Source organism: Schistocerca serialis, chromosome 1 (genome assembly GCF_023864345.2).
Source record: "Schistocerca serialis cubense isolate TAMUIC-IGC-003099 chromosome 1, iqSchSeri2.2, whole genome shotgun sequence".
Taxonomy (NCBI): Eukaryota; Metazoa; Arthropoda; class Insecta; order Orthoptera; family Acrididae; genus Schistocerca; species Schistocerca serialis.
The window spans coordinates 873,940,168-874,084,346 of record NC_064638.1 but is presented as its reverse complement, the minus strand read 5'-3'; the positions used below and the strand labels follow the sequence as shown (position 1 = coordinate 874,084,346).

The following is a 144,179-nucleotide window of genomic DNA, read 5'->3' as shown; positions in this document are numbered from 1 at the left end:
CATGGCAAGCCGTTCCACAGGACTACATCCAGCATCTCTACGATCGTCTCCATGGGAGAATAGCAGCCTGCATTGCTGCGAAAGGTGGATATACACTGTACTAGTGCCGACATTGTGCATGCTCTGTTGCCTGTGTCTATGTGCCTGTGTTTCTGTCAGTGTGATCATGTGATGTATCTGACCCCAGGAATGTGTCAATAAAGTTTCCCCTTCCTGGGACAATGAATTCACGGTGTTCTTATTTCAATTTCCAGGAGTGTATGTAGATTACATGTCATGGCTGATGAAGCAGCATGCTTTAAAGGACGAACCAAACACTGGGAATACGTTAAAAATCTCTTTCCTATTTATTACCGATGAGTCCACAACACACTATTACTGGTCGGTCCTCATTTAAACTAAGCGCCGACTCTATAACAGCATTGAGCTGAAATACGTTTTACTGAACGTGGAAATTGGCATTCACCATGCGAGTTGAGTACTCACAGTAGTAGTAAGTTGTGCCCCGCCAAGAGATGCGTCTTAGTTAGACTTCTCGTTACTGGAGAGAGATATTGTGTGGCCTTCTTGTAAAACTAGCAGAACGAGTCAAGGGTCCGATCTGTGAAGGTCAGTGTTACATCTTAGAGATTCCATGTGAGCATCCATGGTGCCGTGAAATAGAAGCGTCAATATGGCACTAAACCCACTAATCACTGTTGTGCGTCTAATAATTAAATACTGGCGAACTCTATGCTTCCCGCAAAAGGTGACAGTCACTGCTGTTTACCACTTAAATTATCTCATCATCAGTGATAAATTAGAACATCACCCAACTAGTGTGAAGTTCATCACCCAACTCGTGATGAACTTCACAAGATCCTGCTGTGAAATTTAGCAGTTACCGTATTGAAGTTTCAATAAAATATCGATAAATGAATTTCATTATAATGGTTCGCTGGTACATTGGACGCCGGAAAGCAAGGGAAACTATGATTGTTACACTTCTCGAGCACATTCAGCTCTACTCTTTGGTTTAATAATGATGATATCTTCTAGAGCAGAATATTCCAGGAGTAAAACAGTGTTTCTTTCGGTTTTCCTAGCGAGGATACTCAGGAGGATATCGTTATCGCAAGAAAATCCTGCGTTCTATGGGTCTGAATTTGGAATGTTAGCTCCATTACTAGGGTAACGAGGTTACAGAGCTTGAAACAAATAGGATGGGTTTAGATATAGTGAGAACTAGTGAAATGCATGGCAAAAGAAATAGATTTCTGTTCGGGTAAGTGCAGGTTTACTAAGACAAAATTGAACAGAGGTAGGTCTAACAATGAACACGAAAATATGAATGTAGGCTAGCTACTACGAACATCACAGTGAAAGCATTACCATACCCAGGGACACCACTGCAGTACATGAATAAATGCCTACCTACTTTGCAGATGATCAAGAGGAAAAGATGAAAAAATAATAATACTTCGAAGAAGACAATAATTTAAGTTTATTGTCGGTTTGAGATTCTGTAGTAAGAAAAGAAAGAGGGGGAAATAGCAGGAGAACATGTAGTAGGAAAAAGGGATGGAAGTGGTAGCCGAGTGTTAGAATTTTTCAAAGAGCAGAATTCAATAATTTGCAAAGACTTGCTTTAAGAATCATGAAAGAAGATTGTATTAATAAAACTGTTGCGTCAATATCCCCAGAGGACACTAAAATTTCGTCTCGATTCTACCTTGGCAACTCCCAGAAGCCGAACTGCCTGTGTCAATGACCAGTAGACTGCCAGCTTGGGGGAAATGCTGAGAGAGTTGCGGCAAACACGAAAGTTATTGCATCACCAGGGAACGACCGAGTGCACAAGTTTGCGAGTGAAGTACAATATCATAGAGGTAGCCAAGAGATACTGTCATACTAGTGGCAAAGAAGAATGTGACAGCGAAGGTCATTGTACAATAATAAGTATTCAGTTGCCAAATCTGCAGGAAAGAGCCTTTGAAAGATGAAACCGCGAGAGTCTGAAGCCGCTAGGAGAGATGACAAGAGGGAAAACCAGGACAAATGAGATCATTGGCATCGCCACCACTACAGTGAATGGAAATCGCCACTCTTCTTAACAAATATTTTAGTGCATATCTCAGTTACAGCAATCCAGTGAGGGAGAAGACTATGGAAGTCGAGCCTCAGCACGCCTAGCCATCCTCGGCCGTCTATGAAGCCACAAATCTGCTGGATGGACTCTGCCGCTGCCAGCTGCAGTGTCAAAGTAACGCTGATGAAGTACGGAGACTGCAATCACCCTGCAGGCTTGCAGCAGGCTTGACCTGCGTGACCAGGACGCTGTTGGTTATCCACCTTCGAGAGGGACGCCCACTGTTATTGCTCATCCTGTTCCTGTGGCAGGCATCAATGCTGCCGGAGCCTGTCCCGTAAAAGGAGCCTGAGGGCTGACCCCTGTACGAAAGCAGTACTCCAGGTGGACCTAAGGGCTTGTCTCCCGAATGAAACCGTTGACCGTCGATAACAGCATTCTGAAGATCGGTATGTAGAGCTGGAGCCCACCAGCATCCGCGGGTCGATGGCCGCCCAGTGACTTAACCTCCGACACCTTTACGCTACGTTGCGCCAGAGAAACTGCAAGTCGAGTGCATCCAGCCTCCCCCTGTTGATGAGGTCACTGCTCTGCTGGTGTTAACTGTGGCGCAGCACACTTGCAGACAATCCTGTATCATCGCTTAATAAATTAGCTGTAGCCAATAATGTTTTCTCGACGCTCTCAGCCCGCATCTCGTGGTCGTGCGGTAGCGTTCTCGCTTCCCACGCCCGGGTTCCCGGGTTCGATTCCCGGCGGGGTCAGGGATTTTCTCTGCCTCGTGATGGCTGGGTGTTGTGTGCCGTCCTTAGGTTAGTTAGGTTTAAGTAGTTCTAAGTTCTAGGGGACTGATGACCATAGATGTTAAGTCCCATAGTGCTCAGAGCCATTTGAACCATTATTTCGACGCTCTCGAGCGTAGTTGGGTAATCACCACAGGCTATCTTGAGACGACTCTATGGGTCTGTGACAGGACCCCTATACCTAGTGTCAGCAAGTGGTTGCCAGTAGCGGAGACATCTATGCCTGGCGGCACACCAGTATGTCTAGGAAAACAGACGACCACCTACACAGTTCCGAATTGAGATCAACAGCTACAAATTGCAGTTCTTAAAAATGCAGTGTTGTGAATGACTGATATTTGTTTGCTTTCTTGTTTTGTATTTTTGTGTGGCCATGTTGAGCTGTACGGACATTCACAGTACGTTAAAAGCATCGTTTGTTAAACCACAAGAACCTGCAGACTTGTCTCAGTTCAGTGCAAACACTAGAGAAGTTCACTTGGAGCCAGTGAGGTGTCCGTATTGCAACTTATTGGGGCGCGTCTTGCTATGTGTTCACGCTGTCACTTACCTGTAGTATGTGCGGAAGGGTTGCTCACATGGTACACCAGTGCACAGAATCACGCTGAGCTACGATAGGGCGTAAAGATTAAGTATAGTTTAGTTCTTTTTCGCCTATTGTGTGTGCGGTTTCCTCCTTTTCTGGTGTAATGGCAAATGGAGATAATGCAGATGCCAGATACATAAGCAGCAAATGTGAATGAGACGGTGAAGCTTTGAAGGGACAGATAGCCGCGTTGTTAGAAACTACTGTGTAACAGGGACAAGACAATGAAGCATTGCGTACGAGAATAGGACAATGAGAAGCCGTAGGGAAGCAAGGGCTCCTTGATTCAAGTGAAAATAACCAAGTTGACTGTACCAACTCATTCCAGCGTTCCCGCAGCAGCTAACCTCATAGCGCCATTTTCGGGGAAAGTAACAGAGGATGCATCTATTTTTTAGTGACGTAAAGGCTACCACCAAATTGGGAAAATCGTCGGAAGAAACGTCTAGACTAAGACGGCTAAGGTTAATGAGGGACACGAAAGTGTATGTTATGCACCACGAGACCCTCAGTAAGGCCCAGAAATGTGATGAATTGGCTAACGCTCCAGTACAGTGCTGTCGGAAGTGTAACAGCGTGAGGCTCAATGGATTAGCACAGAAGCACTGCGAATCAGTGGAGTCCTTCTCTGACAGGATAAGGAAACCGAACCCGCAAATGTATGAACCAACGCAGAATGCAAGGCGAATACAGTGATTCTGAGAGAGGCAGAGAGGTATTTCTACTAATATTTCAGGGATGGTCAGAATGGAGAATGCAGGTGACTTAGCTGTTGCCATTAGGGTAGCTACGCAGTTGGAGGAGATCGACGTTGCTACAGGAAACCAGGGTGATTGTGGTGTTTTTTCTTCTGCAGTAAAATGTTTTAGATGTGGGCGCACAGGCCACATCAGTAAACAATGTCGACAGTCTGAATGTTATGAACGTGGGGAGGTGGGCCATAAAGCGTGTGATCGTCGGAAGAAAACGTAGGACAAGCAACATCCTAATAATCGGGTGTTGATCGGAAATGGGAGTGTGTCATCCATCTGACGGCATTCCCAGTAGATAGAAGATACCTGTGCAGGGACGGAATGGTGCTTGCTGGGCAATGTAAACGGTAAGGAACATAAATTTCTGGTGGACACAGGAGCTCACATGTCAGTAGTCACTGTGGGTGACTACTGACTGGTGTCACCGTGGTATAGGTTACACAGACGAGTTGACAATGACGTGATGTCATTAGGGACAACACTGCTCAGTTTTATGTGGGAAATAAATTTTTCCACAGCGCTTAGGAGTATTGCCACGTTTTGGTGAGGGATACTGTAGAGACTCTGGAAACTAATCGAGAACTGGATAAGTCACACTGTTTTGTATGCAGAAGTACGAGTACAGCACATGTCAATAATGAATGGAGATATTATGGTTCCATTCAGTTGGATAATTTTGGCAGGGATGGAGTGACTCCACCAGAGGGTTTATGCATTGCTAATCTGGGTGTTTTAGAGGAAGATGCCAGCAGACCGCTAGTGCATCTGCATTACATGAGAAAGTAAAACGTTTACAGGGAAATTATAGAAAAGCAATAGAAGCTTTGTTACTGCAGTTCATGGATTTGTTTAACATGAGAGGTCCAATTCCAGCAATGCCAGTCACGTAACACATAATACCAACTGAGAATAACGCTCCAGTGTACAAGAATCCATATCGAGTTCCAAAGTGGATGCAGCCGATAATGGAGGAATTTATCGATCAGCTGCTAACTGGTGGTATTATTGAATACAGTAATAATCCTTGGGGAGCACGCGTAATTTTAGTCCTGAAAAAGTCACCAGATGGCACTAATAATATAGACTTTTAACTCAAACTTCTATCACTGGTGCATATCTGATATGGGTCAGTGTACCTATTTCCTCAAAACGGATTTAAAGAATGGATATCAACAACTGGAAGTAGCGCCAAAGACAGCTTGTTTCGTTCTAATGGGCCAGACTCAAGAATGCACCCAAGCATATCTACCAGAGCACCATCTGTGTCTACCCGTTAATAAGGAATGTTGTGTAATTGAAGAATGATGACGATTAGTCATGTGTAGGGACTGTGGTTGTTGTGAGCGGACGCAAGGAGAATTGGCCACTCTTCGGGGGCAGGTGGAGGCTTTGTCTGTTAGGCTCATCGAGCTCGAGGCGCAGGCGTCGGCTCGTAGTGGCGTTGGGGCAACTGTGGTGAGACCTATGCCTACTTCGGTGGCCTTGGAATCACATGGAACCCCTGATGTCGCTGCGTCTTCCGGCAGTGAGCATCTTACCGGTCAGCCATCACTCCAGGGTGAATGGCGGACAGTGGTGGGCTCGCGCGTGCCTGGCCGAAAGGCGAATGTGGGATCTGGCCGCGTGGCAGCTGCCTTACCCCTTTCCAACAGGTACGGGGTGCTTCCTAGTGGTGATGACATCGTTTCCGAGCCACCACAGGATGCCTCGCCTGTTGGGCCAGCGGCCGATTCTCCGGCAAGGTCCCGACAGTCACAGAGGGCGGGCCTATTAGTTATAGGGAGCTCCAACGTTAGGCGGGTTATGGAGCCCCTCAGGAAAATAGCGGGTAGGTCGGGGAAGAATGCCAGTGTGCACTCGGTGTGCTTGCCGGGGGGTCTCGTCCGTAATGTGGAGGAGGCCCTTCCGGCAGCTATTGAACGCACTGGGTGTGACCGGCTGCAGATAGTAGCACATGTCGGAACGAATGACGCCTGCCGCTTGGGTTCTGAGGCCATCCTTGGTTCCTTCCGGCGGCTGGCTGATTTGGTGAAGACAACCAGCATCGCACGCGGAGTGCAAGCTGAGCTTAATATCTGCAGCATAGTGCCCAGAGTCGATCGCGGTCCTCTGGTTTGGAGCCGTGTGGAGGGTCTAAACCAGAGGCTCAGACGACTCTGCGACTATAATGGTTGCAAATTCATCGACCTCCGTTATTGGGTGGAGAACTGTAGGGCCCCCTTAGACAGGTCAGGCGTGCACTACACACCGGAAGCAGCTACTAGGGTAGCAGAGTACGTGTGGCGTGCACACGGGGGTTTTTTAGGTTAGAGGGACCCCCCCTTGGGCGAAACGATAAAATACCTGACGGCTTACCAGAGAGGACATTATCATCGTTGATAAAGAACGTCCGTCCTCAGAGACCAAAAACAGGAAAAGTTAACGTAATATTGGTAAACTGCAGGAGTATCCAGGGCAAGGTTCCTGAATTAGTATCTCTTATTGAAGGAAATAGTGTGCATATAGTATTAGGAACGGAAAGTTGGTTAAAACCGGAAGTGAACAGTAACGAAATCCTAGACACAGAATGGAATATATACCGCAAGGATAGGATAAACGCCAATGGTGGAGGAGTATTTATAGCAGTAAAGAATTCAATAATATCCAGTGAAGTTATTAGCGAATGCGAATGTGAAATAATCTGGGTTAAGTTAAGTATCAAAGGTGGGTCAGATATGATAGTCGGATGCTTCTATAGACCACCTGCATCAGCAACCGTAGTAGTTGAGCGCCTCAGAGAGAACCTGCAGAACGTCGTGAAGAAGTTTCGTGATCATACTATTGTAATAGGGGGAGACTTCAATCTACCAGGTATAGAATGGGATAGTCACACAATCAGAACTGGAGCCAGGGACAGAGACTCTTGTGACATTATCCTGACTGCCTTGTCCGAGAATTACTTCGAGCAGATAGTTAGAGAACCAACTCGTGAAGCTAACGTTTTAGACCTCATAGCAACAAATAGACCGGAACTTTTCGACTCCGTGAATGTAGAAGAGGGTATCAGTGATCATAAGTCAGTGGTTGCATCAATGACTACAAGTATAATAAGAAATGCCAAGAAAGGAAGGAAAATATATTTGCTTAACAAGAGTGATAGGGCACAAATCGCAGAATATCTGAGTGACCACCATCAAACGTTCATTTCTGAGGAAGAGGATGTGGAACAAAAACGGAAAAAATTCAGAAACATCGTCCAGTACGCCTTAGATAAGTTCGTACCGACTAAGGTCCAAAGCGAGGGGAAAGATCCACCGTGGTATAACAATCATGTACGAAAGGTACTACGGAAACAAAGAAAGCTTCATCATAGGTTTAAGAGTAGTCGAATCATAGCTGATAAGGAAAAGCTGAACGAAGCGAAAAAGAGCGTAAAGAGAGCAATGAGAGAAGCATTCAACGAATTCGAACATAAAACATTGGCAAACAATCTAAACAAGAACCCTAAAAAGTTTTGGTCATATGTAAAATCGGTAAGCGGATCTAAATCCCCTATTCAGTCACTCGTTGACCACGATGGCACCGAAACAGAGGACGACCGAAGAAAGGCAGAAATACTGAATTCAGTGTTCCGAAACTGTTTCACTGCGGAAAATCGTAACACGGTCCCTGACTTCAGCCGTCGCACGGACGCCAAAATGGAAAATATTGAAATAAACGATATCGGAATTGAAAAAGAACTGCTATCACTTAGTAGCGGAAAAGCATCCGGACCAGACGAGATACCCTTAAGATTCTACAGCGATTATGCTAAAGAACTTGCCCCCTTTCTATCAGCAATTTATCGTAGATCGCTGGAAGAACGTAAAGTACCTAGCGACTGGAAGAAAGCGCAGGTCGTTCCCATTTTCAAGAAGGGTCATAAATCAGATGCGAATAATTATAGGCCTATTTCGCTTACGTCAATCTGTTGTAGAATAATGGAACATGTTTTGTGTTCTCGTATTATGACGTTCTTAGATAATACAAATCTCCATCATAACCAACATGGATTCCGCAAACAGAGATCATGTGAAACTCAGCTCGCCCTATTTGCCCAAGAAATTCACAGTGCCGTAGACACTGGCGAGCAGATTGATGCCGTATTCCTGGACTTCAGGAAGGCATTTGATACGGTTCCGCACTTACGTTTAGTGAAAAAAATACGAGCTTACGGAATATCGGACCAGGTTTGTGATTGGATTCAGGATTTCCTAGAAGAAAGAACACAACATGTCATTCTTAACGGTTCAAAATCTGCAGATGTAGAGGTAATTTCGGGAGTACCGCAGGGAAGCGTGATAGGACCTTTATTGTTTACAATATACATAAATGACTTAGTTGACAACATCGGTAGCTCCGTGAGGCTATTTGCAGATGACACGGTTGTCTACAAGAAAGTAGCAACATCAGAAGACTCGTACGTACTCCAGGAGGACCTGCAGAGGATTAATGCATGGTGCGACAGCTGGCAGCTTTCCCTAAACGTAGATAAATGTAATATAATGCGCATACATAGGGGCAGAAATCCATTCCAGTACGATTATGCCATAGGTGGTAAATCATTGGAAGCGGTAACGACCGTAAAATACTTAGGAGTTACTACCCGGAGCGATCTGAAGTGGAATGATCACATAAAACAAATAGTGGGAAAAGCAGGCGCCAGGTTGAGATTCATAGGAAGAATTCTAAGAAAATGTGACTCATCGACGAAAGAAGTAGCTTACAAAACGCTTGTTCGTCCGATTCTTGAGTATTGCTCATCAGTATGGGACCCTTACCAGGTTGGATTAATAGAAGAGATAGACATGATCCAGCGAAAAGCAGCGCGATTCGTCATGGGGACATTTAGTCAGCGCGAGAGCGTTACGGAGATGCTGAACAAGCTCCAGTGGCGGACACTTCAAGAAAGGCGTTACGCAATACGGAGAGGTTTATTATCGAAATTACGAGAGAGCACATTCCGGGAAGAGATGGGCAACATATTACTACCGCCCACATATATCTCGCGTAATGATCACAACGAAAAGATCCGAGAAATTAGAGCAAATACGGAGACTTACAAGCAATCGTTCTTCCCACGCACAATTCGTGAATGGAACAGGGAAGGGGGGATCAGATAGTGGTACAATAAGTACCCTCCGCCACACACCGTAAGGTGGCTCGCGGAGTATAGATGTAGATGTAGATGTAGATTAGATAGGTATATCAAGCAATTACTGAAGAGGTTACAAATCGAATTGTGGAGAACAGACCCCTATGGAACAACACGACTGAAAGTGGGAATCAGTAACAAGAACATCTCCTGAGGGTAGAAGAAGACATTTTCTGGATGGAGGTAGCAGTTTCAAGTGGATGTAGTTTGCAAGAATCATGCAGAGATGAAGAGATATGCACAAGGTAAACTAGTGTGCCGAACTGCATCACACCGTCTTCGCACTGAACATCACAACACGACAGCATTATGAAATGAGCTAAGAACTCTTATTAGACTAGATATAAAGGTCCTTTTGACTTTACTCTAACTTTCCCAAAATTATGAAAAACCAGATCTATTTAAGGTGCAGGCTGAAGGTCGTAACGTATGTTGTCAGAACGCAATTCGACGTTTCCACTACACGACAATTATGTCTTGTGGTGATATTTTTAGACGTGATTTCGAAAAGGCAGGAAACGGTAAAAGGATTAAATACTTAATGACAGGACGTACTCCATCACGTGCAAACTTATCTCGAAGATAGGCGCTATCAGGTATCACTATCGTCTCAACATCCGGTTATCTTTAAGTTTAAAGCACAGCTACGGCGGAAGACTTGCAGGGACGGCCAGCTAGAACACAGGTGAGGTGTTCTGCGACATGCCTCTTGTGGGGCGGCGAATAATTTGTAAAAATTAATTTGCTGTAACAAATGCTTGCATGTTGAATCAGTTTCAGGCTTATAGAATGTTGCTAATGCTGTCTTTTACCGTTCTCAACACTGGCTCTCTATTTACTTTTTTAGCACCCAGGAAGTGATTTAATAAAACGTGAAGCCTGTAATTAGAGTTCCTAGTGCCCACTTCATCTCAGAATACCATTATAGCTGCAGCTTATAGCTCTGAGGAATTAGGAGATTGTCCGGGATTTCTAATCAAAAACGATTTTCCAAAATAGTTGAGTATATTCTGAAATTCACTGATAAAAAACACAAGAATCCCTACAACCTAACTAACAGAGCAGTTCAGAGTCTAATGCGCTGATGCAACTATAAATGTCCGAATTAAATGTTAAAAAGAATGCTCGCCATAATTTGATGAAAATATTTCATCAAACGCCACGCTAAATATTTGGTAGAATGTCTGTCCCGCGACGGCACGTGAAAATACGACAATACGCAAACTGAAGCTAGTTAATGAAAATCATCCCAGAATTAACACTTCACTTGAAATGATTTCATGGTTCCGCGTATCTCTAGTAACTTAATACGGCACCCGAGGCTGTTTGTAGCAGTGATACCGATGCGACGCGACTCCCGACACAGATGGCGTGTCATTCAGCGTCTGGAGAGAACTGGGGCCTTCCTTCCTCGCGCAGCGTTCTTATATATAAAGCCGCGGTGCGGAGGGCTAAGGGAACGCCTGATCAAATCGGCTCTCCCGACTAGCCGCTGGGCTAGTAACGCACCACTTCAAGTTACATAATAAATTATAGCTTCTTTTGCTGATGGCCGATGAAGCTCTTAATTTAAATGTGCATTCAGCACGCAGGTAAGTATTGATAATAAATTTTTGACGTGGCTAAGTTAAATATTTTGGGCGCGAGAATTAATTTAATTACACTGCACGCAGTAGATGAGCTCTGAACTGGCCCTTTTGAGATCCGCTATCGCTATAATTTTATAGGTATTCAAAAGAAATTTTTCACATCTTCATAGTCATAGCGGACCTCCAACCTATTTAAATCTAAACATCCTAGCCTTATTTATTAGCCTACTTAATCTATCTTGCTTCCTTCAGTTTTGAGACGAAAACCAGAAAATCATGAATTTCCACTAAAATCTCAATTTGTGAAATCCAAAGTACTGTTTTTATTAAATCATTCTAAAAGATGAATCTAAATATAAATTTTGAAGTCTCTAGCTCTTTTCTGTTGCGCCAATGATTTTTTCAGAAAAACGTCCAAATTTCGAAAATGGCTGAAGTTATCGAACTGATATTTAACACACATTAATTTAGTATTACTTGTGACATGCCAGAAAAGTTTTAGGTCATTTGCTTGATTTTTAAGGTATTGCGCAACATTTATGACGTCAGAGCTAGTTACAGCAGACTGGCTGGCACACAATGGAAAACTGATGTGAATTTACTACAGTGTGAGTAGGCTGCTTCCCTACATCACCCTCTACTTAAATTTTTTTTGTTTATGAATGTTAATGAATGAAAAAAAAATTTAATTACAAAAAGGGAAGCAAGAGTACAGTTTAACTCCCTATGAAAAATCAAAATTGAAATATAAACCTGTAGAAACATTAAAGAAAACTGATTACCTACATTAATTATTTAAATTGTAGGCATGTTCACTGCCTTTTAAACAATGTCATTACTCAAAATTTTAAGCAAAGTCAATGAAATATTTTGGCATACATATTGCCTTAGACAAACAAACACATACAAATTGAAAAATTATGAAAATCTTAGATCCATTAAATACATTTTTACATACACAAATTCAAAGAAAATAACATGATACATAAACAGATGATTATCTCTTAGCAGTCTTTTCTAAACCTGAAAGAAAATTTCACAAATAATTTTTACACACGTGGTTGTAGCCGCTTTGGCTGGTGTCCTACACTTCCATTCACAAGGGTAGAGGAGGGGAAGTTGCTATGGTGTGCGTCCTTCACGTTCTCTCTAAATTACAAGGGGGAAAGGGGAGGGGTCACTGTGAGTTGTGTCCAAGTCACTCCACGCTTTCATGCAGCTACCAGGCTGCCATTATCTGGTTTGTCCTGTAGAACAAACAAAAAGAGTGCCTCAGACTCTGTTCACTTAATATCTATGGGTGGGTCACACTGAAATGGGGATATATACATTTTATCCTTTAATATGTTGCTGGAACAAAGTTAACAGGACTTTTTCAATATTACTCTCGCGGTTACTTAATTGTCATAAAATCGTTAAACAAATGGCTCAAAACGCCTTTAGTCATGTACTAGAGAAAATTTATGCTCCTAAGGCATACAATCATAAATCATATTTAATCTGAATTTATTATTTCTGGGCCGGAACACTGAACCAATGCTCGGTACATTCCTGATACATTTGTATTTTAAGCACTTAACTGACTCATCTTTGATTACCTTATTCTTAGAGATAGTATGAGTATGATTAGTGGTTGTTTTCTCAGCTTCCTTGTACATGTGAGTAACTTTTGGTAATAGTACAGTTGTGAGTGTTCAAAACACACTACGTTTAGTTGACTACTAAATCCACTTATTGGTCCTCTGCTGTTGTCAGTTCCACATCTGCAATTAGGTACTTACTTACTTTGAAGTGTATTTATGCTGAGCTAAAATAATGTTTCACGTCTGTCAGTATGTTATTTATTTATTTTGCTAGTGTATGTACTTATTTAACACTCACTCTATTAATATTTAAAGCATAGGATAGCACATTTATTTCGTATTCATAGTGTATTGCAGCTGATTAGTTTGCTCACATGGCAATCCATTTCCACTCGATCGGACGCTGAAACCTCAGGTAGTCTCTCTCAGACCTACCACTAAAGTGCATCAAGTAATTATGGACGAGCGTAATGCTAAATTCCTTAAACCTATAGGACACCATGAGCTGCTCTGTCTCATCTAACATAAGGGTACCTATGGTCGCATTCACGCCTCCAACTCATAACCTCAATACGTGTAGGTGTATCCTGTCACACACTACACCAAAATAATGGCCAGCTCCAACCCTATAAATACTTCAGGGACGTGTCCTTCACGTCTTAACCACAAACACTGCTCAATTCTATTACACTGCCTTTCCTTGCTACACCAGGTGAGTTTAATCTTACAACTTATCTGCATATTTTTCATAACACTAAGCACTCTCTCTTACTATTTCTTAGTTAGCTCTAATGCATACACTAGGTTTCACTACCACTTCAGACCCTGCTTGTAAACGAACTTTTATATCTTTTTAAATTACTGTTGGTGGACCATTTCCAATAAAACAACACTTTTTAGTTACTATATTACCTGGGTTCTATACATACTTGTTACTCAAATACATTTTATATCTTAATTACATCATACTTCTCTATTGTTTACGTCACTGTTAGGTTTGTCACATTAGGTATTTTTTCTTCACTAATCGGTGGATAGAATGGTTCCAGAACTCATGGCTTGATAGCTATGACGGAAAATTTTAGTATTTGGAAAGAAAAGGTCGAAATTTTTGAGGACAGGAAAGAGGAAGAATGAGTGAGATCTGAAACGGGAAAGAAGATCTCACACAGCTGGGACTGCACAGCTGCCACACTGTGTAGAGGTTACAGAACAATCTCCTCCCTACAGCATTCATTGGTTTAATGCTGTATTGATAACCATACCGGAAAATTTAATGTATGAAAGAAGAGGTCGAAATTTTTGAGGACAGGAAAGAGGTAGAATGAGTGAGACCCGAAAGGGAAAGAAGATCTCACACAGCTGGGACTGCACAGCTGCCACACTGTGTAGAGGTTACAGAACAACCTCCTCCCTACAGCATTCATTCATAACCTTTGACCACGCCACGTCGATCTGAAAATACTTTATGATGCCTTTTTAGAACCTGTCTCAGTTCTTCCTCTTGATTGTCTGAAATCTTATAGATTTCCTGCAATTTAGCTTTTATTTTGTCTAAAATAATTGCTTCTTCTTCTTCTTCTGTGTTCAGCTTACTGTTACTAAGATTAACACCTTCGTCCCAATACCTCCTATTTTTCAGAACTCGTATATGCAGCTCCCAAGTTCCATCATCAGTTACTACATGTTTATCACTAAAAGGGACTGTAATTACTCCGGTTATTGGCAAGACCATTTTTAACTGGCTTCTTTCAAAGTCAACAACACTCTGATATTTTGACAAGAAATATATGCCAATTAAAACCTCAATACTGAGATTGTTTACAATTAAACATGGATGATCAATTAAATTACCATTAATGTTAAAGGGCAGCAAAGCTTCTTGCTTTATCGTTTTTGACACCTTGCCCGTAGCACCAATTATTCTTAGTCCTGATACCCTCATTACTGTAAGCTTGTCTTTACCAGGTAATGCATCAAAGAAGGACTGAGATATTGCACTCACCTCACTTCCACTGTCTAAGAGACAACGTACATTGATACCCAACATATTCACTATTATTATATGGTGGCTTATTCTAGGTTGTACAGGTGGTTCCTCAAACTCGTACAATAGTTCCTTTTGGATTTGTCTCCAACTAAAGTGATCGACATCTGTCTTCATTACATTTAGGTCACAGTGTGTAGGGGTTTCCTGAATTACATTTTCAGCTGCCTTTTCCAGTCGGTCTATTAATTTCAAATCGAAACACCGCACGACTTCATTACATTTAGTTTGCTGAACATAACCCAAATTACTGTAGTCTGAGCGATTCTACGTCTCCAGACCGGGCATAACACTAGTTACAGCTAAACCACTTTTACTATTTTCGTCGGGTTCCTTCTCAAGTGACAACTGGTCACAGCTACTGGGTTCATAGACCCTCAACAGCCTACCCTCTACATTCTCACTTATCTCCTGTCCTAAATCTATTAGTACATTATCAACATCCTGCACAGGCACTTTAGATAAGAGCACATCATCCTCATCGTAAATATAAGCATGAATTTCTTCTGCTTCTTCACCTGACAATTCAATATTTTGTAGCTCTTCCCTATCATTACACTGCTGCGCTTTCACATTCTCTTCCCACTTAGAAAGCGTCTCTAACACGGTATCTATCAAATACTGTGAGTGATCTAATATTTCTGTTGTATCCTTAGATGCTACCGACACTTCATCCACCTGTTCAGTTTGAGTATTCTGATTTGTCTTACCAATTCCCGTAACTACTAGCTTAGGAAAAGTAACCGCCTGGTGAGCGCCAGTGTCCTCATAGACGGGAACTAGTTTTCCTGCCTCGGCCTACTACTGTTTCCTTTAGTTTCATTATAGTTAGCTGGCATAGCATTGCTTTCCGCGCTGTTGTTTACCTGCATAATTCTGTTTGGAACAACATTACTGTCATTTGGATGCCATTGTTGGTTCTGATAATTATTTCCCCAATTCCTACCTCTCTTAGGATGGCGAACACCTACTGTTCTGATGTTTACATTGCCATTTTGCTCGTTCCTAAAACTACTACTATTATTATTAGAATTTCTGTTATTACGTGATTGCTCCTCATTGGCCGCAACACGTTCTACACGTTCCAGATACTCAATGAAACGATCGAGATTGTCTCTAGGGGCAGATATAATTCTAGTTTGCCAATACCATGGCAGTTTGGCTTCAAGACCTAGTATAATCATTTCTGGTTTTAGCTTTTCCACCAAATGTGACAAACGTGAAATCCATGACCTAGCAAACTCTTCAATTGATTCGTTGCCTGCATTGAAGCGTTTTCCACTCCAAAATTCTCTCAACACTTCATTTTGCTTATTGCTAGACCAATACTCATTAATAAAAGCTGTTTTAAATTCCGCTAATGTTTTACACTTTAACATAACATCAGCTGACCAACGCATGGCGTCACCTGCTAAATGGCTTTTAATAAATGAGATTTTCTCTCGTTCAGACCAAGTTGGGGGAATCACATCTTCAAAATCGCTCCAGAAATCTAGCGGGTGGATATTTTTATTTGGATCAAACCGCAAGAACTGCCGACACCCGATAAAAGCGGCGTTTGCAGCTACAACTTGTTGTATACTACCATTACCAGAAGTTACTGAAGCTACTTTACTCTCAATGTTAGCAATGTTAGTACTGATATTTTCTACTTTCATTTCAACATTATCTACTCTTTGTACAATATGAGTAGTGTCAGTTTTGATTGCTTCTACTTCTGCTTGACATATGTTTACTTTTATATTAACATCTTTAAATCTATCTGAGCACAGTTCAGATTCCACCTCGATCTTTTCTGTTAACTTGTGCTCCAGCTTCGCATCTTCCATTTGGAAGTCCTCGCGAACCTCAGCGACTTCGGATTTTATTGTCTTATACATTTCAGAAAATTGTTGAGCAACCTTTTTCTTAATATCCTCATGATTGTAATCAATTTTACAATTCAAACTGTCTAGATCCTCTTTCAACTTATTGCAACCAGCCTTGAAGGTATCGTCCATTACCTCCAATCGTTTATTAAAATTAGTTTGACTGGCCACAATCCTGTTATTTACCTCAATTATATGAGATTTTAATTCAGCATTACTGCTTTTGACCTGTTCACTTATTTCAGACTTTAATTCAGCTGTCATTCTAGCATTACTGGCAGCTATTGCTTGTAACATAACATTTAAATCAACAGCCCCAAGCATCTTTGGGTTGCTCACTAGCTGGCTTTTTATCACACTCAGGTGACGAAAAACTAGCTCCAATACCAGAATCATCAAAACTAAATGAAACTTCCGATTGATCAGTTATATCTAACTTCTCCTTCTTAAACTCTACCACCTCCGTTGACTGATTCATTTTTAACTCATCAGATAAACTATCATCCAATAAATTAACAATTTCTGCTTTCTGCTTTACTACAGGGGTCTCTATTATTGAATCATTGTCCCTTCCCACACTACTGTCAGGATACAATACTTCATATTTCACTTTAACATTACTACTTTCATGCATATTTACACTTGAACCGTTGTCTGGATTTACAGTTCCCTCAACAGACATAGGTTCTGATATAAGTTTCACCTCAGTTTCTTTTGGCGGTTCCATCGCCGACAGTCTTTTAGTGCAGGTTAGTAAAAATTTTAACAGCTTTTCACTTAACTTAGTTCCTTCTGCACGACGTATGGTGTTGCCGGCGCGGCGTACCATGATTCCTGATGCGACGTGGCACGTTGAACTGCAGACGGCTGTTGTGTGTTTGCGTGGCCCGCAATTGCAGGCGCTGCGCCGGCTGCTCCAGCGGACGACTGCGGTGCGGCGAGACTGGCTTCTCGCGATGCCGGCAGCACCGCTAGACTCAGTGTCAGCTCCATCAATCCAGAGGCGTTGTTAATCCAATTGCGTCGTCCACATACACACGTAACACATTCACTGTTCTATTCTCAGTTGCGTGTCGCATTTCACTCGCGAATCCGAATAGTTAAAAATCACTTTCACTTAGTTGATTTCCCGGCCGATGCACCATATGTGGGGCGGCGAATAATTTGTAAAAATTAATTTGCTGTAACAAATGCTTGCATGTTGAATCAGTTTCAGGCTTATAGAATGTTGCTAATGCTGTCTTTCGCCGTTCTCAACACTGGCTCTCTATTTACTTTTTTAGCACCCAGGAAGTGATTTAATAAAACGTGAAGCCTGTAATTAGAGTTCCTAGTGCCCACTTCATCTCAGAATACCATTATAGCTGCAGCTTATAGCTCTGAGGAATTAGGAGATTGTCCGGGATTTCTAATCAAAAACGATTTTCCAAAATAGTTGAGTATATTCTGAAATTCACTGATAAAAAACACAAGAATCCCTACAACCTAACTAACAGAGCAGTTCAGAGTCTAATGCGCTGATGCAACTATAAATGTCCGAATTAAATGTTAAAAAGAATGCTCGCCATAATTTGATGAAAATATTTCATCAAACGCCACGCTAAATATTTGGTAGAATGTCTGTCCCGCGACGGCACGTGAAAATACGACAATACGCAAACTGAAGCTAGTTAATGAAAATCATCCCAGAATTAACACTTCACTTGAAATGATTTCATGGTTCCGCGTATCTCTAGTAACTTAATACGGCACCCGAGGCTGTTTGTAGCAGTGATACCGATGCGACGCGACTCCCGACACAGATGGCGTGTCATTCAGCGTCTGGAGAGAACTGGGGCCTTCCTTCCTCGCGCAGCGTTCTTATATATAAAGCCGCGGTGCGGAGGGCTAAGGGAACGCCTGATCAAATCGGCTCTCCCGACTAGCCGCTGGGCTAGTAACGCACCACTTCAAGTTACATAATAAATTATAGCTTCTTTTGCTGATGGCCGATGAAGCTCTTAATTTAAATGTGCATTCAGCACGCAGGTAAGTATTGATAATAAATTTTTGACGTGGCTAAGTTAAATATTTTGGGCGCGAGAATTAATTTAATTACACTGCACGCAGTAGATGAGCTCTGAACTGGCCCTTTTGAGATCCGCTATCGCTATAATTTTATAGGTATTCAAAAGAAATTTTTCACATCTTCATAGTCATAGCGGACCTCCAACCTATTTAAATCTAAACATCCTAGCCTTATTTATTAGCCTACTTAATCTATCTTGCTTCCTTCAGTTTTGAGACGAAAACCAGAAAATCATGAATTTCCACTAAAATCTCAATTTGTGAAATCCAAAGTACTGTTTTTATTAAATCATTCTAAAAGATGAATCTAAATATAAATTTTGAAGTCTCTAGCTCTTTTCTGTTGCGCCAATGATTTTTTCAGAAAAACGTCCAAATTTCGAAAATGGCTGAAGTTATCGAACTGATATTTAACACACATTAATTTAGTATTACTTGTGACATGCCAGAAAAGTTTTAGGTCATTTGCTTGATTTTTAAGGTATTGCGCAACATTTATGACGTCAGAGCTAGTTACAGCAGACTGGCTGGCACACAATGGAAAACTGATGTGAATTTACTACAGCGTGAGTAGGCTGCTTCCCTACACTCTGTGTATTTGATGGGCGGCACACTGTTCTCTGCGTGGAGTAATTTACGCGTTGCAATTAGTGTGTCATAAACATAAAATCGTGCATGTGTCTTACGGATGTACGTCCTACGCGTTGTCTGGCACATTTTTCACTTTACTTCAGTCCTATTGTAATATGGAGGGGGAGTCAACCTAAAAGCAGACGGTTCATGGAATGTGTCCCACAAAACCCAGTACCTCACAGAAATATACCGATTTGTACTCATTATACAAACAATTTTGATCAACGTATCATTTTGTCTGCAATTAGTGTGTCATAAACGTAAAATCGTGCATGTGTCTTATGGATGTACGTCCTACGCGTTGTCTGGCACATTTTTCACTTTACTTCAGTCCTATTGTAATATGGAGGGGGAGTCAACCTAAAAGCAGACGGTTCATGGAATGTGTCCCACAAAACCCAGTACCTCACAGAAATATACCGATTTGTACTCATTATACAAACAATTTTGATCAACGTATCATTTTGTCTGTCTAGTCGACAGAGCATTGGCAGACCAGTTCGTTGACAGAAACAGCAAATTGCTAAGAACGTTGCGTATTACCGACAACTCGGTAAGACGGCTGAGTTCTGCATACACTCCAGTCACACAGTAGCCTTTCTCAGTCGCTCTTCAGAGTAGTTTATTGTAATAATTATTCTACGTATCATTCTTTCTGTCGAAAAATATCCTTCTCATATAGTTTTTGAACGTTTAATATGATTAAAAGACTGGGAAATAATCGTATAAATTTCGAAAGAGGCTGTTTTTTGGAATTAGAACAGTAGAGTTCTGTCGGTTGTATTTCATTTTGTTTCCTTACTGTCATTTACAATATTTCGTATCAGCAACGTTCCCTCGGAATTAAACAGAATTATGGAAGTCTACTCAACTCTTTTCTCATGAGTCTGTAACTTCTATTCCACAATGCCTCATAGATATCTCCCTCGTACTCGCAACATCTCTGATTTCATTACATAAGAATTTTGTAAGCAATATGTTTCGTAAATGAGATTCAGATTACCAATATTATTTCTACGAATGAAAAGCTCGTCACTTATTTTAACCACAAATTATTCGGCGTAATCGTTCAATTGACGTTTGTGCACACTGTCATTCCTGTGCATGTGGACGATGATACACGTCATGACTTGATATTTACGTAGCGTAGGAATTCTATGTTTCAGTGTACACTTTGCATATTTCTTAAACTAAGATCAACTCTCAGATTATGAAAACGACATTCTGCCTCGGAAAAACAGCGATCATTCATTATTTTAACAGCGTAGTCATTCTCCTTCTCAAATGCAATAGAAATTGTTCCGGAACACATAACTTGACTGGTGAACAGATATACGATATTAATATGAAGAAATCGTCGCACGTTCAAAGCTTATGTCTTCGGGTCTGTTTCTTTTTCAAGGGAAATTATCCTCCCTTCGGAGGAGGGACCTCCACTAACACGTTCGTTTGGTGTATACTAAAGCAAGATCTTTGGAATTCTATTTTTGTCCTTTCCCTCAAATATTCTTTCCCCTTTAGTTTATCGATCTCTGTCCTATCCTTTATACTGAAAAAGTTCCTTCCTTGCATCATCGTTTTTGTAGGGTGTCACATATCTTAAAAATCCCTTCTTCACAGCTTCTAATTTCCCATATCTACAAGAAATACAACACGTAATCCGGCTGAAAATTGTTCAACAACATATTCAATCTCTTGTTGGCAAGATAAAGTGTATAGGCACTTGTGACGCTAAAACGTAAAAGAAATACTACGGATATTCAGTCATATTTATGCGTTACTAATTAACAACACATAATTCTAGAGTAAAACTTCAAAAAAGTTTAGACTTTATACTACGTAGTATTGCAATATGATAAACCGAAGTTATGCACAGTGCGATCGGGAAGTCGCTGTACTATGGACTATGGATGCAAATTACGTTGGAAGTTCGAATGTGAAAGTTGGAAGAACACAAACTGGTAAACCATTTTTTCATAGGTACGCGACTATTTTTTATTCAGTTTACTGATGCGTAATACTTAACTGTTTGGTTCAGGTGATGAAAGCCGTTGAATGAGATGCTTAGAGTGGATGCTCATTTTGTTTATAAATTATGGTTCTTTCAACAAAGGAACATATTTTTCTTGCTTCGACAAGATGATAAATACACAGATTTAGTGCGGTCCGTTGACTTCTGTAGATATTTCTAGAGATAGTCAGTACAGGAAGACCATGTTAACTAAACGAACAGACATTGTTGAATATTTCTGACTCTATGGAGCAGAGCCTAGCAGGGTCAGTGCGCGAGTTGGCACAAGCAAAAGATATCGGGCAAGCAACCGTGCATAAAGCGGTAAGACAAACGTTGAAATTGTTCTCGTATAAAGTGGCAGCAGATCGCGAACTGAAAGATGCGGATCATGATAAACGAATCAGTAACGGAAAGTAGTTTGACAGGAATACGGTGGTATTCACGATGTCACCTTATACATATGACGTCTAGTCATGTTAACACACAAAATACATGAATACGGCCAACAGAATCCTCGTGATGCGCTTGAAACGTCATTGCATTATCAGAGAACTGGAGTGTGGGTGGCAATATCCAGATGGCTCTTAATTAGATCTTTATTTTCTGAAGAAACCGTGAACAGTGAATGTCATTATTTAATGATGCGCCATCATTGTTCAGCTTAGGGAAGTAGGTAAGACAACTTAAATAAATACGCTAAGATTCCATGTGTAGAGATAAGTACTTTAATGATCGTCTCGATATCGCTATACATAACCATACAGTCACTCCAGTTCAAACTTCACAACGAACTGAGGGTCCGTGCGCTATCGGCCGCAAACTTCAAAGAAGCCAGTCCCAAGACAGGCCACTCGATCGATTCCATGCCGCCACAGAGAGCGCCCTCCCCCCCCCCCCCCCCCCCCCTTCCAGCAGTGCGGAGCACTTGTGGCATTATGCCGGGAGGGAAGGCATCAGGGACACTGCACACAGACGAAGATCCAAGAGCATTGGGTACATCTGGGTCTGCAGGCAGAGCCCATGCAAGTCATTGCTGATGGGCGAGGAAGGGGGGGGGGGGCGGGGAAGGAATCACGTATCCTTATACCACATGGGTGGACATAATAAGTGGCTCACTCGTGACAGGGGTGGAACATCAGAATTGGGGTGGGGGGAAGGAGTGAGTGGAACGGTTACAGTTAGGAGGCCTGTAGTATCAATGAAAGGAGAGATCGCATTGATCGCCACATCTGGGGGTAATTGGAGGTGTTTGATGACAGAAATGGAGGATGTCGAAGGGTCGTCAGCTGAGCGGAGAGGAGTGTGAAGGATGAAAAAGAAATTGCCACATACCTGTAGAGAGATGTCATCTGCGGCGAAATGGGACACATCTGTTTGGAGGGATAAAAAAGCTAGGAGGGAAAGGGGAAAAGTGGGTGAGTGGTGAGGAAGGGGAACCCTTGCCACCAGAGGTTGGACTCGGGCAGGCTGGAGATGGAGCCAGTGCCAAGCAGCCATCTGGTGGTGAGACATCGGTGTCAGCGGAGGCCTAGTGCAGTGCTGTAGGTGGCTCGAAAGGAGCAGGCTCATCCACAATGGTCCACGCTGGCTTCAGTCTGTGAATTGAAGCAGTGAGAGGTCGATCGTGTAGGAGGATGTCAAATGTGTTCATTGCATGCGCTAACACTTTATAAGGGCAGGAGTATGGACATTGTAAGGATGTACGCACTGAGTCATTGCGTAACATCATGTAATCACACTTGTTTAGCTCCTTGTGGATAAACATGGTTGGATTGTAGTGAGAACTGTAAGGCGGCACACGCTGTCAAGAAATTTGGGAGCGCACCTGTTCTACTAGGGGAGGGAGTTCAATGTCTGCAAGCGGAGGCGAGTCCTCAATGAAATGGACTGGAAGGACCAATGGTTCACCATACAATATTTCGGCCAGGGAGGCCTTGAGGTCCTACTTGAAGGATGCGTGGATACCCAGTAGAACCCACAGTAAAGCGTCAGACCATGATGAGTTGTGGCACATAAGAGCTGCTTTTAAGGTCCGATGCCACTGCTCCATCAGGCTGTTACTTAGGGGGTGGTAGGCAGTAGTCCATAATTGCGCCACCCCGCAGAGTTCGCATAATTTGGAAAAAAGTATAGATTTGAACTGCCAGCCTTGATCTGTTGTAATATGGGATGGACAGCTGAAGCGAGAAATCCGTGTAGCTACGAAAGTGCGAGCAACAAAGTCCGCAGAAATGTTCACTGTAGGGGTAGCCTCCCCCCAATGGGTCGCCCTATCGATAATGGACAGGGTATATCTATAGTTTTGTGACGGGGGCAGCGGGCCAACAAAACCGAGGTTTACATGTCTAAAGGGACCTGGGGGTACATCAAACCTCCCAGTCTGGGAGTGTGTGTGCCTACCGACTTTGGAGCATAGGCATGCAACACATGCTCTTGTCCAGTCGCAGCACTGAGCAATTCCAGGCCACACGAAGCATTTGGTGCCCAAGATGCTTCGGTGGGCAAGGTTATATACGTCATCAAAGATCTGTCATCTCACGGATGATTAGACGAGTGGGTGGGATGAACCAATTCAGATGTCGCACTGGAGCGGGCACTTGACCCGTGGAGCATGCGAGGCTCGATCTTAAGAGGTGTGGATTTGTCTGTGAGTAATTTCACGATTTCTGCATCATGATGCTGTGCTCAGGCATCAAAGTCAGTGACACCATCTACGGCAGAGCGGCAGGAGAGATAATCGGCCACGACATTGCCTGTATGTATGTAGCGAAAGTCGTTTGTGTAATGGGCAATAAAGTCCAAGTGGCGAGACTGGCAGGGAGGGAGGTCCACAGGTGGGTTGTGTAAAGAGTCTGTGAGGGGGCGGTGTTCAGTGAAGACTGTAACGTCTCAGCCCTCAATATCTTCACGAAAATAACATATAGCCTGCCTCGTATACAGCAAGTAGCTCCTGGTCGAATGCCGACCATTTCTTCTGGGAGGGCGATTACTTTTCCGAGTAGAAACATAGGGGCTGTACTTCGTCCCCAATGTGCTGTTGCGGGATGTCCCCGATGGAAGAATTGCTGGCATCCACTGTGACGGAGATTTTGGCGTCCACGACTGGATGAGCTAAGATGACATCTTGTGCCAGGGCCTATTTCAAATCCGCAAATGCGTGCTCAATTTCCTCAGTCAATGGTACTTTGTGTATGCCTGTTGTAGAGCATCTGTCAATATAGTGTTTATAGTGACACAGCATTAGGCATGTGCCATTGGAAAAAGTTAATCATCCCCAAAGAACGACGCAAGTCATGGTACGTTTCAGGTGGGGGTAGCGCAATTCTGTCTGAGGTGAGTCTAATACCTGCATCCGACACTTCGTTGCCAACAAACGTGACTGAAGTGCATCAGAGATGCATTTTGTCCTCCTTGATTACCACACCGTGATCGGATAGGGTACAAAACACTGCTTTGAGATGATGTTCGTATTCTTCTGCTGATGATGAAAAAATTAGAATATCATTGAGATATGCATAGCAAAAAGGGTCGCAAGAAGGAGGGAGTCCAAGAAGCGTTCCTATGCCTGTGCTGCATTCTTTAAGCCGTGTGGCATGAAGCAATACTCGAAAAGGATAAAGGGTGTGATGATAGCAGTTTTATGTATACCATCAAGGTGCATCAGGATTTGATGATATGCTTTCTTGCAATCTACCACGCTGAACATCTTAGAACCACTCAGTTGTTGGGCAAAGTCCTGTGTATGGGGAACTGGATAATTGTCCAAAATAGTTCTATCGTTCAGTCTATGGTTATCCCCACAGAGCCTAAATGAGATGTCTTACTTTGGAGCAAGTCGAATTGGTGATGACCATTCGCTGTATGAAGGACGAAAAATCCCTGCAGTTAAAAGTTTCTGGATAATGAACTTAGCGATATTGAGTTTATGAGGGTTCAGTCTCCGAGCTTTTCATCTAACAGGAGGGCCTTCAGTAGTGTTCAGTTTATGACAGCCCCACTGATGACAGCCAAACACTTCGCAGCTGGCGGTGGAGATCACACTGTTCACTAGGTGAGGCAGGATCACTGACCTTAATAGCATCCGCCACACGGTGGTCGATGACGGCGGCAGATGGCGAGCCTGAACAGCTGATGCTGCGCAGGCTGGAGATCTCACATTTGGTGAGGTCGAGGGCATGAGTAGTATCCTCGATGAGTCATCGTAACCTGGCTTGACTAGTTTGGAGGTCGTTAATCAGTTGGCGTTGACCTACAATGTCACAAGGTGCACTGGCGTGTTTAGCTGTAAGCAGAACACACTCGACTGTCAAAGAGCTAAGAGAACTGTCACGAGGGGGCGGGGGTTGTTCTTGAGAGGCAGATGTGAGAGGAATAAACGTACCAGTATGTAGATGATGCAGATTATTATCTGATGTATTGATAGAAAATGAGTGGTGGCGTAGGAAATCAATGCCTAGCACTTGGTAACTGACTTCTGCTACGTGGAATGTCTATGGAAACTGCAGAGATGTGGATAATTTCAACGTGAGTGGCGCTGTACCAAGCACGTTGATGTTTGATTCGTCTGCGGCTGGTTGCAATGTAGGCAAGGGTCGCAGATTTGGAGGTGCAAGTGATGGGAGAATGACGCTTGTGTGAGCCCCACTGTCAATCAAAAACTTTTCGTTGGTGATAGCATCACCGACAGGTGAGGCGATATGTGCTGATTGCTCATGACTGTGGCGCCATGTATTTTCTGCACGAAACAAGGCGCCCAATGCATCTTGTATTGCGTGTTTTCCCCTGCACGTGATGAGCGACAGTTGCAAGCGGCGTCGACGAATGTGGCGTAAAACCAGCATAAGGGATAATGTGGGTGTGGTTGAGTGGCCGTAGTAGTACCGGAGGCTGCTGCTATGCTACACTGACAAGGGAACCTCCGCATCGCACCCCCCTCAGATTTAGTTGTAAGTTGGCACAGTGGATAGGCCTTGAAAAACTGAACACACATCAATCGAGAAAACAGGAAGAAGTTGTGTGGAACTATGAAAAAAAATAAACAAAATATACAAACTGAGTAGTTCATGTGGAAGATAGGCAACATCAAGGCCAATACGCGCTCAGGAGTGCCATGGTCCCGTGGTTAGCGTGAGCCGCTGCTTCCCTCGAGTGTGAATTTTACTTTCTTTATTTTCGCAAAGTTATGATATTTAGTTCGTTCATTGACGTCTCTGTTCACTGTAATAAGTTTTGTGTCTGTGTTTTGCGACCGCACCGCAAAACCGTGCGATTAGTAGACGAAAGGAAGTGCCTCTCCAATGGGAACCGAAAACATTTGATCGAAAGGTCATACGTCAACCGATTCCTCCACAGGATATATTCTATACGACACTGGTGACGGCATGTGCGTCACTTGACAGGACTATGTTGTCGACCCACCTAACTTCTACACTTGGCGAATGGGTAAAGATTCTTCTACCTTGCCCGATTTAGGTTTTCTCGTGGATGTGATAACCACTCCCAAAAAACTGATGAAAACATAAGAGTTTGTCACATAAACTGCAACAGATGAATGCAACAGATTCACAGTCGCACAGTTTTCTCTGTGCTCTGTCAAAACATGTTTTTAACGTTTTCAAATGTTTCCGTGTGTAGACCGCCAAATCCTGCATATGTCCAAGCAATCTGAACATGTCCTGGAATTTTGGAGATCGAAGTTGATTATGTGTGAGTGCTTGAACTTTGATAATTGTCTGAAAATAAAAAAATAAACTTTTCACTCGAGGGAAGACTTAAACCAAGGACCTCTCATTCTGCAGTTGCTCACGCTAACCACGGGACCACGGCGCTCCTCAGCTCATATTATCCTTGATGTTGCCTATCTTGCGCATGGACTACTCAGTTAGTATATTTTGCTTATTTTTTTCATAGTTCCACACAACTTCTTCCTGTTTTCTCGATTGATGTGTGTTCAGTTTTTCAAGGGTTATCCACTGTGCCAACTTATAACTAAATCCGACGGGGGTGCGATGGGGAGGTTCCCCTGTGAGTGTCCCTCGAGGCTGGCGGAGGGGAGGCAGGCCGCCGGAAGCTGGAATCTGAAATGAAATTACACGCTGGCGAATTATCTTGAAAGTGCGGTACACCATTAACAGTTCCTTGTGGAGCGAGCTTGATGTGAGGGATAGGAGTTGCAGTTGTAATTTTTCCAGGAGTTTCCCTAACCAGATCGACCACAGTGCTGTGCCTGGCAGAAAGTCGCGTGTTGCAAGGGCATGTAGACGACGCCACAGTGCAGAGGGAGTGAGGTCGTCTAAATGTTCCTTGTGAATAATGTGGTGATCTCGTCAGCCGGTCGGAGTGGCAGAGCGGTTCTAGGCGCTACAGTCAGGAACCGCGCGACCGCTACGGTTGCAGGTTCGAATTCTACCTCGGGCATGGACGTGTGTCATGTCCTTATGTTGGTTAGGTATAAGCAGTTCTAAATTCTAGGGGACTGATGACCTCAGAAGTTAAGTCCAGTAGTGCTCAGAGGCATTTGAATTTGATCTCGTCAGAATATACTGACAAACGTCTACAGATAATTCGTTTAGCACTTGTGCATTGGACACCAGTAGCACCAAAAAGAGAGTCCACGAGTGCAAGCCAGGTGTGTGGCTGGTCCTTTACAAGTATAGGCAATTTCGGAAATTTGGCGTGCGGGCGTCCGATAACACAGCGTTACTTGGCGGTTGATTACACGTAACTGTTTGTTTGGTAGCGGTAACACTGGGGATATGAGGATGTGGGGTCCCAGAAACTTGTCAGGCAGGTGAGGTTCCTGTTGCAGCCAGGGCGTCGGGAAATGTTGTGGCGAGGTAGTAGCATCTTCCATATCAATAATGCACTGCTCGGAATTCGCGGTAGGCGCGGGAGAGAGTTGTAATTCGGTCGGAATCGCGGCTAGCGCGCGCCTCGTGGCAGACACGACCTTCGTCTAGGCAAGATGGCATGGGTCGGCGACTCCATGTTGTGTGAAATCGGATGCAGTACATATCAGAGCACGAGGCACAGTTCGTGATACATCACTCTCTTGTTCGAAATGTCTGTACATGTACGAAGGCACAGTCAGAGGCAATACAGCGGCGGCCGTGTGGGCACTATTAATGTGGCACTTACAGGCACAGTAGAAAAGTGATGAAAGTTTGTGTTTGGAAGTTCTGATTGCGTAGGTGGGAGCTGCGATGGAATATGGTTCACTGATAAGTTAGGTGCTTGAATCACGGCAGGCGAATGTAGCTGCTGATGGCTTTTGAAAGACCACATGGCGTAGCAACAAAAAATGACACGAAAAAAATGAAAACAGTTTGGAGCACCTGGTACAACGGCTTGAGTAAATACACTAAGATTCCACGTGTAGAGATAAGTGCTTTAACAATCATCTCGATATCCAATTCAAAGCTTCGCAACAAACTGAAGGTTTACCGTGCTATCGGCCGCAAACCCCAAAGAAGCCAGTCCAAAGATAGGTCAGTCGACCGATTCCATGCCACCACGAGCTAAAGGGGGACGAAATCAACTGCTCATACTTCAACAAGACGGCGCTACTGAGGACACAGCTGACAACATTAAGCATCTTCAGGAAGAGTTTTTTGGGGAGCATATCATATCAAAAAACTTATGATCCCCTAACTTGTTGGATCTTACTCCACCAGACTTTTTCTGTGGGCAGCAGCAAAATCTGAAGTGTACCACAGTCGCCCATGCACGATTTGTGACTTAAAAACTGAAATACCAGCATACATGAGAATCATATCACAATCAGATCTCCAGAAAGTGTTTTCCAATAAAACTAAATGTATTCAGACTTGTATCGCCACCCGTGAACATTTCCAACGTAAGTCGCAGCTGCACAGCAATAAACTTTATAACATAGCTCGTTGAAACTAACTTGCAATTGTGGTCTAAATGTCGGCTTATTATGTTATAATACAATGCAATCTAAAACACAGAAAAATATTGTTGAAACTGTCACGATGCCTATAAATACATAAAAAGGAGATTTAGCTCTTTACTGACAAACTTAAAATCCTCCTTTAAGCCATTACATTCACGCAACGAAATTGTACCTCATTTTTGAGGATATTTTTCTAGTTTTACAATAATAATATTAGCTTAATAATAACAATAATCACCACCAATACAACAGTAACATAGTATCAGCGTCACAGATACTTACTAAGACTGAAACTGCCTGGCACATTAAAACTGTGTGCAGGACCGATACTTGAACGCGGGACCTTGGCCTTTCACGAGCATATGCTCTACTGACTGAGCTACCCAAGCATGACCGGTCCTTACAGCTTCCTCTTCCACCTCCCCCCCCCCCCCCCCCACCCTTTCCTTAACTGGTGAGAAGGGGTGAAGGCAGGAGCATATGTGTGGGAATTGGTCAAACAGCGAAGTCATTGGTCCTATCGGATTAGGGAAGGATGGAGAAGGAAGCTGGTCGCCACCTTTCAAAAGAACTATGCCGGAATTTACATGAAGCGATTTATAGAAATCACAGGAAACCTAAACTAGGGTGGCCGGAGGCGGGTATGAACTGTCGTCCTCCCGAATATGAGTCCAGTGTGCTAACCACTGAGCATCCTCGCTCACTGCTCATGAAGGAGTTGAGGTCTGAAGATCCAAAGGAATTTAGGAACTTTGTCAGAATGGCTGTGTTTTGTTTTGACAAACTGTTTCGGCTTATATGACTGATTCGCTAAAATGACACACTTATGGGGGAACCACAACACACTTGGTTTATGCACTGTTATCATGCATGTGCCGATCCCTCAGTGTCTCTTTTTCAGCCTGTCACAATAGTGTGACCAGAAAGATGCAAAACGGCTTTTACAGTCCTCACTAGTCATGGCTGTCACAACTGTCTTAACTCTTGTGGCTATTCAGACAGCACTATCCTTCCTGGCATGCTGGAACAGAATAAAAGATGCAGTCAAATCAAACAGGTGTGGTGCCTTCACCAGTTAAGGTGATAGGTAGACAAATTGAAAGCAAAATTATAAGCACGTTTATGTAAAACGTATACACTCCCTCAGAATTAAACCTTTGTAGGCGTACCATATTATGCTACAGCATATCTAGTGGGTCATATAGACACCATTCCTTGCTGTATGCCTCAATAAGAAAGCTTATACTTTCCTTGGTCCTTTCCTTTTCTATAATAAGAAATTATCAGTAGATATACAGCTTTTCTAGACGGAAGTACCAAAAAAATAACTTTAACTTGTTTTATTAGTGTCTTTATAAAAAATTGCTCACTGAAAAATGTGTATAATACCTCATGCAATAGCCAAACGAATCCTCAAGATCTCACGTGTATCCTGTCCGCTGAAAACAGGTGAAAACAATGAGCAGAAAGCTCGAACGAAATGCTGCATTCTGCACATGCTCTTATACAGGGTGTATACGCGGACAAGAAAAAATAAATCCCGGATTTCCCAGTTAAAAACAAACTTTCTCCTAGGTGAAAATACACCTTTTCCTTGTTAAGTGTCATTATATTTTTCCTTGGAACAGTAAAACTTATCAATCCTTTGAATGGTTATGGTTTTATACACCGGCATAGAATTTCTCAGCCCTTTAGAAAACTAAACTCAGAAAAAAAAGATAATGTACGCTGCTTATTTTCGTATTACGAAAGTATAACTCGAATTCCACCAAACACCGCATGTTACTTTTCGAAGGACTGAAAACGAGATTGCAATGTGCTTTTGTAAGCCAGTCATACCTCATGTCACGTGATCTCGCTAGCCAATACAGCGGATATTCAGAGCTTAGGACACGCGATGTAGTCAGCCAGTAGCATTATCACTGTTAAATAGTGCGTACACACAAATAGGAAAAGTTAATGGTGTAAATTAATATACATAGTGTTGCTACAAGAAAAGCAGAGCTTTCGCACATAATGTTGGCCTCGGCGACTATAAGCTGCAAGAGAAGCTAAACTTTCACGTATAATGTTGATCTTCTTTGCGAGTGTTACACTTTAAGATACATCACATAAATGTGCCAGTAAAATTTTTAATACCGACATAAATATCTGATCTGGGCTCGAAATTTTTTCTAAATGGTCGTCTTCAAATAGTTGATTTTTAAATGAGAATCAAATGCTCTGTTATTTAAGAAATTCATCGCACATTCTCGCACTTAGTTCATCTTGCTTAGAAGGAAATTTACTTTGAAAGTAACGCTTTTCAATCAATCATTCGCAATATTTTCCCGCAACCTGTTGGAAGGAGGTTCGTTTCAATAGTTGCCAGAGAGCGCCAGATAACAGGCGTCACCGCGCTTCTGCAGCTACGATGACACCGGAAGCCCGTATGTTTGTAAGTGTAAAACATTAAAAGATCTTACTTTATGTCATAAAAGAAACAAGACATCAGAGGAATTTTGTGAACCATACCAAAATGCATAATGGTTCAAATGGCTCTAAGCACTATGGGACTTAACACTGATGGCTGGCTGGGTGTTGTGTGCTGTCCTTAGGTTAGTTAGGTTTAAGTAGTTCTAAGTTCTAGGGGGCTTATGACCACAGCAGTTGAGTCCCATAGTGCTCAGAGCCATTTGAACCATTTTGAACTTAACACTGAGGTCATCAGTTCCCTAGACTTAGAATTACCTAAATCTGACTAACCTCAGGACATCACACACATCCATGCCCGAGGCAGGATTCGAACTTGCGACCGGACTGAAGCGCCTAGAACCGCTCGGTCACAGAGCCGGGAAATTGCATAATTCGGCTTAAAGTGCAAATTCGTATGTCCAGATTCGGTTGTAAATTTTCTTCGAGTACCAGTACTGTATTATCTCATTTTTGGTTTTTCATTATGGCATATGCCATACGTGCTAGAAGATGAAAACATGCTCTTTTGAAATGCAGCGAATAGTTGAAACTAGCCAATAGTGTGGAATTAAGTACTTCATTTCAAATAAATTGACTGCCTCAGCCGAAAAGATTAATAAAGCCATATTTCTTTAGCAAACCGACAAAAATAACTTCATTGTTCTGCAAGGCGATTAATGTCTGACTGAAATTGCCGCCAGGTGCAGATACCCCAGTTTGCTCCTAGTGAATATGGCAGCTTGCGCCGCAAGTAAAATTTTTCTGGGTAACATTTTGCTTCTTGCTTATACAGCTAACACACACATTTTTGTAGCCAGCAGCGGAAGGAACATGCGCGACTCAACTGTGGATGCGCATGGGCCCGCTCGCAACTGATCACACGAATCTAATGTAAACAGTAATGACGTCATGCTCGTCGGAGGCAGTTTGTTGTTATGAAGCATTGTGTAGTCTTCCTAAAGCCTTTGACGCATTTTGTTACTGGCCGACGCTTCTATGAGTTCTGTGTTTTGTTGTGTACATGGCGCTCTTCCTTTGCAACTTAAGTTTCATTTTAGTTTTTTTCTTTAGTTGATGTTTTATTGCTGCAGTATTATTCTGTTGTAGCGGGATGCAGTAGTATCCTTTGTTAGAGTATTATTTCTTAACAGTCCAAATTACAAAAAAGAGTATACAGGAATATCTAAAGTCAGCCGAGGATGAAAAAGCAGAAATTTGCAGGATACCATTTAGTCGTGAAGACACGCACGTGGATACTACAAAGTGAACAGTCGAAAAATGGCTAGAAGACGTTATTACAGTAACCGAGACGTAATTGAGATATTTATTGGCGTTTAATTCTTCTAAGTATGGTAACTTACAATGTTTTTCTGTGTGTGCTTGCGGCAGCTGGTACCGCGTGCGTATCTTTTTTGTTCACGTAACGCGCTCCAGTAACCATGTGGACTCCAAAGCAGATGTTCTTTCTCTCGTGGAGCTAAAGTCTATTAGATTGGTACAGCGTCGTTTTAGGCGTCAGTAAGGACTGCTACCAACTGACGATGTTCCCCTTTACGTAAAAATCAAGGAATGGGACAAACAGCTTCGGAAAACAGAGTTTGATTTCGATGTCAGGCTACCACGCCGTGACTGCAGTTCCAGAGGCTACTTTTCAAGTAATCCGTACGTCTTTCCAGTGGAGTTCTCGCAAGTCAATCCGACAAGCAACTAAGCTGTTCAGTAACCTCGTTAGACAGTACACAATGTCGTCCATAAGAGGTTGCGCCAACTGGCATAAAAATTGCAACTTCGTCACAAAATCGTGCCGAAGGACAAGCCGCGACGGAAGGCGTTGGCGGAGACAATTCTGGTAAAAGTGTACGAAAACGAGGCATTTCTCGATATCGTCTGTTTGTCGGACGAGGCTACATTGCACACTCCCGGTACGGTAAACAAGCTCAACTGCCCCATATGGGAACCAACACTCTCCCCACGTAGTGATACCCGAGATCACGTGTGATCTGTGGTGATACAATGCGAACATGACTCTCTGAATGTGGGTGCGTGATTTGGATTGTTGAAAGACATACAGGCCCATTCTTCTTCGTGGAGCCCACAGTTAATGCAACAACATCCGTAAACATGCTGGAACCGTATACTGTGCCACGCTCTGCTCGTGGCATGATCTTCCAACAGGATGATGAACCATTCCATTTTGCGAACACTGTGAGGGATTTCTTGGATCATGAAATCCCATATTACGGACTGTTTGACCCCTAGAAGAGCAAACACTGCAGCTCTTGTTTTTTTCTTGTTTTCTGTGGCGGTTTATCAAGAATGAAGTGTATGGGGTTACCATACTTGTAGAAACAGACCGTCGATAAATATCTCAAATACTTCTCAAGTTATTATATATTTAACCCAGACACACTGTATATTGCATCCTTCTTGTATGAACTTATTTTCATTTGATGTAATGTGAGAAAACTGATGAGACTTCTCAAATGTTTATTTTTGTGTTGCTGCTGGATTGGTGGGAAGAAGAGCAGGTTGACACTATGTGCCCCACAGTGTTGGCATTGAGGTTCTTATTTCGGACAATGGAAACATATGTTTGGAGACGTGTTTTGCAGAAGTGATGCCACTCTATGAGTAACTTAGTAACAGCACAACGTCGCATTTTGGACAGAGACTGTTTCACACGAATCTACTTCTCAGTGTTGCCACTTCCTCACTTTCTGTAAATCGCACTGCTTAAAGACAAACACGTTTGATCTCCCTCTGTCTCAATATTACTTTCAAGACAGTCGGACATTAGTAAACAGAATGTTAAGGAATTGTCGTTAAGTTAGTTCAGTGATAAAACTGTATTTTAGGAATTATGACTTGATTTGTTGTACTGGGCAAAACAGGTTGACACATACACCAGCTCGATAGAAACACAATATTTGCTCGTTCTGTTCTCCGAACCACGGGGGTATAATAATGGGAAATGATGCTGCTGAATGTCTCTTTGAAACCGGCGCTGCCACGTTAGATGTTAGATGTCCCAAAACGTGAGCAACCTATTGTTTACGACTGTTTCTTGTTCTTAATTTCTGTCGTGTGCACACAACACTTGTTTTAAATATAAAATTTTACAGCGCTTTCGTGAATAACACAGCTCCAGCAAGGCATTTTCAGGCGTTTTTCTCGTCTTAGATACGTATTTGATCAAGTAATACTACGCATATCGCCTCTTCAGTGTAAATGTTTTTGTTATACGTTTCGAACAACAAAGAAGAGAACCATGTGAGATGAAAAGGCAGCATTCGTAATGCAACTTGTTCCTTAATACAGATTGACGAAACTGATGCTGGTCTACATCTTCTTGTCGAAAATGATGATTAATTTAGTTAAATTAGTTACACGTTCCGTATATCATTTGGACGATTATTTTATCTTAATGATGTGGACTGAGTCAGTTTACAGGATATGTATGCACGATTAGTGTTAACATTAATGAACATGTTTCGCGCTACTCATGCAAGTATACTTCAAAAGCAAAGTTTTATTTTATTTTTTGTTTCTATTTATTTTTTACTGACTACAAGTTTCTACATAGAAATTCGTCAATGCAAAAGGAGGAGTTGTCCAGGAGAAATGTTTTTAAGTTAGACCTAAAACTTGCTGTGTTATCTGTCAGACATTTTATGGTTTTGGGTAAATGATCAAAAGAATTTGTTGTTGCATATTTTACTCTTTGGGAGCCACTGACAGCTTCAATAATTGGTAATAACGCCCATTTTTCCCTCTAGCGTTGTAGACATGAACATCACTGTTCTTCTCAAATTGTGATGGATTATTTATGACGAATTTCACAAGCGAAAATATGTCTCGCTCCTTGAAGAGGTACTCACATGACGTCCGTGGGTGAAAACCACATATTATTCTTACTGCTCGCTTTTGTACAATCAGTACTTTCTTTCTAAGTGACGAGTTACCACAGAAAATTCTGTAAGACGTTATTGAGTGGGAATGGTTCAAATGGTTCAAATGGCTCTGAGCACTATGCGAAGTAACTTCTGAGGTCTTCAGTCCCCTAGAACTTAGAACTACTTAAACCTAACTAACCTAAGGACATCACACACATCCATGCCCGAGGCAGGATTCGAACCTGCGACGGTAGCGGTCTCGCGGTTCCAGACTGTAGCGCCTAGAACCGCACGGCCACCCCTGCCGGCTTGAGTGGGAATATGCGAAATATGTCGCAATGTTGGTACGTTTGTATCCAAGATTAGCGTCGGCCGCTGTGACCGAGCGCGGTTCTAAGCGCTTCAGTCCGGAACCGCGCTGGTGTTACGGTCGCAGGTTCGAGTCCTGCCTGGTGCATGAATGTGTGAGATGCCCTTAGGTTAGTTAGGTTTAAGTAGTTCTAAGTCTAGGGGACTGATGACCTCAGATGTTAAGTCCCATAGTGCTTAGAGCCATTTCAAGATTAGCGGTTACACGAAAAGCGAAAGTAGCTGAACTTAATAGTTTGAGTGGCTCAGTAACATACTTCTTCCAGTTCAAGTTTTCATCAATTACTCCACACATAAACTTGTAGCATTCTACCCTATTTTCTGACTGCTTTTTTTTTTAATTTAGAGCAAGTCCGTTTACAGAATGGTGCTGAGCACTATGGTTCTTAACTTCTGAGGCCATTAGTCCCCTAGAACTTAGAACTACTTAAACCTAACTAACCTGAGGACATCACACACATCCATGCCCGAGGCAGGATTCGAACCTGCGACCGCAGCGGTAGCGCGGCTACAGACTGTAGCGCCTAGAACAGCTCGGTCACCTCAGCTGGCCCGTTTTCAGAGAATCACTCGATAATTCTTTGGAGAACCTCATTTACCATCTCTTCTGTTGCTTTCTCATTAATGGGATTTATTATAACAATAGTATCGTTTGCAAAAAGTATCAATTGCGCTTGTTGAATGTTAAGTGGAAGGTCATTCACATATGTAAGGAATAGAAATGGATTCGAAATTGAACGTTGTGGGATTCCCTTTGTGATTTCTGTGCAGTCACTTAAATTTTCTATCGTTGTAAAATTGTTTACATTAACCAGCAAAACTTCTTGTATTCTGTTTGTAAAGTATGATTCAAAGCAGCTGTATGTAAAACCATCAATTCCATAAAACTTGAGTTGGAAAGATCACAAAAATATGAACTGGCAATATATTATTTGAGACATGTACTATTTTGTGACTGAGTGTATCAATAGCATTCCAAATTTCAGGCTTTACTTCCCTTCGCGGTCGAGAGCAGCAATTTCTGCGTAGAGTTGTCACTGAGACAAGCAACACTGCGTGAAATAACAGCAAAAATCAATGCGGGACGTACGACTAACGTATCCGTTAGGATGGTGCGTTAGTGGGCTATGGCAGAGGACGATCGATGCTAGTAGTTTTGCTAACAGGACGACATCACCTGCAGCGCCTCACCTGGGCTCGTGGCCGTATTGATTGGGCCCTAGATGACTGCAAAATCGTCACCTGGTCCGATGAGTCCAGATTTCATACGTAAGACTTGATGGTAGGCTTCGAGTGTGGCGCCGACCCCACGAAGCCATGGACCGAGGTTGTCAACAAAGCACTGTGCAAGCTGGTGGTGGCTCCGTAATGGTGTAGGCTGTGTTTACATGGAATGGACTGTGTCCGCTGGTTCACCTGAACCGATCATTGACTGGAAATGGTTATGTCCGCTAGTTGAAGACCATTTTCACCCATTCAACTTAATTTTTATGGGTGACAATGTGCCAGAATCGCTCGCGACTGGTTTGAAGAACATTGCATAATTCGAGCGTACGATTTGGCCAGCCAGATCTACTGACATTAATCCCATCGAATATCTACTGATCATAACATAGAGGTCAGTTCGTCCTCAAGATCCTGCACCGGTAACACTTTCGCAATTATGGATGGCTGTAGAGGCAACATGAGTCAGTATTTCTGCGGGGGCTTTCAAAGACTTGTTGATTGCATGCTACGTCGAGTTGCTGCTGGGGATAAGAAGATCCGACACGATATTAGGAGGTATCCTATGATTTGTCACATCAGTGTATAATCATAATGATAAGTACACTCGTAAATAATGCAAGCTGTTTTTTTTTATTTGTCAAACACTTAAATCAGACGCTAATGTTTTGACCAAATAACACGACGGACGACAGCTTCGAATTTGTGACGGTGTCCGCCGTGTTGCTTACGCAGCAGCCTCGGTAGACGGAAAGTGTAGACCGTCTCGTAGCAGAACGCCGACAGCAGCGCACCAACACGCGTGCTGCCAGCGACATTAGTTACAGCTATGTAGGCAGCTTCCCCCTATGAACCATGGACCTTGCCGTTGGTGGGGAGGCTTGCGTGCCTCAGCGATACAGATAGCCATACCGTAGGAGCAACCACAACGGAGAGGTACCTGTTGAGAGACCAGACAAACGTGTGGTTCCTGAAGAGGGGCAGCAGCCTTTTCAGTAGTTGCAGGGGCAACAGTCTGGATGATTGACTGATCTGGCCTTGTAACACTAACCAAAACGGCCTTGCTGTGCTGGTACTGCGAACGGCTGAAAGCAAGGGGAAAACACGGCCGTAATTTTTCCCGAGGCCATGCAGCTTTACTGTATGGTTAAATGATGATGACGTCCTTTTGGGTAAAATATTCCGGAGGTAAAATAGTTATCCATTCGGATCTCTGGGCGGGGACTACACAAGAGGACATCGTTATCAGGAGAAAGAAAACTGGCGTTCTATGGATCGGAGCGTGGAATGTCAGATCCCTTAATCAGGCAGGTAGGTTAGAAAATTTAAAAAGGGAAATGGATAGGTTATAGTTAGATATAGTGGGAATTAGTGAAGTTCGGTGGCAGGAGGAACAAGAATTCTGGTCAGGTGAATATAGGGTTATAACTACAAAATCAAATAGGGGTATTGCAGGAGTAGGTATAATAATGAATAAAAAAATTGGAATGCGGGTAAGCTACTACAAACAGCATAGTGAACGCATTATTGTGGCTAAGATAGACACGAAGTCCACGCCAACCACAGTAGTGCAAGTTTATATTTCAACTAGCTCTGCAGATGACGAAGAGATTGATGAAGTGTATGATGAGATAAAAGAAATTATCCAGGTAGTGAAGGGAGACGAAAATTTAATAGTCGTGGGTGACTGGAATTCGAGAGTAGGAAAAGGGAGAGAAGGGAACATAGTAGTTGAATATGGATTGGGGTTAAGAAATGAAAGAGGAAGCTGTCTGGCAGAATTTTGCACAGAGAATAACTTAATCATAGCTAACACTTGGTGCAAGATTCATAAAAGAAGGTTGTATACATAGAAGAGGCTTGAAGATACTCGAAGGTTTCAGATAGATTATATAATGGTAAGACAGAGATTTAGGAACCAGGTTTTAAATTGTAAGACATTTCCAGGGGCAGATGTGAACTATGACCACAATCTATTGGTTATGAACTGTAGATTAAAACTGAAGAAACTGAAAAAGGTGGGAATTTAAGGAGATGGGATCTGGATAAACCGACAGAACCAGAGAATGTAGAGAGTTTCAGGGAGAGCATTAGGGAACGATTGAGAGGAATGGGGGAAAGAAATACGGTAGACGCAGAATGGGTAACTTTGAGGGGTGAAATAGTGAAGGCAGCAGAGGATCAAGTAGGTAAAAAGTCGAGGGCTAGTAGAAATCCTTGGGTAACAGAAGATATATTGAATTTAATTGATGAAGGAGAGAAAATATAAAAATGCAGTAAATGAAGCAGGCAAAAAGGAATACAAACGTCTCACAAATGAGATCGACAGGAAGTGCTAAATGGCTAAGCAGGGATGGCTAGAGGACAAATGTAAGGATGTAGAGGCATATCTCACTAGAGGTAAAATAGATATTGCCTGCAGGAAAATTAAAGAGACTTTTGGAGAAAAGAGAACCACTTGCATGAATATCAAGAGCTCAGATGGAAACCCAGTGCTAAGCAAAGAAGAGAAAGCAGAAAGGGGTAAGGAGTATATAGAGGGTCTGTACAAGGGTGATGTACTTGAGGACAATATTATGGAAATGGAAGAGGTCGTACATGAAGATGGAATGGGAGATATGATACTGCGTGAAGAGTTTGACAGAGCACTGAAAGACCTAAGCCGAAACAAGGCTCCGGGAGTAGACAACATTCCATTAGAACTACTGATAGTCTTGGGAGTGCCAGCCCTGACAAAACTCTACCACCTGGTGAGCAAGATGTATGAGACAGGCGAAATTCCCTCAGACTTCGAGAAGAAAGCAGGTGTTGACAAATGTAAAAATTATCCAACTATCAGTTTAATAAGCCTCGGCTGCAAAATACTAATACGAATTCTTTACAGACGAATGGAAAAACTGGTAGAAGCCGACCTCTGGGAAGATCAGTTTGGTTTCCGTAGAAATAGTGGAACACGTGAGGCAATACTGACCCTACGACATATCTTAGAAAATAGATTAAGGGAAGGCAAACCTAGGTTTCTAGCATTTGTAGACTTAGAGAAAGCTTTTGACAATGTTGATTGGAATACTCTCTTTCAAATTCTGAAAGTGGCAGGGGTAAAATACAGGGAGCGAAAGGCTATTTACAATTTGTACAGAAACCAGATGGCAGATATAAAAGTCGAGGGACACGAAAGGGAAGCAGTGGTTGGGAAGGGAGTGAGACAGGGTTGTAGCCTCTCCCCGATGTTATTCAATCTGTATATTGAGCAAGCAGTGAAGAAAACAAAAGAAAAACTCGGAGTAGGAATTAAAATCCATGGAGAAAAAATAAAAACTTTGAGGTTCGCCGATGACATTGTAATTCTGTCAGAGACAGCAAAGGACCTGGAGGAGCATTTGACCGGAATGGACATTGTGTTGAAAGGAGGATATAAGATGAACATCAACAAAAGCAAAACGAGGATAATGGAATGTAGTCGAATCAAATCGGGTGATGCTGAGGGTATTACATTAGGAAATGAGACACTTAAATTAGTAAATTAGTTTTGCTATTTGGGGAGCAAAATAACTGATGATGGTTGAAGTAGAGAGGATATAAAATGTGGACTGGCAATGGCAAGGAAAGCGCTTCTGAAGAAGAGAAATTTGTTAACACCGAGTATAGATTTAAGTATCAGAAAGCCGTTTCTGAAAGTATTTGTATGGAGTGTGGCCATTACGGAAGTGAAACATGGACGATAAATAGTTTGGACAAGAAGAGAATAGAAGCTTTCGTAATGTGGTGTTACAGAAGAATGCTGAAGATTAGATGGGTAGATCACATAACTAATGAGGAGGTATTGAATAGAACTGGTGAGAAGAGGAGTTTGTGGCACAACTTGACTGGAAGGAGGGATCGGTTGGTAGGACATGTTCTGAGGCATCAAGGGATCACCAATTTAGTATTGGAGTGCAGTGTGGAGGGTAAAAATCGTAGAGGGAGACCAAGAGATGAATACACTGGTTCAGAAGGATGTAGGTTGCAGTAGGCACTGGGAGATGAAGAAGCTTGCACAGGATAGAGTAGAATGGAGAGCTGCATCAAACCAGTCTCAGGACTGAAGACTACAACAACAACAACATGTAGGCAGAGAGCACTCTGCACTATGGCTTTTTACATCCAAGCAGAATACGCACCTAACTGTTACAGTGACAGTCTGCACACTTCATGAACTGATGAGCATTCACCGCCAAGCATACAAGATTTTCTAAAAGTAATCTGCAAGTGACTCGTCATAACTTTTTGGGTATGCTCCCGTCCACCTCACCCCTCTCACTGTTCTACGCAACAAGGAACGAAGTTGTACTAGCGAGGAGTACTTCCTGTACAGAAAAGTGAACAACCGTGCACTCAAGACATCCCTTCCTTATTGCATTTCTGACCTTAATTACGGCAGCAGATCGTCTTCCACTGTTTAAACACCATTCTCTTCGTGGGCGAAGCTGGCTCCACAACTGTCACGTCTGGATGGAAATTAATTCTCAAGCAGATACTGCGTCACATCAGCAGCATTCGCCAGGAGTAATCAGATGGTGTGACTGGACCTTCTCGAGAGCCATTGCTGATACCCTTGAACACGTGGGTTATGTATGATGGTGCTTCAGTCACTTCTCATTACGGTATGGTTCACCACATACAGGGACAACAGGGCGTACTGTGGACAGGTAAAAGTGGTTATCATGGATGTTTGTACGACTTCATCTAAAATATCTTATATACGTGATCGACACTGTAACCCTGGCAAATAGCGATGATGCGCCGAAAAAGCCTTCGTGAAACTGAAGGATGACGCAGAGATTACAAGAGAAGATTCGTAGTTAACTCCGTAGTGGGGTCTAATGTTACATTCCGTGACAATGATAATCTATCTGTTGCTTTCTGTAATTTTACGTCTGATAGTATGATTAAACATTTCTAGAGATTCTAAAATATAGATGATACTTTAAAAATAGTTAACTTACAGACGACTGTTCAGAGGTGCTGTAACTATTTTGCTTGTTCGTACCTTACTTTTTCGTTTGTGTGTAATCGCCCAGAACCTTTGAAACGTCAGTTAAATTTGTTAACAAGCAGAGTACTTTGATATAGTATTTGCTTCCTCTCCATCCTCTCATAGGGTCTGCGGCGGAGCTTACATCGTTCATCTATTTACTTTGTCAGTGCATCATCCGTTTTCTTTTTGTTTGTTGCCCTCCACGATTAGTCCTGCGTCTGTTACTGTCGAGGGCACTCACAGTCCATGACGTCGCGGTTCCATGACATTGCATGAGAGCCCTTCTCCGTGCCAGAGCCGGGGTGTCACTGGAATTTCTCACGTAATGCCTTCTTTGTGTTATAAACTCCTATGTCCGCATTAGTGCCAAACAAATTAATCGACCCTCCCGCTCGTGTTGATGCGGGTCGCTTTGGCGCCATCTTCCATGAGGATTTTTACTTCGTACACAGGCCACGACAAATTGTAACACAAACCAGCAACTCTATTAACCTCCAATTCGAAAATGTTTGTTGGGCCCATGTCAAGTCTTCTCTACTATTCTAAGATTGAAGATCAAAGCTGGAGTGAGTGAGTGACTAATCAATGTACACTTGTTTAAATAAAGTGAATCTTTACGTGTAACTAATTAATACTAGTATGTAAGCACGTCTTCTAATGCTGAATATAGAAGCAAATTTGACTGATGCTGACTACGCAGGACGTTCGAAAATAAGTTTCATTATCGTTTTTCAAAGAGAAGGTGGTACACCAGATGACAAACAAGCTCCATGTGATTCCGGTCGCGTTGCTGGGTCAACGACGGAAGGGGCGTCAGGGGAGGTGGAATGACGCATGCGCAGATCGCCCCAGAGGAGCAGCAGCACACTGACGTGCCCGAAGTTATTCGAGCACACAGCACGACGATGGACGTGTATTGACAACGTGGTCGACGACTGCAATGCGTGCTATTATCCGGTATGAATGTGCACCTGAGACTGGTGTGACCGTCATCCATGAACGCCTACAGACCGCGTATGGTGAAGAGGTCATGTATCTTCAAATAGTTGGTCACTAGTGTTGCTCGCTTAGAAAAGCACTTTCACGTGGCCCCTGCATTGAAAGCCGCACTCTTGGGACGTCACTTACAAACCAATGCCGAGGTGGAGCAGGCTTTGCGACAGTTCCTTGCATCAAAAGGCACCGAGTTTTACCAGAGTGGTTTCTTCAAACTAACTGCACGCTACGACAAATGTTTCAGTGTCAGTGGCATCTATATCGAAAAATACTGCAAGTTGTGTAGTCCATGATCCAGTGATGTATTTGCTTTGCTGATTCGAGGCATGCTGCTTCGGGACGGCACGTCCATAAATGTATAGTAGTGAAGAAATTTTTAATATTTTAATTTTGTCCTTCTCAGTTGAATGAATATTAAATTTTTGCTGCAGTGGTTACCTGACACACTCATTCTCAATCCACACACCTAAGAATTACAAAGTACGCGTCATACAACAATTTGTTCTTGGCAATATAGTTTCCATGCGAAAAACAATGACAAAACTTACTATCGGAATGTCCCTCGCTGCAAAAGCACATCTGACTAAGGTTAATAATTTAGGAACATGTGAGTAATGTTGAATTTACAAACACAACGTACTGCTAATGAATGTACAAGCACGAAAGACTGCTAATGAACACACATTTATCTTGTATATGTAAGGCGGCCGCTGTGACCGACCGGTTCTGGGCGCTTGAAACTGCGCGACCGCTACGGAAGCAGGTTCGAATCCTGCCTCGGGCATGGATGTGCGTGATGTCCTTAGGTTAGTTAGGTTTAAGTAGTTCTAAGTTCTAGGGGACTGATGACCTCGGATGTTTTTAAGTCCCATAGTGCTCAGAGCCATTTGAACCCATATGTTAACATGATGGAATTAATGTACTGTTATTTAGTTGGTTGGTTGGTTGGTCGGGGGAAGAGACAAAACAGCGAGGTCATCGGTCTCGGGAAGGACGGGAAAGGAAGTCGGCAGTGCCCTTTCAGAGGAACCATCCCGGCATTTGCCTCGAGCGATTTAGGGAAACCACGGAAAACCTAAATCAGGATGGCCGGACGTGGGATTGAACCGTCGTTCTCCCGAATGCGAGTCCAGTGTGCTAACCACTGCGCCACCTCGCTCGGTACTGTTATTTAAACGAAAATGGAACACGGATAACGTTTCTGGCTGAATTGAAGACTACACTATCATCTTCTCTATTGTTCAGTATTCAAGCAGATTTTAGAGATTCTAGTAGCCCTGTGAAGTTAACGAACAAATTTTCACTTAAGTGTGATGAGAACGATGCTGTGCTACGCCTTGTAACCAATAATCATGCAATGGACTATTTTAGTTCTTGTCCTACTCAGTTGAATGAATATTAAATTTTTGCTGCAGTGGTTACCTGACACACTCATTCTCAATCCACACACCTAAGAATTACAAAAATACGTGGCGCAGAAGCGACTACACAGAAGCGTGAGAACTCTCACAAAGGAAAATCGTACGAAACTGCAACCAACGTTTTGACACACTAATTTGTCTCATTTGGTCTAAGTATTTTCTCAGTAATTTTCCGGCTGAAATTAGAGATTAATCTGTAGACAGGGATTCCATATTAACCAAAAAGAAATCGAAACTGTGAACTTAGGCGGCATATAATGAACAAGTATGAAACAAATCTTCAATACAGGTTAACAAAACACAAGCACATCTGACTAAGATTAATAATTTAAGAACATGTGAGTAATGTTGAATATACAAACGCAACAAACTGCCAATGAATGTACAAGCACGACGGACTGATAATGAATACACATTTATTTTGTATATTTAAACACGATGAAATTAATGTACCTTATTCGCACGCACCAAAATTTATACTTGAATTATTTTAAGCTAAAGACGCCGGTGTTCATCACATATCAGACACTGTTCTGCCGAAGACTATACATTTAGGAACAAGTGAAATCTCTAACCAAAACTCACGACTTCTGTTTTTCATTTAGATGTTGTATTAAAAAAATCAGATTAATAACAGAAATTACAAACTACATAATGTACAGGGTGGCGCAGATGGATCGGGTGGTTTTGAAGTGGACTGTAAGTCTGGAGGGGGGGAGCCAGGTGTTCGGCGACTTCGTCCTGTGATGGGGGGGGACGGGAAGTTTCAGTTGCAGGCTGGCAGTCAGTCGCGATGGCTACGTGGTCCGTTGAGCATCGTGTTTTCGCAGTGGAAGAGTTCATACGCAATAACGAGTCAATTGTTGGTGTGACGCGTGCCTTTCGCCGGCGTTTCAACATCCCACCTCGCGGTAGTGTTCCTAAGCGAGATACGATATTGAGTTGGGTGCATAATTTCCGCACTACTGGTTCATGTGCTCCAAAATGGACGCCTAGACCGCCAACAATAACAACACCTGAGAACGTGGAGCGTGTGAGACGCGATGTCACTGCGAGCCCACGTCGATCAACGAGACGTCGTGCTCAAGCTCTTGGAATGTCACGTCGGAGCCTTCAAAGGATTCTTAACGAAGAACTGAAATTCCACCCCTATAAAATCCTGTTGGTACAGAAGATTCTCCCAACAGACCATCTTCAAAGGCTTCAGTTTAGCCAACAGATGTTGGAGTTATTGGAAGATGTAAACCTGATTATCATGATGTCTGACGAGGCTCACTTTCACATTAACGGATACGTAAACAAGCAAAATTGCCGTTACTGGGCCGACACTAACCCAAGAGATCTACACCAACGGCCTCTCCATAGTGACAAAGTGACGGTTTGGTGTGGGGTTTCTAAGGTAGGGATAATTGGTCCTTACTTTTTTGAAAATGAAAGGGAGCAGGCGGTTACTGTTAATTCGCAGCGTTATGTGAACATGATTGAAGATTTTCTTCTCCCACAACTTGAAGAGAACAATTACGACATGGGCAATATGTGGTTCCAACAAGACGGGGCAACTGCACATACCGCTAGGATATCAATGCAAGCTGTACGCGCTCTGTTCCCTGGCCGTTTGATTTCCCGTAATGGAGATGTCCATTGGCCCCCTCGCTCGCCGGACCTCACGGTATGTGACTTTTTCTTATGGGGCTATTTAAAAGCAAGGGTCTACATGAACAAACCCCGGACCATTCAGGAGTTGAAGGCAGCAATTCACACCGAAATCACATCAATTCCTGGTGATGTGCTTGAGCGGGCAATGCGGAACGTTAAGGACCGACTCCAAGAATGCGTCGCTCGAGAAGGAGGGCATTTGATGGATGTAATTTTTAAAAACTAACATTACTATTTTTTTGTTAATAAACTTCCATTGTAACTACACGTTTTGCACTTTATTTCAATCCAATACCTTTACAATTGACAGTTTGACAAGTATTTTAAAACCACCCGATCCATCTGCGCCACCCTGTACAAACAATACTGTGAGGCAACCTTCAGACTCTGTCGCCTTCTACTCATATTCGCCACGAAGGCCCCTGTTTCTCACATAAAGTCCGACATAATATGAGAGAGCATCCTTAGTTATTAAAAGCCGCACGGATCTTGGCATCATTAATCATGCCTGCTATCTTGGGGCTCTCTATCTACGTGGTACTCAAGATTCCGAATTTACCAAGAATTACCTCTCCAGGAAGATACGAGCACACCACACATTTCAACGTAACGAATTCCCAAACAGTTGCGAAATACGTGGCGCAGAAGCGACTACACAGAAGCGTGAGAACTCTCACAAAGGAAAATCGTACGAAACTGCAACCAACGTTTTGACACACTAATTTGCGAAACTTTATATGTACGGAAATTCATCATAGTACAACATTGGAAGGTAAGGAAATCATGTAATAAATGAGCAAGGTAATATTAAAACTGACTAATTTCCTGAGGACCATGTGGGTTTTGAAGAAGCTTCATTCAAGAAAAAATTTTAATTACCGATTTCGTTAATGAATTTGCAGAACTGATTCTAGTACTCAAAATGAGAGGAGATATGTAATGAAAAAAGTAAAGTGTCGCTCTCTCACCCAAGCAACGTATCACCCAGGTACCCCAGCAGCAGCGACGAGCTCTGTCACAGATAGCGTCTCCAATCCCAGTGTCTTCATGAGAATCTCTCATATGTACGATACCGCAGTGCCTTTGTTGTTCCGAATTGCAACGCAAAGTTCCTTCGAACATGCTTGCATGACCGAAGGAACAGCCGCTATGAAATACATTACATGTATTCGCAGTTGCGAATGTGGACTACCTTCAGCTGTATAATGGAATGACGACAATGAAAATTTGTGCGGGACCAGGACTCGAACCCGGATTTCCAGCTTACCGCGAGCGTTCGCCTTATCATTAGACTATCCCAGCACGACTCACAGACAGACCCAAACCATGTGTCTACAACCTGCGCTGATACATCCATTATAACATCCATTATATATAATAGATATACGAGTGCAGGTTGTGGACACATTGTTGATGATATATGTAAGTTTGAGTCTTGCTCCAAGTCGTACAGCGATAGCTATATGGTAAGGCTTCTGCTCGCCATAAGTGGGCAATTCCGGTTCAAATCCCACCCAGTAAAATTTTTTTACTGTCGTCATTCCTTTGTACAGCTGATGGTAGTCCATATTCGGAACTGCGAATACGTTTAATGTATTTCACAATGGCTGTAGTCGCCGCTGCGCCTGTTAGTTCGGAAATGCATGCATGTCCAAAGGAACTCTGCATCGCAATTCGGAATAACATAGGCATTGTAATATCGTATTTATCAGCTGACGCCGGGCAAGCGACTTTCAAGTAAAATGTCTCCCGTGTATGGGAATAGATATAATTCATGTACCAATATAAGCTGTAGACACATGGTTGAGATTCTGTTCGTATGTAAAGTAGAACAATGGCAAAAAACAGTCAATACCGTCACTGCGCAATAGCGATGGAAATGTTACCGATTTTGGTGCCACTAAAGCGGAGTTACAAAATAGAGTTTTCCGTAATTCCTTCACGAAAGAAGACGAAGTAAATATTCCAGAATTCGAAACCAGAACAGCTGTTAGCATGAGTGACATAAAAGTAGATATCTTAGGTGTTGCACAACAACTCAAATCACTTAAGAAAGGCAAGTCTTCCGGTCCAGATGGTATACCACTCAGGTTCCTCTCAGAGTGCAGACACAACAGCGCCTTTCTTAGCAATCATATACAACCGCTCACTTGACGAAAGGTCTGTTCCTAAAGACTGGAAAGTAGCACAGTTCACACCAATATTCAAGAAGGGAAATAGGAGAACCCATTGAATTACAGACCCATATCACTGACCTCAATTTGCAGTAGGATTTTGGAGCATATACTGTACTGGAACATTATGAATCACCTTGAGGAAAATGACTTATTGATACATAACCAACATGGATTCAGAAAATATCGCTCTTGTGCAACACAGCTAGCTCTTTATTCCCATGAAGTAATGAGTGCTGTCGACAAGGGATCTCAGATCGATTCCATATTCCTAGATTTCCAGAAGGCTTTTGATACCGTTCCTCACAAGAGACTATTAATCAAATTGCGTGCATATAGAGTATCGTCTCACTTGTGTGACTGGATTAGTGATTTCCTCTCAGAGAGGTCACAGTTCACAGTGATAGACGGTAAATCATCGAGCAGAACAGAAGTGATATCTGGCGTTCCGCAAGGTAGTGCCATAGGCCCTCTGCTGTTCCTGGTTTATATAAATGATCTTGGTGATAATCTGAGCAGCCCCCTTATATTGTTTGCAGATCACGCTGTAATTTATCGTCTAGTAAAATCATCAGACGATCAATTTCAGCTACAAAATGATCTAGAGAGAATATCTGTATGGTGCGAAAAGTGGCAATTAGCACTAAACAAAGAAAAGTGCGAGGTCATCCACATGGGTACTAGAAGAAATCCGATAAATTTTGGGTATACGATAAATCGCACAAATCTAAGGGCTGTCAATTCGACCAAATACCAAGGAATTACAATTACGAGCAACTTAAATTGGAAAGACCACATAGATAATATTGTGGGGTAGGCGAAGTAAAGACTGTGCTTTGTTGGCAGGACACTTAGAAGATGCGACAAACCCACTGAAGAGACAGCCTACATTACACTTGTCCGTCCTCTGCTGGAATATGGCTGCGCGGTGTGGGATCCTTACCAGGTAGGATTGACGGAGGACATCGAAAAAGTTCAAAGAGGGGCAGCTCGTTTCGTGTTATCGTGCAATAGGGGTGAGAGTGTCACTGATATGATATGCGAGATGGGGTGGCAGTCACTGTGGCGATATCTATTTACGAAATTTCAATCACTAACTTTCTCTTCCGAATGCGTAAATATTTTGTTGACACCCACTTACGTAGGGAGAAATGATCATCATAATAAAATATGAGAAATCAGAGCTCGAACGGAAAGATTTAGGTGTTCCTTTTTCCCACGCGCCATTAGAGAGTGGAATGGTAGAGTAGTAGTATGAAAATGGTTCGATGAACCCTCTGCCTGGAACTTAAGTGTGAATTGCAGAGTAACTATGTAGTTGTAGATGTAGACGACATGGGGAGTTTAGATCTCACCCTGAGTCGTGCACGCAGAGCCAGCTGGTAGGAGATTGCTCGTGATAAGCGGTAAATCCAGGTAGGAGTCCCACTGCAGCTCACATTTTCACTGTCGTCATTCCACTATACAGCTGTAATCCACATTCGCAACTGCGAATGAATTTAATGTGTCTCTAACATTTCGTTATGGGCAGAGTTGTATCAGCCGAAAGAGCTTGTAATTTGTTGTAACATGTGATTTATCTGTCTCTTCTTGAGCTTTGCATATGCTAAGCATAGACAATGACGTGACATGAAAGGATTTTATTGCTGCTCGTTTCACTCGCTGTGTTTTAAGCTGTCCTTTTACGTTCCTGCCTAACCACACGCTCAGAAATCGCCACATATTCGCAAATAAAAAAAAATTGTGACAAGGAAGAATATGGATTTTATTGCTGCTCGGTTCACTCGCAGCAATTCAATCTGTCCTCTTAGGCCCCTGCCTAACCACACACTTGATATTCGGAAACAGACAGCGGAATATTTATTTCAGCCTTCGTTTTCTAACCAGACGAAAGTTACAAAACCGGACAAATTCATTTCTCAGGGATCACGTATATATTTAAACAACGTCGAATATTGCATAATTATATTATATGGAAGTTCCACAATGTGTTAAAAACGCTAATAGGTAAAGGAAAAAAATAGCATACAGCAGGACAACAATCTCCTGCCTTCTACTCTGAAATCCACGTCGTTATTCACTACACGACGATTATCACATTAACCCAGGGAAGCTTATAATGTTGATGCGTCATTAGCCGACATTTAATTATAAGCATGACGTGTTTATTATAAGTCTTTAACGTGCCGTTGCCTTGGAACAGCATACTGCAAGTTATAATACAAAACAGGTAACGTCAAAATCAATATGGAGTGTACTGCCTCGAATGAGACGAGATTTTGACATCACTTCCGAGTGATTCCGAGTGAGCGTTACAAAGGTAGTACGAATACAGTGTAACAGTCTTTGGCCGTAAATGGAAGTGGTTTAATACTGCCGTTAACGTATAACGACTCTGACCACCAGTCTGTGCCAACGGCCCTTTGTTCTCCGGTGGTCACAGACTGTGCTGCGCTCGACAGTCATTTGCCTTACTGTACAACAGATAATGTGACATATGACATATTCAACAACATGAAAACCATAGAAATGAAAAACTCTTTACGATTCATGGAACGCTCTCTCTCTCTGCTCACACATGCCAAATATACATGCCGCTTGCATTAAAATAGCTGTTAGTACTAGAATATCACACAAAAATATAGTTCTACACTATTACTGAGTCATTGTCGCACAGCAGGAATCCAACAGCGTTTGCGTATGTGTATTTGTGTGCTGACTATCTTGGATATATCGTCAAGAGGTTTACAATACAATTGCATATATAGCTACTCGTCGCTCAGAAACGTGTTTTGTTTAGAACACTGGTGCGGTACTGAACAGAAATCCTAGAAATACCGAATCCAACCTCATTGCATATACAGATATTTCTCCGAATATCAAGTGCAAGTAGTGCAAGTTAAGTTTCACATGAAAGATATTTTCAAAGGCATGCTAGTTGCAAAATCAGTTTAATCTGGGTGGGTTATCATACCTGAACTCAAAGTACGCTCAACATTTGTGCTAAAACCAGAGATGAGCAATATAGTGAGTCAGTTCTGTAAAACATCTCCACTGCCTCTTTTGGGGTTCTTTTTTGAGAGCCATTTCTACGTAACCGGTAATTTTTTGCAGTCACTGAGAGCAATTTTCTGTTCAAAGTATCCGCGGTAAATTGAAGATAGGAGCCAATTCTGTATAGAATTTGAACAAGCCCAAGATTTTCGGATTTCAGCTGGCTTACAACAGCTCTAGGAAAGACTACTGCCTCACTCATATTTGCTGTGAATTGGACGGCGACGATGTTTTCCTTTGCGATGTAACGTGTTCAACATTTGGCATTCATCGTTACATTCTGTTTTGGACTACCAAGTGTCAAAAGCTCTCTGAACACAGATTTTTCTGCCAGAGTCTGTGCCATTATGTTTGCCCTTCCGAGAGCCACATGGCTTTCGCTTAAAATCTGCCTAAATGTCGACGTTATCGAGACATTACATTGTAATCATCTTTCCTTTTCCAAAATATGTGTCCTGTACAGTGTCTCTGCGTGTCATTATAGTAATAAACATGCTGCGAGGATTCAGTTCTCAGTTATTTGGAACACACTCAGAAATGCCAGTATGCTTTCCCTGAAATGATTCAATCGGTGAAAGAAATAGCCGCGCGGCAGAGTAGCAGCATACATTTATATTTTACTGATTCCCGGTGTCTGATTGCTACGTGACCTAACATGTAGACTTGAGAAGGAAGCAGTTACAAATTACTGTTGTCACAGTCACCTTGACTTTTACTTTCATCAGATGGAATCCTGCTACTGGTGACCCATGGTAGCCGACGACTCTTTCTTTAGCCTTATTCTTAGTGTTTCCCGGCCTTTCCTAACATACCTTTCTCCGCTGTATAACATACCACCTCTCTACGTGCAAGCGAACAAACGGCTATCGTTGAGCCTACACAGTATCAAAACAAAGGCTCTAATCGAACATAGCCACCTGCCGACTGTATGGGTGGAATTATTAATTTCCTCTGTTCAGAGTATTTACTAGATGACAGTATGCAATAAGTTAAAACTGTGTCCGCCTGGTTTCACCAGCGGAATTTTACAAGCCGTGCGCTACCATTTATGGTATGTGACCTCGCCTCCCGAACTGACTCAGAGTTTGAACGTGTCTCAAAATAAGCCGTCCTTTGCCCTCTCGTCAAGATTGTGTTTTGAGGCCGACTACGTAAAAGATTTCGTGTGAATCATATTCCCTCTGTTTGCTAGCCTACATGTTTTGGATCTACCAGACCGCATATACAGAGAATGTGCACGAATTCAAGGCACAATCCGTCTGACTCATGGGAGAGGAAGACAATAGCGACTGAGAGCTCCGACAATAGGCTTGGTGAATAGAAGACTCGACAGCCATCTTTGTGGGCATAAGAGGAGTGGTGTGGCTGAAACTGGTGCACTAGCCAGCAAAACGCAGGGTAGCAGGGCTTCTTCGTTATAACTCATAACACATCAATTGCGTGTGTTCTGTTAACTTTTACTCATCGTCTGCTTATTCAGTCATTGGTATAATTAATTCACAAGCCACCAGAGTTCGACCTCTCTGTTACGAGAGTTTTTGCTCGTTATAAGTTATTGGAATGCTTACTACGTCTAGAGTTAACCACATTTCACTATATAGGCATAAGGTATATTATAAGCAATTGTTTCTACGAAAAATACCATAAGAACAGATTTTGAACGAATTTTTTTCATTATTATTATTATTTTTTGCAGGATCCGTAGGATGATACTAGGCAAAGTTACTTAAGAAGGGGAGGCCACGACGTTGGGGGTCTCAGATTTTTTTGGAATTGCCAGAGTAGTGCACATTACTACTTGCACATTTATGTTGTAACAAAGGCCTACTAATGGTGTACAAAGTTTGAAGTAAATCCGTGATCCTAGGGCCATGGCCTCCCCTTGTTATTTATGGAACGAATCAGTACAGTTTACAATATGCTGGTTAGGAAATTTAGAAACAGAGGAATTAAGGAAATTAACGGAAAACGAAAAAAAGTCAGACAGTTCATCGATCTAGAGAAAAGTTCTCATCTACTGCGAGGTTCTCCTGTACGGACACTGAAACCTTTCAGCTTAGGTTTGAAGAACTGGGGTTTCTATCTTTTCTTTCGGTTCTGCTGGAAGCCTACTGAAAATTAAACCTGTTGAATAACGCACACATTTCTGTACAATACTTAAGACAGCTTTCTCACAATGGACTCGCATTCGGAAGGACGACGGTTCAATGCCGCGTCCGGCCATCTTGATTTAGGTTTTCCGTGATTTCCCTAAATCGCTTCAGGCAAATGCCCAAATGGTTCCTTTGAACGGTCACGGCCGACTACCTTTCTCATCCTTCCCTAATTCGATGAGACCGATGACCTCGCAGTTTGATCTCCTTTCCCAAGTCAACCCAACCCTCCTGTCACCGAACTTTACGAACAGCATTATCTGCGTGTAAATCAGATTTCTATCTAGTGCTCACTAAATGTATGTCACAGTTTCTCTGAATGATTGAATATTGTCAGCACCAAATACCAAGATGGTGTAGGTGTATGAGGAGGAAAGGGTTAGACTTTGGACACACCTGAACAACGGTCTACATGAAGTTCGTGGAATGACCCGATCACGCTTTTATGGGCCAATAGTGTTCTCCGTGAGAGCCAAGGGTTGTCCCAAAATATGACACCATAGGAGATAGTAAAGTTAAAGGAAGCAAAGTAAATCGGTCATCGCGTTTCAGTGTCAGAAGAGTGGGGATTACTCTAATAGTGAAAATAGCAGCGATCAGTTTCTACGCAACATCTCGAACGAGAGTCGTAAGAATTTGAAATGGGCGACCTCGGTGACGGTTAGACCTAAGAGCAATAAAATTTCTCTTTTACATACCTTAAAGTTTCAGAAGATGTATGGGTTGTTTGTTGTAGTTAGACGTTAATCCCTTCTCTGAAAACTATGTGCTGATATTACCGACTACCCTACTAGCTATATCATTTACATTACATTCCACCTCTTTCACGATAACACTTGTGTCATCATTGATACATATGAGCAGAAGCAACGGACCCAGAACAGAGCAGTGCCCCCCCCCTGCCCCCTCTTCCCTGGCCACTCCTTCAGCTCCAGTCCGATTCGAATCTCTTCCCTGTTGACACTGGACCTACTTTCAACATATGAAGTGAACAGTTGTTGAGGCTATTCCTTAATTCCAAGATTTCCTAAGCAGTTGTGTTTTTAAAATCTGCCTTCTGTAAAACAATAAATTTCTATTTAGTATTTACCTAGACATGCTTCGATACTCTCCTGTCATCTTCTGTGGGTCTATTTATTTCTATAAAAATACTGCACAAAGTCTACGTTTTTTTCTATATTTAGGCCTAAAAACTATAACAGTGCGTCCTAATTGCTCACATGAAATTAAGTTGATTGTGAAAGTAGATTTGTATAGGTCCGCTTATATTTACACCTTCTTTATGGTTTTACCGCATGTCATCTGCAAAGTAGGTGGAATAAGCTGCTTGGAGAGACATTAATTTTGAAAACACGTTTCTGAGAGTAGTCGTGGTGTACGATCTTCACTTAAAGCTTTTCATCCTGTGTTGTAACAGTGGCGTGTTTCACTGCTCGGCTGTAATTACATATGCTTATTTTTCACACCTTTTACTCTTTACCCTCACCTTATATTACACGTTTTCACACACAGAACGAGATTTGATAGTAAGCTTATGTTGCCATACTATATATATAATGCGTGTGTGTGTGTGTGTGTGTGTGTGTGTGTGTGTGAGAGAGAGAGAGAGAGAGAGAGAGAGAGAGAGAGAGAGAGTGAGAGTGAGTGGGTGAGAGAGAGAGAGAGAGAGAAGTGGGGGCAAGAGGGAGGTTGAGAAACAGGTGTTATTGGATAAACGAAGATGCTTGATATACTTTCTTTGAGAAAGTGTCTTTGGAAAGATAGAGTTTAAAAATTCAATTTAATTCCCAAGCACGGAAAAAACGTCAACAGGAGCTTCCAACCCCCAAAAAGATGGTTATCACAAGGTTATGCTAAGCAGGATCCAAACTTCTTTCTACCGGAAAATCAACTGATCCCCTCAATATGATAGAAGGCAAAAATGTTGATTTATGATTCATAGCCGCGGTGTTCTCGCGGTTCTAGGCGCGCAGTCCGGAACCGTGTGACTGCTACGGTCGCAGGTTCGAATCCTGCCTCGGGCATGGATGTGTGTGATGTCCTTAGGTTAGTTAGGTTTAAGTAGTTCTAAGTTCTAGGGGACTAATGACCACAGCAGTTGAGTCCCATAGTGCTCAGAGCCATTTGAACCATTTATGATTCATACTGACAAGGGGACGGCGCCTAATGGTCATTGCCGATTTCGTCCAAATTTATGATATATGTATATCTTGGCCAGAAATGAAAGTGACAGGAGTGTGAGCTACAGATGGCATAGTATTTAGAAAAAATAAAATTTTTAGCGTGGGTCGGATGAGGCACGAGCCATTTGTGTTAGCGTCGATTCCAGAAAGTGGTCGGTGCAGCGGAAGAAGTAGGTAGTAGTAATCAGAGGGTCGTGGGGTCGAGTCCCTGTGCTGAACATTATTTTTCCTTTTTTTTAATTTTCGCTTTTTGCGGGACTTGTATTGCAAATGAAGAGAAATATTGCTTAACCTATTGTATTTATTATATTTTTGTAAAAGGCGTGGAAGGTAAACGCAAAGGAAAATATGGGGCTATAAGTAAGTTTCCATAAAGGGACTGTAAGGCGTACACGAGAAATTGATATATAAATTGAGATACTTTTATTTTACAGTTGATGATGTACACGTGCTGGGGTGATATTCATTGGAAAAAGAGGGGCAGCAGTAGTTAATTTTCTCGGCATCTTGCACCCGCTGTAAATGCAGGATTTTTACAGTTACAGGGTTCATTTAAAGTTTCTATAGAAAAAAATTCTCACTGTGTTCTCATAGTTTTCTCTAAAAATTCACGTTACTCGGTCGAGAGTTAGCAACCGAATGACCGCCGCAGCCGTAGTTAGCGCTGCTCCCAAAGGCCGATGGGCCGGTTTTACCTGCACCACGAACTCAACTGTTCGCGTGAAGCTGCTGAGGGCTGCTCGAAGGTCAAAATGAAACTAAAGGAATTGCAATTCCTTCTTGGACGCTGTAAATACAATGCTTTCTTGTAAATTTTCCTTTGCATTATCTTTTCATACCTTTTATGAAAATATTAAAACTGCAGTACAGTGAGCATTATTTTGGTTTATGTGCAGTGTAACGTAAAAATGTAAAACAAAAAACCTCCGCATTGGGACTCAACCAAACGACGGTCGGATTACCGTTCTGTACTGTTTCCGCTGTACCAACGGCTGCCTGGAAGCTACAGGAACGCTAACACAAATGGGTCTTGATTCCTCCGATTCGCGCCAAAAATGCTGCCCCTTTCAAGAGGCTCTGCCGTCTGGAGCTCACACTTCTGTCACTTTCATTTCTCGACGAGTCCTGCATGCTCCATAAAGTTGGACGAAATCGGTGATGAGAAGTAAGCGCGGTCCCCTTGTAACGAAGGGAACGACGGAATCGAAGTTTATAGATTCGAACACGGCAGATAATTGTTACCGTATATATTATGCCGTTGATATTTGAGTTGGTCTCACTTGATGATTCGAAACGATGCCATAAACTTACTAAGAGGTGATATCCCATTTCATTAATTTACCCACAGAGGGATAGCTTCGGTAGGCGTAAGTGAAGGTTCAATCACGCAATTTCAGAATACAACCTTCATTACCAATAAGTTTGCACAGAGCGAGTTCTACATCAAATGGTGAAACATAAAATGATTCAAAGATTGGCTACATTTCGGAGGCATCTTTACAAAGTAATATGCATTTCCTAAAGACGAGTTTCGTAGGATGTGAAACGCGCTTCAGCTACTTTCAGCTACAGAACAAACTACAGAATCAGTAATATGAACGCGAAAGAAAATGAAAAGAGCGTGCAAGGCTACCGCAGTTTATACTCACATAAAAAAAGTTTTGCATCACCGCGGTTCCCAGAACTCCTGAAGAAAAGCGTTGACTGTGGACATTGTATCACAGACACAGTCTTTTTGACTGTTCAGAGATGTCACTAAACCCGCCCAAAGATGAAAACAACCATGCATAAGCAGCGCCTATTAGACTGAGGGGGTCCGACAGACGATCCAGTCATTACACCAGGAAGGAGGTACAAGGCTCGTGTTGTCTGTAGTTAAACCATGCCTAGATGGTCAATACCGAGTTTCGATCGTGTCCGCATTGTTACTTCGTGCCAGGAGGGGCTCTCAACAAGGGAAATGTCCAGGCGTCTCGGAGTGAATCAAAGCGATGTTGTTCGGACATGGAGGAGATACAGAGAGACAGCAACTGTCGATGACATGCCTCGCTCTGGCCTCCCAAGTGCTATTACTGATGTGTATGACTGCTAGCTACGGATTATGGTTCGGAGGAACTCTGACAGCAACGCCACCATGTTGAATAATGCTTTTCGTGCAGCAACAGGACGTCGTTTTACGACTCAAACTGTGCGCAGTAGGCTGCATTATGTGCAACTTCACTCCCGACGTCCATGGCGAGGTCCATCTTCGTAACCGCGACACCATGCAGCGCTGTACAGACGGGCCCAACAACATGCCGAATGGACCGCTCAGGATTGGCTCTGAGCACTATGGTTCAAATGGCTCTGAGCACTATGGGACTTAACATCTGAGGTCATCGGTCCCCTAAAACTTTGAACTACTTAAACCTAACTAACCTAAAGACATCACACACATCCATGCTCGAGGCAGGATTCGAACCTGCGAACGTAGCAGTGGCGCGGTCCCGGACTGAAGCGCCAAGAACCGCTCAGCCACCGTAGCCAGCTGAGGATTGGCATCACATTCTCTTCACTGATGTGTGTCGCGTATGCCTTCAGCCAGACAATCGTCGGAGACGTGTTTGGAGGTAACCTGGTCAGGCTGAACGCCTTAGACACAATGTCCAGCGAGAACAGGAAGGTGGAGGTTCCCTGCTGTTTTGGAGTGGCATTATATAGGGCCGACGTACGCCGCTGGTGGTCTTGGAAGGCGCCGTAAAGGCTGTACGATAAGTGAATGCCATCCTCCGACCGATAGCACAACAATATCGGTAGCATATTGGCGAGGCATTCGTCTTGATGGACGACAATTCGTGCCCCCATCGTGCACAACTTGTGAATGACTTCCTTCAGGATAACGACATCGCAGTGACCAGCATTTTCTCCAGACATGAGCCCTTATCGTACACGCCTGGGATAGATTAACGTGGGCTGTTTATGGACGACGTGACCCACCAACGACTCTGGGGGATCTACGCCGAATCACCGTTGAGGAGTGGGACAATCTGGACCAAAAGTGCCTTGATGAAGTTGTGGATAGTACGCCACCACGAATACAGGCATGCATCAATGCAAGAGGACGTGCTACTACGTATTAGAAGTTCCGTTGTGTACAGGAATCTGGACCAACACCTCTGAAGGTTTCGCTGTGTTGTGGTACATCATGCAATGTGTGGTTTTCATGAGCAATGAAAAGGGCGGAAATTATGTTTACGTTGATCTCTAATCCAACTTTCTGTACACGTTCCGGTACTCTCGGAACCGAGGTGATGAAAAATATTTTTTGATGTTTGTATATACATACTAGCTGACAAACCCGACACTGTCGTGTATTACCACTTTTCTATTGGAAACGAAAATAAAAAAAAATGAACTGTATTTGTAGTGTAATATCCCGGACACTTTCCGCATGCTTCGCGTGTCTATAACGCCATTTTGTAAACGTATCTATGGCAACGCTTCTTCGTAGCTCTATAGATGGTTATGGTTTTTGCCTACAGCCGTTTGCGCTTCTCAGTTGAAAGCTGACAAAAGCGGTACCAGGTAACAGGGATTTCCTTAAGCTGACTAGACTGAAGGAATGTCTTAGTAGTAGAGAATACATGTATTGAAACTACTTCATTTATGAAGAAGTAGTTTTTCGCTTATCTCAGTTTTTGTGGCGTCTTACCTTCTGAACTAAGTGTGGTAGTATGATATAATTTTGTAGGTGCGTTTGGCGTCATATGTGGATACTTCCTACGAAATTTATTGCGAAAAGATTTAGCAAGAAATTGAGATGATCGTATGGCACTGTTGGCGGGGAGGCCCCGTACGGGAAGTTCGGCCGCCAGGTGCAAGTCTTATTGCGGGCAAAATCTCCAACCCGGCCGGGAATCGAACCTGGGCCCGCTGCATGGGAGGCAAGCACATTACCACTATTTTTTTAATTTGTAATCTCATTTTGTTCGTTATTGGTCGTTGTATTTGTTCGGGCCGGACGTCCCATGACGCTTGTTTAAGTTCATTGTTTATCCATTCACTCAGTTTATTCATACAGGGGACAGCTATCCCTCTGACTGAACACGGTGAGCTACCGTGCCGGCTCTCAGCTAAGCAGGCGGACATAGGGTTAGCAGTACAGAAGTAATAAATTCAAACGTCATGCATGATGCGGCTGTTTCTTACGCTCTCATTGTTTATGACATCATATCTCCAGAAGTGTGATAGGTGGTTCTTACCCCGACAGCGATTGTTGGCTGACAGTTAGGGATATCTGTACCAAGTTTGGTTGAAATTGGTCCAGTGGTTTAGGAGATGTGCTACACACACACGGGCACGCACATACACACACACACACACACACACACACACACACACACACACACACACACACACGCACACACATTTTTATAATGTGTATGAAAGTATTTATACGATCACAAGGTGTCAATGAATCTCTGGCCCATGGCGGCACATTTAATTAAATGAAGCATTTGATAAACCGTCAGCGTCCTGGAATATCACCGAATGATGTTATTCTTCTCAGAGTTAGTTACAGTTTCCTCACTTTGAAATAGTTGCGAAACACATGCATATCTGCACAACAGCCAAAAATATTTCGAGGGTAATTGGTACATTTTTAGAGACTTGAAGAAAGACATTTTCACGCCTTGTTGTGCAAAGAACGAGGAGCTGTGTTACTGTAATTCCCGCCAGCAATGGTTAGTTGGTCAGTTGATATGGGGAAGTGGACCAAACGGCGAGGTCATCGGTCCCATCGGATTAGGGAATGGTGGGGAAAAAAGTCGGCTGCGGCGTTTCGAAGGAACCATCCCAGCATTTGCCTCAAACGATTTAGGGAAATCACGGAGAATCTAAATCAGAACGACCAGACACGGGGTTTGAACCGTCGTCCTCCAGAATGCGAGTCCAGTGTGCTAACCACTGCGCTACCTCGCTCAGTTCAAATTGTTTCTCAGAGGAATAAGTACATAACAATTATCGAGATAATTTTACAGGTAATGTGGTTATCGTACCGTTTTACGATGAGCGGTTTCGTTTTATGAGATAACAGTGCCATATTTCATGCGCACCGGTTACCCATTAAACTAGAATCTTTCATGTAATACCAAATGAAAGAGTAACGTGTGTAGGGAGATGCATGGTCTTGTTGCCAAATGAAACGGGAAAGTAAGGGCATAACGATTCCATCAAGAAAGCTCCATCGTTGATAAAACAGAAGGAGATGCGGCTGAAATGTAAGAAAGAAACGCTACGCTATCCCATTTGTACTAGTAAGTCTATCACTGTCTGACAAGAAAATACTATAGTCTCGAAATAATTTTCGTCCTGCTTTATCTCAAAGACTTTTTCAAAGTTAATTTCAAGTGAACAATATTCCTGAGCTGAATCACAACCAACCACTTGCACTTGGCTAATTCTAATGTCATGTTAATCGGGGTATACACTGATTTCGCTTGGAAGACTGACAGAAATTTTTATTTACTTTCTCCAAAATTCCAGTTCGGAGCTATTTCTCATTCAACCCAGACAAAACAAAATGGTTCAAATGGCTCTGAGCAGTATGGGACTTAACTTCTGAGGTCATCAGTCCACTAGAACTTAGAACTACTTAAACCTAACTAACTAAGGACATCACACCCATCCATGCCCGAGGCAGGATTCGAACCTGCGACCATAGCGGTCGCGCGGTTCCAGACTGTAGCGCCTAGAACCGATTGGCCACCCCGGCCGGCTCCAGACAAAACAACTGATGATGTTAAATCAGAGGAACTTGTATGAGCCTTCTGTTTCAGAGGAGGGAAGTAATCGATAGAAAAGAAAGAGACTGCAAAACTAACAAGCCTGGACTGAAGAGAATGGGTTGATCACTTACTTATATAACATGCGATTCATGCTCTTACATTATTCAGCTGTCCCCTCCCTTCATATCTTGTACCAATCTTCCTTCCGTTTATACTAGCCACGTTCTTTAGGAGAATACGACAGTTAATTAAAGACATTTAGAAATACGCTTTATGCTACTGATATTGGGGATGGACTGACTGCATTTTGCTTGTACAGTAACACATTCTATGCTCTGAATAAATCAACTCCAGCGAGAGAGTAAGGTATGCAACGGGTTTATGTTTCTGGTACGTCGAAATAAAGGAAATACTCAAAGATTTAAATTTTATAAAATCGAAGACGAGAATAAGAAGGGTATAAATCAAGTTTTTTTAGTATGGAGATTTGACAAATTCTGCATCTCCAAAATGTTAGTGTGAAAGAGAAGAAGTTGCAAATGTTAAAGTTCATTGGTTAGATTTCATCATATCTATAGAACTTGTTCTTGGCAGATATTTCGAATGCTATGTTCTCCTCGTCTGGGAGTTGTTACGATCTCTCTACAATCCAAGAAAATAAAATTAAAACAGGAGTAAGTAAACATTCGGGTGGGGTTCAATGAAGACCAAAAATATTTAAATGCTTTCTCAGCTCCTGTAAAGCAGTTGATGCGGTAGGTGAATACTCACCCATAAAAACACTCAACAGCTCAAATGCATTTCATCTGATGGGAGACAGTGTACTCTGCCACTTTTAGACAAGCAAATAAATAACCGTGTAAGCAATACTGCTCTCGGACGTCTGGTAAAGAAGCCTAAAATTCATTGTACATCTGTCAACCACTGGCTTTGTTAAAGAGTCACTCTGAATACCTGCTGTTGTTTGTATTTGCTGTTATAGTATCATGTACTTCAATTCGCAAACATGAACACTATATTCTAGCATGCTACTTGTATCGTATTACTGTGGCAAACAACACTTGTATCAAAGAGTAGTACAGAACAGTGTTCACCGATTGGATCACAAACATTACTTTATGAAAGGACTTCCACCTTAATAGTGTGTAATCCAATGAACAAATTGTCTACGCCGGATGTAACAGTTGGGCACACACTCCTAATTGGTAGCTCGTACGTGTTTTGGATTATCAAGTGCCAACTCCAAATGAAGCGTGCGCTCGTACTACAGGTATTACTGTACCTCGACGTTATTGCCCTTGGCCGTTGTCGGAAACTCGCGGTGACAATACAGTAAATAACTGTTGTGGTCGCTAAGGAAAACGGATCGCACTGTTAATGCTTTCAGGTCTACTGCATATACCGGGTGATCAAAAGTCAGCATAAATTTTAAAACTGAATAAGTCACGGAATAATGTAGATAGAGAGGTACGAATTGACACACTTGCTTGGAATGACATGGGGTTTTATTAGAACCAAAAAATACAAAAGTTCAAAAAATGTCCGACAGATGGCGCTTCATCTGATAAGAATAGCAATAATCAGCATAACAAAGTAACACAAAGCAAAGACGATGTTCTTTACAGGAAATTCTCAATATGTCCACCATCATTCCTCAACAATAGCTGTAGTCGAGGAATAATGTTGTGAATAGCACTGTAAAGCATGTCCGGAGTTAATGGTGAGGCATTGGCGTCGGATGTTGCCTTTCAGCATCCCTAGAGATGTCGGTCGATCGCGATACACTTGCGACTTCAGGTAACCCCAAAGCCAATAATCGCACGGACTGAGGTCTGGGGACCTGGAAGGCCAAGCATGACGAAAGTGGTGGGTGAGCACACGATCATCACCAAACGACGCGCGCAAGAGATCTTTCACGCGTCTAGCAATATGGCGTGGTTCTAATAAAACCCCATGTCATTCCAAGCATGTGTGTCAATTTTTACCTCTCTATCTACATTATTGCGTGGTTTATTAAGTTTTCAAATTTATACTGACTTTTTGATCACTCGGTACAATCAATCCCGATTACACGCTTACCCGCGATTGCCCGACCGAAGCGGCCTCACTTCTGGGTGCAATAATATTGTGATCGACTTATATTTCCGGAAGAGCGAACCACTGACCCTGCCCCAACTACTTTTCTATTAGAAGATCGTTGGACCTTGCGATCGCTCCTACATTCCAACTATTTCAGTGACCTGATTACTCTGACTTTTACCTTTTCTATGCTTAACTTCCAAGATTAATTACGTGTTTATTGCCCATGGTTCGTCTAATAACTTCTTCAAAGTATTCAAGGGTATTAGCACACGATCGAAAAATTAATCTGATCATCACTTGTTTTGTTACTTATTACCAAACTGTTGTGCGGCATGCCTATCGTTTAACTATATCTTCCAAACAAATAAAATAACCACTTGACGACAACGTAATTTGTTAATACAACTTGTCGTAATCAGTATGATAATACTCAATCGTCTAAATAATGGGTCTAATAGTTTTCTATACAGAGCCCGTCTTGGGACCAGAAAGATGAATAATCAATAATTCTTGCCTTTCGTAATTTCAGTGCAAGTCAAACCTAAATGGCACTCAGCAGCGTAATTTTAAACCACGGAACATTATATCGCTGCCGATTCACTTCACATAATACCAACCCCTCGATTAAATACTCACAAAATCCTGTACCATCAAAGTAATGTGCTTCAGAAAGGTAAGACCGACACTTTTATTCAAATGTTCACACAGCAGATCAAGGTTAAATATTCTCTGAAATCAACGATGAATGTAACTACACTCCAGCGATATAACACTCACCAGACTGGTTACTGATAAGCTCTTTCTTTGTTACCATTACAAAATGTTTCGTAATATTAATTGTTCAAAATCGGAATTTCTTTTCATAAAACGAAAATTATTCCTGATCTTTCCTTCAGGATTAGTTTAGACTATTTTTAGACTCTAATTTGCAGCATTATTTGTTTCGTTATTAAAAACTACATTTAGTATTTTTGATTTTTTGACAATCTTCCAGTTGTTTCGGTAAACCTCTCTGATTTCGTAATTATTCTTTCTTAAATTTATTATTCTCTTTAAGCACTTACTTCCCTTTCTTCGCATCAATGGACAGTAGGTACGTTTCAGCAGTTTATTAAGTCGTGATGTACCTTTTTTTCTTTAAACAAAGAATGTCTTATTTCTCCTTCACAAGGTTGTCCTACTTAGATACGTTACGTGGGCTGGCGACAAGCGGAGTAAATAGGAATAAAATAAACAAAATAATAAACCACTACATGCTACCGCCACTTAGACTCTGAGATTTAGCAGGTAATGCAACAGAGTTACTTCAAGAGTTGGACTCATATATATCGCGCAAACTAAAGACGCTAATTTATGTCACAAGTAGTAACTTTCTATCCAAAGTGGGTGAGCCAGCTGTATTTGCTAAGTCAAACGATCCGTGGTTGCTTGCGCAGTTCCAGGAGAGGTCGAAATTAAACCTTGAAATCTGAGTCGCAAAATTCGCTTCATCACCAACTGCTGTTACCGTCTAACTTTCCACATACATTGCCCCATAAGTACACAACAATACCACAATAATTTTAAAAGCTTCGACTCAACTAACTTTGAGTGAGCTAGACAAACGCACTACTTTATTACTTCGGAAGAGTCGGTCCTTCGATCCCAACCAAACATCACCAAATAAATCAATTTAACCTTTTCCCACACTCAAAAAACCAACAGCAGTTGCAATACATCCAGTATTACTGAATTAATCACATTTAATTATCCCGAAATTAATCTTTGATAGACTCAGCCCTCGTGTGTGACTTCCGATACACCTTCATGTAAATAAACTCTCACACGGAAAACCCTCAATATCGTCCTACACTAGTAGGCTCTTTACTAGTCAGTAAGTCATACATCTGACTTGACTTAACCGGATGAGCATTGCTGGCTTCAATAGATCGTTGGCATGCCACCACAGTTCCTGAGGCCAGCTTCCGACTGCCGATTACTTCTTCCGAACGATTGACTCTCAAGCCAAAACTGAATTATGTCTCAAGCTAAGACCGTACTGACCGTAAGCCCTATGTCAGTTTCATTCGGAACCTTTTTCCAAGCAGCGTTTCCCTACACATTTAAAAATCAAGTGATTGTATTATTATTATCTGCAGCCGCCTCTGTTGCTGGTGTGAATAACTGCGCTGTTGTTTGTTCTGTGCTGCCCTGGATTCTGCTTTACCGCAAACCATCTTCTCGCCACTGTACGACTGCATTAGACTGCATCCACTACTACAGCAATATAACACAAACACTTATAAGAAACGCACAATACACGCATCTACGTGTAACGCACTTGTTAGGCTCTAATTCACCTACAGTTGGCCATCTATGCGGTTGAGGCGACCAGTTCGATTGTAAAAAAAGCTGCTCTTGAAAATTTTGGTTCCTTACAACAGGCAAAAAAATTTTGCGTGATGCACAGAATTGAAGATGTTTCACAAAGTTATTGGTGGGATTTTGCATATCGTAGAGCACAGCCTGAAGCTTGAAAACTGAGAGCTAAAGGTCATATTCAATTTCAAAGACATATAGGTGGATTTCTATAGCCTGATTAAAAAACCAGTCAAAGAAGGTGGACGTATAGAAAATAGCATAAGAAACCCTCGTAAACTTACTTATTTTTAAGATTACCGGTTTTATCTGTGGCAGATGCATGTATGTGTATGCGCGCTCGCGAGAGCGCCCGCGGACCTGTGTGTGTGTGTGTGTGTGTGTGTGTGTGTGTGTGTGTGTGCGTGTGCGTGTATTCTCATGAGCGCAAGGACTCAGCTGTGTGCAGATTGCGTTAGATCCCCTGGGTATCTTATCTCTTTCCGTATTATCGAATTCGTATGTACACACTTCTGGATCCGATAATTAGGGGCTGTCATTGACAGACTCCACACTGTTTGCAGCATTTTTTACATGTGAATTTAACTCTTAAAAATACGATCTGCTTATTTTACATCTGTAAACAGAGTAGAATGTCCACCTCCGTTGGTGAGTGGTCAGCGTAGATGGCTGCCATGCGTAGGAAGCTGGGTACTACCAAGGATTTTTCCTTGGTGGATGGACTGGTGAGAGGTGCACTCATCCTCGCGATGTCAATTGAGGGGCTACTTGACTGAGGAGTAGCGGCTCCGCGGTCTGGAAAGTTGGTAAAACGGCCGAGAGAGCGGTGTGCTGACTTCGTGGCATGGCGAGGAGCTAGTTAAACAGAGCAGCATGCGCCACAAACACATACAAACGTGAATTGTTGCCTGTTGCAAGTCACACACCAAACAATTCCTGGGAAGTGATCAATTCATCATGTACACATGAAGATAATCAGAATGTCTAGAAACATCATTCAGCGGCAGACGGACATAACACTGTGAAATGGCTGATGGTCCCCTTCTTGTAATTGACATTCTACATCTACATCTACATCTGTACTCCGCGAGCCACCTTACGGTGTGTGGCGGAGGGTACTTATTGTACCACTATCTGATCCCCCCTTCCCTGTTCCATTCACGAATTGTGCGTGGGAAGAACGACTGCTTGTAAGTCTCCGTATTTGCTCTAATTTCTCGGATCTTTTCGTTGTGATCATTACGCGAGATATATGTGGGCGGTAGTAATATGTTGCCCATCTCTTCCCGGAATGTGCTCTCTCGTAATTTCGATAATAAACCTCTCCGTATTGCGTAACGCCTTTCTTGAAGTGTCCGCCACTGGAGCTTGTTCAGCATCTCCGTAACGCTCTCGCGCTGACTAAATGTCCCCATGACGAATCGCGCTGCTTTTCGCTGGATCATGTCTATCTCTTCTATTAATCCAACCTGGTAAGGGTCCCATACTGATGAGCAATACTCAAGAATCGGACGAACAAGCGTTTTGTAAGCTACTTCTTTCGTCGATGAGTCACATTTTCTTAGAATTCTTCCTATGAATCTCAACCTGGCGCCTGCTTTTCCCACTATTTGTTTTATGTGATCATTCCACTTCAGATCGCTCCGGATAGTAACTCCTAAGTATTTTACGGTCGTTACCGCTTCCAATGATTTACCGCCTATGGCATAATCGTACTGGAATGGATTTCTGCCCCTATGTATGCGCATTATATTACATTTATCTACGTTTAGGGAAAGCTGCCAGCTGTCGCACCATGCATTAATCCTCTGCAGGTCCTCCTGGAGTACGTACGAGTCTTCTGATGTTGCTACTTTCTTGTAGACAACCGTGTCATCTGCAAATAGCCTCACGGAGCTACCGATGTTGTCAACTAAGTCATTTATGTATATTGTAAACAATAAAGGTCCTATCACGCTTCCCTGCGGTACTCCCGAAATTACCTCTACATCTGCAGATTTTGAACCGTTAAGAATGACATGTTGTGTTCTTTCTTCTAGGAAATCCTGAATCCAATCACAAACCTGGTCCGATATTCCGTAAGCTCGTATTTTTTTCACTAAACGTAAGTGCGGAACCGTATCAAATGCCTTTCTGAAGTCCAGGAATACGGCATCAATCTGCTCGCCAGTGTCTACGGCACTGTGAATTTCTTGGGCAAATAGGGCGAGCTGAGTTTCACATGATCTCTGTTTGCGGAATCCATGTTGGTTATGATGAAGGAGATTTGTATTATCTAAGAACGTCATAATACGAGAACACAAAACATGTTCCATTATTCTACAACAGATTGACGTAAGCGAAATAGGCCTATAATTATTCGCATCTGATTTATGACCCTTCTTGAAAATGGGAACGACCTGCGCTTTCTTCCAGTCGCTAGGTACTTTACGTTCTTCCAGCGATCTACGATAAATTGCTGATAGAAAGGGGGCAAGTTCTTTAGCATAATCACTGTAGAATCTTAAGGGTATCTCGTCTGGTCCGGATGCTTTTCCGCTACTAAGTGATAGCAGTTGTTTTTCAATTCCGATATCGTTTATTTCAATATTTTCCATTTTGGCGTCCGTGCGACGGCTGAAGTCAGGGACCGTGTTACGATTTTCCGCAGTGAAACAGTTTCGGAACACTGAATTCAGTATTTCTGCCTTTCTTCGGTCGTCCTCTGTTTCGGTGCCATCGTGGTCAACGAGTGACTGAATAGGGGATTTAGATCCGCTTACCGATTTTACATATGACCAAAACTTTTTAGGGTTCTTGTTTAGATTGTTTGCCAATGTTTTATGTTCGAATTCGTTGAATGCTTCTCTCATTGCTCTCTTTACGCTCTTTTTCGCTTCGTTCAGCTTTTCCTTATCAGCTATGATTCGACTACTCTTAAACCTATGATGAAGCTTTCTTTGTTTCCGTAGTACCTTTCGTACATGATTGTTATACCACGGTGGATCTTTCCCCTCGCTTTGGACCTTAGTCGGTACGAACTTATCTAAGGCGTACTGGACGATGTTTCTGAATTTTTTCCATTTTTGTTCCACATCCTCTTCCTCAGAAATGAACGTTTGATGGTGGTCACTCAGATATTCTGCGATTTGTGCCCTATCACTCTTGTTAAGCAAATATATTTTCCTTCCTTTCTTGGCATTTCTTATTACACTTGTAGTCATTGATGCAACCACTGACTTATGATCACTGATACCCTCTTCTACATTCACGGAGTCGAAAAGTTCCGGTCTATTTGTTGCTATGAGGTCTAAAACGTTAGCTTCAAGAGTTGGTTCTCTAACTATCTGCTCGAAGTAATTCTCGGACAAGGCAGTCAGGATAATGTCACAAGAGTCTCTGTCCCTGGCTCCAGTTCTGATTGTGTGACTATCCCATTCTATACCTGGTAGATTGAAGTCTCCCCCTATTACAATAGTATGATCACGAAACTTCTTCACGACGTTCTGCAGGTTCTCTCTGAGACGCTCAACTACTACGGTTGCTGATGCAGGTGGTCTATAGAAGCATCCGACTATCATATCTGACCCACCTTTGATACTTAACTTAACCCAGATTATTTCACATTCGCATTCGCTAATAACTTCACTGGATATTATTGAATTCTTTACTGCTATAAATACTCCTCCACCATTGGCGTTTATCCTATCCTTGCGGTATATATTCCATTCTGTGTCTAGGATTTCGTTACTGTTCACTTCCGGTGTTAACCAACTTTCCGTTCCTAATACTATATGCGCACTATTTCCTTCAATAAGAGATACTAATTCAGGAACCTTGCCCTGGATACTCCTGCAGTTTACCAATATTACGTTAACTTTTCCTGTTTTTGGTCTCTGAGGACGGACGTTCTTTATCAACGATGATAATGTCCTCTCTGGTAAGCCGTCAGGTATTTTATCGTTTCGCCCAAGGGGGGGTCCCTCTAACCTAAAAAACCCCCGTGTGCACGCCACACGTACTCTGCTACCCTAGTAGCTGCTTCCGGTGTGTAGTGCACGCCTGACCTGTCTAGGGGGCCCTACAGTTCTCCACCCAATAACGGAGGTCGATGAATTTGCAACCATTATAGTCGCAGAGTCGTCTGAGCCTCTGGTTTAGACCCTCCACACGGCTCCAAACCAGAGGACCGCGATCGACTCTGGGCACTATGCTGCAGATATTAAGCTCAGCTTGCACTCCGCGTGCGATGCTGGTTGTCTTCACATTCCTAACCATTTTACACGATTATTTCTTATCACAATCACTTTACTTAGTTGACTGTGTTGTATTATTAAAGTAAAGTATTAGTTCTATCGATTAGAGGTGATAACTTCAATCAATCAATTGATGTTCCTGAAGCTGCTCCCACATGGGTCTTGAAGCAAAAACTTCGAGGTCCAAAGGACCTGTTGCTCTCCTAATGATTGCCACTGCCAAAATAGTTTTGGATTCTTGTAAGGGGTTCATCTCCCTTTAAAGTAATTTTTGGCAAATCGTAAGTTTCGTTAATTTCGAGAAAATTCACTTTCTTTGAAGGTGTAAGAATGATATATTTCAATCTGTCTACCGAAATTTCCAATGTTACAGATTCATTAAATACATCCCCAACTATAAGACGTATTAAGTTATTACCTTTTCAAGATTCTGTTCAAAATTCTGTTAATTTGATGCATATTTATTTTTGAGGATTTGTTTGATTCTAATAACTTAAGTAAACCACGCCTAAAATTTTTGTGGAGCGACATTTGTACAAAGGGCGTTCAAAAAGTTTTGGACAGTCATCTCTAATTATTTTATTTTTTCCAGGAAGAGAATGAAATTTTTTGTGAACGTGCTTGGAACATTAAACTATAAGTTGCTGTATAAAAGTATTTTCTTTTATTTACAGGTGAGCCATAATGGACCGTGAGGTAGATGTCAGGTTGCGACAACGGTTGGTGATGGTTCCTCTTCAAGACTGGCGATGACTCTGCCACATCGATTCACAGGAAGTTGCTCCCTGTTTATGGGGAGGACACAGTGGATCGCACCTCTATCCAGCGGTGGTTGCAGAGGTTTAAAGAAGGTGATTCCTCTCTACTGGACAATCCACGATGCGGTAGACCATCGATGGCAGCGACTGGTGTGAATAAGGAGACCATTGATCAAAACATCCAAAATGACAGATGTGTGACGACACGACAGCTTGCTGAAATGACTCGTTTGTCACTGGGTAGTGTGGTATCACTGGTACAGTCTCTAGGGTACAGAAAAATCTGTGCACGTTGGGTGCCTAGATTATTGACAAGAGAAATGAAAACGATGAGGAAGAACGAGGGTCTCATGAAGACCTTTACTGAAGAGTGGAAATAGTGTTCTGACGGCGTCATTACCCGGGATGAAACATGGCTATTTTTGTCCGAATCTGAGAGCGAAACCCAATCCACGGAGTGGCGTCATCCGGTTTCCCCTCGGAAGAAGAAATCAAGACTTTCATGAACAGCAGGCCGAAAGGTGATGGTCTCCTTCTTCTGGGATCAGCAAGGTGTCATTTTCATTGACTTTTTGAAGCCTGACTCCATAATTAACAGGGACCGTTACTGTTTGTCATTGGACAAGCTGCGACGTGCCATGAAGACCTGCAGATCACAGCTTCAGGGTCAGCTCATCAGACTTCAGCATGACAATGCCAAGCCCCATAAATCCCTTATGGCGCAGGAGAAAATCAGGAAAATGGGTTAGAAGATTGTTCCTCATCCTCCCTACAGTCCGGACTTGGCTCCGTCTAATTTTTACCTCTTTGGTCGTCTGAAGGCCTACCTGCGCGGTAAAACATTTGATAGTGAGAAAGACCTTATTTCCTGTGTTAATCGATGGTGTAAAAGGCAATCCCCAGAATTTTACCAAAGTGCATTTACATCACGGAAAGAACGTTGGACCAGCTGATGGAGTCTACATTGAGTAGGCTCAATGTATAGCTAAACGTTCCAAGTATGTTCACAAAAAATTTCATTCTCCTCCCGCAAAAAATAAAGAAATTAGAGATGACTGTGCAAAACTTTCTGAACGCCCTTTGTAATACATCCTATTGGTTCTTCAATTTAACTACTTGACCTCATATTTGCTTCTGCATTTAGAAAATATCACTAAAATTGTGTGAAAATTGTCAATTATTAGCCAATGTATTGTCATTTAGTTTAATTGTAGGACTATGTTTTGAATTGGTTGGTTGACATGACGATATCTCTAAAATATTCCGTATAGCTTTAATTTTACTGTCAGCGCTAATTAATCTCAGTCATGATGGACATATTTCTGGCCATTTGGCAAATTTATTAATATATTGTGGTATTGTAGAATGTAAGTACTATGGGATCTTAATACATTCTAAGACGAAAAAGAAAAGAAAGAACGCTCTACGAACGAATTGTCCGAATGGGACCTAAATCGGTAGATGTGATGTACATCAAATACACACAATTATTACAATTTCAAAAAAATGGCTGATTTATTGAAAAGGAAGACTGTCGCCCGCCATACGGCCCGACAACCAGGAGGGATGGTCTGGGGCGCCATTTCATTTGATAGCAGGACCCCTTTGCTTGTCATCCGAATCACTTTTACAGTACAGCGGTATCTCGACGACATTCTACGCCACGTTTTGTTGCCTTTCATGGCAAGCCGTCCTTGGCCTACATTCCAGCAAGATAATGCACAATGCCCACCTGCATACGGCGAGAATTTCTTCTGCTTGTCTTCATGCTTGCCAGTCTCTACCAGTAAAGTCGCCGGATCTCGGCCCAATTGAAAACAGTTGGAGCATTACGGGCAGGACCCTCTAAGTCGCTACTAATTTTGACGATCTAAATTGTGAGTTGGACAAAATTTGACATGATATCTCTCAGGAGTACATCCGAAAACTCGATGAATCAATGCCAAGTCGAATAACTGCTTGCATAAGGACCGGACGTGGACCAAAGCGTAATTGACTTCTGCAATTTGTGAAGCTATTTCTCTTGAATCAATCATTTAGTTTTCTGACACTGGAATCATTTGTTTGTATGTACATACTCGCTACTTCTATCGATTTCCACGCCATTCGGATAATTCCTTCGTGGTGCGTCTATTTTTTTATTACAATGTATATTCTGGCAGTTTCCCTGCTACGTGGTATTGTAACCCCTTAGAGAGCATACATTTTTAGGCATATTGTTGTTGTTTTTGTTGCGGTGGTGACGATGGTCTTCAGTCCAAAGACTGGTTTGGTCCAACTCTATTCACTAGCTTGTCCTGTGCAATCCTGCATCCTACATCCATTTTAATCTGCTTACTGCGCTCAAGCCCTCCAAACTTACTTCCACTACCAAACTAGCTATTCCTTGATTTCTCAAGACGTGTCTTATCAACAGATTCCTCCTTTTAGTCAAGTTGAGCCATTAATTTGTTTATTATCCTATTCGGTTCAGCATCTCCTGATGAGCTATTTGATCTACCCATTAAATCTTCAGCAATCTTCTATTACACCACACCGCAAAAGTTCAAAATATCAAAACAGAAATCATTCACTAAAAATGGATCCCGCTTAGTTATAACACATAGGCCTAAATCAGGAGCAGCCAAGAACTTGGCTCTTGTCGTGCACTGGCACCAGAGCCAATGCTCAACGGCGCTACATATTTCCTTCCACTGCCACGGCACGCTTTCTGAACGCCTGGAGGGGGAAACTGCGAACGCACTGCATTTAAATGGCAATGCAGTCGCAATACATACGACTTGATTTTATATTTCAAATTTTTCGACAGCATAATTCACATACAAAACAGATTTACAGTACTGTTTAGTTATATATTGAAGATGTCACATAATTTTTATCTGGTACAGACTGTTGGCATGTGGATAGAAAGACTGTTTCACAGATTTTAATTCTCAGGTTATCACGTAATCGTGACTTATGTGATTTCATAATCGAAGAAAGTTCTCTCACATATATATGTTAATTGAAATATTGCAGCCCCTTTGCAACCTCATTATAGATACTTGAAAACTCTATCGAAGGAAAGGAATGTAGGCGTCCTGGACAGTTTTAACATAAAAGGATTAAAATGGGAATTACTGCAGATCAATTTGCTACATCTTCACTTGCGCAGGGGCGTTCTCAACTGAAATGGCAAACACTCTCGAAAACAACTCGAAAACGGATGTAAAAATTGGCACTGTCCTCTAAACGTTTAGGAAACTACCTTTGTCATTCTTTCAAGACCACAATGCATTCTTTAAGCCTCGTGTTTTCGTTACCGCCAATGAGCGTAGGTAACTGGATTGTGTTTGTCAGAATGTGTCCCGTGAACAACGCGACTTTCTTTTTAAATACAGCCGCATCAAATCAGAAACAAGTTAATTCTCTCATTGAAAAATCTTACTATGGAAAGTGTGCAGTCAAGTCCAGTTAAATGTGAGGTCTACAATCCATTCCCGATGTCTCATTTTCGTTTCTGCACTCCATCCTTCTTGAAGAATTCAGCAATAGCGGCGTTCTAGGTATGCCCCTTGTCTTAAACAACGAACTTTGCAGTAGTATGTAAAGTTCATGTACTTTTCTATCGAAAACTATTGCAACTGAGATTTAAATAATGTGTGCGACTTCATAAATTTTGCTGTTCGTACCATCAGTTTCTTCATGTGCTGCATGCCTGCAAATTTAGTGCAAAGTGCTTCTTGATGTACAGAACAATGAATCATATCATTCGATCGTTGTAATTATGTACTGTTTCGTTCTCAATTAAATCTTCAAATTGTTTCTGCATGGTTTTGTGTAGCTGTAGTCGTTTCATAGCGAGTAAGCAGCACCTGCCACTTATGTGAACTGACAATTCTCATTCCTCACGTCTGTTATTCCCATTCAATTTCAAAGGCTTGTAACAATAGATCACTAGACCACCTTTTTTCCCAACAGCCGCTGGACCTATGAATGTTCTTCGTACCACGAACAAAATAATGGCGAATGGTAAACAGCGCCGACACCACAATTTTGACGAACTGAAGAGAGTTGTGTCGGCCGAAAAATGTGACATTGCAATACTAAATGATAATATCTCACCGTACCGGGTACTTCCGAGAAGGATTGAGCAAAGCCGAGTCCGGCTGAGCCTCGACCTGTACGTGGTCCACACATCAAGCCCGCGTGAATTTTTACACCCTGTGGCTGGCCCTGGCCTGAACAATAAACTGTAACTGACTCCAGAGTATGTTTATTCTGACAGAGAATGTATTTCAGTCTAATGTGCTACCTATTCTGTTACAAAAGCAATCTCGAAGTTTCCAGAGAAATATGTTGTCACTGTGGTTATTCTAATTACGATGCACTCGGTCACTTACTGATCTCTGGTAAGCCGTAGGCATACGGTAGTCTGGCGTAGTGTCAATGAATAGCTGGAAGAACAGCTGTACTGCATGTCGACACTGCTCTCAACTGACCTAGCGTTGGTCATGTCTGCTGCTGCTTAGAGCTAGCCAAAGGGAGTAGTTCAAAGAGGGGTTAAATATTGTAGTTCATACACTATGTGAATTTTCGTTTCTTTGATAGACCTACGTATATCACCTGCCTCCGTAGCAGTGACCGCTAACGCACGCCTGTGCAGAGGTGCTCGACTCTGAGTAAGCCAATTCCAATCCTGGAGGTGGATGAAATTTTCACTGTCAGTTTCTAACCGGCAAGGAAAGGAGAGGCGATGGTGTAAAATTTTTGATTACCAGTCTCTGCGCCAGAGTCCCGGATTACATTCCAAACCTCTCTGCAGTATCTCGTGAAGTGAAGAAATATGACACGTTGATGGTGACCCATCTGTCGGATGGGTACGTTACGCTCGGAGGTCCCCTTGGTGCTCTTCGAGAGGAACAGGCTATGTGCCGACACCGTGTTTCACTCTCTCCCTTCTCTTATCATTATCATACAACACAAACGTAGCACTGCACGATACACGCATCCATTACATTTACCTCCACTTCACAGATACACACACGACATAACTCTCCCATATCCGCTACTGAACTAACTGCGTGGGATTTCCCGGTCACAATACTGTACGACATTTTTTTGCTATATATGCCTTTCCTAGAAGTAAAGTTACGCTGCCCTAGGCACCTTTAAGTATAATACCCTGGCGTCCGATCTCAGTGAGTTGCAGTCTGCCAAGTATTCGTAAAAAACTTAGCAAGACGAGAGCTCAATCCATCGTCTTAGAAAACAGGGACCTCCTCTGTCTTCGTCAGAATAGTGTTTCGTTGAGACACATGCTACCGTCACGTGGGTTTGTCCGAAAATTTCACGAGTAAAAAGAAGAAATAAAAAAGTGTGAAATGTCAGCCCCGGCTAGAGTGCGCTCACTTACACTCACTGTTCCTGGCCCTTGGTTGTAGCCAGTCGACTATCGAGTAGTTACGAAAAAGGAGGGCAAAAGCTGTTTCTCAAAGGCTCCTGCTGTTCGCTGGACCCGCCTCATTTGTAGACTGAAGGCCGGAGTAGGCGATTAGCGCTAACGTGGCATTGACCACTCCTTTCACCGGTTCTTATTTCGTTCTGTGGGTTGTATACCTTGACATATAATGTAGTTAATCGATTATCAAAGTAAAATCGATCGCCACACCGTGCAACAGACTTTCTGAACCTAACCTAGCTTGACAATATGTACATTTTATTTTTTATTATACACAAGTTTTTAACAACACAACATTGCTTACTGGTTCCGTAGATACCAAACAAGCGTTCTGAGATTGTATTTTCATATGCCTATTCTTTTGTCGATATGTGATGCAATTTTGTAATTAGTCAAAACAGAGGGTCCCCCCTGAAACCTATTATTCTGTCGTGATCTTTAGCCGCTAGATGTCCTCAGTTTATGGTAGCAAAATTGGGAGTGATGGATTTAACTGGTTCCAGCATTCGAATTACTGATTTCTCACAACTCCAGCAGCATCCACAACCAGCATTAACCGTCCCTGTGTTGACTGACCAAATGCAAAAGGCATGGACCCCACCCCACAAACTGATAACCGCCACCTGTACAACACAATGCGTGCACGTCTGCACGCTTGCATTCAACATTTTGGCTGTTATACTGGTTATTAAGGTACCAGCATTTCACGTCTGCAATGGCTTATCTCACGCTTACATTACTCTGTGATCTTGCAATGGTAATCACTTAAATCGGTTACTTAGAAAACTTATTACGGAAATTTCATGATTATGCATTTATTATTTTTTGATGTTACGATTTTTTTACCATCAGCGTATATAGATCATTCCACTAATATCAAAGGACAAATGATAACCTTTTGGGCATACAACAGGATCCTAAAAACGTCAGACTTGATAGTAAGAAAATATTAATCACAACAATAAATCGTCCATAACTTGTAAATATGGCTCTCCTACAAAATCTAACACCAGTGTTAGACTGTGCGGCTGGTCTCGGCGGAGGTCCGAGTCCTCCCTCGGGCATGGGTGTGTGTGTTTGTCCTTAGGATATTTTAGGTTAGGTAGTGTGTAAGCTTAGGAACTGGTGACCTTAGCAGTTAAATCCCATAAGATTTCACAGACATTTGAAAATCTGAACCAGTTTTGGAATCAGCACAACAACTGCTTTAAGATGGAACACTTCACACATCATTTTACAGTCGTTTTAAATTTCGTAAAAAATTACATTTAATTTTGCTAAGAAGGTGGAACGAGTCATTGGAGGAATAATTAACTCAGTTATTGTTGATACTACATTTATATACATTTTGTCTGATTTAACATACAAGTGGCAATATCTCTTTTGTTAAAAGTACTATAAATTAAATAGACGGCTCACTTTTGCTATGAAGTACCTATTTTTACTTTGGTTTTGTTACCTCATATTCCCTGAAGAGGTGCGGAAAGGCAAATCTATAAATATTTTTGAGAGATGCCAGCGACGGTTCAGGCTCAGATGACATTAGGGTAGGTCGTGTGATCTACAATTCGTGTATTTTTTGTGACTGTCAGTCAAAATCAAGTTGGGAATAATGGCACAACATGGCCGATGTTCATTATTGTGGATCTTGTAAATTGTGATTTCTGTGAGCTATGTTTACTAATAAACCACGTACTGTGAATTACATCTACATCTACATCTACATTTATACTCCGCAAGCCACCCAAAGGTGTGTGGCGGAGGGCATTTTACGTGCCACTGTCATTACCTCCCTTTCCTGTTCCAGTCGCGTATGGTTCGCAGGAAGAACGACTGTCTGAAAGCCTCCGTGCGCGCTCTAATCTCTCTAATTTTACATTCGTGATCTCCTCGGGAGGTATAAGTAGGGGGAAGCAATATATTCGATACCTCATCCAGAAACGCACCCTCTCGAAACCTGGCGAGCAATCTACACCGCGATGCAGAGCGCCTCTCTTGCAAAGTCTGCCACTTGAGTTTATTAAACATCTCCGTAACGCTATCACGGTTACCAAATAACCATGCGACGAAACGCGCCGCTCTTCTTTGGATCTTCTCTATCTCCTCCGTCACACCGATCTGGTACGGATCCCACACTGATGAGCAATACTCAAGTATAGGTCGAACGAGAGTTTTGTAAGCCACCTCCTTTGTTGATGGACTACATTTTCTAAGCACTCTCCCAATGAATCTCAACCCGGTACCCGCCTTACCAACAATTAATTTTATATGATCATTCCACTTCAAATCGTTCCGCACGCATACTCCCAGATATTTTACAGAAGTAACTGCTACCAGTGTTTGTTCCGCTATCATATAATCATACAATAAAGGATCCTTCTTTCTATGTATTCGCAATACATTACATTTGTCTATGTTAAGGGACAGTTGCCACTCCCTGCACAAAGTGCCTATCCGCTGCAGATCTTCCTGCATTTCGCTACAATTTTCTAATGCTGCAACTTCTCTGTATACTACAGCATCATCCGCGAAAAGCCGCATGGAACTTCCGACACTATCTACTAATGTTTCTACTTATTTGTTAATACGTGAAACATAGCACCTTTGCTGCGCAGGGTAGCCAAGCGGTCTAGGGCGCCCTTCACGGTTCGTCGGAGGTTCGATTCCTCCCTCGGGCATGGGTTGTGTGTTGTCCTTAGCGTAAGTTAAAGTTAGATTAAGTAGGGTGTAAGCCTAGGGACTGATGACCTCAGCAGTTTGGTCCCATAGAAACTTACCACAAATTTCCAAATAGCACCTTTAGCACAACTGAATCCAGGGACCAATCTCCTGGAATGGTCTGCATCCGATATAATTAATCATTGTAATCAACGAGATTCGTTATTTGGTTTTGTGGCGTCATTTAATTTTTCTCGGGGCTCAGATTTTAACTGATTTTAGACATCCGGTGATAGGTAATGCCACAAGCTTCTCAGGTGCTAGTCGCATATCTTTCTGTCAGTTTTTGTTGTCTGTATAGGTATATCTGTTCCGAGTGGTGTCGATCTTTTGCAGCCCAAACAGTATTTCGTCATCCGTGAAGAGTGTACCATGAAAAGGAGGAATAGGTGTGCTATGTTCAGGATAAAGGATGGCTGAATCTCACCCTGGTGGTGCCATGGCAGAGAAACAATGAGCAGTTTCCCTCCATCTTGTACACCTTTGGCTAGGAGCTTCAGGAGACCTTAGGATGCTAAATTCGCAATTTTTTGCCTTCGTTTACTCAGCTCGCTACGTCCTGTTGGACAGTAGAAACGGTTCAATAGATAAATGCATGAAATTCTCCACTTTACCCACAACCATAGCTCCCTTCACGAGGATACCATTTTAAATTTGTAACAGACCTAATTTTTTTATTAATTGTATCACTTAAAAATTTACATCTTAAGAGTTTAATTAAAACACGACTGTTATACTGTGGAATAACAACATAGCTATATGTAAGTCTGGTGTAGTGCACCTAACACTATTATTTATAGAAAGCTAGTCCGAGAACCGTTTCTTTAAGATGTTTTCAAAAATAATAGAAAACGCTAAAAAGTAGGAAGGCAGTACTTTGACGTTCATAATTAACCATTTCTGAACAATATTATTAATTCGAATCATAGTATTACGAGTATTACGAGTTTTGCTAGTATTTTATGCTCCAGAAAGAATACGCCCGGAATTTCGATACACACAGAATAATATACACATGTCACACATTTAAGTTGTTAAATATGATTTGGAATGGAGGGCCGATGTATAATATGAAATATTCGTGCATGAATTAAAAATTAGTAGACATTCATTACTAAACTCTTTCTCATATAAACAATGATTTTTCATCGAGTAAAACAATTACTTTACTAAAATTGCCTCAAGTAATTTATTTGTAGGTATAAATACATATAAATACAATCATAAAGTCTCTATAAAAACGTACATTGTATGTCTTTTCTATCGAATTCTATAATAAATAACTAATCGATCTCAAAAACTATCTGAAAATTTAAATGCGAGTGCATCAAATCCGAATTTTACAAAAGATGTATAAAAATATATACACATAGTTGTCATTATATGTACACGAAATGATAAGCACACACTCGGAAGTTAAAGTGCTCAATAAGTGAAAGAGTATGAGGCTGTATTACAGCACGCAATAACGCCGGAGAACAAAAGACTTGTCATGATTCTGGCGTACGCAACACATTCAACATTGGCTACCAGAAAGTAGCTTGCTCGAACAGTCCCCCTCCACGTTAAGTAATGGCGTCCAAAACCGCACATGCATCCAAAACTGGCACATAGATTTCCCCCACCCCATAACCTTCACATATTAGTTAATGTTTCCTCACATGCTGTCGTAGTATTTGCTGGCACGATTATGAAGATGGCATTTTGCTTGCGCTATTGCGGTTGGGCCTATTTTACTTAAAAACCGCACAGAAACGAAAACAAAGAGGAAAATGAGCCACAAATACTGGATACAAAAATGGGTATCTAAACTATTTGAAGGCGTCAAAACATGATAATAAAGGAATTATCACCAGGGGACTAAGTATAGCTCTGAAATCATTTTTTAGTAAGTAAAACTAATTCTGGATTAATTTTGAACTATATTTCTTCCTGTGTACAAAAGTAAGATACACATTATGTGAAACGACTTGCCAGCTTACAGTAAGTTACATGTAATACTGAGATATGTAGTATCTGGATAAATCTTACTGAATTCTTGAAGTATAATTTCTGGATTTTTATGCGAAATGCTTGTTGCTGTTTACAGTATCTGAAGGCACATCTGAAGATAAGGGACTCTCATATGAACAGGTTCTGTATTGTTTCTGTTCTTAGAGCTAGAGAGAATTCTGAGATGACATAGGTGCTGCAACTATAAAATTTCCTGTACTTACTTTTGTAACCAAACATCATGCTGTTATACAGAACCAAGCATCATTAAGTAATTGCACCAGTTAGAATACGACCCTGAAGAGGACCGCAACAAGTCGGTCGTAACGTCGGCTGCTTAGCTGTTATAATAATTACAATGACGCAGCCCAGTATTCAAAATTATTTTATCCAAAAATAACACTATTTTGTTAACACAGCATTTGGTTTATTGTGAAGAGCCTATTAGAAATCACAAATAAATGCTGTATTTCAACTTCATTGCGACATTTACGTTCAATGACGAGAACAAAAATTTATTATCATTGTAACAAAATTAAAATAACTTTAAAATGTTAAATGATTTGAAACATTTTACGTTATTGCAAATCGTACTGTCTTACTTTAACAGTAATTAATGACTAAAAGGAAATGCTTATGGCTAGGATAAGATTCCTCTCACGAAGGTTAAGAGAATTTTACTACTTTACAAAGTATTTGTTTACACAGGTGAAGGCAAAATCATTTGCTATGACGTAAACTATTCAAGTACACAAGCAAACGACGTCACATGTACTGTCGTGCGAACGGAAGCGGAGTGAGAGTAAATCCGCTATCGACAGTTGCTGAAGTTCGTGACGGAGGTAGGGCAAGCTGCTTGGGGCGGATAAATGAAAGGACTATCAACTTTTTTGGCTGTCGTTCAAATGTGCCAGTCCAAGGGTATTTCCATAAACAAGCTTCTGGCTGGAGCAGCGGTGAGGGTACGCATGTGCATGTCTATTGAAGCATGACTTGAAGATCTGTGGAGTAGCAGCCTATCCGACTGAGAAGACACCTGGCTGTCAAGCAGGATCTGGGACAGGTCGCTTCAGGAGGCATCTGTTGCCAGGACTCCTCGCTCTGGGTGGGTGGGAAGTGAGCAGCTGCTCAGGCGAGAAGCGGAGAGCCTTCATCTTGCTGTTTCTGCTGCTGCTGCCGCTCCTTCCTCGCACCTCGGTTCAGGAAAATCGCAATTCTGTAACAATGATTGTATTCTAAAAAATCGTACCCACATTTAAATTTGAATCGTCTTGAAGGCGGGATGCAACAAACGTCAAATTGGCAGGAGGAGTATACGCGCTATGGTATGCTAATTATTGTCACTTCAGCACAACCGTACAAAGTAGTCATGAGTACCGCTAATTTCATGCTGTACATAAAATCTTCGTTCCCTGCGTCACATATGTGGACCTTCGTTCATTATTTTTTTCTCCGAAAATTGGCGTATTTTTCCGCTTATAGACCGGTGTTCTGCGAGTGTGGACCTTCTAGTTCTTAGCCTTAAAATCAGGGCGCAGAAACTTGCAAGGTTCGATTCGTGTTATAGTTTACAGCTGGTGGTATGCAGAAAATTGTTACTTCTACAAATTACATTCTACATACCTTTTTGGTATGGTTATAATTATTTTTGGTACTTTTGAATACATTGTGGGAGTGAGCAGTGATCAATGTTGTTACAAATATTTACCATTAAAAACAGTCTTGATCACAAATTATTTATTCCGGTGACTGGTTTCGACCACAACTGTGGTCATCTTCAGACCAATGAGTAAGAACCTCCTTCTGGTGGTAAATCATTACTAGTGACCGGTCTCGACCACAACTGTGGTCATCTTCAGACAATATGCAAAATATGAATAAAAGGCCAAGAAGAACTATATTGCAACCAATTTCAGTAACTAGGCTTTAAAATTTTGGCTAACTACCAAATCTTCATGTGCCAAGGGATGACGCAAAGTGCAGGAAACCTGGAAGAAACATGTGCTTTAAATCTGGAATGTATTTATCTATTGTGAAAAATAATTGTGTTGTAGCTTATCATAAATCATACCAAAAAGATATATTTACTGGACTGAGCAAATTTTTACTTGCTGCATATTGTTGTATTATTATTTTCTTGTATTCATGAAGTTGTTTTACAGCATCAACAAAAACCTCTATTAGGAATTATATAGCCTAAAAATATTAACATTAAGAATCCTATTCTAGTGTACTATAGCATATACAGTTTACTGTTTCAGAAAAAGATATTGCCGAATAAAATGTTTTTATCGAAGAAGGACGAAAGACAATACAAAGACTAGTACGTTTTCACGATAAGAGAGACCTGATGTCCACATATGTGGAGTTCCATTTATATTTCATTTACGTTTGTATCGTCCTTGCTTTGCTGGAAAATGTGAAAAGAAAAATTTCCTGTGTATTCTTTTTATCTCAAGAGTGAAGAGAATAAGCGAAGATTATGCAACGCATTAAACAATAATGCATCGCATTCCATTGTTCTTTCTTTGTGAGAAGATCGTGTTATGGCTCGTATAACAAGGAATTTGGGATTCGGATTGGTGACCTATCGAAATTGCAGTTTCTCGTCCCGCAGTATTGGTGCTCACATTGACGTGGAGCGCATATCTGTCATATGAAAGTGCAAATGAGAGGTGTAGGAGGGCCATACTCAAGCACATGGAGAATCTCAATGGAATAAGTCGATTAGCTCCCGAGAGGACAGACGTTGTCCACTTGTTTGTAGGATCGTACAGCCACGTCACAAAATTGGATTGGTGCATAAATTCGCTGCGTTTTTGCGTGAGTATAATAAACGTAACAAATGCACGTAGCAGAGACTTTAGTCATCAATTATATTCTCCTTCACTATTTACAACAGTTTGCCAACGCTGGCGTAACTTGGGTCTTCCCCGCTGCGTGCAAACGTCACACGATGGTGGAATAATCAAAGTTCATTTCCAGTTATCGAGTACACTGACGTGGATCATTGTGGATTAAGGTGTTTAAACGATCTTCATCAAACCCTGAAGGTCTTCACTAATGTTAAAACGATCCTACTTAAACCGAGAAAACCATTTTCTTGGCTTGCTCTTTGCAATGGCATTATCACCATACACGGCGCAAATGATTCTGGATGCCTCCACTGCCGTCAAGCCTCTATTGAACTCCAACAGAGGAATATGCGGGAAATGTTTCGATTCCTCAGCATAGCACTCCATTTTCTAGCGTCCACAGCTCCGTTCACTATCTCCAAATGAGAAAGAGACAATATGTGAACCCAGATAGGAACAGTGAACTACAAGTAAAAAATAACAATCGATAAATAAACCCATGGCAACCGGAATACCAAGATGCAAAACAAAAGCGTTACGAACTTATGCACCAAACTAACCCTAGTACTTTGAGTCAGGAAATGGGCTTGTTTGCAGCGAGACCAGTATCCACACGAACAGTGTGACGACTTCTGGAGCAGCCTGGACTGGTTATGGGACTATCGAATGATTTTAACAACCGATTGGCCGGTCGATTGTTTTTCATTTAGTCGGTTTTTCAGTCGAATGAAACAACCGAATGAAACTAGACTCGGCGGCCACGTCACCTATAAGAATGTTTTCACTCACTTCCTGGGGTTAAGATATTTCACTTAAAATGTGAGAACCGACTGAGACAAGTCTCTGACTATTACGGCTGTTATATGAATGTTTTCTCTCAGTATTCCTGTTTGAATTATTTCATTTACAAACTTTTTCAGTCTAATGTATCTTTTTTCAAGGAGAAGTGAATAAAAAGCATATTTATAAAAAAATACTATTTTCAAAATTTATGTATTTCTTTACTCAAATAAGGATTTTTCGAATTTTGTGCATTAAGCATGGACTTTTTGTTGGTTTTAAAGGGTTAACGATTAGTACTACATTATAAATTTATGTTTAAATAACTGAACAATTACCTTTTATTTAAATTTGTTGAAGCACTGACTCTCTCTTCCCACTACTTTGCACCTGTCACTGATAATTCTATTTCGGTAAATGCTGGTGTGACATGAACCGAAAGCGTATATAGATATATATTTTTGTTTGGCGATTTAATCACTTGCTTTTCAAGAATCTATTGCCGTTTGTCAATAGCATTTTTTTTTTTTTTTGCTGAAATATTTGTCATCAATCATTAATTTTCTATGAATTTCTTAAATTAATCCAGTTTCATAATATAAATCTTCCCCCCATGAACCATGGACCTTGCCGTTGGTGGGGAGGCTTGCGTGCCTCAGCGATACAGATAGCCGTACCGTAGGTACAACCACAACGGAGGGGTATCTGTTGAGAGGCCAGACAAACGTGTGGTTCCTGGAGATGGGCAGCAGCCTTTTCAGTAGTTGCAAGGGCAACAGTCTGGATGATTGACTGATCTGGCCTTGTAACAATAACCAAAACGGCCTTGCTGTGCTGGTACTGCGAACGGCTGAAAGCAAGGGGAAACTAGGGCCGTAATTTTCCCGAGGGCATGCAGCTTTACTGTATGATTAAATGATGATGGCGTCCTCTTGGGTAAAATATTCCGGAGGTAAAATAGTCCCCCATTCGGATCTCCGGGCGGGGACTACTCAAGAGGATGTCGTTATCAGGAGAAAGAAAACTGGCGTTCTACGGATCGGAGCGTGGAATGTCAGATCCCTTAATCGGGCAGGTAGGTTAGAAAATTTAAAAAGGGAAATGGATAGGTTAAAGTTAGATATAGTGGGAATTAGTGAAGTTCGGTGGCAGGAGGAACAAGACTTCTGGTCAGGTGACTACAGGGTTATAAACACAAAGTCAAATAGGGGTAATGCAGGAGTAGGTTTAATAATGAATAGGAAAATAGGAATGCGGGTAAGCTACTACAAACAGCATAGTGAACGCATTATTGTGGCCAAGATAGATACGAAGCCCACACCTACTACAGTTGTACAAATTTATATGCCAACTAGCTCTACAGATGACGAAGAAATTGAAGAAATGTATGATGAAATAAAAGAAATTATTCAGATAGTGAAGGGAGACGAAAATTTAATAGTCATGGGTGACTGGAATTCGAGTGTAGGAAAAGGGAGAGAAGGAAACGTAGTAGGTGAATATGGATTGGGGCTAAGAAATGAAAGAGGAAGCCGCCTGATAGAATTTTGCACAGAGCACAACTTAATCATAGCTAACACTTGGTTTAAGAATCATGAAAGAAGGTTGTATACATGGAAGAACCCTGGAGATACTAAAAGGTATCAGATAGATTATATAATGGTAAGACAGAGATTTAGGAACCAGGTTTTAAATTGTAAGACATTTCCAGGGGCAGATGTGGACTCTGACCACAATCTGTTGGTTATGACCTGTAGATTAAAACTGAAGAAACTGCAAAAAGGTGGGAATTTAAGGAGATGGGACCTGGATAAACTGAAAGAACCAGAGGTTGTACAGAGTTTCAGGGAGAGCATAAGGGAACAATTGAAAGGAATGAGGGAAAGAAATACAGTAGAAGAAGAATGGGTAGCTCTGAGGGATGAAGTAGTGAAGGCAGCAGACGATCAAGTAGGTAAAAAGAAGACGGTTAGTAGAAATCCTTGGGTAACAAAAGAAATATTGAATTTAATTGATGAAAGGAGAAAATATAAAACTGCAGTAAATGAAGCAGGCAAAAAGGAATACAAACGTCTCAAAAATGAGATCGACAGGAAGTGCAAAATGGCTAAGCAGGGATGGCTAGAGGACAAATGTAAGGATGTAGAGGCTTATCTCACTAGGGGTAAGATAGATACTGCCTACAGGAAAATTAAAGAGACCTTTGGAGATAAGAGAACCACATGTATGATCATCAAGAGCTCAGATGGAAACCCAGTTCTAAGCAAAGAAGGGAAAGCAGAAAGGTGGAAGGAGTATATAGAGGGTCTATACAAGGGCGATGCACTTGAGGACAATATTATGGAAATGGAAGAGGATGTAGATGAAGATGAAATGGGAGATAAGATACTGCGTGAAGAGTTTGACAGAGCACTGAAAGACCTGAGTCGAAACAAGGCCCCCGGAGTAGATAAAATTCCATTGGAACTACTGACGGCCTTGGGAGAGCCATTCCTGACAAAACTCTACCATCTGGTGAGCAAGATGTACGAAACAGGCGAAATACCCTCAGACTTCAAGAAGAATATAATAATTCCAATCCCAAAGAAAGCAGGTGTTGACAGATGTGAAAATTACCGAACCATCAGTTTAATAAGCCACAGCTGCAAAGTACTAACACGAATTCTTTACAGACGAATGGAAAAACTAGTAGAAGCCGACCTCGGGCAAGATCAGTTTGGATTCCGTAGAAATACTGGAACACGTGAGGCAATACTGACCTTACGACTTATCTTAGAAGAAAGATTAAGGAAAGGCAAACCTACGTTTCTAGCATTTGTAGACTTAGAGAAAGCTTTTGACAATGTTAACTGGAATACTCTCTTTCAAATTCTAAAGGTGGCAGGGGTAAAATACAGGGAGCGAAAGGCTATTTACAATTTGTACATAAACCAGATGGCAGTTATAAGATTCGAGGGACATGAAAGGGAAGCAGTGGTTGGGAAGGGAGTAAGACAGGGTTGTAGCCTCTCCCCGATGTTGTTCAATCTGTATATTGAGCAAGCAGTAAAGGAAACAAAAGAAAAATTTGGAGTAGGTATTAAAATCCATGGAGAAGAAATAAAAACTTTGAGGTTCGCCGATGACATTGTAATTCTGTCAGAGACAGCAAAGGACTTGGAAGAGCAGTTGAACGGAATGGATGGTGTCTTGAAGGGAGGATATAAGATGAACATCAACAAAAGCAAAACGAGGATAATGGAATGTAGTCGAGTTAAGTCGGGTGATGCTGAGGGTATTAGATTAGGAAATGAGACACTTAAAGTAGTAAAGGAGTTTTGCTATTTGGGGAGCAAAATAACTGATGATGGACGAAGTACAGAGGATATAAAATGTAGACTGGCAATGGCAAGGAAAGCGTTTCTGAAGAAGAGAAATTTGTTAACATCGAGTATAGATTTAAGTGTCAGGAAGTTATTTCTGAAAGTATTTGTATGGAGTGTAGCCATGTATGGAAGTGAAACATGGACGGTAAATACTTTGGACAAGAAGAAAATAGAAGCTTTTGAAATGTGGTGCTACAGAAGAATGCTGAAGATTAGATGGGTAGATCACATAACTAATGATGAAGTATTGAATAGGATTGGGGAGAAGAGAAGTTTGTGGCACAACTTGACCAGAAGAAGGGATCGGTTGGTAGGACATGTTCTGAGGCATCAAGGGATCACCAATTTAGTATTGGAGGGCAGCGTGGAGGGTAAAAATCATAGGGGGAGACCAAGAGATGAATACACTAAGCAGATTCAGAAGGATGTAGGTTGCAGTAGGTACTGGGAGATGAAGAAGCTTGCACAGGATAGAGTAGCATGGAGAGCTGCATCAAACCAGTCTCAGGACTGAAGACCACAACAGCAACAACAACATAATATAAATAATCTTTGCAGATACTTTATTTCGCATTGCATGTATCTTCAGTGTCACTTTTTGTACAGTCATATGATACCTTCCATTCCCACTCCACTGAGCGTTTCGGTCTTCTGAACCAATTCACTATTAAGAAAAGGACTGTTCGTGAACACGGACCATAAACAGAACTGAAAGCCACTTATTGGCACTCAGCCGATACGTGAAACAACGGAATGGACAGTTTTAATTTGACTGAATGGATAGTTTTCATTTGACTGAATGGACAGTTTTCATTCCGTTGCTCCCACAGACTGACTTCACCGAAAAGGATGAGTGAACTGTCCAACTGATACGTAAAGTTACAACAGAAAGAATCGACTGTTTTCATTCGGTTTCTGTCATAGACAGGTTTCACATATAAGAATGAATGAATAATTCAACCTATACGAGAAATTAAAACCAAATGAGCCGATTGTTTTTCAGAATCGACTGAATCGATTGTTTTCAGTCGCTTAGTCTTACCACTACCATGGACTGTCGGCACAACGACCGCTGTTGCGGCTTCCCTTGACGAGTCCAGCATCATGAGAGATGTATCCATGTGTGGAAGCTCAAAGAAGAAGGAACGTTGCCAGACTACAGTCGTCATCGTTATGTGGTCCGAGCACCAGGCGTGATGGTATGGGGTGCCACTCGGTATACAACACGAACAGGTATGGGGTGCTATTGGGTATACAACACGATCATCTTTAATTCACATAGCCGGTGGCTGTGATAAAGGAAGACTGCATGTTGCCCTTGCTGTCGAGGATGACTTGATCAGAACGTTCTCCCAATCCTTCATCCACTTAAAACAGGGATGTGTTACTGAGAGACTGTCCAGCCTCCAGTGGCCAGCTACTTTTGCATGGAGCTGAAGTATTAAGTAATGACACAACTGTAACCGTAATCCTGGCTCCGTTCTTGGACTCGATTTCCAGCTGGGCTAGAGCCAGGGGTAGCAGCTTTGTGTAAAACATTTCATAGACTGTATACTTTCAAATCACCTACAAATTTAATCATGCATTCCTCTAACTATAAAATTTCGATATCTGCTATCCTTCCATGTGTAGCTACAACAGTGAATAATTTCTTATTGACGAATGACTTTTCTGAGGCTGGGATTCGAACTCGGCAGATGCTCCTACTACTACACCACCCTGGCACAGTGGCTTTGCACAACTGTGTGGACTACCCTATCACGCCTCAGTCCAAATTGCCGTTCACGCCTCAGCCCACTTGGTACTCCCCATAAACTCGAACAGCATTGCAGAGGCTCCCCAACTGTAGTGGTATAGCACGTCAGGATCCTGCCTGAAACACGGGCATAGCCGCGTTAATAAAATGAAACTATATGGTTCCAGAGACCTTTTGAAGTCTCAGACATCTATGATGACTCAAGTGACGAATGGAAATTTGTACCAAGACTTAGGCTCGAACCCAGGTATACTGCTCACTAGCAGATACGCTAACCACTACGCCACCCTGGCACAGTTGCTTTGCACAACTGCATGCCTCCTCCCCCCCCCCCCCCCCCCAAATCCAAGTTCCCCTTCACACCTCAGCGCACTTGGTATTCCCCCTAAACTCGACAAGCATTGCAGAGGCTTTCCAACTGTATTGGAATAGCACGTCATCATAAAAAAGAGGGGCAAAGGTGCTTTAATCAAATGAAATTGTATGGTTCCAGAGACCTTTTCAAGTCTATAGCGACTAAAGCGACGAATGTAAATTTGTACCAACGCCTAGGTTTGAACCCAGGTCTCCTACTCATTAGGTCGACGCGGTAAACACTACGCCACTTTGGAACAGTGGCTTTGCACAACTGTATGGACACGTACATATATACATAATAGATATTTGAGACTTGAAAAGGTCTCTGGAGAGATATATTCAATTTGAATGACATTTCCTTCGTCTTAAATATGTTGTCGTTATTAATTTGTTAAAGATTAATGACTTATGGCGTTTTGGAGAATTATATTTGGAGTCACATGTCTCAATTTAGGTGCAAGATAGTCAAAATTATTCCCAGGAAGATGAATCCATAGGTTGGTTTTGGAATGAGATAGGAGAAAAGAGAAAATAAAGGTGCAAGAACTGTCGTACTCTCTCTCTCTCTCTCTTATGTGTGTGTGTGTGTGTGTGTGTTTGTGTGTGTGTGTATGTGTGTGTGTGTGTGTGTGTGCGCGTGTGTGTGCGTGTGTGTGTGCATGACAGACAAAGAAAGAAAGAGAAGAGAGAAGTATTTGGACAAATTTACAATGAATTTTCCAATGTTGTGGTTTAGTGTAATGCATATTCACATTTCTTTTTGTGTACAATAAGTCCAGATGTTAAAATATCGATGAATTTGAAGTTTGAAAGTTGTCAGTTTATTCAACGTAGTATCACAGACCTGTGAATGAGACTAAGTTGTATCATAGCATTATTTCAGCCCTGAGAATGGGAAAGATGATGGGTTACTAAAGAAACCTGCCCCTGTTTCAGTCGCGAATGGCGCGTGAGAAGAACGATTGTTGGTAAGCCTCTCCATTAGCTCTAATTTCTCTAATTTTATCGTTGTGGTCATTTAGCGAGAGGTATGTGTGAGGAAGTAATACGTTGTCCGCCTCTTCCAGGAAAACACTCTCTCGCAATTTTAATAGGCGAACCTCTCTGTAGCCGGCCGGAGTGGCCGAGTGGTTCTAGGCGCTTCAGTCTGGAACCGCGCGACCGCTACGGTCGCAGGTTAGAATCCTTTCTCGGGCATGGATGTGCGTGACGTCCTTAGGTCAGTTAGGTTTAAGTAGTTCTTAGTTCTAGGGGACTGATGGCCTCAGAAGTTAAGTCCCATAGTGCTCAGAGCCATTTGAACCATTTGAACCTCTCTGGGATGCACAACGCCTCTCTTGACTGTCACTGGAGCTTGTTGAGCATCTATATAACGCAATCGCGAAGACCAAACGGACCCGTGACGAAAGGCACTCTTCGTTGGATCTTCTCTACCTCTTCCATCAGTCCTGCCTGGTAACGGCTCCAGATTAATGAACAGTACTCAAGAATCGATCGAACAACCATCTTGTGAGCCGCTGTGAATTACATTACCTTGAGATACTTAACACGAAAGCAAGTTCCTTCGTATAATCTACGTAGAAACTCATGGGTATCTCTTCTGGCCGTAATGCCTTTCCATTACAAAGCGATTGAGGCTGTTCCACGATCAATTGTCTCAATATCTACCATTTAGAACTTCGTACGATGATCGAAAAGAGGGGCCGTATTGTGATCTTCCGCAGTGAAACAGTTTCAGAATACCGAATTCAGTATTTCGGTCTTCTCTCTGTCATTTTCCGTTTCTACCATTATTGTCAATGAGTGACTGAACAGATGATTTCGAATCGTTTACCGATTTTACGTACGACCAAAACCTCTTAGGGTTAGTGGTTAGATAGGTAGACTAAATTTTACCTTCAGAGTCACTGAACACTTCTTTCATTGCCCTCCTTACGCTCATTTTCGCTTCGTTCAGTTTTTGCGAGTCAGCTAGGTTTTGACTTCTCTTGAATCTGTGATAAAGCTGTCTTTCTTTACATATCAGTATTCTTACACGGCTATTATACCACTGTGGGCCTTTCCACCCACTAAGACCTTGCTAAACATACTTGTCTAAGGCATATTGAACGATGCCTCTGAGTCTTTTTTTCCCATTTGTGCTCCACGCCTTCGTCCCCAGCACTGAATAATTGATGGTGACTACTAAGATACTTTATGATTTGTATCCTGTCACTAGTTAAGCAAAAATATTTTCTTACCTCTCTTAACATTCACTGTAATACCCGTAGTGACAGACGCTTTCACAGCCCTATGATCGCTGATATCCTCCTCTGCATTAACTGAGCCGAGAAGTTCGAAATTGTTTGTTGCTAGGATGTCTAAGACGTTACGTTCACAAGTATGTTCTTTAACTATCTGTTCGATGTAATTTTCGCTCAAGGGATTCGGAACAATATCACACAAATACTCCCCTCCCTTCCTCCCCCCCCCCCCCCCCTCCCCCGAATTACAACGGCAAAATTACTAAATCTGTTCTGCCTGAAGCGTTCTACCATTCCATCTCCTAACACAATAACTATCCGATTACAGTTTTGACCCACGTTCGATGCTTAAAACACCCACATTAATTTACACTAAATTAGTTTTCTATCGGAATGTGTAATAACCTCGCTAGAAATGATCGACTTCCTTACTGTAATAAATACGCTACCACCATTGATGACTTATCTATCCTTACGATAACTATTCTGATTTGAATGTAGGATTTTGTTGCTATACACTGCCGTTTTCATCCAACTTTCTGTTAGTGATATTATTTGAGCACTATAATCTTCAGTAACAAGTACTAATTCTGGGACCTTATCATGGATGCTCCTTGAGTTTTCTAATATCACATTGTAAGAGGTCCATGACTAAGGAATTTATTGCTAGCGCACTCGAGTAGATATAACTTGGATGGATTGCTCACGCGCTGCCTGCCGTATGTAAGCTACAATAGAATCGCAGACCAGAGAGCAGTGTCGGCAGCAGTAGGAGTAGTAGCTCGCAGTCGGGCGGTTGGGCCAGGTCGCTCTTAGAGAGCAGTTACCTAGTTTTATAACTCACCTAGAGCACTTGTGTCCTGTGTGGAGTTACCAAGGCCGGTCGTGGAGATCGATGGTGGTGCCTGAGCGATGCAGTATAAGTTAAAAGCAAACATTATTATTGATTGCCGAGCGCATATGTAATTTGCAGCAACTCATTTCGTACTATTCTTATATTGAAGTCACACGTAAATAATTTTCAATAATTTTTCCAATAATAATCTTTCTTATAAAGAGAGCTTTTGACAGTCATTCATCTGAATTTAAAGTTTTTACTAATTTCTCCTATCCACAGTCATAGATAATTATCGTAAATAAAATCAGTTGTTTTTCATTCATAACAAAATCTAGTGGCCAGCATTGCACTGCGCTGTGCCAGAAAAATTTCTTATAGGAGCAGATATATACGCGTTATCCGCCGACTTAATTGGGGTAAGAATCTTCAGTTTATTCAGAATGACTTTTCAGGGCCATGACGCAGCGTTGCTGACGTCTAGATTTTCCAGTTTAAATTCACAGCCAGTTACTTATTGAAAGGTTATATGTGAGTCACATTTCATTGGGAGGTTAGTCCCCATTTTTTATTCCGTGTTTACGGAAATAATCTGTTGGGAGGTTACACTTAATAAACTGTTGGGAGGTTACAATATTAACCTTTTCTATATATGATCTGCGAAAGCGAACATTCTCTGACAATACTGTGGCTGATATATCTTCGATTTAGACAGGTAGTTCATTTCTGATACCAAGGGAGAGGGATACCTCCAAGTTAAAAACCCCCACGTGCTTGACACACGTACTCCGCTACTGTAGTAGCCGCTTACTGCGTGTAGTGCACGCCTGACCTATTAAGGGAAACCCTACAACTCCCACCTGACAGCGGCGGTCGGGAAATTCGTATCCGATACCGCCTCTGGTTTAGACTTTCGACTCTGATCCAAGCCTGAAGGCCGCGTTCGACTCTGGCTAAGGTGTCACAAATAGAGTCCACAGAGGCATACCAACAATCTTTCTTTCCACGAACAGTACGAGACTGGAACAGAAGGGAGAACCGATAGAGGTACTCAAGGTACCCTCCGCCACACGCCGTCAGGTGGCTTGTGGAGTATGGATGTAGATGTAGATGCACTGTGATAGCGAAACGTTGCCTGCATCCTGCGTGTGGTATACAACTGTTGCTTGTTACAAAGATCTTGACGTGAAGATATGAAATGGGCCTATTTTGGTGCGAGATATTATTTTTCTTGTTTACATGTGTTAAAGTGTATATGGGCAAAAACTTTAATCAGAACTGGCGTTAGCATGAGAGCTCAAAATAAAATGAATGCAACAATAAATTACTACAAGAACAAACATTAAGCGATCTGATATCTTATTTCTATTCGTATATTAACTTATAATACAGCCAATTTACGAACAAATACTTTAATAAAGATTGGCATTAACGTGAATGCCCAGTAATAAAATTATACAGAATTATAGCATTTGCAACGAAATTCAGCTGTTTGTATGACCATGCACTTTATATTTAAATTTAAAGCAATCACAAAACTCCAAATAAGCTGCTGACTTATTTCTGTTCTTAAATTAACATGATCTGGAACATTAGTAAGAGTAGATTCTGTTTATTTTAGCTAGAGATAATATGAATAACAGTTATAGTATTTGTAATGAACTAAAACTGTTAGTATGGCCATGGATTTTATATTTAAAACCAAGAACAAAGTTCAAATGCACGTTTGAGTTACTTCTGTTCTTTCATTAACGTGATCTTGAATATTAGTAAAGGCAGATTCTGTTTATTTCAGCTGGAGGCATTATTTATAAAAGTTATACTATTTGTAATGAACTGAAGCTGTTTATATTACTTAAATTTAAAACAAGAAAAAAATTTCAAATGAATTATTGACTCACTTCTGTTCCAACATTAACATGATCTGGAATACTAGTAAGGGCAGATTCTGCTTTTTTTAGCTACATGTATAAAAGTACTGATTTATGTTAACAGAAGAGGGCCTCAACATTTAGAAATATCCTACAGGTTTTATCCTGAGGTTGGATATTTATGTTGACACCTGCGTAGTTAGGATGTAAAGATAGGGATAGGGGGTGGTTAGGGGAGGAGGTTATAGGGGACAGAGTTTGGGAGGCTGTGTAGGGTTTATTGACTGATTACTTGTTTTGAATTAGCATATGTGCGAAATTCTGAAAGAAAAAATTGTTTCTCAGTTCAGTTTGGTGATACTGTATTTGTCAGATACTGTATTTGTGTTGATAAAGATTTCAGTTTATTCAAGAAGGACAAATATAATGCCTTTGTTGGCAAATTGGAATATTTGGAAGTTTTGTTCTACGTTGTTTGCAGATTGATTGTGTTGGGGAAAGTGTATGCAAACCTGGATTTGTTCAGGTTGTTAAGACGGGTGCATCCATGTGTTCCTTAACTCTTGTTATGAAACTTCTACCAGTTTGTCCAATATAGGAGCTTGGACATGTATTGCAAATGAGCTTGTATACACCTGACTTTTGATACTGTTGTATAGTGGTTTTGGTGCTGTGTATGATTTTATTTTGTATTTCGTTGTTGGTGAAGAAGCTTATTTTTATGTTGTATGTCTTGAAGAAGTTGGCAATTTGCTTAGAAATGTTCCTAGGAAAGGCAGGCTTATAAATGTGGTCTTCTTGTTAGTGAGTGGCTGTTCAGCAGTTGGTTGATTTAATTTTGTAGCATGGATTAGTAAATGTATTATCTGTTATAGCAGGATTGTACCCATTGCTGGAGGCAATTGATTTAATAATTTCTAATTCTTTTTGTCTTTTACTTGTGTCCACTGAGATGCAATGTCAAAGTGTGTCGTAATTAGAGCATCTAGCCGATTATCCACGATCGCTCATTTCCTGACCGATTTACCTCTCAGGATTGTATCTATAATCTAACAGTGTCACAGGTATATTACGAGAGTAACATGTCAACAGGTAAACCGTCGTTCCACACCTTTTAACACTGGTGATAAAGGTTGAGTGTTTCTCGCATGTTTCTTTTACATACAGAAAACTTCGCGTATACTAAAATCGCTCTACGGTATCAGCATACAGAGTCGCAAACACTTTTTTTTCTAACACAACCTCTGATTTTTAAAAGAGCGATACAATTTCTGAACGTGCAGAGACAAAGTTCAAATAAGGAGTCATGCCCAATCCTCCATTTTTTTACGTTGTGAAATCCAGCACATAGCTCGCAAAAGTAGTTGTGAGATACTGGTATAACTTACGCACAAAGAATATAACAATTTGTATACGAAAACGTTAAATTGACACAGAAAATTATAGTGAAATGCAGGATGACCTTCAGACGATCGTTGCTTGGTGCTGGGAATGGAAACTGATACACAACATAAACAAATGTAACGTACTGCTCATAAGTAGGCAGAAAGAGCTATTGTCGTATGAGAGGTGTTCAGTAAGCAACGCAATACATTTTTTCCTCGGCCTTTTTCTGTTGAAAAAATGTAGTATTTGCTGTGGGACATCGAGGAATAATCACGCTTCAGCCCCTATAGTTTCATGAAATTCCAATTGGTGTCGATGCTGTAGATAGCCTTCAAAACGGCGTCTGTAACAGATGTGTAATCTGGCGGAGAGCTGTCGCTGAGTTACTTTTGTCGTAAAACGAGGGCATTCAGATATTCATAGGCACTTACAGAATGTGTTCGGAGACCTGGAAGCGACGAAAAGGACGGTGAGTCTTTGGGCGAGACGTCTGTCACCTTCACAACAAGGTCACACAAACCTGTCCCATCTCCCACGTGCCGGCCGGCCACACAAAGCTGTAACTCCTGCAATGTTGGAACGTGCGGACACTCTTATTCGAGGTGATCGACGGATCACAATCAAATACCTCGCTGCTCTACTGGACGTCTGTAGTGGTGATACACTCGTCAACCAGTTGGGGTACTCAAAGGTGTGTGCCCGTTGGTTTCCTCGCCGCCTAACAGAAGACGATAGAGAGCAACGAAGGGCCGTCTGTGCGGTATTGCTTGCGGGTTACGATGCTAATCGTGAAAATTTATTGCCTAACATTATCACAGACGATGAAACATGGGTTCATCACTTCTAACCGGAAATCACACGGCAATCCATAGAGTGGCGACACACCACCTCTCCCGTGAATAAAAAGATCAATATCGCACCCTCAGTAAAATCATGGGGACGGTATTCTAGGACTCTGAAAGCGTTATTTTGTTTGATGTCTTCCCTCATGGTGCAACGATCAACTATGAAGTATTGTGCTACCCTCAGGAAATTGAAGAAACTACTTCAGCATGTTCGTCGCCGCAAAAATAGAAACGAACTTCTTGTTCTTCATAACAACGCAAGGCCTCACACAAGTCTGCGCACCGAGAGGAGGTCACAGAACCTCACTGGTCTGTTCTTCCTCATCCAGCCAGGAGGAGCTCGTATCTCGCACATTCCGACTGCCATCTGTTTGACCCATTGAAGGATGCACTATGGGAAGCTGCACGTGGATGATGCGGAGGCTATTGATGCAACAAGGCGTTCTCCGACGTCGACCAGTAGAGTGGTACCCATGAAGGGCAAACAGTTCCTCCATGTAAGATGGGGTAAGGCCGTCGCATTGTCCATGCCTTCTAATTTGTATGTTTGAATGGCGTACTCAAAGTCGAGCAAATCTGTTCTATTTAGTTGGTGTAAAGACTAAGCCATGCTAAGTATTCATCCAGATGCATGTGCTAAACCTTCTAAAACGACAGTAAAACTGGCTGATATAACCGACTTCACAACTTAGGATCGAACCAAGACAGATCCCGTGTGCCCAATTAGACAAGTTGAACAGTTCTCGCAGTGTGCTGTAAAACCTCGTAGTTCTATATCTACCTGCTGAACGTCGTTGTCGAAATTTTCTCAGTGATGATGATATTGAGTTTAGGGCGCTTAACAGCATGGCCATCAGTGCCGTTACTGCATACCAACATACACACTCCTTGGTTTGAACGCTGTCTGTTTTCACAAGCGAAATTGCTGCGACGGTTCCCCAGTTTTCTGTAGAACGTATGTAGACACGAATATGGGCTTCATTACTTACAAAGTCGATCGATCATATATCCATGAATTCTTTGGAGATAACCTCGTTGTGGTAGACTGAAATATGACTTTTAAAACATTCAACTCACTGTTTCTTTAGAGGGTGATTAATTAGTGTCTCCACTCACAGTAGCCTTTTCGTAGTTGAAGAAAACTGTACTGATCCAGGCCTGAGATGTTGTTTAATGGAAAGATAATCAGCAAAATAAAATAAAGTACCTGTTACATTTGACTGAATAAAACATACGGGCCGAGTTATCCACTCAGAGCTCATGGACTTCCTGCCTCCAAAACTTTAGGTAAGAGACCTGATACTTCACAAAATTCTAAAATGCATGTTACACTGTTGTCACTGTCAGATAAGATGGTGCATGTATCTCCAGCCACGCAGAGGTTTGCCCATAGGCCAGCATATGAAACACATGTAGTTAAAATATGTTGCACCGAAAATGATATTCCATAGGCTCCACACATCGGTGGTCACCCAGCCGGAGAAATGGACAGTGTCCTATTCTTAACCAACTGACTATCATTTCCTATCATTGGTGAGACTGGAATTAGGTTCGCCGTGCCTGTGTGCTCGATTTGGTTGACCGCAGTTTGCCGACCAATATCATCTCACTGACGCATGATCCTTCGCCTGACAATGCGACGTAACATGCACGACGTTGGCGCACCGAATCGCAACCGCTCCCCTACACGTTTCCCTGGCTGCTTTGTCAGCTGCATTATTTTCCCGTATCCTAACTGTCCCGCTACCTAGTAGAATAGCACTTCTTTGTCTTGTTTTTGAATCTGTTGCAAGTCTGTATAAGTTTTTCTACTGAAGTTATTTATTGTACAGATTGCGAGGCACTGCGCGAAGAGACGAGAAATCTTCTGTTGCGACAGCGTCTCACCTGCTCGTTTCCTTTCAGGACTGCGTGTACTTCAGGATCACAATTTCTTATTTATTTCGGGAGGCGAGTCCTGAAGATCCTACCACGGAAGACAGCTCAACAGCCGTGTGTGTACTCCTGCTTAGGTCCATCCCTGTATATGAGGATAAAAACTTGACACAATCTTAAAATTGAGAAAAAGGAAAGAAACGTAATGTGAAGTACACTATTTCTTTCAATCTATCAGGCTTCAAATCACTTTGATTCTCTGAAGACGCCAAGGTGGCAATTTTTTTCATCACTGTTTCGTTACCAGAAGATATGATACATCTTGGTCGATAAGACATTCCTGGGTGGATTGGTCGCATGTGGCCGCCTCCTGAATGTCCGATCAATGTTTTAACGATGCGTTACACTAAATAGCAATGACTGGGGAAATGATAATTTTTTCATGGCCATTCTTGCCGTGGGGAGCCGTCTTCGTAGACTGCATTAGTGAAGTGCTGATCCACGCGAAACGTGCCTCACTCTAGTCGGGATATTAAAAAAGTTCTATAAAACTGCGCTCGACGGGACCTGTCTGCGTCCCAAATATTTCCGCAGAGGCATTCAAAAATAGTATTACGCCCTTTGTTCTTAGGTGTTTTAGGTACGATAGCAAGGTTATTTTCGTGTCGAACATTAGGCCCAGATATCACACATTTTCCTTAAAACTTAAGACATTGTTATCCATTTTGAGAGATGGTTGGTTATAGCTCCGACGTGAACGGTTAAAATTTACACAAATAGCTTTCTCTGATGAGAACCCTAAACCATTTGTATTAGCCCATTTTTCTAACCTCGTAATTGCCAGCTGTAGTTGCTGCATTGTGGTTGTAAGATCGAAAAAAGAAAGGAAAATGGCCAACTCATCCACTATCAGTGGACTTTTGACAGGCGTCTTGACAGCGGATGTAATGTCAACGACAACTATTGCAACAAGTGTTACACGTAGCTCACTGCCTTGGGGATCTGCATTCTCCCTAACGAGAGCGATCTGATCTCTGATCTCTTCCAATTCCAGTCGAGTTCGAGATGGTGTCAATTTATGGGCACATATTTTTCGAACATGACGGAAATTTCATGCTGGTTTATTTATCACTTCTACCGAAGGAAATCGAATTTTCTGTTTCTGACTGATACACTGAAGCAGTCCTCATCGATAAAATGGCAGTGTCTGTCTGTGTCTACTATAATCACACTGCCATGTAAAACTCAGTGTAGCCTCAGAAAGCCGCGGTGTATCTGATACGTGGATTGACAACAAGCGTCCCTCCGTAACGAATAAATTTTATGGCTCTGGAAGATGGTTAGTGTCCTTCTGGATGTTGGCGACAGACGTTGCTTAGTATAATACTGCCATGTTTGTGCTGTGCAAGTGACAGAGGAGAGATGTCTCCAGAGAACTATAAGGGGCGAACAAATGAAAGCGAGATCGATGAAAAAATTTTCATAAACTGTTTACTATTTCACATAAAGTAATGGCCGTAACTGTTAACACTTGGGCTGGGTAAAAAGTAGTGGCAACACTGTTATATTTCATACCACACTTTACCACCTGACATATGTTCACCGTATTACATGCCCTTAATATAATCGTCTCGCATCTCGATCTCTTCCCCCCCCCCCCCCCCCCCCCCCACACACGTGGAAGGTCTCGTGTAACGTCAGCGCGTCCGTCTCTTTCGAAGTCTCGCAAGAACCTCCCTATGGCACGGACGATGTCTTCTCTCACTTCGGTTACTGCATGCAATGATCGAGGTACAACAGTGGCAGCGTTACGAACTTGCAGTGAAAGTGCTCATTCAGGGAACGCGAACGCTGGGCTCGGCGTTACGAACGACGATTAAAGGGACAATCCAATGAATGGAAACGCCATGTTTCTCCTCGCCCATAAATGAGCTTGTCGCAAAGTGATTGTTATTGTGGCTTACGATATCCGTGGGGTAATCCTGTAATATGTTGTAGTACATGGGCAAACGGTCACTGCCGCCTGCTACTGCGATTTCTTGTGACATTGTCATTTACCCGCTCTAACAAGAAAGCGGTGGCACCTTTTGGCACTGCATCCATCATGCTTAATGACAGTGCACGATGCCATACGGCGAACCCCGTGTAGGAACGCCTGAATACGTGGAGGTGGGATATACTGGAGCCTCCATCGTTTCACTCGATATGAGTCCGTGCGATTACGACCAGACCACCAAAAGGAAGAAACCTTTCTGTTACACGTGCTACAACGCAAGATAAGATATCATCCGTGCTATATGGCGATCCTTGCGAGACATCGACAAAGAAGAACGCGCTGGCAGTGTACGAGGCATCCCATCTATGTGGGGGGGGGGGGGGGGGGGGGGGGAGATCGAGATGCGGGGCGATTATATTAAGGGCATGTATACGGTGAATGACTGTCAATAAAGTCTGGCACGAATTATAACAATGTTGCCGCTACTTTTTATCCAAACCATCTACATTTATCCCACTGTGAGACAATACGGTGAACGCCTTCAATGAGAAATGTTTGCGGTTCCCTACGGAACCGTGATTGTTCCCGGGCGTACAACCTCTACCTCCGATGCAAATCGATGGACGCAAATGTCTTCCTTCAGGGTTCCAAACACATGGAGAACGCATGGGAAGAGTTTGGATACAATCATGGTTCCGTAGGCGGCCGCAAACATGCTTCCATGAAGGTATTGACCGTCTAGTCTCGCAACGGGATAAATATATTACTAGGTATGACTATTACTTTTGGAGTAATAAGCATTTACTTACTTTTTTCTATCTGTCTCGTTTTCATTTGATTGCCGCTTACAGAAGATGACTCCGCTTGCTAAAGAGATATCGGACGGGTCCGTTTCTAAAGTTGGATATTGCCGTTCTGGAAACGTTCGCAGTCATTATCATTGTAGCACGACACTGAAACCTTGTAGACGAAATAAACGGTATAATTTTCTGCTCAGAGCATGACAAGCAACTTAATCTAAATTAGTGAGCAACTGCAAAGGCCACGCACAGTCTTCTACATCACGCTCGACAATGTAATATCATAATAGTCTAAACCTGTAACTTTGCAGACTCACAGTTAGCTCTGCATATACGTGACAGTTCTCAATAAAAATTTTGAAGAAAAAGTCTGTACTGCAAATACAGATGAGTGGGCGCCTATGAACAAGACCAACTTTATACAACATTAGCAAAAAATTTGTGCTCGTCAACAATAGAGTAGCGCTCTGCATTGACAAGGTACTTAATTCTGTCGGTGAAGTGACAATGTTAAGCGCGAGATAAGCGGCAGTTACGAGGATTATTTCTTCAACAATTCTTTATTGAACAAAATGAGAATTAAACAAACGAAATAAAGATGCTATTTTTCCACATAATCTCCATCCCGTTCTATGGTCTCCCTCCAGCGCGAAACAATGGCGTGTATGCCCTGTCGGTACCGATCCTTGTCCTGGTGGCGGAGCCAGTACTTCACTGTGTGAATCACCTCCTCATCGTCCTCAAAATGTCTTCCACGAATGGTATCCTTTAATGGCCAAAACAAGTGGAATTCCGATGCGGCCAAGTCAGGGCTGTAGGGTGACAGCCGTGGATGGTCTGCCTGACCGCTGCAAATCGTGCAGCTCCTCCGAACCGCCTTCTGGTTGACCTCACCCTCTGTGTCGAGCGACTAACTGTACTTCTGTCGATAACAGATGCTGCACAGACTTTGCACAAGCGTTTGTGAATATTCCCTACAGTTTCTTTCTCTGCAGTGAGAAATTCAAGGACGGCACGTTGCTTGTAACGTACATCAACTATAGACGCCATTTTGAAACTATCATGCAGCTACGCTATCCGTCGGAAGTGACGGAAACTTGGCGTGCTATCTCAGGATACTTCAAACAATACATACGTAACTTTCCGCATTTGTAGCAGTTTTCGACTGAGAGAAAAAAAAAAAAATGTGTTGCATTACTTTCTGGGCAATCCTCGTAGTTAAAATATACAGGGTGTAACGGGTATTTGGCACCTTAATATGTGCACACGTCGGTGTGTTGACTGTTTTTTCTCTTTGCCGAACAGTCTTCCCATAAACACGTTACATACTTCTGCGTGATTACTCTGCTATTCACAATAAAGTGCCTGGCAGAAGGTTCAGTAAACTACCTTCAAGTTGTCGCTTTACCGTTTCACTCTTGAATGGCGCGCGGGAAAAACGAGCACTTAAATTTTTCTGTGCGAGCAAAAATTGGAAATTTGTTGTAAGGACTATGGGACCAAACTGCTAAGGTCAGCGGTCCCTAGGCATACATGCTAATTAATCCAACATAACCTAACTTACGCTAAGGACAACACACTCACCCATGCCCGAGAGAGGACTCGAATTTCCGACGGGGGGAGGTGCCGGCGATTGGGGGGGGGGGTGGTGGTGGTAGTGAGGTGGGGATGGGGGGGGGGGGGGGATGGAGCCGCGCGGACCGTGACAAGACACCCTAGAGCGCGCGGCTCTGTGTGAACCCTGATGTCTCTTATTTTATCGTGACGATCATTTCTTCCTATGTAGGTCGATGCCAACAGAATGCTTTCGCAATCAGAGGAGAAAACTGATGATTGAAATTTTATGAGAAGATCCCGTCGCAACGAAAAACGCCTTTGTTTTAATGATTGCCACTCCAATTCACGCACCATGTCTGTGGCACCATCTCCCCAATTTCGCGATAATACAGAACGAGCTGCCCTTCTTTGCATGTTTTCGATGTCATCCGTCAGTCCCACCTGATGCGGATCCCACACCGCACAGCAATACTCCAGAGCAGGGCGGACAAGCGTGATGTAAGCAGTCTCTTTGGTAGACCTGTTGCACCTGCTAAGTGTTCTGCCATTGAATCACAGTCTTTGGTTTGCTCTACCCACAACAATATCTAAGTGATCGTTCCAATTTAGATTATTTGTAATTGTAATCCTTAAGTATTTAGTTGCATTTACAGCCATAAGAATTGTGTGACTTATCGCGTAATCGAAATTTAGCTGATTTCTTTTAGTACTCATGTGAATAACTTCACACTTTTCCTTATTCAGTGTCAATTGCCACTTTTCGCACCATGCATATATCTTGTCTAAATCATTTTGCAATTCGTTTTGGTCATCTGATGACTTTACTAGACGGTAAATGACAACATTAACTGCAAACAATGTAATAGGTCTACTCAGATTGTCTCCTATCTCGTTAATATGGATCAGGAACAATAGAGGGCCTATAACACTTCCTTGGGGAACGCCGGATATTACTTTTGTTATACTGGATGACTTTCCGTCTATCACTACGAACTGTGAGCTTTCTGACAGGAAATCACGAATCCAGTCGCACAACTGAGTCGATATTCCATTGGCATGCAGTTTGGTTAGTAGACTCTTATGAGGAACGGTGTCGAAAGCCTTCTGGAAATCTAAAAATATGGAATCAATCTGACATTGCCTGTCTATAGCACTCATTACTTCATGAGTATAAGGAGATAGTTGTGTTTCACAAGAGCGATGTTTTCTGTATCCGTGCTGACTACGTATCAATAAATCGTTTTCTTCAAGGTAATTCATAACGTTCGAACACAGTATATGTTCCAAAACCCTACTGCAAATCGACGTTAGTTTACTATGCGATGTTTTCTGCACAGTCGTTACTTAATCACTATGTGAACTATGTCTGTCGGTATAATTGTTGGGTGTGCGCATGTCCACACTTCAGCATAGATAGAGGCCCTTTAACACTTCTCTGGGGAACGCCGGATACTACTTCTGTTTTACTCGATGGCTTTCCGTGTATTATTACGAACTGTGACCTATCTGACATGAAATCACGAATCCAGTCGCACAACTGAGGCGATATTCCATAGGCACGCAGTTTGGTTAGAAGACGCTGGGGAAAATAAACACGTACTTAGAGGTATTAACCGATCTAAAAACATACGACTTGTAATACCTATAGCTACACTCCTGGAAATTGAAATAAGAACACCGTGAATTCATTGTCCCAGGAAAGGGAAACTTTATTGACACATTCCTGGGGTCAGATACATCACATGATCACACTGACAGAACCACAGGCACATAGACACAGGCAACAGAGCATGCACAATGTCGGCACTAGTACAGTGTATATCCACCTTTCGCAGCAATGCAGGCTGCTATTCTCCCATGGAGACGATCGTAGAGATGCTGGATGTAGTCCTGTGGAACGGCTTGCCATGCCATTTCCATCTGGCGCCTCAGTTGGACCAGCGTTCGTGCTGGACGTGCAGACCGCGTGAGACGACGCTTCATCCAGTGCCAAACATGCTCAATGGGGGACAGATCCGGAGATCTTGCTGGCCAGGGTAGTTGACTTACACCTTCTAGAGCACGTTGGGTGGCACGGGATACATGCGGACGTGCATTGTCCTGTTGGAACAGCAAGTTCCCTTGCCGGTCTAGGAATGGTAGAACGATGGGTTCGATGACGGTTTGGATGTACCGTGCACTATTCAGTGTCCCCTCGACGATCACCAGTGGTGTACGGCCAGTGTAGGAGATCGCTCCCCACACCATGATGCCGGGTGTTGGCCCTGTGTGCCTCGGTCGTATGCAGTCCTGATTGTGGCGCTCACCTGCACGGCGCCAAACACGCATACGACCATCATTGGCACCAAGGCAGAAGCGACTCTCATCGCTGAAGACGACACGTCTCCATTCGTCCCTCCATTCACGCCTGTCGCGACACCACTGGAGGCGGGCTGCACGATGTTGGGGCGTGAGCGGAAGACGGCCTAACGGTGTGCGGGACCGTAGCCCAGCTTCATGGAGACGGTTGCGAATGGTCCTCGCCGATACCCCAGCAGCAGCAGTGTCCCTAATTTGCTGGGAAGTGGCGGTGCGGTCTCCTACGGCACTGCGTAGGATCCTACGGTCTTGGCGTGCATCCGTGCGTCGCTGCGGTCCGGTCCCAGGTCGACGGGCACGTGCACCTTCCGCCGACCACTGGCGACAACATCGATGTACTGTGGAGACCTCACGCCCCACGTGTTGAGCAATTCGGCGGTACGTCCACCCGGCCTCCCGCATGCCCACTATACGCCCTCGCTCAAAGTCCGTCAACTGCACATACGGTTTACGTCCACGCTGTCGCGGCATGCTACCAGTGTTAAAGACTGCGATGGAGCTCCGTATGCCACGGCAAACTGGCTGACACTGACGGCGGCGGTGCACAAATGCTGCGCAGCTAGCGCCATTCGACGGCCAACACCGCGGTTCCTGGTGTGTCAGCTGTGCCGTGCGTGTGATCATTGCTTGTACAGCCCTCTCGCAGTGTCCGGAGCAAGTATGGTGGGTCTGACACACCGGTGTCAATGTGTTCTTTTTTCCATTTCCAGGAGTGTAGTTGACAAATAACGCAAATACTGACGTAACGTTGTTCGGAACTTCACCCTCAGTCACCAATAGGAATATCTGCACTTACACGCGTTACACAGTGTATATTTCTGTGTTTTCGCCCAGCTTGGGAGTATTGTGCGAAAAATAAATCTCTGAAGTTTTTTCGCACAATACATTTACTATTGCTGGCGTCGTCTTTCACAGGCGATGTTTCAAGTGTGTTGCAAGTGCTTACTGCTTTGAGTCCTCTCAGACTGGAAAATGGAATTAGCCCATCAAAATATTCTAAAATGTATCTTCTAACAATCACGCTCAAAAATCTGTGTAAGACGACCATCCCTCACTGCCTCGGCTCACTTTTGAACACGCGGATTACGGTTTCTGAACGTGTCGTCATTTCACCGTTCGTTCGTTTGGGGCGAAAACAATAAAAGTTTGACTCACAGGAGCAGCGCGAGGTCGAGCGCCATGATGGCGGCGGAGAGCAGGTGGAAGGCGCCGGGGAAGGACTCGATGGTCGCCTTGAAGACGGCGCTGTAGGCGGGAGGTCCCACCAGTGGACACAGCGACTCCAGCGTCACCGCCAGCGCGAACACCTGGCCTGTGGACACACAGAACAGACGGGCGCTGCTCATCTCTCTCCACAATGCGGTCACATGGGTGCAGTGGCTTTCAAACAGCCTCTTCATTCCTCATATTAATTTTCAGCAGCCTTGTGTAACACCACATCTCAAATCCACAAACCAAAGAATTTTGTGCTCCAGACATACGTTCCTCAGGAACGTCTTCCTCAGATCAGGGCTTATGTCCGATACTAGTCGACTTCTTTCCTCGAGGAATGCTCTCTTAGCTAGTGTGGTAGTCTCCTTAATTCTCCTTTATACGTCCATCAAGGGCTTATTCTCTTTTTTTCCATGGTAGAAAAATTTGTTGGAATGGACGCTCTATTCTCTTCACACCGACAGCTTATTTCCTCTCCTATCAGTTAAGCACACAATTCCAAACCTTCGTAGAGACACTCAATGCACCTTTTCCATCAAACCGCTCTCTCTTCCTTGTCTAAGGGTAGAAATAGTTTTCACTTTTGATGGTAATGTCTTTGGTTTTAAATTCTCCGAAAATTTTATCTGAATGTATTTGTATTTTCTCCTTTTGTCTATTAATAGCAGCATTTCCTCGTTCACCTATTATCCATGTTGTGTCTATACAAGACAGCCTAGACACAATGAGAGAAAGCCGAAAGGCACGCGCTAATTTAAAGCAGGATGGCGTGAGGTCTGAAACGGGATACGTAATGAATGCTATAAAGAAAAGTACGTATCTTCTGGAATACTTAACTTTAATCCATCCTTTTGGTACATCTGGAGATTGTGGCGATACAAGTGAGACTCTTTAGATACATGCAATGTTACTAATGGCGCCTTGCTAGGTCGTAGCCATTGACTTAGCTGAAGGCTATTCTAACTATTGGCTCGGCTAATGAGCAATGCTTCGTCCATGTAGTCGCTAGCAAAGTCGTCCGTACAACTGGGGCGAGTGCTAGTCCGTATCTCGAGACCTGCCTTGTGGTGGCGCTCGGTCTGCGATCACACAGTGGCGACACGCGGGTCCGATATGTACTAATGGACCGCGGCCGATTTAAAGCTACCACCTAGCAAGTGTGGTGTCTGGCGGTGATACCACAATCCCTTCCCAGTTATCTTTCTTATATCTGTATTTGTCTGTCTAACTACTGTGATTACCGCTTTTAGTAATGACAATTCATCCTCAACTAACTAATACAATAACATTCATTACTCCAATAACTACAGCTTTAGGGATCAGGAATCGTAGCTCATCATTCCTCAATGTTTCAGATCCCACATATTTCTACAATGGTTCTCGCCAACAAATGTCTTAATGTCGAACCTATTCAAATGGTTCAAATGGCTCTGAGCACTATGGGACTTAACATCTGAGGGCATCAGTCCCCTAGAACTTAGAACTACTTAAACCTAACTAACCTAAGGACATTACACCCACCCATGCCTGAGACAGGATTCGAACCTGCGACCGTAGCGGTTCCTCACAATTACTAAATTACGATAAGAGTCTATGTTTGCTCCTTGGTACGGTTTACAATCTAATATTTGATTTCGAAATATCTGTCTGACAATGACGTAATCCAGTAGGTATCTTCTTGTTATTTTTGAATAGAAAATTTTCAATTACTAGCGGAAATCCGTTATAGAATTCAAGATTTCTTTCTCCTGTTTCATTCTTATTGCCGAACATGTGTTCCCCGACAGCTCTGTGTATTATTTCTTCCTTCTTCTATAGTGTTCCAAAGCCCCTGGATTATTACATAAAAGTTTCCCTTTACGTGTTGTGTACCGCGTTCACTTCCATCATATACACCTGCTAACTCGTCGTATGCTGCTTGTGGTATTGGCAGTTGTAACTGAACTGTAATTGTTCTCTTTCAATGGATTTAGCTTCTGTTGAGAATAATCCTATCTCTGAATTGTTCAGTGTCACTCACATCTTGCCCTACCCCAGTAGCCATAGTGGATCTTACTCCCTTTACGTCATTTCCTGACGTGATTGACATTACTAATTTTTATTTTTTTATTTTTTCAGTAGATACCCTCATCCTCCTTCCATTTCAATTCACTAACAAGGAACTCCTTGAGTGCGAGGCCGCAAAAGGCCAATGATGTTTACGGCATTCGACGCCCCACGTATTGTCTACCAGGCAACCCACAATATTGGCTGCTAGTGGCGATAGGGTTTGGGACTGGAGATATCCAGTTGTGAGCACTGCATGAGGCTACGGAGCGTAGTTCAACTGTTTATTCGATGAGTAACTCAACAGTGCTACAGGGCTAGTGGTGTTGATATAAAGCAGAGCAATGGCAACGATAAACAAAGCAAACATTGCATTATTTCTACAACAACAGTTGCCAAAGTTAACATATCGTCAGAAAGGAACCCAAGGAATTTCGAAGAGTGAGAAAGAAGAGGCAAATGAAATATCAGTGTTTCCGGAAGAGGTGTCAGTGGAATTATGATGTCGTATACGCTCGACTGTGAGGTCAATGTACAAGTGGAGTACAATGATGACGACGCGTGCTTAACAAGGGAAATTAATATTGAAACAAATCATGTAGTCATGTAGTTCACCATCCTTCTCGGACAGGAGCCACAAATCTCGTCTCCAATGAAATGTGGTAAAGGATAATTGTTGTCCAAAGTGGGCTTACTAAGCATAATTACATACATGGAAGATCATCCGCAGCATAGTAAAGAAAAAAAAAGAAAACAATTATGAATAGATTTCGATTAAGTCCGTAGCAGTATGACCGTGTAATACATAAGAAAAATTACTGATATTCAAGGGAGGTCAAGACGTACTTGTTACAAAAACTGGCGTTTCCGCATTTCAAGGATGTTCGATACAATGACAGGACGCGCATGATAGTGACCTACTACTACTTTATCCAAAGCACTTTGCGTGCGGCATAGATTACAGCTATTTCAAGGGAAGCAATGGATGGTTGCATAACTTCAAACAGCGTTACAAAATTGGAAAAGTAAGGTAATGAAATTTCAAACCAAGTGTCATCTTGACGATGTACAGTATACTGTGGAATCGACCCGACAATATGTAGATCAGCTAAGCAAAGAAATTTGTTTCCAACTCCACCAATCTGGATTTCAAGAGGAAATTCATATGAAGGGAAACTTGGAAATTAGAGTACCAAGAGTACTGTATCAATGTCAACTAACATCAATGCCTTAACGTATTCATATACAATTATGCCGACTGTTGATTTGGATGGCAAATTGACTGGAAAGTTATTTATTGTGCTGTGAGAAGTTGGTGGTGCTTTGCTCCCTACGATTCTTTCTCGTGTGTGTGATCTTGCAAGGGCAGTACTGAATATTTACATCTCATCAAGCAAGAGTGGGAAAATGGGCGTGAGAAAACTACAGCTATGGTATGAGCACTACTTTTGGCCAACAGCTGGTAAAAATAACTTGTTTTTCTTGATTCATGGTGCTTATACTCGTAAACATCATACTCCTTTAGAGGAAACTATCCCTTCTAAAAAATGTGTGACATTGCTGTTCATACAACGGGGAACCACTGGACAAGTTCAGCAACTGGATGTTTGTATTACTCGTGACCACAAAACGTATTATCGCGCTATCTGCAGCTAGGAGTTAAAGGATAGTCAGTTTCACGATAAGTTCCACGACAGACTGTTTCGCATTCGGTTTCATGCCATCACATTCCATCCGCTCTCATCACCCCCTTACACGAATATGATTTTATATGCGTTCTTTAAGAGTGGATACCTAGCTGAACGTCCTGTGCAGTTTGTAACTCCCAAGGAATTCGCCTTCGATCTTGATGGTGCGAACCTCTGAGATCACTGTGGCGCGCCATTTTTCATTTGGTGTTCATGGAGCAAGTTAATAGTTTGTTTTGAACATTTCTTGAATGTCGCAGATGTCCATTTTGTGAAGTTTAATACAAACAGCCCATAGATGGTTGATCTCTGCACCTCCCAGACACTCATTTCCTGTCGTCCTCCTGATGCACATTCTGAGTCATTAGCAGTTAATATTTTTCTGTCATAATTGTTAACACAACATTTTCTAACTGGCCTAACTGAAGATTGAGCTTGCGACCTCGCAATCAAGGGGTTTCGTGTAAGCCCTAATAGATCTACGTTGTAGCCTTCATATTTCCATTTTCTGATGTAATACCTCCCTTATTACATTCTGGTTCTGACATTCAAACCTCCGACTTATAGAATGTTGCCACTTAATTTATCTTTTTTTCTTTTCCTCATGATCACATCCCAGTTAGCTAATAAATCGTAAAACTGCTGTTATAAAGGGAACTGCACTCACCTATCTCGTCCTTGGCAACCAGCCTCGTCAGCATCGCCCTTACCATAACCCAGATCAAGGCTCCGAAGCAGCCGATAGCTCCGCCTACAAACAAATCAGAACACATTTCATTGAGAGGAGAACGATAGTGTCAGAATGGAGGAGGAGTGTAGGTATTGACGATGAATACAGTTGCTCGATGTTTTCTCTGAATATACTCGGTATAATAACACAGAGAAAACATAGCAAATGATATACAGGAACAACAACCCACGTAACTCAAACACTGGAATAACATAGAGTTGGAGTAGGGATAGTCATAACTGCTAATAAGGACATAACTCAGCGAACACAAAATAAAAATTCGCAGGACAGCTGACAACATACCCAGAAACATGTACCACGACTCCGGTGATATGGCGTGGATTACGGCTGCAGAGATCTTGCAGGAGAAAGTGATGAAGGCTATCCAGCCGTCGCCCAACTTGAGCCACCGCACGAACACCATGACGCCCACCAAGGTTCCTGCAACGATGGAACGCCTTGTCTTGGAACAGTAGCTCATTTTGCGATCCATCACAGCAATGTGCGGATTTTAGTAAACATTACTCTCATAGTACTTATTCTGGTACAACTGTATTCGGAAACCTCTGCACGATATTTCTAAACAAACCATGAAATCTAAGAAAGCCGAATATTTACAGTCTTACTGAAAAACAGTCTGTTCTACAATAGAACATTTTTAATGACAGTATTTTAAACTCGACAAAAGAAAGCTCCTTAAGGAAAAGCAAAACCGGAGAAAATTTCTAACGAAGAGACATATAAACTTATGTATAGATCACCAACACCGCAGCACATATTGGAAACCTAATGTAAATGGTTTTACTGGATACTCACTTGCCGCTGCGCTTAGGGTAGCATTAAGCGCGTTGAAAGAAAAAGCTAATTTCTGATCAGTCCTGTTGATAAATATTTATTATCTATCTCTTTGCATCTTCAGCTGTTTTAGTGTTAAATCTGTGTATTGAGCTCCAAAATGACGTCGAATACTTTGGGACGTGACAGGAAGCAGAACTAATGTGCTGAGCCTCACCTCCAGCAGTGGTGCCATTGCTGAAGAATCTGAACAGCAGGTTGTCCTCCATCGTCCACTGGAACTTGGCGTTCACGAACTGGTAGTAGACAACACCTTCTCCTAGAAATGCGGAACACAGCATTACACGTTGAGTATTTCCAGATACTGGTCCAAGTACGAATTGAAATAAAAAACTCTTCTGTAGTTTCGGTTTCTATATCGTTTCTGCAGATGAATGTAATACCTTTTGCATTCGATATCACTTGCTCACTGAATATCATCTGAACAATTGAAAAGCGCTGTTGATAAAACTACCTAGTACAATGAAACAACTACTGGTTGTAATTCAGTCATCTGCCTCTATCTTCTCTACTAATGGGAAGCTACACATAAGGGTAAGGTTTCTGAAAATGAATGGATGCTAAGCATCAAAATGTATTCACATGAAAAGTATCTGTCAAGTGGGAACGAGGGACCAGCACACATGTAGTGAGAGAAATTACTTCATTCTTTGACATGAAATTCAGAATACATTACTTTCTGCTTCGGTAAACAGCTGTTACGCTGTGTTAAAAATTGAGGACAAGGAATAAAATTATCTTTGACTTCATCATACCAAGTTTAAAAAGTAACACAGGCAAGCTCCTACAGAAGCAGAGAGTACGTAAAATACGTTGATACGAGGGGTTCCATTTTATATACTCCTCATATATATATATATATCACTGGTCATTAAAATTGCTACACCTCGAAGATGACGTGCTACAGATGCGAAATTTAACCGACAGGAAGAAGATGCAGTGATATGCAAATGATTAGCTTTTCAGAGCATTCACACAAGGTTGGCACCCGTGGCGAAGCCTACAGCGTGCTGAAATGAGGAAAGTTTCCAACCGATTTCTCATACACAAACAGCAGTTGACCGGTGTTGCCTGGTGAAACGTTGTTGTGATGCTTCGTGTAAGGAGGAGAAATGCGTACCATCACGTTTCCGACTTTGATAAAGGTCGGATTGTAACCTATCGCGATTGCGGTTTATCGTATCGCGAAATTGCTGTTCGCGTTGGTCGAGATCCAATGACTGTAAACAGAATATGGAATCGGTGGGTGCAGGAGGGTAATACGGAACGCTGTGCTGGATCCCAACGGCCTCGTATCACTAGCAGTCGAGATGACAGGCATCTTCTACGCATGGCTGTAACGGATCGTGCAGCCACGTCTCGATTCCTGAGTCAACAGATGGGGACGTTGGCAAGACAACAACCATCTGCATGAACACTTCGACGACGTTTGCAGCAGCATGGACTATCAGATCGGAGACCATGGCTGCGGTTATACTTGACGCTGCATCACAGACAGGAGCGCCTGCGATGGTGTACTCGACGACGAACCTGGGTGCACGAACGGCAAAACGGCATTTTTGTATGAATCCACGTTCTGTTTACAGCATCATGATGGTCGCATCCGTGTTTGGTGACATCGCGGTGAACGCACATTGGAAGCGTGTAATCGTCATCGCCATACTGGCGTATCACCCGGCGTGATGGTATGGGGTGCCATCGGTTACACGTCTCGGTCACCTCTTCCTCGCATTGACGGCACTTTGAACAGTGGACGTTACATTTCAGCTTGTTACGACCCGTGGCTCCACCCTTCATTCGATCCCTGAGAAACCCTATGTTTCAGCAGGATAATGCACGACCGCATGTTGCAGGTCCTGTACGGGCCTTTCTGGAAACAGAAAATGTTCGACTGCTGCCCTGGCCAGTACATTCTCCAGATCTCTCACCAATTGAAAACGTCTGGTCAATGGTGGCCGGGCAACTGGCGCATCAAAATACGCCAGTCACTATTCTTGATGAACTGTGATATCATGTTGAAGCTGCATGGGCAGCTGTACCTGTACACGCCATCCAAGCTCTGTTTGACTCAATGCCCAGGCGTATCAAGGCCGTTATTACGGCCAGAGATGATTGTTCTGGGTATTGATTTCTCAGGATCTACGCACCCAAATTGCGTGAAAATGTAATCACATGTCAGTTGTAGTATAATATATGTGTCCAATGAATACCCTTTTATCATCTGGATTTCTTCTTGTTATATATATACGCCTCATTGGATCGAAACTGTATCCTTACTTTTTATCGACTACATTCTGTTCACTGCGTACAAAATAATATATGCAGTGAACTTCGTTCCTGTTTTCCAGAGTATTTTAGCTTTGTGATCCCGCGAAATCTATGTAGAGAGTTCATCTTAAATACACTGACAGAAAAAAAATCGGAGCACCAAGAGGAAGTTGTGCATCATAAACGAAAGTTCGAAGGATTGTTTCTATATCTGAAAGATAATGTCTTATCAAATTCTGCACCAGTCACATAGGAGTGGAGTTAGTAGCGCCACTATGAGGAGGCTTTAAAAACACGTTGTACCAGACGTGAGAGTTAGTTACCTTTGAGATTGGACGTGACGAATTGATTTTAGTCGAGAATGCTTTTAAGGCGACAAAGATGCAATTTTCAACACCTCACTGAGTCTGAACAAGGTCGTGTAATTGGCCTACGAGAAGCTGGATGCTCCTTCCGTAATATTGTAGACACTTGGCAGGAGTGTAGCCACTGTACACGACTGCTGATAGTGACGGTAACGAGAGTGTACAGTTGCAAGAAGACCGGGCTCTGGACAGTCACGAGCACTTCAGAGAAGGAATACCATCGTTTTTTATGTATGGCTCTGGCGCATCGTACTACATCTACAGCACCAATTCGAGTAGCAGTTGGCACTACACTGTCGTAACGAACTGTTAAAAAGCGAGAGCTCATCGGAGGGCAGGGTGGAGGTCTATTGTGTTTTCTGATGAAAGCTGGATCTACCTCAGTGATGGTTGTGTGTTGGTTAGAAGGAGGCCATTTTAGAGCCTGCGACTTATCTGTCTGCGTCATAGACACTCTGACCCTTCACCTGTCTGGGGGACGATGATAGCAGGAGCACTCTCGTGGTTATCCCACGGACCCTGACTGCAAAACTGTATGTCAGAGTGGTGATTCGACCTGTCGTGCTGCCATTCATGAACAGTATTCCATGGGGTGTTTTGCAAAAGGATAACGCTCTCCCACATGCGGCTGTTGTAACCCAATATGCTCTATAGAATGTCGATATGTTGGCTTGATCCACTCGATCACCAGATCCGTCTCCAATCGAGTAAATATGGGATACAATCGAATGACATCTCCAGCGTCATCCACGAACAGCATTAACCGTCGCTGTATTGACCGACCAAGTGCACAGGGATGGAACTCCAGTCCACAAACTGACATATGGCACACGTACAACAGTCTGACGGATATTTGCGTACCGGAATTCCACATTTGCAATGACTTATCTCGCTCTTGCATTAACCTGTGATCATGCAATGTTAATCACTTAAATATGTTACCAAGACAAATGTATTCCTGTAATTTCCTTACTCTACGTTAATAATGTATTGGTGTTGCGATTTTTTTCCGTCAGTGTATATAGCAGTCCAACAACTTTAAATACGGAGATAGTTCTGGAGCAGACTTGATGAATTGTGCTTGAATATACCAGAAAATACCAAGTGTGAAGACAATGTGATGTTTCATTCCGATTTTATTCTCTACTAGAACATGTACGACTCTTAACAAAAAAAAAAAAAAAAAAAAAAAAACTATTAACAAAAGTAAGCTCGTAGCGTTTTTTCGTAGATCAGTGCGTGAACGTGGACATACCTTGGGAGATAAGGACGCTAGTGACGGCCACGAAGATGACGATTAGGATGGCTGTGCGTCCGTGGTGTGGCCGCTTCATCAGGGACGTCTTGAGAGCGTCGCGCACCAGCTGGGGGTGGAAGATCCCCTTGCAGCAGCTGCAGCTCCCCTAAGCACACGAGACACGTTAACGTTAGTTTATGATAAATACACTCCTGGAAATTGAAATAAGAACACCGTGAATTCATTGTCCCAGGAAGGGGAAACTTTATTGACACATTCCTGGGGTCAGATACATCACATGATCACACTGACAGAACCACAGGCACATAGACACAGGCAACAGAGCATGCACAATGTCGGCACTAGTACAGTGTATATCCACCTTTCGCAGCAATGCAGGCTGCTATTCTCCCATGGAGACGATCGTAGAGATGCTGGATGTAGTCCTGTGGAACGGCTTGCCATGCCATTTCCATCTGGCGCCTCAGTTGGACCAGCGTTCGTGCTGGACGTGCAGACCGCGTGAGACGACGCTTCATCCAGTGCCAAACATGCTCAATCCGGAGATCCGGAGATCTTGCTGGCCAGGGTAGTTGACTTACACCTTCTAGAGCACGTTGGGTGGCACGGGATACATGCGGACGTGCATTGTCCTGTTGGAACAGCAAGTTCCCTTGCCGGTCTAGGAATGGTAGAACGATGGGTTCGATGACGGTTTGGATGTACCGTGCACTATTCAGTGTCCCCTCGACGATCACCAGTGGTGTACGGCCAGTGTAGGAGATCGCTCCCCACACCATGATGCCGGGTGTTGGCCCTGTGTGCCTCGGTCGTATGCAGTCCTGATTGTGGCGCTCACCTGCACAGCGCCAAACACGCATACGACCATCATTGGCACCAAGGCAGAAGCGACTCTCATCGCTGAAGACGACACGTCTCCATTCGTCCCTCCATTCACGCCTGTCGCGACACCACTGGAGGCGGGCTGCACGATGTTGGGGCGTGAGCGGAAGACGGCCTAACGGTGTGCGGGACCGTAGCCCAGCTTCATGGAGACGGTTGCGAATGGTCCTCGCCGATACCCCAGGAGCAACAGTGTCCCTAATTTGCTGGGAAGTGGCGGTGCGGTCCCCTACGGCACTGCGTAGGATCCTACGGTCTTGGAGTGCATCCGTGCGTCGCTGCGGTCCGGTCCCAGGTCGACGGGCACGTGCACCATCCGCCGACCACTGGCGACAACATCGATGTACTGTGGAGACCTCACGCCCCACGTGTTGAGCAATTCGGCGGTACGTCCACCCAGCCTCCCGCATGCCCACTATACGCCCTCGCTCAAAGTCCGTCAACTGCACATACGGTTCACGTCCACGCTGTCGCGGCATGCTACCAGCGTTAAAGACTGCGATGGAGCTCCGTATGCCACGGCAAACTGGCTGACACTGACGGCGGCGGTGCACAAATGCTGCGCAGCTAGCGCCATTCGACGGCCAACACCGCGGTTCCTGGTGTGTCCGCTGTGCCGTGCGTGTGATCATTGCTTGTACAGCCCTCTCGCAGTGTCCGGAGCAAGTATGGTGGGTCTGACACACCGGTGTCAATGTGTTCTTTTTTCCATTTCCAGGAGTGTATGTTACAGCTCTCCTTGTTCAGTGGTGGGCGTAAAACAGGCTACCAACTCACGTCTTGTGGTGGTGTGTAGCGCGCAGTGGTCTCTGGCAGCAGGAAGATGGAGTACAGCAGACACAGCACCATGAGGCCGGCAGCCAGTTGGTACACGCCTTCGTAGTTGAGGCTCAGGAACAGCGGCGTGGACAGCCCTGACCCCAGCATCACAGCCAAATACTGCGACACGTCCAGCAGTCCTAGTCTGCAAGCAGCAGTTTCAGGGTGTCAGGAGAGCTTTGCTCTTGAGATGTGGGACACTACTACAAGACGTATTCAATAAGTAATGCAACACACATTTTTCTGAAAGCAGGTTGGTTTTATTCAGGATTCCAATACACCATACTATCCCTCACTTTTGGCTACAAAACCCTATTTAAACATGATCTCTGTTCAATACGACGGCCTTACGCCACATTACTGGAAGGGCTTGTATCCCACATAATACCACTATACTGGTCGACTGCGGAGCCAACATCTTGCTGCATCAATAACTTCCACATCATCCTTTATTCGGCCAAACAGATGATAGCTCGTTATGGTCTTCTGTTAGATGGCGAGGAACCAAGCGGATACACACCTTTGAGTCTCCAACTGACGAACGAATGTGACATCAGTATCAGCGGAGACGTACAGTTGAGCGGCGAGGTGGTTGATTGTGGTCCGTCGATCACCTCGTAAAGAGAGTGTCCGCACGTTCCAGCTTCGAGGGAGAGACAGCTGTGTACGACCGCCCGGCACGCGGGAGACCGGACAGGTTTGCGCGACCTTGTTGCGATGATGACAGACGCCTCACCCAAAGACTAGCCGTGATTTTGTTCATTGGTAGGTCTCCTAGACATTCTGCAGGCTCCTATGAATATCTGTCATTCTCTAGTTTTCCGCCAAAAGAAGCTCAAGGACAGTTCTAAGCTCGGAACGCGCCTCTGTTACAGACGCCATTTTTGAAGGCTACGCAAAGCGCCGCCATCTGTCGAAGTACCATGAAACCTCAGGGGCTGAAGCGGGAATATTCCACGATGTTCCACAACAAATTCCACATTTTTTCAATCGAAATTTGCCGGGAAAATAAGTGTATCGCATTACTTACGGAACACACTCGTACATCAAAAGTAATGGGTCTTCTGGTCTTCAGATCTATCAGATGGTCTCACCATTACTATTGCTGTGGATCCTGATCACATTAAGTCCAAAAACGTTAGCGCTGGCATTACAAATATTTATACATCACGTATAACTGCCACAGTGATGACACGAGTCGTCAGTTAAAAAAAAAGTGTCTGTTGGCTAAATTTATTAATCCTGAACACGCCACTTGTGTGTGTGACTCTGTATTGTTTTTTTATTTTAATTTCTGTATTGTTTTTCTTTACGTTACGTATTTTTTTGCATTTTGTGTGATTTGCACCAGTGTCTGTTAAATACGTATGTGATTTCATTGTGATTTATATGATTTATATCTCGCCCCTATAAGAGATTTAATATCAGTGCTTAATGTTAATAACGCAGAGAGTGAGACAGTTGAAGGATGGTGCAGGGAGTTCAGCGAAGGACTAAGACGAAAATATATTATGATAAAAGCTCACCAATTTTATTGACAAGAGGTTTGTCGGCAAGAGAAGAAGGAAGGGTTTTGATCAATGGGTGCGGCGAGGCGGGTTTATTGAGGTGGCGTACTTGTTTGATCACTGTCTCTCGTCGTACGGTGCACTACCAAAGTTCCAACTACCTCAGTACGGCATTTGATCACCAGCCCGTTTCTCTGCATACGTAGATACTGTCCAGACGATGTTAAAAGCAGCGTGCAAGAAAAACACCGTCAGGTCCACGTAAACTCTGGTAGCAAGCTATCCTGTAATACCTTATAACAAATTTCGGGTGGAGGGCGATTTCTTCATCTCTTTAGAAGCATGTCAAACTTCTGCAAACGAGTTCTTTTATTTTTTGAGATTCAAAATAAACACTTGCCATCATCCAGTATTTAATTAACGAATAATATAACTGTCCTCAGCTCACAGTTCACGCAACTCAGTACTCACTCAAGGCAGTCAGAGATGCACTAAAGACCGACCCGAACTATTGCGCGATCTACAGTCATTACTCTGCTACAATATACGAGTTTCACATTCGGTCCTTTTTAGTGGATTAGTAAAGAAACTGCTCGCCACCTATTCCATAAACGGGTATGAAACATACCACGCGGAATTCTACAAAGACCGAAAGTTCACACGTTTTATCAATCCAACAGATCACTTCACAAAGCTCAGATTTTCACAATCTGTCCGTAAATGCAACTGCTTTCATGGAAATACAATCCGGACGCGAGAAACCAGTAACTTCTTCATTTTACTCATAATATAGACGGACACGTCCAACATGACCTACACGTCCGATAGTTAGCAAGCGACTGCTTCACTCCCAGTACAACTACTGAGCAGTGCGCGGGAACTGCTTCACTCTGATTGGTTGATTAAAATGATCAGTAAATCAGAACTATCCTTCGAGATTATTCTCGCGCCAAAACTGTCCTACGGCAATCACAATTCCCAGTTGCATTTATGTCATTTCAATGTGCAAATACTAATATAATGTTTAACAAAACCAAATGAAAGGAAAACTAAACTTTAAATAAATTTAGAAACTTATTATTCTGCAAACGGCTATTCTGGCTGCCTCCTTACAAAAGCAAGTACACTTAGACATACGTCATCAGCAATGTGGGTAAAACACAACTTTCCCACGACACAGTTACGTAATGGTGCAACATGAGATAATATTGAATATTTTAGTATGTCCCACATACACACTCTCACTCATTCTCATTTAGTCACACAACAACACATTAAATAAATCCTGATCTTTCCTGAATTTTATATTACGAAAAAATGCCAAATAGTTAACGTTCTTAATTATGAAACTCTAAACAAATTGACCTAACGTGCTGTGAGCTACAGTAATGATTCCACATGATACTAAAAGATAAACTGTAATCAATTGTAACTGATTTTAATCTTGCAAGTGTTTGGGGTGTTTTAGGTAATTTTCTTTAACTCTGATCATATGCCAGCTAGAAAGCTGAGATTTTTACACAATCTTGTTTTGAATAACAAAGGGCAGTATATTGACTTTTAACTAAATTGAATAATATTTAATATAGTTTATTTAGAGTCTTAGGGGCTTGGATATTCTGTCGCTCGCCGGCCGCTGGTGGCCGAGCGGTTCTAGGCGCTTCAGTTTGGAACCGCGCGACCGCTACGGTCGCAGGTTCGAATCCTGCCTCGGGCATGGATGTGTGTAATGTCGTTAGGTTAGTTAGGTTTAAGTAATTCTAAGTTCTAGGGGACTGATGACCTTAGAAGTTAAGTCCCATAGTGCTCAGAGCCGTTTACTATTGAGTGGTGATTTCTACGATCAGCGATCAGCTGCGTGCTGTCACGTTTTACGATGGAGCAATGTAAACAGGTTTCTTTTTTTTTAGTGCATTTTGACAGTGTGACTCTTCGGAGCAGACGTTGCAGTGTTATTATGTTCTGGAGTCGCTCCATATGATTTAGCGTTGCTGTATTTGCCCCAGACCAGCGATGAATGAACGACAAAAATTGTCACGATCAGCCTCGCATCGCGCAATCAATCCCGTTGCTCTTCATCGTCTCCTGTTATGCGACGAGGAACCCAGCGGGCACACACCGCTCAGTACCTCCCACTGGTGGACGAGACGTCCAGTTGTGCAGCGAGGTATTTGGTTGAGATCTGACAGTGACGTCGAATGAGAGAGTCTGCAGGTTTCAACATTACAGGAGTCACAGCCGAGTGCAGTGGACAGGCACGCGGGAGGTCTTGTTGCGATGAAGACAGACGCCTCACCCATCGAGTAACCGTGCTTTTATTCACTGTCAGGCCTCCGTAGACATTCTTCGAGTGCCTATGAATATCTGCGATTCTCTAGTTTTCCGCCAAAAGAAACTCAATGACAGCTCTGTGCTGGGAACGCACCTCCGTTACAGACGCCAGCTTTGAAGATTACGCTTAGGGTCGCCACCTATCATAACTTCATGAAACTATAGGGGCTGAAGCTGGAATATTCCACGATGTCCAACAAATTTTCACATTTTTTAACCGAAATTGGCCGAGAAAAAAATATTGCATTAGTATTGAATGCTACTCGTAAAACCGAGCTGGCCATTAAAATGGCAATAGGAGGAAGAATAATAAATAACAAAAAATTTACTTATTGTGCGTATGCAGTACAGCAGACTGAGTATATGATTAAGTTTGTAAGTGATTTAATGGTATACAGAGCTCGATATTTCGTATCCAGAGATGCCATATCTAGCAGCAACAATGACTTTAATCCGGCTGGGTAGCGAGTCTACATGAGATTAGAAGACAGGAGTGGGTACGTCAATTCATGGTGCTTCATCGTTATGGCAGAGCCTCAGTGGCTGGCGACTGGGGCCGTGCCAGTCTCTCGCGAAGTGTAACTGATTAATTTGTTCTTAGATTGCAAAGATAAAATTGTAGATTACCGTTGCAGCTATTCTACAGGCATCGTTGGGTAATTTTCGATTCTCAACTTTACAATGAATTGAGGCACGGAACGCCTCTTAACTTTTAGTCATTTTTTTCTGAGCAGCAAAATTTAGGGATGCTCTTTTGTACTATGTTATTTCAAATAATAACCATAATAGCTATACAAGTCAGCAGCTCGTGATCCCATGGTTAGCTTTGGTGACTATCACGGGGCCCTGGGTTCGATTCCCGGCCGATTCGGGGATTTTCCCCGCTGGGAGCTGGATGTGTGTGTGTGTGTGTGTGTGTGTGATGTCCTCACCATCATTTCATCATCATCGACGCGCAAGTCGCCTAAGTGGCGTCGAATAAAAAGACTTTCACCAGGCAGCCGAATATCCCAGGTGGGGTATCCCGGCCAATAATGCCATACACACATTTCATTGCACTCCATAGTCATATAAATATAAATGTTGATTTTATAGTAATCACTTGAGATCCTTTTGCCAATGTAAAGTCCAGAAATTCTTTGTGCTTCAGTTTTAATTTCGCTGAGAAGCGACTGGTTTGATGACCTGTCGATTTGCCCGCCATCCGCCCGCTATTTCTGCAGATTTACACTCTACATGAAAAATATCGAATGTTGCAAACTAAATTTCTTGTCACGAAGTCTGATCAGAGCCTTTTCTTCTTTTTTAAATGCAAAATATTTTGTAGCATTATATTTCATATACTGACGGAAAAATATCGCAATACCAAGAGGGAGTTGTGCGACATAAACGAAAGTTGGTAGACGTGTTTCTACATCTGAAAGATTTTGCGTCAGTTGCATAAGAGTGGCGTTAGTAGCGCCACTCTGAGGATGCAAATGAGGTTTGCTTTAAATACATGCTGTAACGGTCTTGAGCGTTAGGTACCTTTGTAACTGGATTTTGTGGGTTAATGTTGGTCAAGACTGCATTTAAGGCGACAAAGACGCTGTTATTAGTTCCTCACTGAGTTTGAACGAGATCGTGTAATAGGGCTAAGAGAAGCTTTACTTTCCTTCTGCGATACTGCAGGAAGACTTGGCAGAAATGTAGCCACTGTACACGATTGCTGGCAGTGGTGGTCGCGAGAACGTACGGTCTCAAGAAGACCGGTCTCCGGACGACCACGTGACACTGCCGACAGGGAAGACCATAGTGTTCGGTGTAAGTTTCTGTTGCATGATATTGCATCTGCAGCGGCAACTTGAGAAATAGTTGGCATTACAGTGACACAGCATCTGTCAGAGATCGGTTACTCCAAGGGCAGCTCTGAACCAGAAGCCCTGAATCGTGCATTCCACTGTCCCCAAGCCACTGCCTTTAGCGATTTCAGTGGTATTATGCCAGAGCTCATTGGAGGGCAGGGCGGAGGACTTTTGTGTTTTCTAATGAAAGACGCTTTTGTCTCGGTGCCAGTGGTGGTCGTGTGTTGGCTAGAAGGTGGCCAGTTGAGGGCCTGCTACCAACCTGTCTGCGTGCCACACACACTGCATCTACGCCTGAAGTTGTGGTCTGGGTTGCGATTTCGTACGACAGCACAGGAGCATGCTCGTGGCTATCCCACGCACACTGAATGAAAAATTGTACGTCAATCTGGTGATTCGACCTGTCGTGCTGCCATTCATGAACAGCATTCCAGGGGTGTTTCCAACACTATAACGCTCGCCCACATAGGGTTGTTGTAACTCAACTTGCTCTATAGAATGTGGACATATTGCCCTGACCTGCTCGGTCAACAAATCTCTCTCCATTGAGAACATATCTACATACACACTCCGCAATCCACCATACGGTGCGTGGCGGAGTGTACCTCGTACCACAACTAGCATCTTCTCTCCCTGTTCCACTCCCAAACAGAACGAGGGAGAAATGACTGCCTATATGCCTCTGTACGAGCCCAAATCTCTCTTATCTTATCGTGGTGGGCTTTCCGCGAAATATAAGTTGGCGGCAGTAAATCTGTACTGCTGTCAGCCTCAAATGCTGGTTCTCTAAATTTCCTCAGTAGCGATTCACGAAAAGAACGCCTCCTTTCCTCTAGAGCCTCCCACCCGAGTTCCTGAAGCATTTCCGTAACACTCGCGTGATGATCAGATCTACCAGTAACAAATCTAGCAGCCCGCCTCTGAATTGCTTCTATGTCCTCCCTCAATCCGACCAGATAGGGATCCCAAACGCTCGAGCAGTACTCAAGAATAGGCCGTATTAGTGTTTTATAAGCGGTCTCCTTTACAGATGAACCACATCTTCCCAGAGTTCTACCAATGAACCGGACTATCCACCTTCCCCACAACTGCCATTACATGCTGGTCCCATTTCATATCGCTCTGCAATGTTACGCCCAAATATTTAATCGACGTGACTGTGTCAAGCGCTACACTACTAATGGAGTATTCAGACATTACAGGATTCTTTTTCCTATTCATCTGCATTAATTTACATTTATCTATATTTAGAGTTAGCTGCCATTCTTTACACCAATCACAAATCCTGTCCAAGTGATCTTGTATCCTCCTACAGTCACTCAACGACGACACCTTCCCGTACACCACAGCAACATCAGCAAACAGCCGCACATTGCTATGCCTCGGGCATGGATGTGTGTGATATCTTTAGGTTAGTTAGGTTTAAGTAGTTCTAAGTTCAAGGGGACTAATGACCTCAGCAGTTAAGTCCCATAGTGCTCAGAGCCATTCGAACCATTTGTAGATAGAAAACAACAGCGGACCTACCACACTACCTACTGGGGCACTCCAGATGATACCCTCACCTCTGATGAACACTCACCATCGAGGAGAACATATGGAATATCATAGAACGACAACACTAGCGTCATCCACAAACAGCATTAAACTCCCTGCATTCACCGAACAAGTGCAAGAGGCATGGAACTCCATCCCACAAACTGACATCCGACACCTGTGCAACACAATGCATCGGCATTTGTATGCTTGAAATGAACATTCTGGCATTTACACCGGTTATTAATGTACAAGCATTTCACATTTTCAATGCCTTATTTCGCGCTTGCATTAATCTTTGATCTTGCACTGTTAATCCCTTAAATATATTACCTAGACAAATGTATTCCAGTAATTTCATTATTCTATATTAATTATTTTTTGATGATGCGGTTTTTCCCCATCAGTGTGTCATCATGGTCCGCCGTCAAGAAACGTATCTGCTCCTCTGCAACGACTCTGAACCTGACCGGTAACGGAAGCATTTTATTTGACCATTAGATTAATATGTCATTTAAAACTCAATTCACGATACTGTATCTTTCCTTGTTCTACTCCAGCAATGATCACTGAGATGTATCCCTACTTCGAACAATTAGTTTCCGGAGGAGTTGAGTACACTCATTATTTCTCAATCATTTTTCTTCTTTTCCAGAATGAGATTTTCACTCTGCAGCGGAGTGTGCGCTGATATGAAACTTCCTGGCAGATTAAAACTGTGTGCCCGACCGAGACTCGAACTCGGGATCTTTGCCTTTCGCGGGCAAGTGCTCTACAGTTTTAATCTGCCAGGAAGTTTCATATCAGCGCACACTCCGCTGCAGAGTGAAAATCTCATTCTGGAAACATCCCCCAGGCTGTGGCTAAGCCATGTCTCCGCAATATCCTTTCTTTCAGGAGTGCTAGTTCTGCAAGGTTCGCAGGAGAGCTTCTGTAAAGTTTGGAAGGTAGGAGACGAGGTACTGGCAGAAGTAAAGCTGTGAGTACCGGGCGTGAGTCGTGCTTCGGTAGCTCAGTTGGTAGAGCACTTGCCCGCGAAAGGCAAAGGTCCCGAGTTCGATTCTTGGTCGGGCACACAGTTTTAATCTGTCAGGAAGTTTTATTTTTCTTCTTTTATTTTGAATATGATTCTTTTCAGAAGCCATGAGCCGATGTTTTCCGTGTATTAGAGGTCTAGGTATAAGGATACAGAAGGTAATGGAAGCCACTGAATTAAAGACACATAATGTGTATCGACAGGAAATGTAGCTTGTAAATGAAAAGCATCATGACAATCTCTCCTTCGGCAAAACATTGCGGATTAGTCCCACATTCGGACCTCTAGGAGGGGATTATCAAAGGACAGGTGATAATGAGAAAAAGATTGAAAACCGACGAAAGGGTGACATTGTAAGATTCAGAATGTGTAATGTCACAAGTCTGAACGTCTTAGGGGAGCTAGAAAATACGTATAATGAAATGCAAAGCCTAAATTTGCAGATAATGCGTGTCAGTGAAGCGAAAGGGAAAAAAAGATAAGGATATCTGGGCAGAGGGATACAGGGTAATTTCAACAGTAGCAGAAAATGATGTAACGGGAGTAGATTGGTCATGAATAGGAAGGCAGTTAGAGAGTAACTACAGTGAAGAGTTCACTGGCACGATTGTTCTCATCACGATCGACAGCAAACCATCATCGACAACAATAGTTGTGTCCACGTCATAAACAGAAGCTAAAGACGTAGAGAAAGTGTATGCGGACTTTGAACGGGTAATTCAGTACGTACAGGTAGAGGAAAATATAATAATCATACCGGACTGGAACGCTGTAGTAGGAGAGGAAACAGAAGACAGGAGTTAACAGAAGAATATGAGCTCTGTAGAAGGCAGACATAGGTACAGTGAAATAAGGGTTCTGTAGATGGCGATGATGAATACTACAGCAGACAGTTCAGGTAAAGAGAAAAGGACATTTCTAAAAAGGTCAAACACAGAGGTTGGAGACATAAATAAGACAAAGGAAATTGTGAAGAAACCTCGGATAACAGAATTACTTCAATTGTCGCAGAAAGAAGAAATTAAAAACTGCTCCGTTAAAGTCAGGAACACAGAAATATAAACGCTTAGGAGCTAATAAACAGGAAGTGCAGGAAAGATGAAGCAAAGTGACTGAAAGCAAAATGCGAAGAAATCGAAAAAGAAATGGTTCTCGGAATAAAAAGTAATAACACCCTTCGGTGAAACTGAAGACATGGACGTCAACATTGAGTGTGCAAGAGAGGTTCTACTGTTAACTGCAGAGGAGAGAGCAAGCAGATAGAAAGAGTATACAGAAGATATTTACTGTCCGATGGCGTCACAGAATAAATAATCGGAGTTTATGTGGCAGAGGGATGACACAACACTAAAAGCAGAGTGTAACAGATCTTTTGAGAGCTTGTGGTAAAATAATGTGGAAAGCATAAATACCATTCCTTCAGAATTTCTGAAGCAATTGGGAGTTGTGACACGTGTTGAACTACTACTTTTCCAAATCAGTATTCGTTATTTGCGGCCAGGCAAGCCAGAAGGCTACCTACCACATTTCCCATGACAAAAACCTCTGTTCTGGTACAGGAGTGAGCTCAGTTGCCATAGACCAGGTCCTGCAACTTGTTGCCAGGACAGGAACATTTTCAACATAGCATGCAACAAGGGCCGGAACGCTGCAGTGGTGACATTGATTACGGCATACCAGGGCCTGCCGCTGTTCTGCTTCTGTGGTAGACGTCTACAAAAGCAATGTCCTGCCATAACAAGTCGGGTAAAGTGGCCACAAATACCACCTGCCTCAGCCATGAAGCTTTTGTCGCCAAGCGGAGCTTACACAGCGGAGTACTCGTCGCCAGTCATAGACCAAAGGTGAGTCACCTCATCTCAGCTAGAACTAGATGATGCCTCTGATGATCGTCCCTAGATCTGATGCTGGCGACAGCTGAACTGAAACCACCCATAGTCCACACTTGAGTGTCTCCTGCACAGCACTGTGAGATGCTGGCTGTCGCTGAAATTGCACCTAAAGCCGTGACCAGTCTATACTGGAATTTTCTGCCACTGTGTGCTTGGCGTCAGCAGGTCTAACACGGTTCTGTGCCGCCATATTGCTGACTTTGCATCTTCTGTAACTGCCAAGACTGGCTGGCGTGTTCGTGCCAGTGACCGTCTGCTGCTGCTGCTGCTGCTGCTGCTGCGTGCTGAGCCAGAAAAGTGCTGATGCTCGGGAGCAGCACGCGCCGCTGGGGCGCCGAATAAATCCTCTCATTATTTTCAGTGCCTTATGTTTCCACGACGGATGAGGAACTGATTCTTGATACCTGTTGCTCTGTCCATCATTCTGCACGGTCTTGGTTAGCTGTTACCACATCGTGCTGCCCCTTAGACAAGTGAAAGTCTGTTGCAGTTGTTGCGTAGAGTCTATGAGACTGACTGCAGACATATTGTCAGACATTCGGGAAATATAATCCACACAGTCTCAAAGATAATTAAAGCAGTAAAGTGTGAAAACTATTGAGCGTTCAATTTAATAAGGCGTTCAATTTATTACCAATAGTAATAATATACAGAAGAATGGAAGAGAAAATTGAGGGTCTTTAGAAGTTGATCCGTTTGGCTCTGGGAAAGGTAAATGGACCAGAGAGACAGTTCTGACGTTGCAGTTGATAATGGATGCAAGACTTAAGAAAAATGAGAACACCTTTGCAGGATTTGTCGACCTAGGTAAAAGCACCAGAGAGCCATTTCTGTCGTTGAAGTTGATAATGGAAGCAAGACCTTTGTGCCGTTGCTCGTACATCTTTGGCAACCTATTACCGATTAGCCTCTGTACGTCCATCTGTTCACAGATGGTTGCGGGGCTTCGGCTGTTCAGCACAGAATGTCAAATTAAACGCCTTTCAGCAGTCTAAATTTCAGATTGTTATTTTATTGGGCTACCAGTTTCGGCGATATATTACGCCGTATTCCGGCTCCCTAACCGACGTGTAGGAAGATCCCCACATCTGGTCCAGTCAAAATAGGGGCCAGCATTCAGTGACCGGTATACGTAGATTTTGGAGACAGCGACAGTCGGTAGGTCATGTTTGAAATGACTGCTGTCTCAAAAACCTACAGATGCCAGCCATTGAACGCTGGCCCCTATTTTGACTGGACCAGAGATGGGGATCTTTCTACACGTCGGTCAGGGGCCCTGAAGATGGCGTAATATATCACCGAAACTGGTAGCTCAATAAAAAACAATTTGGAAATTTAGACGGCTTAAAGGTGTTTGATTTGACATTCTGTACTGTCGATTACATCTGCCCTACGTTTGTCTCTGGCCCGTTGCTGGGAGAGGAGAGGACGGCTGCCCGCTAGGGGTCGCGTAAGCTGCGACGGGTGCTGATATAGCAGCGTGATTGGTTAGCTATGGGGAAGCAACTTGCTGTTAGCAGTGAGCAGTTTTATCAAAGACATGTGGGCTGGAAAGCTACGGCCTGGCCTTAGGAGTGTTATTGGAGCCACCACGTCGGTTGGAGTTTAACTGTCAGCTACTTGACCTTTAAAGGAATCGAGCCTGCCCGGGAAAGATTGCGAGAACATATTGTGGACTATATGGTGAAGCCGTTTTGTAATGACACTAAATTTGTTGGTAACCTATGTGTGAGCTACCACAGCCTGGTTCCTTTCGAGCCTATTTCATACTTTTTCCTTCCTCCAATCACGGTTGTGAGCTAAAGGTGCTCATTTGTATTTTGATACTCGGCCGTGTTCGGCAGATTTTCTGGATACATATTCGCGATTTGTGACGAACGTGTATTAGATTTAAAATTTTGCTGTCTGCTCGCCACGCTTCTGAGCAGCTTGTTTGTGTGCTCAAGACGTGCTATCTGTCATATCATCCTGTAGTTTAACTATTTTTTGCTTATGCCGTGATTGCCTAGCCTTCTTTAAAATGGCTCGTTTTTTATTAAATAGTGTTTAAGGTACTTAATGTTAAGGTGAACTGTGAACTACCTGCCTGGCGTATTATATAGTGCACTGTATTTTATGAGAATAGTGTTTATTCAGTGCTTTCCAGCCTTTAATTGATTTCATTATAATAGTGATTGAGCTTAGCTCTTGCTCAATAGGCTTGATAGTTGACATCCAGTGTTTTATCATAATACTGTTTAACACTTTCAGTGCTTGTTAAGCTTGCTTCACACATTGGTTTTATATTTAATTAGAATAGTACTTCATCTTGCCTATATTTGTGTGTTACTGGACACATTAGCCATTATTTAATGCATTATTTATCATGGGTCTCCCTGTGTGCCATTATTTAATGCATTATTTATCAGCGAGCTTACTGTGCACTTTGATCGACCTGGTGGGATTCACCAAATGATTTTGTAATACATTTGTGGAAATGACAGCAATTTTGCTTAGACATACGGCCACCTGATTACATCAAGTCCGTATTACCTATCATTTGCTACTTTACGAACTAGTCGCCTATGTGATAATTATCTTGTCATTTGTTTATTTACCGTTGCTGCCACTGGGCACAGTTGAAGGACTTATTTCAATAGTGATACAAGTCCATTGCATCCACTTTTCTGTCTATAATGCTTCTTAAATTAATGAGCCAAAAAAACAAAGAATGGTTCATCTCCAGCAAGAAGCCATATGCTTGAATATTTCTGGTATCTCAAATGCAGATTTTTCAGCGCTCATATAACTTTAAGACTCTGTATCTCAATATGAGCAAAAATGGACTTGTACCACTATTGAAATAAGCCCTTCAGTTGATCTAGAAGACAGAGCACAGCTATGGTCGAAATTGCTAGTTATGTGAAATAGAGGTTATCGTCTTGTGTTCAAAATGTAGCACCATACCATCATGCCAACTGCTGGACCTCCATGACTGTGACAAATGCTTATTGGCAACGTCTCTCCTCCTCGGAGTCTGGGAGCATGGATACGCCCACTGTGATGCGTTACACATAACCTATACTCGTCTGAAGAGACAACATGGTGCCACTCCGGTGTCGCATTCTTGTCGTTGATTGCCTCTTTCTGTTGCATAGCCACAACAATGGTCACCATGTTGGCAGCCCGTTGTGTTCTAGACGTTGTCTCGTTGTCTGTCTTACTACAAACAAGCCCATTTCCTGACTCGAGGTACGTCACGTGGCTGTACAGTCCTGCACGGCACAGCGAATAATGGCTGCCCTCGTGGGCACTAGTAACATGGAACCACTGAGAACATCTGTTCAGCCAGAATATTATGACCACCTACCTAGTCCACCTTTGGCACAGATAACAGCGAAGCGTCGTGGCCTGGAATCAACTAAGCCTTGATAGGTCTAGCCGAGCGGTCTAAGACGCTGCAGTCATGGACTGTGCGGCTGGTCCTGGCGGAGGTTCGAGTCCTCCCTCGGGCATGGGTGTGTCTGTTTGTCCTTCGGATAATTTAGGTTAAGTAGTGTGTAAGCTTAGGGACTAATGACCTTAGCAGTTAAGTCCCGTAAGATTTCACACACATTTGAACATCTTGATAGGTCACTGGAAGGAGTTGGCACCACATCTTAACACGCAAGTCACCTAATTCAAGTGGTGTTAACACTGGCACATGCGTGGGCCGTCGGCTGCGGAGGCCCATCATTAGGAGTATTCTGTGCACTGTGTGTTGTCCTCTGCCCAGCATTAAAGTCTGATGTTAGTTCCGTCACAGTTCGCCGTCTGTCCTGTTTTACTACCCTATCCCGCCTACGACGTCCGACATCTGTAATGAGGGATGGCCGCCCAACCCCACGACGTCTGGACGTAGTTTCACTTTGGTTTCTCCACGTGTTGAAGACACTCACCACAGCACTCCTCGAACACACGAAAAGCCGTGCAGTTTCCGAAATACTCCTGTCAAATATCCGGACCATTACAGTGTGCCCTCGGTCAAAGTCAGACAGAACACGCACCTTCCTCATTCATACACCGACAGCAAGCTCACTGATAACATATTCACCATGCGTGTGTCTTATTAGCAGTCACTCTGCACCAGGTGACCTGGACGGGTTTATAATGTTCTGGCTGATCAGTGTACACGGCGATAAGTGTGACTGAGCTGTTCCCACTGATTCGATATTCGCATGACAGTTGTGGAAATCTAACACAGGCCGCAGTATCACAGAACGGCAAACCAAGTCTCAATTCGGCCACTATCCTACCGCTGGTGAACTCCGGCTCGTGCTGGTAGCCGAAAGAGACAATCATATGCATAATCAACCAAGTAATACATCCAATTCATTACAGTTTATCGTTTGATAAATGCAGCCTTCATGGTGTTCCAATTTTAACTACCAATACTGTATTAAGTACTGGCATTAGACGACTGACCAAAAAATCGATCGTCATGCAACGATTTTACAATATAAAAAGACTAACATAGATTATGAGCTTTATTATTCCACAATCTGACGTTAGATTAAAGTATTTCTTGTATTGTTACTCCGTACTGCTAAACTGTTATCCACTAAAACATGAAATATCAAACTCAAGTTGCAAGTACTTCATTAATAAAGAATCTTTTAGTGAATGCCTTAACCAATTAAGCTGTGAACACTTACCTGAGCTCCTTCTGCCCCTCAGGGCTAATGTCAGCTACATAGATGTTGGCAACAGCCATGAGGTTCATCATGCCGCCGCTGAAGGTGGTCACTATAGACGGCAGCAGCAGCCACTCTGGCGCTAGATCTGTAATCGCAGACAGCCCAGAGAACAGACTGTACGCGATTGTGTTCCCTGCAATTAGTTACGATTTTCAGTTTCTGTCAGACATAAATAACGATAAGAATGGATAGTTTTTAAGGAGGTGGCACTCATACCACGAACTACTAAAAATGAACGAGTATTGTCTTTCAAATGTAGAGGTCCTTCGCATCTGTCTACACAGTGACACTCTGCAATTGTTGGAAACATTTGTAGCCATAGAAAAAAGGTGCCTGCAGGCATTGGTAACTTCCACTGTCACGAAGAATGATAAGGAGTGGCATATGCGAGCTGTTCATTGCGTTATACTGGATAGTGAGATACGTTGTAGTGGCACAGCGTTTTTATCACACTCACACAATTCTCAACAAATACTGAATACGTCTAGAAATAAAGAATAGGGCTCTTTTGTGCCAGTGCATGTCAATAGTGAAATCTGGAAGTTGGTACTGGTGTGAAGGGACGTCTGTTCAGTAAGCATGGGTGAATGGTGTGAGACTCGTGCTCTTGACATACCAGCAAAGGACCAGAGAAAGATGGGCCGCCGGTCGAACTTGTCGCTCCAACTGCCGATGAAAAGTGACACAGTGGCGGGCACGATTCCTTCGATGATAGCCTTCCAGGTGAGAAGCGTGCTGGAGTAGGTGCGGTCCTCGTTGGTGCACATGTTGGGGTCTCTGGAGCCGCATACTCGCTCCAGGAAGAGCCCGCTGGCCACCCACTGAGTCACGACGTAGGAGAACATGAACAGCAGGACAAGCGGCTCCACCGTCGGACGGATGCGCCACCACTTCACTGCAACACGAAGCTCTCGTCATCACTTGCTCGTTCGCTGCTTCACTTCGCGTAAACAACTGCATTCTCTGGACCTTTTCTGAGTGGGTAACGCGGCCCCAACACATTTTAAGAATGACATGGTTTCCACGAGGCTGCTATTTTAAAATAGTGCTTTACTAAGAGCTACTAGCTACTCTGAAGTAAGTACACATGTGGTGGAACTACAAATAATTGTGTATAAGTTCGTTTTGTGGCTCCATATTCCAAGGTCGCGCATATTAACGACTGTGGTATACCTATCTGTATGTGGCATGTGATTTCCGTTGTTTATAAAATGAAGGCTTTCGCGACCAGATGACCTTGCTGCTGGTAAACTTCTTGGGGTAGAAGGTCGTGGTCCACGAAAATCTTCTGTTCGTAACGTTTCGTCCAGAACTGCACTGGACGTCTTCAGAGGCGTTACTCTGTAAGGTGTCAGGCAAATCCAACACCTTCCACGAAAACCCTGACACGATAAGGAAATACAGTAGTATGTCACATAGCTCCGAATAAATCGTGACATTAAATTAATCAAAGTAATACGAGTAACGAGTGAGCAAATGGAATACCACAGACTAACACAAGAATGCCTAAATGCATGTAATACCTTCCCACCGTGAGACAGACGCAGTTCCGAGGGGAGAAACGAGAACAGAAGCCGAGAGCAGAACCGTGTTAAGCTAGAAGGCCCTACGATAAGGGACGGACACCCACGTCGCCAGACAACCACCAGGACCATCCCCCAGCCCATGTTAAAAGCTAGAACCCTCCAGAAGAACAGTATAGATCTTATGATAACACAAAAAGGGCCACACCAGCCGCAAGTTTTAGCGTGGGACTTTTTCGCGTCTCTGTTACGTTGCAAACGTTAAAAACATTGCCCCACCACTAAAAATAACCAACAGGACCACCCCCCAGCCCATGTTACAAGATAGAGCCCTCCAGAAGAACAGTATAGATCTTACGATAACACTAAAACGGCCACACCAGCTGCAAGCTTTAGCGTGAGACTTTTTCGCGTCTCTGTTACGTTGCAATCTTTAAAAACATTGCCCCACCACGAAAAGTATAACATTTCTCATTGGATAGACAGAATTTTTGTAGGTGGAGCTTAAGGCTAACATTGAGACCCTGATTGGTCAGATGAAAACACAGCCAGATAGTTTTTTTTTAAACCAACTTCGGTAAATTGTAGTAAGGAGAAGTTAGGAGAGAGCTACTTCCGAGAGGGCGAGCTGGACGGAGCTGCGCCGGCCGCCACCCCCTGACGAACACTGACAAGGTAATGAACGCATGCGATGCCGCATTTTTGAGCGCATAAGGCTTCACTCAGAACTGCAGAAGTCTCATTTGTTACATCCCCTTTTTACGTAATACTAGTGTCGATCGTCAATTGAAGCTCATGGTATTCACTTTTGCTACATAAGTTAAAATCTGAAACGCGATGATTTTTCTGTTGTATAATTATTGAGAAGCCACATCAGCCACTGTAATTTATGGCAAGTTAGATAAGTAATTAAAGATAATTGAGGGTCACTGTAGACCATCTTGATAGTTTTCTCTTTTGTGAAACTTAATTTAAACCTAGATTACAGATGTGATATGGCATAGGTCATCCTTCGATCCATTGTAGAGCTTGGAACCCCATTCAGGGAATATTCATTCACATTTTTGTTGAATGCAGTTGGTTTTTATCATCCTGTATTAAAGCATTTCCTTTTATCAATAGTGCAATTTATAAACAATGTTTTGTGAGTAGAATAAAATTTCCAATGGTAAACATAACTGCTTTTTCGACGTTATTTTACCAGCTAACTAAAAATAGGAAAGCCTTGAACCCCTTCCTCTAAATTTAGTTAGTATTAAGATTCTTTTACAGGGAGTACAGTGGAGCTGACGCTGAAATCATTAAGTATTTGGTTATATCATCGCTAGTCTCACTGAACTCTTCTGAACTCTACATGTCATGCGTGGTCTGCCGTCTCCTTACCAACAACAGGTCCCAGGTTCAAACTAGTCAATTCCCTAAAAAACACGCTTAGAGCGTCGTTGCGCGAAAGCGGTAGGAAGACACGACATAAAACAACAGAAACCACGCAGAATGTTAGAACTCCTCCGTTGAGTCGGCAAGACTGTGCTCTGTCTTTGAGATCAACTCAAGATCAACTGAGCCCAGTGGCAGCAACAGTAAAGAAACAAATGACAAGATAATTATCACATAGGCAACTAGTATGTAAAATATCAAATGATAGGTAATGCGGACTTGATGTAATCAGTTGGCCGTATGTCTAAGCAAAATTACTGTCATTTCCACAAATGTATTACAAAATCGTTTGGTGAATCCCACCGGATCGACCGAAGCGCAGAGTAAGCCTCCTAATAAATAATGAATTAAATAATGGCATACAAGGAGGAGCAACGCCTCTGAAGATGTCCAGCGCAGTTCACGACAAAACCTTACCAACAAAAGAGTTTCGTTGACCACGATCTTACACCACGAAAGGTTTACCAGCAGCAATTTCTGTTCTTCCCTCCGTATGAAGATGATGAATCTACATCTGTTTTGCCCTTGATTATGAGCAAGGTTCGAAAGTAGCTAGTTGTGCTTAACGAAGCGTTATTTTAAAACAACAGCCTGGTGGAAAAGACGCTCTTCTTCAACGTTGCATTCTCATCACCAAGTGTGCAATATTCCCATCGCTGCCTACAGCGCAGGCAGGATGTCTCTGAAACCATTATCTGCATTGTCGCCAACAAAAATTGCAATATCACAAATAGCAAAAAGCGCCAAGTTGGTGTGAAGTATGCTACATGCTTGGATATGCAAAAAATTATCATTTCAATGCAGCCTCATAAAACAGGCAGAAGCATCGTCAAATACATTTTATATACAAACACACTACTAACCATTAAAATTACTACATAACGAAGATGACGTGCTACAGACGCGAAATTTAACCGACACGAAGGAGATGCTGCGACATGCGAATGATTAGCTTTTCAGACTTTTCACACAAGGTTGGCGCCGGTGGCGACACCTACAACGTGCTGACATGAGGAAAGTTTCCAACCCATTTCTCATACACAAACAGCAGTTGACCGGGTTGTCTTGTGAAACGTTGTTGTGATGCCTCGTGTAAGGAGGAGAAATGCGTACCATCACGTTTCCGACTTTGGTAAAGGTCAGATTGTAGCCTATCGCGATTGCGGTTTATCGTATCGTGACATTGCTGCTCGCGTTGGTCGAGATCCAATGACTGTTAGCACAATATGGAATCGGTGGGTTCAGGAGGGTAATACGGAACGCCGTGCTGGATCCAACGGCCTCGTATCACTAGCAGTCGAGATGACAGGCATCTTATCCGCATGGCTGTAACGGTTCGTGCAGCCACCTCTCGATCCCTGAGTCAACAGATGGGGACGTTTGCAAGACAACCATATGCACGAACAGTTTGACGACTCTTGCAGCAGCATGGACTATCAGCTCGGAGACTATGGCTGCAGTTACCCTTGACGTTGCATCACAGACAGGAGCTCCTGCGATGGTGCACTCAACGACGAACCTGGATGCACGAATGGCAAAACGTCATTTTTTCGGATGACGGCACTTTGAACAGTGGACGTTACATTTCAGACGTGTTACGACCCGTGGCTCTACCCTTCATTCGATCCCTGCGAAACCCTACATTTCAGCAGGATAATGCACGCCAGCATGCTGATGGTCCTGTACGGGCCTCTCTGGATACAGAAAATGTTGGACTGCTGCCCTGGCCAGCACATTCTCCAGATCTCTCACCAACTGAAAACGTCTGGTCAATGGTGGCCGAGCAACTGGCTCGTCACAATACGCCAGTCACTACTCCTGATGAACTGTGGTATCGTGTTGAAGCAGCATGGGCAGCTGTACCTGTACACACCATCCAAGGTCTGTTTGACTCAATGCCCAGGTGTATCAAGGTCGTTATTACGGCCAGAGGTGGTTGTTCTGGGTTCTGATTTCTCAGGATCTAAGCACCCAAATTGCGTAAAAATGTAATCACATGTCAGTTGTAGTATAATATATTCGTCCAATGACTACCCGTTCATCATCTGCATTTCTTCTTGGTGTAGCAATTTTAATGGCCAGTAGTGTATGACGTTCGCAGCTGGTTTCTCATTCAGGCATCGCATTTGAATATTGGTTATTTGTGAGAAGATGGTGTGAGAATAGGTAACTACTACTAGCACGTTTCGGAATTTGACCATAGCAGGATCGTGCCTTAACGACGCTGTGGTTCATCGTTCTGGCGTACTGTTGCATGCCTGTCGGAGTCCCGCGACTGTCATTCGAATATGGAATCGATGGGTTCCGAAGGGCCAGCCTCAACGCCATGCAAGACATCAGCGGCTCCACGCATCTATCGCGTGAAAGAACAGACATAAGTATTCGCTCGGACGTGCAGGAGCGCGCAGCCACATCTCGTACCTCGACTCAGGAATGGACTTGCTTGTATCAAGACAAGTATCCACGTAAACAGTGCCACGCTGCCAAGAGCACCACGGATTAGGAGTACAGCGACCAGTGCTGAGGCTGCCCTTGACTCGGCTGGTGAGAGAGGCGCGAACCGTGGTACAGCCACCGACAACAAAGGACAGAGGAGTGGCACCAAGTTCTCTCTTCAGACAAGTCCCGCTTGAGTGTGCAGACTCCAGGGAGAAAAGACATTGCCCTCGTAGCATTCGTCAGTGTCATATGGGAGCTGCACCTGGCGTGATGGTTTGAGGCGCCGGTGATGAGTCTATAAAATGACCTCTGTTTCGCATAGCCAGTATATAGCCCTTGCATTTTTGACACGTTAAGGTGAATGGCTGTGCCCTGTGTTCGAGGTCTCTGTGGCGTTATCTTTCAACACGACAGCGCAAGAACGCATGTTTCCTGTGCTGTCCTGAACTACCTTCATACAGAGGGAGTTCGACAATTCTGTGGCCAGCACATTCTCTAGATCTCTCACCTACTGAAAAAGCCTAATCATAGATCACTGGCACGCTCGTTAGCCACTGCGATTATTTCACTCTGAAACAGAGTTGAAGCGACATGGAATGACGTCCTCATATCTGTCATCCAAGCTCAGGTCGACTCGTTGCCCAGCCACTGTTACTGCCAGAAGTAGCAGCTTGTGAACAGAACTTCGCCCCCTGTATAACCCGTATCACTCACAAATTTAATGATGTGTTCATGCTGCTATATTCTATATTTCGTTACTTGTTTTTTTCCCTGAACCTGAAATTTTAATGGCCAACAGTGTAATAACTGGCTTTCTCTGTCCTTGTCAGAGTTTTCTCTTCTTGTGGTCGAAAATGACGCCAAGTTAAGGTTCTTACTCCACCCAGAGTCCAATACACAAATTGCCTTATTGATAATGCTAATACACATTGTTTTATAGTGGAAACTACACATTGCTTTGACAGAAATATATGACGAACTCTAACTTTATCAGTATTAATTAATGCACATTCTTGATAGTCATCAATGATTGATTTTTTAGTCGAAGGTTGTTGAACACCATTCGCTCTGCTTAATTAAGTTTCTTTTTTCAGTCGAGGCTGCGTTAACTTTACCTCTGAGTTCAATGAAATGTTTAATAATCTCAGCAGATAATTTGTTTTCAGTGAACCCATTTTTTTGTTTTATTGACACTTTTATTTTTGGAATAACCCAAAGCGTCAAACGATCTAAATTTATCACTTTCAGTAACATCATAAATACATACTTTACATACATAACGTATACAACATTTAACATATATAACATCATAAATACATATTTAAGGTAGTACGTGATATATTATGCTATCTGCATTTGAACAACACCATTTTCACGTTTTTTGCTAATAATTTTTTTCAGTTAGACATAATGAAAATTTATGAGATTCTTCTTAGAGGTATGAAGCCATTTCCACAGCTACGAGTGTGTCAAAAACAATATTAAGTTTACTTAATTCAACAGCAATTACATTTTCTTTAATGAAGACTCTATTCTTGGAATTAGGTGTAGTAAATAGAGAAACAGCTCCATATACACTTCTCACCGCTTTACTAGCTTCATTTCTTTTGCTTTTAAGTATGTTCTGCGCAGTTTCACAAAAAAAACGCTATTGTTAATAAGCTTGAAAAATTCTTATTAAAATCATTTCTGTCTTCTTTTTATCCATTTTACATCGTTCGTTAATTCCTTCAAAACACGTGGAAGTGTATTCTCTGTTTGTCAGTAAATCATAGGCACGTTGCTTTTGCCATAGGCGTTTCACTTATTTTATTTGTCAAGCATCTTCAGGATCCTGGAATCCATGTTTTTTTATGTATGTAATATACACGTTGTGTAGTAGTTTACAAATATGTTACTACATAAAGTTTTCTCTTGTTATTCTACTGTTTTTTAGGTTAGAAACAATTTTTGCAGCACAAGTTTCGTGGAGTTAAATTATCATTTGGTGTTACTTTCGATTTCTGATGCTGTTAACCCACGTGTCCCGTCCTGGAGATGTATTCAGTCGGTCTGCATGCTCCAGCTGGCCGTTTGTAGGCGTTTTTCCGACCACATTTATTTCATCACTTAATTCCACTTTACACTGCTTATTGAATGTGTGTGTTTACAGTGTAGCCAGCTGTCGTTCTGAGTTTATGCTGTGTCTTTTATTTGCGTTGTGGTGTGGTTCCATATTTTTTCGTTTGTGAGTGTGTGTGTGTGTGTGTGTGTGTGTGTGTGTGTGTGTGTGTGTATGTGCGTACCAGACAGACGGAGAGAGAGAGAGAGAGACAGACAGACAGACAGACAGACAGACAGAGAGAAATAGAGCTGTTTCTTACTGTTTTGGTGGCTAACATAATCATTGAGTTATTGCTTACATTGACTTGGTCATTAATTTCTTTCTTGTTCATTGCAATGGATCTTTGTATATGAAAGTTTTCCTTTAATGTCAAGAGTCTTTTTGTTGCGACTGTTCATTCTAATAATTTTCATCTCTTATTCCATGCCAAGTGGTTCATGTATTTCTTTTATCAAGTGATAAGAAACATTCCAACTGGTATAAACCTGATCCTAGGTTTTATCTGGTTTGCCTATTGCTGTTTGTAAATGTTAAATGTTAATATCTGTATCTACTTTCATCCAAGAAGCTTGACAGGATGATAATATCCTCTGAGTGTTGCTTTGAATAAAATTATTATTTAGACATCATTTTAATTATCTATAGCGAGTAAAATTATCGTTATCGTTTTCAGAGAAATCAGTTTTTTGGAACTTCTGGCTCGCTTGATGGTGACACCATTTTCACTGAGCATAGGTAGATCATAGTGAAGATTAGAAGATTTTCTGGACATTCGGACGTGCTTCTAATGTGTGTCAAAATTATCTGGCATTGTCATTACATCAAAACTTCTGGAGACAGCCTTGCAAACTAGATAGTGTTAGTTGTTGCATTTCTCGCGACCTGTAAATGCTATTTACATCAAAATATATTACATAAGATTTACCAGAGCTTTTTATCACAGCGTGACCTGAGCCTCCTGTTTGCAGCAGTATGCCTGTGAGAACAGTGGGCAAGACCGTCCCTGATGACGGTCCGACAAATTGTAATTGTTATACATTTATGAACCAAACCATTATGACCACTGCTAACAGCGGGACTGAATGTCTTTTTGGTAGATATCTGATACTATATTTGCCGGGAAACGTATGAAGGACCTGTCGAATCTATGCCATGCAGAATCACTGCTATACAGCATTCTAAAGGAAGGCCAACGTGCTTTTAAACAGGTGGCCATAATGTTTTGGGTCATCAGCGTGTGTCCCTAACAAACGACATTAGTAATTTTCTGCATAACAGCCCGCACCAGAACAAGTGAAGTGGCAAAATTGAACTGGACAAACCTCGCACGTTTACCGAAAAAATTGAACAGCTGGGGTTTTCTAACGGAAATGAAAATAATCTCCAAATATTTACTAAATGTCTGGATCGGGAGACATTGATGAGTGACACTCGTTAAAAATTAGATCGAAATAAATTCGCTGAATGCGAGTAATTTGGTGTAGCTGCGTTAGGTAAGGAAGCTCTACCTATTGGTGACACGTGAAAATTTGTAACTGACCAGGACTCGAACCCGAGAATTTTTTATCTGCCGATAAAATGGCAATGATTCCTCGGTCTCTTATCTCATCGTTTCAAACGTTCCTTGCAGATGAGTCAGTTTTGTGCTACTCGAAATTCTACTTCCTCTTAGAGATTAATATTCCTCTGTTTGTTTCGCAACAACAAATATTCTTTGTGACCTCAGCAGTCAGATACAGCACATCTACATCATTACTCTGCAATTCACATTTAAGTGCTTGGCAGAGGTTTCATCGAACTATAATCATACTGAAACTTCCTGGCAGATTAAAACTGTGTGCCCGACCGAGACTCAAACTCGGGATCTTTGCCTTTCGCGGGCAAGTGCTCTACCATCTGAGCTACCGAAGCACGACTCACGCCCGGTACTCACAGCTTTACTTCTGCCAGTACCTCGTCTCCTACCTTCCAAACTTTACAGAAGCTCTCCTGCGAACCTTGCAGAACTAGCACTCCTGAAAGAAAGGATATTGCGGAGACATGGCTTAGCCACTGGTAGAGCACTTGCCCGCGAAAGGCAAAGGTCCCGAGTTCGAGTCTCGGTCGGGCACACAGTTTTAATCTGCCAGGAAGTTTCATATCAGCGCACACTCCGCTGCAGAGTGAAAATCTCATTCTGTATAATCATACTATCTCTCTACCATTCCACTCCCGAACAGCGCGCGGGAAAAACGAACACCTAAACCTTTCTGTTCGAGCTCTGATTTCTCTTATTTTATTTTGATGATCATTCCTACCTATGTAGGCTGAGCTCAACAAAATATTTTCGCATTCGGAAGAGAAAGTTGGTGACTGAAATTTCGTAAATAGATCTCGCCCCGACGAAAAACGTCTTTGCTTTAATGAGTTCCATCCCAACTCGCATATCATATCTGCCACACTCTCTCCCCTATTACGTGATAATACAAAACGAGCTGCCCTTTTTTGCACCCTTTCGATGTCCTCCGTCAATCCCACCTGGTAAGGATCCCACACCGCGCAGCAATATTCTAACAGAGGACGAACGAGTGTAGTGTAAGCTGTCTCTTCAGTGGACTTGTCGCATCTTCTAAGTGTCCTGCCAATGAAACGCAACCTTTGGCTCGCCTTCCCCACAATATTATCTATGTGGTCTTTTCCAACTGAAGTTGTTCGTAATTTTAACACCCAGGTACTTAGTTGAATTGACAGCCTTGAGAATTGTACTATTTATCGAGTAATTGAATTCCAACGGATTTCTTTTGGAACTCATGTGGATCACCTCACACTTTTCGTTATTTAGCGTCAACTGCCACCTGCCACACCATACAGCAATCTTTTCTAAATCGCTTTGCAACTGATACTGGTCACCGGATGACCTTACTAGACGGTAAATTACAGCATCATCTGCTAACAACCTAAGAGAACTGCTCAGATTGTCACCCAGGTCATTTATATAGATCAGGATCAGCGCCTCTATGGATGCATTTTAGTACAGTAGGCGCCGACATTTGTCTTGTATCAGATTCAGCACTTCCTTCGTTAACAACTGAGAGGGACTACAGAAAACTGCGCACATCAATTTACGAACGAATGTGATATTTACATGTAGGAGACCTGTGTGCTGCGCGCCCCTGCCGCTGCCATGTGAGAGCGGCAGGCGCCGAGGTGCGCCTCGACACCCGCGGCGCACTCACCTGCAGGGTGTGTGCGGTCTTCTGCAGGACCATCCTTCACGCCTGTCTCCCCATCAGACATCGCTTCTTTTGGGACAGCAACTTCCACAGCAGTTTTCATCATAATAGTTGTCCAGCACACTGGAAAACAAACAGAAGAAGATAATTGTAACTTGTCTTTCAGTTAAATCGATATTACAGTACTGCTACCCACAGTAATGGGGGTAAAGCCCCTTGATAAAATATGTGTAATGGGTAGTACCATAATATTTCATCCTGTGTGATCATGGACGGTTTTTATTGAACTAGAATATACGTTAAGTAAGACTCCTTCATTCGTAATTGCTCTATAACGGTATTTAAATGATCCTAGGAGAATGTTCCCCTTCGCAGTGGAACATAAAAAAAGAGAAACACCGTGAAAAATTGGAAACGTGTCTTCGTGACTGATGGACCGTTTCAAATGAAGATATTAATGGCACGATCTCATCCTCATTTGTCATCAGAGAATGTCCCGTTACAACTCGCCGGCGCTCCTTAATGTCTGTATTTTGCTAAAGGATAACTTCTAATGA

General features: G+C 42.7%; 1 protein-coding gene across 1 annotated transcript; it reads right to left on the bottom strand.

The window, feature by feature from the left end:
- Nucleotides 1–81,711: 81,711 nt before the first annotated feature.
- Nucleotides 81,712–133,699, bottom strand: LOC126458428 (tetracycline resistance protein, class D-like). The gene is made up of 9 exons (XM_050095472.1): nucleotides 133,524–133,699; nucleotides 132,866–133,040; nucleotides 118,004–118,190; nucleotides 116,342–116,489; nucleotides 112,611–112,712; nucleotides 111,902–112,039; nucleotides 111,536–111,619; nucleotides 107,078–107,234; nucleotides 81,712–82,259 (listed from the first exon to the last, which is right to left on the bottom strand). Exons 1-9 carry the CDS (start codon nucleotides 133,672–133,674, stop codon nucleotides 82,172–82,174), a joined length of 1,230 nt encoding a protein of 409 aa, XP_049951429.1. The 5' UTR covers nucleotides 133,675–133,699; the 3' UTR covers nucleotides 81,712–82,171.
- Between the last annotated feature and the right edge of the window lie 10,480 nt (nucleotides 133,700–144,179).

Excerpts from the sequence above, each read along its gene's own strand:
- LOC126458428 (XM_050095472.1), bottom strand. The coding sequence starts at position 133,674 with ATGTGCACCAACGAGGACCGCACCTACTCCAGCACGCTTCTCACCTGG. Across the intron at positions 133,041-133,523 it reads CTTTCTCTGGTCCTTTGCTG|GGAACACAATCGCGTACAGT; the intron begins GTATGTCAAGAG and ends AACTAATTGCAG. Across the intron at positions 112,040-112,610 it reads CAATGGCACCACTGCTGGAG|GAACCTTGGTGGGCGTCATG; the intron begins GTGAGGCTCAGC and ends CCATCGTTGCAG.